The 144179-nt window shown below is 44.1% G+C and overlaps 1 protein-coding gene across 6 annotated transcripts; it reads right to left on the bottom strand.

Moving 5' to 3' along the window:
* Positions 1 to 59382: 59382 nt before the first annotated feature.
* CEP350 (centrosomal protein 350) lies at positions 59383 to 143934 on the bottom strand. 6 transcript variants are annotated; one of them, XM_088447145.1, is made up of 39 exons: positions 143838 to 143922; positions 136891 to 136973; positions 136101 to 136144; positions 135802 to 135907; positions 129157 to 129322; positions 125167 to 125633; positions 118518 to 118631; positions 118186 to 118296; positions 117795 to 118094; positions 117023 to 117624; positions 115817 to 115932; positions 108180 to 109108; positions 107951 to 108101; positions 99943 to 100085; positions 99623 to 99806; positions 99371 to 99516; positions 99126 to 99289; positions 98549 to 98659; positions 98077 to 98154; positions 96434 to 96528; positions 85557 to 85637; positions 85318 to 85469; positions 82353 to 82501; positions 82064 to 82248; positions 78147 to 78234; positions 77916 to 78062; positions 77095 to 77252; positions 75767 to 75889; positions 75333 to 75526; positions 75006 to 75190; positions 74342 to 74489; positions 73211 to 73371; positions 72565 to 72701; positions 72385 to 72452; positions 71022 to 72280; positions 68643 to 69050; positions 68308 to 68454; positions 68105 to 68227; positions 59383 to 61308 (listed from the first exon to the last, which is right to left on the bottom strand). In XM_088447145.1, exons 2-39 carry the CDS (start codon positions 136967 to 136969, stop codon positions 61144 to 61146), a joined length of 8184 nt encoding a protein of 2727 aa, XP_088303271.1. In that variant the 5' UTR covers positions 136970 to 136973; positions 143838 to 143922; the 3' UTR covers positions 59383 to 61143. The 6 variants fall into 6 exon arrangements, with proteins under 6 accessions (XP_088303271.1, XP_088303273.1, XP_088303272.1 ...); XM_088447147.1 differs by having other exon boundaries at positions 117795 to 118088; XM_088447146.1 differs by lacking the exon at positions 143838 to 143922 and adding an exon at positions 140676 to 140759.
* Between the last annotated feature and the right edge of the window lie 245 nt (positions 143935 to 144179).

Genomic DNA, 144179 nt, shown 5'->3' with positions numbered 1-144179 from the left:
TATATGGATTCCACAACAAGGGTTGGGCAGCTAACAAACAGACTCCGGCCCGATGGCTTTGCATGACTATTTCACAGGCTTACATACAAACTGGCGTTCCTGTGCTGGCTACAGTATCTGCTCATTCTACTTGTTATATGGGTCCCTCATGGGCAGCCCACTGTGGCGCATCTGCCGAAGAACTATGCAAGGCGGCCACATAGTGTTCTGTCCCCACATTTCTTAGGTTCTATGCCTTTGATACATTTGCCTCTCAGTATACTTCCTTTGGGTGCTGAGTTCATAGAACACCTTGCAGGAAGGTGTGATTGTCCAGTAGAGGAGCAATTCTGTGCTGGAACCAGATGGACAGAGCAGAGACGTGCACTTTCAGAGAGGCTAGGCGGAGTCCGAGATCCAATCCAGCTTGAAGAAAGGCAAGGATTCTAGAAACCTTAAACACCTGAGAGTCATAGTTTCTAGTAGAACACCACTGGAAATATGTATTCCACACACGGTGATAAATCCTGGCAGAGGCAGTTTACCAGTCTTCTCTCCTATCCTGCTCCTGCCTTGGGCTTGTTAACAAAACTGAGTTGCTTTCAAGCTGTGAGCGAGTTATAGGGGGAAAGACCAGAGCATCCTGGGTTTGAAAAAAGCTTTGCTGTTGGTGTCCGGTCAAACCCCAGGATTCAGTAGATGTCAAATGGCTCACTGTGAAGACTCTTGTTTCTTCTGGCTATAGCATCTGCCCATAGGGTATCGGATTTAGGGGTGCTTTACTGTCGCTCCACATTTCTAATCTTTCATCCGGACATGGTTGTTCGAATGTACCATGGCTTCCTTCTCAAGGTGGTCTCTCGTTTCCACCTCAATGAGGAATTGTGGTTCCGGCCTTTCAATCACCAGACCTCTTGACAGGTGAGGCCTCTTTGGATGTGGTCCATGCTCTGAGGATCTACATGGACCGTACTAGTGCCATCAGGAATTTGGACTCCCTCTTTGTCCTATATGGATTCCACAACAAGGGTTGGGCAGCTAACAAACAGACTCCGGCCCGATGGCTTTGCATGCTTACATACAGACTGGCGTTCCTGTGCTGGCTACAGTATCTGCTCATTCTACTTGCTATGTGGGTCCCTCATGGGCAGCCCACTGTGGCGCATCTGCCAAAGAACTATGCAAGGCGGCCACATAGTGTTCTGTCCCCACCTTTCTTAGGTTCTATGCCTTTGATACATTTGCCTCTCAGTATACTTCCTTTGGGTGCTGGGTTCTCCTCTCAGCTTGGGAGCATCCCAGCCCTCGAACAACTGCTTTCAAACATCCCCATTGTCTCCCTGTGGAGCCCGATGGACCCTAAAGAAGAAAAGGAGAGTTATGGTAAAACTTACCCTTGTTAACTCTCTTTCATAGGGTCCACAGGTCACCTGCCCTGATGCACCTGGCTTCTATGGGTTTCTCCTTTTGGTCATTTGTTTTCTTCTCTGTGTGAGAGCATGATCCTTCAGTTTACCAGTCTTCTCTCCTATCCTGCTCCTGCCTTGGGCTTGTTAACAAAACTGAGTTGCTTTCAAGCTGTGAGCGAGTTATAGGGGGAAAGACCAGAGCATCCTGGGTTTGAAAAAAGCTTTGCTGTTGGTGTCCGGTCCTCCAAGTACCACCTACACCCCATTGTCTTCCTGTGGACCCTATGGACTTTGAAGAAAGAGAATTAACAAGGGTAATGCTGGCCATACACCTGCACGATTTCAGGCCGATTGCCTCCGATTTTTGATGAGTCCTTAGGATGGATCCTGTGAAAATCGTGTATTTTTGGAGTAAGATACGATCCGATATGCACTCCTGCAGCACCTAAAATGGATCATATGATCAGATGTGCAGCACATATGTTCCTTCCTATCGTGTGTAGATCATACCATTTATTTTGTGCATGCGATGCATTGTGCATCCATTCAAGTCATTTCAATGACTTTTTCCCTGATGAGCGCGTGAGGCACACGATCGATCGTACGACAGATCGTGTGCTAAGAAAAACAACAAATATGCCGCCTGGGCTGCCAGAGCTCCGGGGAGTCGGATGGTGAATCTGATCTGATGCTGGTCGCGCAGGTGTATGGCCAGCTTTTGTTTTATCATAACTCTCCTTTTTTCCACATTTTGAGGAAGTAGCCTCCTAGACAAATCGCTCACAAAGTTCCCGGCTGTGCTAAACACACTTTCTGAGTACACACTGGAGGATGGGCGGCTTAAGTACTCCAAAGCTAGTTTGTACAAGGGGCTCCAAATTGCTTTTTTTCCTTTCAATGTGTGACATGCTAATTTATACATTGTCAGTAAAGTAATCCTATTTTGGGGCGCTGAGTTGACTCACCATCCTCATCCCCAGTGGGTCTCTTTTAAAATGTAATTTTTTTCCTGGCAGCAGAAGAAACTGAAGATGAAGACTTTGTTGTGTTATGTACCATTTGAGCTGACTTGCTGGTGTGGAGCTTTTTGCATATCTTAAGATCTGTGTAAGTTGGAAAGAAAAACATTATATATGACTTGAACCTAGTATCAAGCATGGTTGCCAAAATGTAGTGATCCAATTGCAAGATCTTGACAAGCCTTTGGTCCTGGCAAAGCGAATATAAAAGTTAATCTACAAGTTCAACAGACTTAGCAGAATCACTGTTTCACCTCCTCCTCCAGTTTCTCCAGCTGTTTTTCCATTAGTTACTACTTCAAATGGTTTCAGTAGCTTGCAAAAAACAGAGTGTATTCTGCAGTGTGCTAGACTAAGGGTACATTCCCCCTCCAATGTCATGGCTTGTTGGGTAAGTTTGGATAGCTTGTTGTTATTCCTCTATTCACTGAAGCATATAAAGGGTGGAATTCCACCTGGTTACTACCTCTTGCTTCAGCTGCTGCCATCTTCTACATGCAGTTGTGGAATGATGAAATTGTACAGAAATTTTCTGGACACAGAGAGCATCTCCTGCATGCCCCTGTAATTTAAAAAAAATTCTGAACCACCAAGTTTGTGTGGGCAAAACATGGGATGTGTTCAAATTCACCCAGTTGTAATGCTCTAACAATGTTACTTGCGTTATCGGAAATGACAAATCATGAGGAGATACATAGCGAGGTTAGCCATTTTGCTAAGACATCCCTGAAATTTTCTAACCGGTTGACCCAGAGAGTACTGTGAATGAGTTGGTATTGTGTGTTAGATACTGCTGCTGATGAAGGCGATACACCCACCCAATGGGCTGTCACAGTCATATAGTCTGTTTGACCAGTACTGCTTGTCCATATTTCTGTGGTTAATTGGACAGTGGGTACAATGGCATTTTCTAGGCCAATAACTATTTTTTCTTTGTAATGTCCCGGTACAGGCATGGCATTGCTGTTCTGATAAAATGTAATTGAGAAGGAATTTGGTAGCAGGAACACAGGACCTCAATTAACTGTCTTAAACCATATGTATTGATGGTGGATATTGGATGCAGATAAAATGCTAGCATAGCCATCATGGCATCAGTGATCCACTGTGCAACTGGATGGCAGTCTTCTTGGTCCCCTTCTTGGATGAAGATTCACCCCCAGCAGCAGCGTTAGCGTGAAAGGATTCCTCTGGGGAATCCTGGATAGGGTAGGAGTCAGTTAGACCTCGCAAATTGGATGCAGAAGGACTAACTCCGATCATTAATGAGGAGATTGATGATGAAGGTGTTGGCGGTGGATTGCATGTGCTGGACTGTTTGGTGTTATTTTACACCAATGGGAGTTTCCTATATCAAACATACACACCATTACTTCTTCACTGGACCAGTCTTGTGATATGCACATCAATTAACACTTCTAATAATCTATGTATGGTAGTTGAGAAACAGTGAGCGATGTGTCGCTTAAATACTATCAGATATAAAAATAATACATTCTAATAGTGTTACATAGTTTATCAATGGAATAAAAGCATCTTTAAAATTGTACACATTTATATCGAGACCTGTTATATCTAAATTCAGACAGCACAAATTGACAGAATTATACATATACAGATGACAATAATTCAGAAAATAATACTATATTAGATCAAGGTATTTGTAGTGTATTCATAACATACTTGCCTACCCTCCCGATTCAGCCGAAAGCCTCCCAAAAATCGTGTGCCTCTCCCTCCCCCCCCCCAGAAAAGCAGACAAGTCTCCCATCAACCGCCGACCCCCCGATTAAAGCTGAATCGCATCGTCATGACCCCGCCCCCTGCTTTATAATGCCGGTAATCTCTGCATTGTGTAGCCCGGAAATGCCGGGTAATATGTCTGGCAACTCCCCCCCTATGCCAGCCGCACCCCCCTGCTATGCCGACCTGGCTACTCCCTCCCGGAGGTGGCAGCCAGAATGTCTGCAAGCATGATTCATAAGGAATACAAAAGCATCACATACCCTGGACGGAGACTCAGACTTGTTTATAACATGCCCTGCAGTGGCAAACGCAGGATTTCTAGAGAGGGTTTTCCAAATGCTTGATGTTAACTTGGCCAGTCTATGAAGAGGGCATAATCAGCACTTAACCAGCTTTAATATACGTCATATGAAGTAAAGTGTGTGTAATCATTCTGAAATATAGCAACCAGCAATCACAGTATACCATTATATGCGGAAGTAGGGCCCTGTCTGAGGTGGATGTTTTTATTTCAGGGCTCCATTCCAGATCATTTGAACAAGTTTGGTAATCTGGGCGGGGGCAGAAAAAGAACCTTGCACTGCCCTGGACATACTGTATATGTACAAATTGGTCTCCTTACTGTATGTTCTGGTTAGTGTATTATTATACGGTGTTAATAATTGACCCTATAGATAGTCTATATCAGTGCACCCCTAACAGTGTATGTTTTCCAGATCTCCTACTGTAGTTCGTGCACAAGTATATTCTTACTGGCTGACACATTTTAAAATATCAGGTGGTGCTAATTATTTCATTTGTGACACTGAAGGGATCTTAAAAACATGCAGCTTTAGTATTATATGCTAATTCTATTGTGGTCATCATGGTATACGTTAGGGAGAGGGGTTTCCAGGCAAATGGAACCCCCCCTGCGTTTGCCTATCCCTGAAAGTTCCACTTGATGAGGAATCAAAACATCCTTTTTGTTATGAAGGTAAAAATGCCAATGGAATGTGAGCACTGTAGAGACACAGGAGTGCTTCAGTGTCTTTCTGCATTATATGTACAAATGCATGTTACTCCTCATAATAGCTTACAGATATGACTTGTGTTCGTTAGTAGTAAGTTATTACAAAATTGTATTACTATATTTGTGCACAACAGAATGTAAGGAGAGAGAATAGTGTAATGACAGTGTTTTAGTAAGTGCGATTAGCATTTTCGTTAGAAAAAGGAAAGGAATACACAAATCCAATCGAATCTTCCTTCCTGCAGTAATTTAAAAAACTCATATCACAAACAGCCCTGATCAATTAACACTCAGGGGGGTATTTATCAAAGCTGGGAGAGAGATAACATTGTGAGAGATAAAGTACTAACCAATCAGCTTCCAATTTACATTTTGAAGACGGTGTTTAAAAAATTAGAGGAGCTGATTGGTTGGTAATTTATTTTTTTCAATTTTATCTCTTTCCCAGCTTTGATAAATACCCCCCTCAGAGTGATCTCCAGTCTGGACAGCATGTCCAGTAAGAGTCTTTGCCAGTGAAAAAGTCTGCAGTAAAGTTACACCAGGGCACAGGGAAGCAATCGGAAGCCGACTGCCTAAATACCGGCAGCCGGCTTCCCGACTGTCTTATCCTGGCATGGGTGAAATGCCGGGCGTCTAGATGTAGATGCCCGCATTTCCCCGACGCCGGGAGACCGGCGCCCGGCATCCTGATCGTAGTGATGCCGGGCGCCGCGAGCGGACAGCCGCGGGGGGGAGGGTTAGGTTTAGGGCTCCCGGGGGGGACTTAGGGTTAGGCACCCCCAGGGGGGACTTAGGGTTAGGCACCCCCTCGGGGGACTTTGGTTTAGGCAGCGGGGAAGGGGGTGGTTTAGAGATAGGCACTTGGGGGGGAAGTTAGGGTTAGGCACCCCTAAGGAGGGTTAGGGTTAGGTTAGTACATACTTACCTATCCATGATCGGGATTTCCAGCGCTGTCGGGCTTCCGCTGCTTCGCACTCTGCTCCTGTCGGGCTGCCGCTGACGGGAATCATACCCATTATATATATATCATACCCATTCCAGGGCATGATCAGGCAAATCTCTTCCAATAGGGTTAGAACGGCTAACACCATTGTCAGATGTTACTGGGGCATGATCTTTTTTGCTGGGGTGCTGTGTTTGTAACCAGTCAGGGGTAAACCCAGGTTTAGGCGGCTTGGCAGCTCCCTACAACTGCCTAATTGTAGCGCTGGTCACCAGCTTTTCTCTCACACATTCTCCTGCCCCCAGCTTTTCCTCAACATAAACTCTCATCATATTATTTCCCACATGTTCCTCTTGTCCCTTCTTCTTACTAGCACCTCCAGCATTATTACAGCTACACAAGAATACTTATGCTGGGCATACACTGTACAATTATCTGTCAGATATCTGTCCAATCTGGCTGGTTGGAATGAAAATCTAGTAAAGTATGGGAGCCAATGACAATCGACCATATGGTCTTAAACACTGGAAAATGGGCAAAAATTATTGGTTAAATTCATTTGATTTAACCATTTTGTCTGGATGACAATTTTTGTCTGTTCTTTAGTGTTTGTGAGCAAATAGTCGATTGTCATTGGCTCCCATACATTACCCGATTTTCATTCCAACCAGCCAGATTGGAGAGATATCTGACAGATAATTGTATAGTGCATGCCCAGCATTAGCCTCAGCTGAGCACAAAGGGATAGAAGAGCATGTACTGAGCGCCCTAAAGGGCAGGTGGCAGACAGGCCCCCAGAGCCCAAGGGTGAGATTTACTAAGCAGTGTCAGGAGACAGAGTAAAAAGTGATAAAGTGATAAGGTGCCAGCCAATCAGCTCCCAACTGCCATCTCACAGGCTGTGTTTGAAATATGACAGTTGGGAGCTGATTGGCTGGCACCTTATCACTTTTCACTCTGCTAACACTGCTTAGTAAATAGACCCCATAGTCTCATAAGATTGCATCTCCCTGGATGTGCTACACGTAGGTGTACACACTCATCACTGTACTTAACATGATTACCTGCTCTTATTTTGCCTCTCCAAGCGTAAGGCACAGGTAAACACAGGGGGAGGGTTACCGGTTGCATGGAAACCCCACTCCCCAACAAACACCATGACCACAATAGAAATATTAATACAGGTTGAGTCTCCCATATACAAAATGCTTGGGACCAGGGGTATTTTGGATATTGGATTATTCCTAATTTTGGAATATTTGCATACCATAATGAAATATCTTCATGTTCTTCTCAGTATCATAAATGAAATAATCAGCAACACCTGTGGAGCTTTTAACATGTGTCGGCTGGTCATAAATGTAACTGTGCACCAACTATGAGATCTGGAAATCATGCACTGTAAGGGGTGCACTGCTATAGACCATTAATAGGGTTAATTAATACTGTATAATAATACACTATTCAATGCTTAACGAGAAGAAAAATATATACATATATGTCCAGGGCAGTTCTAGGTTCTTCTGCTGCTCCCCCAGACTCCCAGACTAGCTCCCATGCTCAGGAATGGTGGCCACATGTGACATAGAAACATGTAGCTCAGAGAGGATGGCTCTAATGCCACATCTAATGGCTTACTGTGATCGCTGGTCCTGTATATGCTGGAATAATGACACACAATACACTTTGTATGGTGCTTATTAAAGCTGGATAAGTGCTATTTGACCAAACATAATGCATAGACCAGGGGTAGCCAACCCTTGTCCTCGAGAGCTACCAACAGTGCATGTTTTCCATGTCTCCTCACAGAATCACAAATGTAATAATTAGCTCCACCTGTGGATTTTAAGTGAGTTAGTGAGTAATGAATACACCTGTGCACCAGCTAGGTGTCTGGAAAACATGAACTGTTAGTAGGTCTCGAGGACCGAGGTTGGCAACCCCTGGCATAGACTCATACAGGGGAGTGAAATTTCAGGACACTATAGGAAATTATAGGAAGCGATTTGGCTGGCCATTTTTGCCGCCCATGTGTGCACTGTGAGTCTAATAATTATAATTAGCTGCACTAGGCAGAGCTTTAAGCAAACTAAAACTGCTTTTTACAACTGGTAAATTGAAACTAATTTCTTTATGTGTTTATCTGCTACAATTAGTTTTGGGATGCAAACTAAATGATTTGCTCACCTGATGGAGTGTATTTTGCATTGAAACTGACAGTCTACTTTATCAGATAAATAATGACTGTAACTGAAAAGAGGCAGCATTGTTTTATATGGAAGATCTCCAAGTAACTTGTGTATTCTGCTCAATATACAATAAAAATTATAGTGTTCCATGGGAACCTGTTAGCCTACAGGTGATGTATATGACTCAGCTGGCCACACAAGGTTCAGCTGTGGCTGAGTGCACCAAGCCAGGATCCCCTTCTGATTTGACCTTACATGGAGCTAACCAAGAGATGTCTCTGATTTTCATGCAATACCAGCCATCATTGCAGCAGGCCTGTTATGGTGCACATCCACTTGCTGATTGCTATGAGCGATTGAACGATAACTATATTTTTATCATTCAATTGCTCATGAATCGTGCACATTAATGTTGGAAATGACCATAGATGCGCGCTCCCGCTGGTCGTTTACGACATCAATAATCGTCCGAACTAGCTGGTCAACCTGACGATAATGTCAGGTTGAGCATGTTAGGGGATGATTGATTGTGCCTACACTGAACGACTGATCGTTCAGTGTAGGCACAGCACAGACTGTGAAACGACTGCATGATTACAATGTTGTAATCGTGCAGTCATTTCAAAGTCTGCTAGTGGATGTGCCCTAAAGCTGGCCACACACTAGACCAACTTTCATCCAACCAGCCAACTAGTTGATTGGTTGGAATGAAAATCTGGTAAGGAATGGGAGTAAATGATGATCAGCAATTTGCTCCTAAATGCCAGAAAACAGATAAATGGTTGTCAGACAAGTTTGTTAAATGTTTGATCTAAACAATTTGTTCAAACAACAGTTTCTGTTCATTTTCCGGCGTTTGGGAGCAAATTGCTGATTGCCATTTGCTTTCATACCTTACCAGATTTTCATTACAACCAATCAACTAGTTGGCTGGTTGGATGATAGTTGGTCTAGTGTGTGACCAGCTTAATGGTGCGTACACACTAGACGATATGCTCCCTGACCGATATTGTCTAGTGTGTCCCTGGCATGGTGTGCTCAGTGTCGTTCATGACATTGAGCACACCTACTGAACGATATCATTAACGATATCGTTCAGCGCCAGGCTCTCTTCTCCCATTCCCCAACATGCAGCAACCTGACGACATCGTCAGGTTGGCCTGCATGTTAACCCGATGAACGATGATGACGAACGACCCGCGGGAACGCGCGTCGTCGTTATCGTTCATGTGATAAAAATGGACGATAAAGTGGACGACTGAACGATAACGATATCGTTATCGTTCAGTCGTCCACTTTAATCACCCAGTGTGTACCCACCATAAGTGTTATCTGCAGGTGAGCACACACAGGCAGATCTGTGTACTGAATATGGCTATAACTGAAAATTTACTAATAACGTTCATTTAGATTATGAGGAAGTCAAGCTTGTTTGAGGCACAATTTGTGCCAATATTGGACCAGTCTGCAGATATCAGTTTTATTGGCAGGACCTATGGTGTTGATAGGTGTCAGCGGTGCGTGATGGAGGTCAGTGTGCACGATGTATAGCTTAACCAGGTATGTGTTTATTAACCAGGTAGAACACTGGATACTAGTCAACACAGGGCTAATGCAGCAGGCATACAATGCAGGAACATACAGTATGACAGATCCAGACAGGAGTGGGTTAGGGCAGGTGGTGAGCAAACTGAAGCACACATAAATGCAGGTCCGACAGACGACATCTTTGGTGAGGGCCATGCTGCCGAATGCAGCACATGGCCCCAGCTGTTGCGCCGTCATCGGCAAGTGTGTATGCACTTGTTGATGCCGACACCCCGCCGGGTCCCGTCGCTTATGAGATCGGTACACACCAGAGGGCAACATCTAGACAAGGGCTGGATGCAGGGCCAGATTAAGGCTTGGGGCCCCATGGCAACTAAGTTGTGGGCCCCCCCAATATGTCCCACAGTAGTCCTTCCACCCAGTGCCCCTGATTACTCACCTCTTGTGTGGCCAGCTTCTCTTGAATGCTTCTGGCTGAGCTCTGTGTTCTTCTGCATGCACAGTCAGTGCTGCTGCTTACAGCACAGAGTGGCTCCGAGTCTCCTCATCAGCGATCAGCGTCACGGTTGTGATGCATCACATGACGCTGATGAGGGGATATTGGAGCCGCTTTGTACCTGTTCTCAGCAGGGTCACACCGACCCTGTGTGGGGGGCCCAAGGGCGGCCGCCCCTGTCGCCCTCACCTGTTCTCAGCAGGGTCACACCGACCCTGTGTGGGGGGCCCAAGGGCGGCCGCCCCTGTCGCCCTCACCCTAATCTGGCCCTGGCTAGATGTTACCCTTGTACCTAAGAGTACCTAATTTGGAGATAACCAACCCCTCTACATTACAGCAATAGCCCACCAACTCTACACATCACAGCAATTGGCAATATCAACCCCACATTACAGCAGTACCACACATTTCCTGCATATTACAGCAATACAACTATCCCCACCCAATATCAATGCCCCAATACTATATCACAATCACCCCAATCGCCTCACTACAACAATATTATCCTTATTTTGTGTTGGAGTGCTGCACACAGTATGGGGGAGTTGAAATATCCTGCATTGCCCACGTTCATCCATCAGTAGTTAGAATTGGTGCACACTACTGCACACTGCACAGTCATCATGGGGGTGGGGCTGAGTGGAATGGAGGAGCTCCAGGAAGTGGAGGTGTGCTGACGCTGCTGTGACTGGTCCCCTCCAAGCAGTAATTCAATATTGGAGCAGCCACTATTTGCCGAGGCCCATTTAATTAAGCCCCCAATGGGGAGAAGAGTGGAGGTTCGTGGCCCATGGATGGGGGTGGGGCCTCAGTGAGGGGGCGGGGTCATGGACGGCCACTTGCAGGCTGCTGTAGTAGAAAAAAAATCCTGTCTGCAGCAGCACAACAGATGCTGTCAGCCTGTTTTGATGGGAGGACCTGGAGCTTCAGCCCCTTCTGTTCTAGACTGTCAGAGTGGTGATGAACCTTCCACTTGTTACCAAGAAGTAGTTTGGAATACAATGAATTCATACTACAGGTAATAACATTTCATGCACAACAAAATAAGACATATTAGAAAGCCCAACCATCGCCCAAACAGAATGGAAATAAGAGTGTCACGGCTACAGACACTTGAGACTCCTGGGAAGAGTCAGGCTTACTAGGTAGTATGAACTGAGGTGGTTTTAGGAATGACCTTTTCATGAAATATCACTAGCACAAAATAAAAGTAAATAGAATTTATTCAAGAACAAAAACTATGGCAAAGTTCCACATTAAATCTCAATAACACAAAGTTCATGACACAAAGTTCAAAGTACACACTGAACTGGTGTGGCGTGAAACCCTGAGTCCGACACGAGGCTAGGGCCTCAGGATAGAATGGAGGTCAATAACAGGGTTGAGCCCTGTAGTGTGACGGAGGTCTGGAACAGGGTTGAGTCCTGAGATGTAACAAGATCCGGAACGAGGTTAAGCCCTGAGACGTAATGAAGATCCAGAGCGTAGTTGAGCCCTGAGACGTGATGAGGGTCCGGAACTGGGTTGAGCCCTGAGACGTAAGAAGATCCGGAACGAGGTTAAGCCCTGAGACGTAATGAAGATCCGGAACACAGTTGAGCAATGAGACGTGATGAGGGTCCAGAGCAAGGTTGAGCCCTGAGATGTGATGAGGGTCCGGAACAGGGTTGAGCCCTGAGACATGATGAGGGTCCGGAACAGGGTTGAGCCCTGCGGAAGGATGAAGGTCCGGAGCAGGGTTGAGCCCTGCGATGTGATGAAGGTCCAGAGCAGGTTGAGCCCTGTGGCGTAATGAAGATCAGGGGCAGGGTTGAGCCCTGCGATGTGAAGAAGGTCCGGAGCAGAGTTGAGCCCTGTGGCGTAATGAAGATTAGGGGCAGGGTTGAGCCCTGCGGCGTAATGAAGGTCCGGAGCAGTGTTGAGCCCTGCGGCGTAAGGGGGTTTCCGGTAAAGAGAGACTGTAACTGTGCAGTTGACAACTGTAGAAGAAGTAACCCCAGTGTCCGTATGAGTTAATAATAACAAGTAAACCAAATAGTATAGCATAGAATGGAATAGCAGTAATAAAGCAGGATAACAACGGAAAGACAATGTCAATGCTGAGCTCTGTAGTGCAGCTGATAACCTGTATCAGAACTTGAACCGGAACACAAGCAGGAATGTAGCAAGGTCCACAGCATACACCAGGCACAGTGGGGATCTGGCAGGAGTCCAAGGAAGACCTGAAAGTAACATTGCACAGACAATGAGGCATAGTTAGTAACAGGCTTTATACTAGAGGTCTGTGGGCCTGATTCAGAGCCGGACGCTATTTGCGCTCGCTCGTTCAGAAAAAGGGGCTGGCTATTTAAATTAAGCGCTCGCTCTTTGCGGTCTGTTCACGCCTCTATGTCTGAACGAGCGAACAAAACATGCGCTCTCTATTTAGGAAAAAACGCCCCCTGGCCGCTCGCATCCTACGTCATCTCCGACTATTTATTTGATTAATCGAGTACATCGAAAGGCGTATGAACTGCTCGCAGTGCTTGTGGTTGGATTTTCCTACCGCAATCATGCGAACAGTTCAGGCTAAGAAACAACCAAGTGACGTGGTCAATGACGCTGCTTTGTTAGTTATGCAAACCCTTAAAACGCCCGTTTTGACCGTTTGGCACGCCTGCGTTCGGATCTCCACTCCCCGTTTTCAAGCACCTTCCCCTGTTACCACCCACAAACGATTCATTCTGTCACTCAAATTAGTAGGCATTCGCTATTTTGCGAGCACACGATTTTCGACCGCACTGACTGGTTCGCGCATGCGTACTAAAACCCATATGCATGCGCAGATGTGCGAACATCGCTCGGAGCGAACAAGCGGCTGCTTACGAGCGGCTCTGAATCAGGCCCTGTGATCCATAGGACATTCAGAACATGTGACCCAAATAGAATCAGGTTTGGAATAATAAGTAATCGAGGAATCCTACAACCTGACGACACCTAAGAAACAGATGATCACTTTAACTCTCTGCACACTGCATGTGACGAATGCCAACAACCAGGATAGATCATCCAACGACCACAATGAGACTTCGGCAAGTGTAGTTTATCTTTATGTACTGAAATAGTCAAAGTCCTGACAAAGGAACTCCAGATATTTCTTCTTTCTATAACAAAATATAAGGAGGTGTAGTTACGATAAAGCTCAAACTCAGAGCACCCTGGTCCCTGGATACCTTATATCCAACCAATAAATGACAACTTACAAGTGTAGTAACTCATGTTTTTGTAATACTTTCTATTTAACTCCTAGTCATGTTAATGTGTTTGTCCCATGCCTTTTTACAGTCATTTACTATATAAATCTGCAGCACAACTGTTGAGAGACCACTCTGTGGATCTGTCCCAACAGTCAGAATCCTCACGCTCATAATACCGGCGGCGGCATCTTGACTTGTCAGAATGCAGACAACTTCTGATGGTGAATATGAGGGCTTTGAGTATGGCTGTGGGAGGGGAAGTTTAGGGTTAGGCTGCAGGAGGGGGGCGGTTAGGGCTAGGTTGTTGGAGGGGTGGGTTAGGGATACCTGATGGGGGAAGGGCAGTTAGGGTTAGGCTGCAGAAGGGGTTGGTTAGGACTTGGGTAGGGTGGCGAAATTTGCCGGCATTTTCACTGTTGAGATCCCAGTGTCGGCCTTCTGACTGTCGGGATTCTGCCTGTTGGGATGTTGTACCTATCCCTCTATCTCCATTTGGGTAAAAAGAAAAGAAAAGCTTAAACTGCCTATACTACTATTCACCCTGCCTGACCTATTTTATTTTATAAATACTACATTCCTGAACGCTATTCATTATTTTAATATGTTGGAATGTTTTTATCATATCACATATTTTTTTCTCTCCTCAAATCTGTACATCTGTCCAGTCAGTAATTATACATTTTGTTATGTAACCCAGAGCCATAACAGGAATTAAATGCGCCCTGTGCCTGCCAGCCCCCTTAGCGCCCAATGTCATAATGTCAGGTGCATGACAACATTACGTCACGTGGAAAAGTCGAGCCGTTCGCACCGGTAAGTGCAGCGCTGACTGGAGCATCCTGAAGATGCTCCGATCAGCTACACAGACTGCAGGGTGCCTGTCTGGAGCATCTAATGGAAGCTCCAGCAGTGCCGCAGCAGTGATTCTGGCCGCAGGGTGCCATTCCTAGCATTCTGATAGCCAGGAGCAAGGGCCATGGGACACCCACAGGGCCCTGTGCTCTGTGTGGCAGCACCCATCACACATCCCTGGTTACGGCCCTGATGAGGACCATGCACCTGTTTAGTTGCTTCTATCTGACTTTATCCTGATTTGTTAATGTGTTTTCTGGAGATGGGTCCTCTTTGAGGTCCTACCACTGACCTATGAAGTGGCTCTATAAGCTCAATCATCCAGCCACTAGAACTTCTTCCTATACAACTAAGTTTTATATTGACTTTTCTTTCTGCATCATTACATTGCTTACTTTCATTTATATCCTCAAGATGTGTTTACGTAGTAGTAAAATTGAGTAATTTCATTATTGATATATGGTAATATTCTGCCCTATTCTCTGTCAGTAGATGATATTGAATCTTTCCTGGTATTATTACTACCAGTTATATAGCGCACACATATTCTGCAGCGCTTTACAGACCATATTTGGTCATTCATATAGGTGCCTGCCCCAGTGGAGCTTACAATCTATATTCCCTACCACATGTACACACACATACATACACACTAGGGTTAATTTTTTGTTGGGAGCCAATTAACCTACCTGTATATTTTTGGAGTGGAGGAAACCGGAGCCCCTGGAGGAAACCCACGCAAGGAGAATATACTAATGTCACACCGTTAGGGGCATAGTGGGAATTGAACCCACAACCTCAGTGCTGTGAGGCAGTAGTAGCTGCCCCAATCACAATCACTTTTCATCCACACTGCTACCCACAGACAAGTCTTATGTTTCCTTTCAGACTGGATGCCTTGAGCTGTTTACACTTATAAATAAAATATGAATTCGGCCAAAGTGGTTTTTAAACAGAAACCCAGAAAATTAAACCAGAGACAATAAAAAGGACACTAAAGAATGTAGCCTACCAGCTTATCAGGCCTTCTAAAGCGGACAAGTAGAGGTGTAGGCTATAGCAACCAATAAACTTGCAGCTATCATTCTTGGACTTAACTTCAACTACCAAATACAAGTCAAGTCCACAGTAAGTTAGTCTGGCAAGTCCTAATAACCTTATCTTCTTTGTTTCCCTACCAAACTGGTAAAGTCAGTTTTAATGCTTCCTGAGATGGAAGAAAATTGAATGTAACCAGGTGGATCAGTCTTGTGCCTTTCTCAGTGCACAGGAGACTGTCATTAAGATTAGTATTTTCAACCCTCCCCAGACACCACCCCAGACAAGTATAAATTATACATAATGAAATAAAAACCGCATGTTGATACTTATCTTGTACATGTCAGTGTATTATTATATGGTGAGTGCTACAGAAAGAATAATGATCTGGCTGGGGTGACTGAATTCTAATAGCAGGAAAGATATGTGCTGCCATTACTGAAGCACTTGCACTAAACCGGTTCCCAGCTGAGTACTTAAAGAACTCCGACACAGGTTCTTTTATTATGGCCGGTACACAGTAGATTATGATATAGGTAAAAGAAAGGGATGCGCTGATCTATAAAGATCTAAAAGGAATGGTTGCTGCTAGGGGCACATGAGGGCACTGCCAATCCTCATTTGGTTAGACGTGGTAGATATAAGGTAGGGAACACCCAGCGCATACAACTCCTAAATTGAGCACAAATACCAACAATAATATGTGGGTATTAATCTGCAAATGCTGAATGATGTCATGAAGGGGTATCAGTATTATCTTCAATTAGTACATAATAACTGCGGTATTGCAATATGGAAATAACAACACTTCAATAAAAATATTAATATATATAAATAAACACTCGAGAGTGATATCCTAAAAAATGCAATATTTATTGATAAAAATATAGATCAATAAACCACTAGATGTGGTATATAGAAAGACTCTAATGTATGAAACTGTTACCGGTATAAAACACAATCAGACAAACAAACAAACATCACATATAGACATAGACACATATACACTTGGTACTAGATGTGCGCTCTGCAGAGTGATACACTGTGTGTGTAAGCGTTTTACTCTGTATACGTGCTAGTTCCTGGAATAGATAAGCACACTGATAATGCATTATCAGTGTGCTTATCTATTCCAGGAACTAGCACGTATGTGATGTTTGTTTGTTTCCCGACTGTCATATCCCGGCGAGGGATGAAATGCCGGGCGTCTAGATGTAGACACCTGACATTTCCCCGACGCCGGGAGACAGGCGCCCGGCATTCCGATCGAAGGGATGCCGGGCCCCGTGAGCGGACAGCCGCGGGGGGGGAGGGTTAGGTTTAGGGCACCCGGGGGGGACTTAGGGTTAGGCACCCCCCCCGGGAGGGTTAGGCTAGGGGGAGGGGGGGTTAGTGTTAGGCACCCCCGGGGGGGACTTAGGGTCAAGCACCCCCCCGGGGGACTTAGGTTTAGGCAGCTGGGAAGGGGGGGTTAGGGCTAGGCACTTACAGGGGGGATTAGGGTTAGGCACTTGGGGGGGAGGTCAGGGTTAGGCACCCCAAAGGTGGGTTAGGGTTAGGGGGTTAGGTTAGTGGATACTTACCTTAGGACGATCAGGATTTCCAGCGCTGTCGGGCTTCCGCTGCCGGGAACTCTGCATCTGTCGGCCAGGCGCTGCCGGGAATCATGCGGCCAGCGGTATTTCATACCGATTCCCTCCTATGATGGTTTCCAGAGGAGACACACAACATGGCACCCAGGCACACTGGCATTAAGTGTAAATATGATCTTTATGCAAATGTCGCTACAAGCCCTTCCCTGGTGTACAGCCACGTGTCTGAATGTGCAAGGACTGACACGCCCACTTTGTGTATTTTTGGGCTCAACCATTGGTCACGCCATGTTAGGTGCAGATTCTCTGTCAGAGTATGGCCTCCAATGAGAGCGATTATGAGTCTACATTCCCAATTACTACTGTAACACGCCAATGACACCCCCATAACGCACCCATTAGATGGACCATCTCCATGTGCTTAGTTTCTAAACAGCGTCCAACATCGCCAGTGCGTCTGATTCAGAATAATCCCCATAATGATTCAACACTATAGAAAGATAGAATTTGACAGCAGAAAAGAACCTAAAAGAAATGGTGGTGTGCTAATGGGGAACACCATCTAAAGACTAATTACCCCGGCTTGATGGAGGGGCCCAACAGGAGCCCGGATATGCCACCTGTCCCCACCTACCTTACCCGTCAAAGGCAGCAGCCTGTGTCTCCTCAGCCCAGAAAACGCTGCTGTGTCCTGGACGGAGTTGGGTCCAGAGGCTGCTCCCGCTGATCAGCAGCTGTCTCCTCTGTCCTCTAGCTTTGCATGCCAAAGGGGTCGGGTTCACACTCATTGCCCCCCCTCCTCCTGGATTCGCCACTGGCTGAAATTACCCGGGCCCGGCAGAGCTTTGTACGGCCCTGGTGATAGGGTGCCCAAGTCATAATTACCAACTCTCCCTGATTGTCAGGAAGACAGCCTAAAATAGTAATAATCTCCCTGATTACACCTTTATATAGCCATTATATAGCTGTTATATACAGTCAGGTGCATAAATATTGGGACATTGACAGAATTTTCATATTTTGGCCTCTATTCACCACCACAATGGCTTTGAAATGAAACAAACAAGATGTGCTTTAACTGCAGACTTTCAGATTTAATTTGAGGGTAATTACATCCAAATCAGGTGAACGGTGTAGGAATTGCAACGGTTTCTATATGTGCCTCCCACTTTTTAAGGGGCCAAAAGTAATGGGACTATCAACTCAAAAGCTATTTCATGAACAGGTGTGAGCTATTCCCTCGTTATTTCATTATCAATTAAGCAGGTAAAAGGTCTGGAGTTGATTCTAGTTGTGACATTTGCATTTGGAATCAGTTGATGTCGACTCTCAATATGAGATCCAAAGAACTGTCACTATTAGTGAAGCAAGCCATCATTAGGCTGAAAAATCAAAACAAACCCATCAGAGAGATAGCAAAAACATTAGGTGTGGCCAAATCAACTGTTTGGAACATTCTTAAAAAGAAAGAACGCATCGGAGAGCTAAGCAACACCAAAAGACCCGGAAGACGACGGAAAACAACTGTGGTGGATGACAGAAGAATTATTTCCCTGGTGAAGAAAAACCCCTTCACAACAGTTGGCCAAATCAAGAACACTCTCCAGGAGGTAGGTGTATATGTGTCAAAGTCAACAATCAAGAGAAGACTTCACAAGAGTGAATATAGAGGGTTCCCCACAAGATGTAAACCATTGGTGAGCCTCAAAAACAGGAAGACCAGATTAGAGTTTGCCAAACAACATCTAAAAAAGCCATTACAGTTCTGGAACAACATCCTATGGACAGATGAGACAAAGATCAACTTGTACTAGAGTGATGGGAAGAGAAGAGTATGGAGAAGGAAAGGAACTGCTCATGATCCAAAACATACCACCTCATCAGTGAAGCATGGTGGTGGTAGTGTCATGGCGTGGGCATGTATGGCTGCCAATGGAACTGGTTCCCTTGTATTTATTGATGATGTGACTGCTGACAAAAGCAGCAGAATGAATTCTGAAGTGTTTCGGGCAATATTATATGCTCATATTCAGTCAAATGCTTCAGAACTCATTGGACGGCGCTTCACAGTGCAGATGGACAATGACCCGAAGCATACTGCAAAAGCAACCAAAGAGTTTTTTAAGGCTAAAAAGTGTAATGTTATGCAATGGCCAAGTCAATCCCCTGACCTGAATCCGATTTGGCAATGCATTTCACTTGAACAAGCAGGAACTGAAGACATTTGCAATAGAGGCCTGGCAGAACATCACCAGGGATGAAACCCAGCGTCTGGTGATGTCTGTGCGTTCCAGACTTCAGGCTGTAATTGCCTGCAAAGGATTTGCAACAAAGTATTAAAAAGTGAAAGTTAGATTTAGGATTGTTTAGTTTGTCCCATTACTTTTGGCCCCTTAAAAAGTGGGAGGCACATATAGAAACCGTTGTAATTCCTACACCGTTCACCTGATTTGGATGTAATTACCCTTAAATTAAATCTGAAAGTCTGCAGTTAAAGCACATCTTGTTTGTTTCATTTCAAAGCCATTGTGATGGTGAATAGAGGCCAAAATATGAAAATTCTGTCAATGTCCCAATATTTATGCACCTGACTGTAGATGGGAAAAAATAAATCAGAGATATGTACATGTAAATGGAATAATCAGTACCATTTCACTGCATTGGTTATAAAGCATAATTATGCCTATGGCTACATGCATTTTCATATACCGTAAGGTTTCTCATGGCCACTTATATGGAACTCCTTGTAAAACACAATGAACAAGCCCTGAAAGGTATCAGTGTGTTTTCTTCAACAAACAGATCTTACTGACTGCTTTGGGGCTCATTTACATTTGGATGTAAGTCAGTGTTATAGCACGCCTCTCACATGTAGCAGTACACGTCCACTTTACTGCCGCGCTCTTAGGTGTTCCTGTCACAATCTCCATGAAATGCTTTTTCAATAATAGGCAATTATGGCCCAAGTACTTACCGGCCACTGTCTAAAACTCAGTGAGAACTGCATTAGGCCTAGTAAAACCGAAATACATGACATTGTAAAAACAATTTAACTATCTCTAAATTCTTATCACTGGGGTGACTGTAATTGTAGGTTAGAGAATGAATGCAGAGATACAATGTCATTCCAATCACTGGCAGGAACTGTGTTCATTATGCTATAGCCAGCATCCAATAAGAAGAGGAGACAGAGTTGTGTCCTGACCCTACATACACGACATTAAACATACAAAAGGGAGATACAGAATACTGAGAAGGAAGAGGAAATAGCAGGGGTTAGGGGATAGGCAGACCCCACACAAATATCAGACATAACAGTACAGTGTATAGCACGTGGCATGCAGTTATAAATAATGTTGTGTTGGGACGGGACTGCTTCTATGGCAGAGTTATTTTATCAGGATCTTTTTCTGAAGCTTTCATGATTCCTAACACTGCCCCAATCAGTCTTTTGTGTTTTTCTTATGAAAAGGCAAATGATGCTCTAGTAGCATTTTCGATGAATCTTCTGATTTTATTTCCCTGCAGAAAATGTGTCTTCATGCTCATCATCTTCAATTTAGGAAGGCATAGCTATACTTTGTCCTCTAATGATTGTCGGCAAGGCAGCTTCAAATAGGTTTATATTTCCTCTAAAGTCTGTAACAAAAGGGAAATAGCCTAGCTGGTCCTACCGAGCAACAGGATACTTTGTGGTCATGTCACAGAGAAGAGCCAGATACTGAGGTGTAATGATGTAATGCACACAAGTATGATGGTAGATGGACACCAAGGGCGGTGATGTCACCACAGCCCCCCCACCAACCCTCTCCCAGGGCAAAAAGGGCACAAAATAGAGGTAATGAGAAGGCAATGAAGAAAACTGTGAAAGCTATGAAAGTGTTCTCGATATTTGCAGAATATCTTAAAAACAGTTGTTGTTGGGTCACAGTAATTAAGAGAATATCTATATATATATATCTTGGTGACATATTATTTACAACAAACAAGCTACCTCCTTCTAGACCTCTAATGTAGTTTTCTCTACATAGGAAAATCAGTGACTTGGGAGCACACGTAAGGGCACACGCCTGTATTGTCACTCACTTGACTATCCCTATTCTGCATGAGCAAAATGTTCTGTTCTTTATGTGTTTATACACCCTGTGTGAGTCTGTGTACTGATCTGGCCTATTCTGATTACATGCCAGTAACCAGACTTTAGTTTTGTTTACTTTGATGAATCTGAGCTGCCTGCCCATGGCCTGTGGCATGTTACTGACTTTGACCCAGTGCTGCCAGCCAGGAACTGACCTTTCTTGTGTTTTATGTTTTACAGTGAATATTTGGCCATTCACACCGGTCCCTGCCTCAGTGGAGCTTACAATCTATAGTCTCTACCACATGTACACGCACATACTTAATGTATGTTTTTTTGGGGGGAGCCAAATAACCTACCAGTATATTTGGAGTGTGGGAGGAAACCCACACAAGTACAGGGAGAATATACAAACTCCACAAAGTTAAGCCGCGTACCCACTTGCTGATTACAATGAACTATTGAACGATAACGATATCGTTATCGTTCATTCGCTAATTAATCGTGCATGAATCAGGTATGAAGATGTCGAAAACGACAAGCGATGCGCGCTCCCTCTGATCGTTTTTGACATCAATCATCGCCTGAACATGCTGGTCAATCTGCTGATAACGACAGATTGACCATGTTCAGGGATGAGCGAGGTTGCCTACACTGAACGAAATGAGGGCCTGATTCAGACCCGCTCGCGAGCACTGAGTGCTCGCAAGCGGTTCGATGTTGGGCAAGTGCGCATGCGCATGACGGAGGCTGCTCCGTCGTGCGCATGCGTGAGACCCGGATAGCGACGGGCAATCCGTCGCTCCGGGTCTCGCACCAAAGAGGGCGTGCTGTCGATGGTGAGTGACAGCACGAGCTATGCCGCAAAATTAAAAAAAAAAATGCCCTGATTCAGAGCGGGCGCTCGTTCAGAGCGTCCAGCTCTGAATCAGGCCCTGAATCCACAACCTCTGAGTGCTGTGAGGCAGTAATGCTAATCATTACACTCTTCGTACTGGCCATGTTGGAAGCTGAAAAGAATGACTAGACCTGTAGGCTACAGATTGTGGGTTCTATAGGAGGTTCCCATTAGACTCAGCACAACAAATTATCCAGCACAAATCACTGGTGGAATAGCAAACCCACATCTGTACCTAACAGTACAATGATCTAATTTATTACTAATGTTATTTAAAGATGGGACATTAAGTTCTAATAATAAAAACCATTCAGATACACGCTGGAAGTCTTATTACATTTTTGTAAGGTACTGTGTCGAATTTTAAAACCTAACCATAACAGGCTTAAACATGTTCAGTATTACAAGTATGTAATATCTGAAAGAAAACAGTCAGGTTAGTTCCCTGAATAGTTTATTTCTTCTTGTTATTTTTCTTCGCAGAGCAGATCCGCCCCATACATTGTATTTGTAAAGGAAATCCCATCATTAGTGAAGCCATGAGGAAATGCGGAAAGTAGAGCATTGTGTAAGAAATGTAACTTTTATTTCCTGGCTCCTGTCAGTGACTCTACAGAATATCCTGCCACCTTTCCTACAGGACATGTTCAAATAAACATAAAAAGCAAAATCCATAATATAGTACATGACAATAGCAAAAACATGTCAGGATGCTCCAATCAGTGGCCTAGACTGCAGGGTGCATGTCTGCAGCGTCTAATGGATGCTTCGGTGGCACCGCAGCAGAGATCCTGGCTGCAAGCCAGAAGCAAGGGCTGTGGGACAGCAACGATGCCATCCACAGAACCCTCTGCACACCCTTAGTTACGCCCATGCATCTCATATACATTCCACATAGTTCTCTTATTGGGGATTTATTCAGCAACAGTGATGATGTTACCCACGATATTATCGGGCAACATCGTCACAAATAATTATCAATTGTCAAATTTTTATTAAGCTTTGCAGCAATATTTTGAGCAGGGATAGCGGTTACGGTAACACGCTGTCCCTGCGATGTTACATAAGGGATTGTTTTCAGTTTCTTTCTTTTCTGGGAAGGTAAAACTTTAACTTTTCAGCAGAAGTTGAAAGCCAGCTGCATATTCCATGTTTACATCCCTATTTTATACCTCACAATTCCAATGAGGGACTCCTCTTAGGTTTAATCAAATCTGATACCTCTAAGTGTGGGATGCGTTCTTGTTTTAACTAGAGATGAGCCATTTGGTTTTGCTGAAAACTGAACACACCTAAACTTTGGGGTTTCCAGTTAAACAGAGTCCCAGCTAGGATCACTTTAGGGGGGCCAAGTAGAACAGAGTCCTGGCTCGGGTCTACTTGTAAGTTCGGATCTAAAAACCAAATCTTGGTTTTGGATTGCATGCAAACAGGTCCAAATTCCATAATTTTAGCTGTTTTTAATAAATTTTACAGAAATCCAAAACAAAAACCAAAACCTAATCTGAACCAAAACACTTGAGGGTGGTTTTGACAAAACAATAACATTTGAGGGTGGTTTTACCAAACCAAAACATGGGGGTCTGCACACATCTCTAGTTTTAACTGGGCGTTATATCACTCTTTTATGGTATAACACAGTTGCATGAAAGTATTTTTCACCTGTTATACTGAATTAGCCATGTATTGTATTAAATGCCTAAGAGGGACTACTAACCTAATGTATGAGCTTATAGAAAGGTAAAGGGTTAGTCTTCTAGTACCAGCACATTTTGCACATATTTAGCCAATACCATTACACAGACATAATCCTGTCCCTGCATTACACAGATGTGAAGGCAGGATTGTTATTTTGAGGAAGGACATGGAAATTAAACATAGTGGAGTTGATTTAAGTTCAAAATGGCCGAGGAAGTGTTGTGCCCCTAAGTTTGCTCAGTTTTTGCAGATAGGTGTTCACACACCAGGTGGAAACCTGTAAGCTCACACGGGAAGGTGCCTACTTTTGCAGGATTGTCAGTATTCTGTGCCTACTTTGGCAGGATTGTTTGTATTCTGTGCCTACTTTGGCAGGATTGTCCGTATTCTGTGCCTACTTTGGCAGGATTGTCAGCATTCTGTGCCTACTTTTGCAGGATTGTCAGTGTTCTGTGCCTACTTTTGCTGGATTGTCTGTGTTTTGTGCCTACTTTGGCAGGATTGTCTGTGTTTTGTGCCTACTTTGGCAGGATTGTCAGTGTTCTGTGCCTACTTTGGCAGGATTGTCAGTATTCTGTGCCTACTTTTGCTGGATTGTCTGTGTTTTGTGCCTACTTTGGCAGGATTGTCAGTGTTCTGTGCCTACTTTGGCAGGATTGTCTGTGTTTTGTGCCTACTTTTGCTGGATTGTCAGTATTCTGTGCCTACTTTGGCAGGATTATCAGTATTCTGTGCCTACTTTTGCTGGATTGTCAGTATTCTGTGCCTACGTTTGCTGGATTGTCTGTGTTCTGTGCCTACTTTTGCTGGATTGTCTGTGTTCTGTGCCTACTTTTGATGGATTGTCTGTGTTTTGTGCCTACTTTTGCAGGATTGTCCGTGTTCTGTGCCTACTTTGGCAGGATTGTCTGTATTCTGCACCCACTTTGGGAGGATTGTCCGTATTCTGTGCCTAATTTTGCAGGATTGTCAGTGTTCTGTGCCTACTTTGGCAGGATTGTCAGTATTCTGTGCCTACTTTGGCATGATTGTCTGTGTTTTGTGCCTACTTTTGCTGGATTGTCAGTATTCTGTGCCTACTTTGGCAGGATTATCAGTATTCTGTGCCTACTTTTGCTGGATTGTCAGTATTCTGTGCCTACGTTTGCTGGATTGTCTGTGTTCTGTGCCTACTTTTGCTGGATTGTCTGTGTTCTGTGCCTACTTTTGATGGATTGTCTGTGTTTTGTGCCTACTTTTGCAGGATTGTCCGTGTTCTGTGCCTACTTTGGCAGCATTGTCTGTATTCTGCACCCACTTTGGCAGGATTGTCCGTATTCTGTGCCTAATTTTGCAGGATTGTCAGTGTTCTGTGCCTACTTTGGCAGGATTGTCAGTATTCTGTGCCAACTTTGGCTGGATTGTCAGTGTTCTGTGCCTACTTTTGCTGGATTGTCTGTGTTTTGTGCCTACTTTTGCAGGATTGTCAGTATTCTGTGCCAACTTTGGCTGGATTGTCAGTGTTCTGTGCCTACTTTTGCTGGATTGTCTGTGTTTTGTGCCTACTTTTGCAGGATTGTCCGTGTTCTGTGCCTACTTTGGTAGGATTGTCTGTGTTCTGTGCCTACTTTGGCAGGATTGTCTGTGTTCTGTGCCTACTTTGGCAGGATTGTCTGTGTTCTGTGCCTACTTTGGCAGGATTGTCTGTGTTCTGTGCCTACTTTGGCAGGATTGTCTGTGTTCTGTGCCTACTTTGGCAGGATTGTCAGTGTTCTGTGCCTACTTTGGCAGGATTGTCAGTATTCTGTGCCTACTTTGGCAGGATTGTCTGTGTTCTGTGCCTACTTTGGCAGGATTGTCAGTATTCTGTGCCTACTTTGGCAGGATTGTCAGTATTCTGTGCCTACTTTGGCAGGATTGTCTGTGTTCTGTGCCTACTTTTGCAGGATTGTCTGTGTTTTGTGCCTACTTTTGCAGGATTGTCCGTGTTCTGTGCCTACTTTGGCAGGATTGTCTGTGTTCTGTGCCTACTTTGGCAGGATTGTCTGTGTTCTGTGCCTACTTTGGCAGGATTGTCTGTGTTCTGTGCCTACTTTGGCAGGATTGTCTGTGTTCTGTGCCTACTTTGGCAGGATTGTCTGTGTTCTGTGCCTACTTTGGCAGGATTGTCAGTGTTCTGTGCCTACTTTGGCAGGATTGTCTGTGTTCTGTGCCTACTTTGGCAGGATTGTCAGTATTCTGCACCCACTTTGGCAGGATTGTCCGTATTCTGTGCCTAATTTTGCAGGATTGTCAGTGTTCTGTGCCTACTTTGGCAGGATTGTCAGTATTCTGTGCCAACTTTGGCAGGATTGTCTGTGTTCTGTGCCTACTTTTGCTGGATTGTCTGAGTTTTGTGCCTACTTTTGCAGGATTGTCCGTGTTCTGTGCCTACTTTGGTAGGATTGTCTGTGTTCTGTGCCTACTTTGGCAGGATTGTCTGTATTCTGTGCCTACTTTGGCAGGATTGTCTGTGTTCTGTGCCTACTTTGGGAGGATTGTCTGTGTTCTGTGCCTACTTTGGGAGGATTGTCTGTGTTCTGTGCCTACTTTGGGAGGATTGTCTGTGTTCGGTGCCTAATTTGGCAGGATTGTCTGTATTCTGTGCCTACTTTGGCAGGATTGTCTGTGTTCTGTGCCTACTTTGGCAGGATTGTCGGTGAATCAGGCCCCAAGATCCCAAATTAAAACATCTGAAACATTTTTAAACTTCTTAATAGAAGTATTTTCACTAGCAGCTACATAGCAGCACCAGGTGCCCTTTGTTCAAAGTAAGGGCTCCGACCCACTCGGAAGTCGCACCACACCTTTGGCTGCTATTTTGCATGGGTCAGCACTATGGGTGAGATGTATCAAGCCTTCTAAAGATTGGACAAGTGTAGAAGTTGCCCATAGCAACCAAACAGCTTCTACCTATCATATTATAGAATGTACATCTCTCCGTATATGGCAATATACAAGCAAGCACAACGTGATGGTGACTCCTCAGAAAGATAGGCTGAACCTGCAGTATTATGAATGAGCACTCAGAACTCCCAAATGCAATTAAAGTCCATTAGATGTAATGGCACAGCCGGTGCTGTGAGTAACGTAAAATGCAGTGTGATTAACAAAAATGGCTGGAGACCTGAGCCACGCCGCCAAGATGGCCACTACTGCATAAACCTTTGTTCCACAGAACCATCAAGAATCTAATATGGACTGAAAAAATTTTTTTTTATATATATATATATATATATATATATATATATATATTTTATATATACAGTTTATATTGTGGTGAGACTGATTGTTTCTCACCTAAAATACCCACATTCTAGTGGAATCAGCTCCCTCCAAGTGCTAGAATGCTTGGCAATACAGTGGGCAGCAGAAGCCCTAAAGTATTATCTCCTGGGAAGAGAATTTGTCTTGGTCATGGATCACGCACCTCTGAGGTGGATGCACCTCAACAAAGAAGTTAACCCCAGAGTGACCCACTGGTTCTTCACCATCCAGCAGTACAAGTTTGTCGTAGAGCATCGGCCGGGAGCTCAACATAGAAATGCAAACACATTGTCTCAGAAGTTTGAGAAAGCTGAGTGAAATCGGCTGCCGTGAAACAAGGTGTGCGCTTCCCCAAGCTTGGAAAAGAGAAAGGGGGGGATGTGTGGTGAGAGAGATTGTCTCTCGCCTGAATTACCCACATTTGGTGGAATCAGCTCCCTCCAAGGGAGGCTGGAGTGAAACCTGTGCATTCTGCATTACAGTGGAGGTGTGGAATTCCAGGTTTTCACATTTACACAGACCCAGCTGGAATAATCACTGGAGCACGGGAAGGGGTTTAAGACTCTCACACACCTGATGCTCATTGCCCTGATGCTGAGTAGCAGCCAAGAAGTAGGGACACAGTTTTGTAGTGCCAGGGTCTAAGGGCTATGCTGGGAGAGCATGTCCAAATTGTGGCTGCAAGCCACTGCTGACTGATTAGCACAAGGAGTGCTGAGACTTTTATGTTTGTTTGTTTATTTTATGTTATGTGCCTGTATGTGTGCAGGCCTAAACCTCCATATGCTAAGGTGCAGTGTCTGCTACCATTAAAAAGACACTGCTTTACCAAGTGCCTGCATGTCTAGAGTCCTCATTTCAATACCATGTGTTCATATATATATATATATTCCAGTAAAGAGAGGCGGCACTACCAGACTTGTAGGTGCAAAATAGTGGATGCTTTAATCAGATTTCGGGGTTGGACCCCCCCCATCATCAGGACACAGCGTATATATAGCTAATGTTATGCAAATTATGTTTAAAAATATGTAAATCTCTAACATCATGTTATAGTTATGTAATGGTTGACATTGGAGGAATATAGTATTTAGTCCCAGCGGTGTGAGCAGCTGTAGAATTGTATGTATATCTTATTTTGTAAATGCATTAATGTGCAGCTTTACAGTATAGTGTTTTTGAGTCTCTGTGGCCCCTGGAATGTGTATTTACTGGCAAAGTATCCTGTAAGGGTAGTCCATTGTGTCACACAGACACAGCTAATAACATGTTAATTAAGCCTTTGATTAACCATTTGCTCTGGGGCCAGTGGTACCTTTCCCTTTTGGTATTCCTGTTTATTGGAGTTTCCTAGAGAGGTCTTCCATAAGAAAGGAGACAGTTTTGAGTTAAATCAGATTGTGTTTAAATCAAAGTATATTTGAGGTATAATCCCCAAAAACACCAGTTTTCGTGGGTTTACCTCAAATGTTCAGTATCCCCCGGATGTATTAAGGATTTACCACAGCAGGTATCTCCGATACCTGCTGTGATCCCGCCATTACCACTGTAAGCCGCATTCCCCATGGGTTTCTAAGGGGGATGCGATGCTGCCAAATTTACCAAAATCCCGAACGCATTGCATTCCAGATATTGGCCCCCGCAGCTAACGCCAACTGAAGATGGCATTAGCCGCTGTAGCCTATGGGCTACACTGTGCATAATTAGCCGGCAGAGGGATCCACCGGAAACCCTCCTCGGCTATGGCGGCTGTGCATGTGCAGCACCCCCTGCACTGGTCGGCAGCTTTCCGGAGACATTGCAAGGATGGGCTCCTTACAGAGCCTGTGTCTCTGATGATACATTTGGTCGCTATGATCACATTTTCCAATGCGATCATGGGTGGTAATGGCATGCCCTGATCGCGTTGCAAAAGCACTTAATAAATGGGGGCCAAAGTGAGTTAGTTTGTTTCCCGATGACTAACATCTGTGATAAGTGATAAATATCTCAAAGGATGAACACAATTAACAGATTAATGTCAATTGGGTTGAACTTTAAGAGGGGAATGCTTTGTTTCCTGATCATAAGTGTGAATATTTATAAAAATATCTAGATTTGTGATCAAATCTTAATTTATTAAAGGGACAGAGGGCAGAATTACTGTACCAGAGCTAAGAATTGTGTATCCTCACAATTACCACATAGAGGTATGTAACATCTGTATTTCTAAACCATCTTGTATGCCAGGGTAGGCAACCTGTGGCACTCCAGCTGCTGTGGAACTAAGCATTCCAGCAAGCTGTGCCACAGTTTTTCTGTTTGGGCATGCTAAAACTGTGGAAAGGCAAGCCGGAATGTGTAGTTCCCCTGAAGCTGGAGTACCACAGGTTGCATAACCCTATTGTCTGCTGTAATATTTCTAAGCACCTCCAGAAAAAAACGTCTTTTAATGACATTTTACTGGAACCAATAAACATCTTGCTTCAAGAAACACCTACATCTACTTGTGTCATGTGATCACCAGTATGGCGTGTCGGTCTGCTTGAAGAAGGACAGCTCTTACATCTATTCCTACCTCCTAGACCTCCTGGAAAATGTCCGTGTTTAGTCTGTATACCAGGACCATCTGTTACCCAATAACTTGAAGGGTGAGACGTAAGGTAAGCTACAGGACTACTAAATATTCTAGTAATCTCAGCGCCTAATGACCAACTGCTAATAAATACTCTATCTATACACACCTGCAGCAGAATGGTATGAGGTGTTGCCAACCTCACAAATTTAAACAAAAAAGAAAAAGGAAATTCTACGCTGGAGAGCAAGTTCAATCAATTATATTTATTCATACCATACATTGTCTCAATAAATACAGCATAAATAGTACAACATGTACCTCTTTGGACTCTTATATGCACTGTCCAAATGAAAGAAAAATGTAACCACTACTTCTATATATCAAATGAGAATGTATTCGATATATAACATAAAACATGACAGCTTAAAAAAATATATAAATTAGCAGCATTATGTACATAACAAAATAATATAAACCTATATATAGGGTATTAGCAGCTTGAACGAGTATAATGTTCCTTATACCTAAGTGGTTATTCCCAAAAGGACCACTTTAGTATTCAATTATATTGTGGATATGCAGGTAATCCTCCTAGTGCATATGGAGAATAGAAAAGTCAATATATTACCTCCAGGAAATAGTATAGTAGGAAAGTATACAAGCATATCCAGATAAATGAAATGTCCCAAACACTGACAGCAAGCAGGGGCATCACCCTAGAGCAGGTCAGGGTAACATAACATCAGGTCCAGCCTGACTCACCATCTGCTGATAAGAGCTGGCAAGCGGGAGAAGCTGTAGGTACAGCGCCACATTCAATCCAGTCTTGGAGTCGGAACACTGGCTGCCGTTGCCTCATCAGGTTTAGTGCTGAGCCACTGACCACCGTGTGCCTTTTCAGGTGGGTATTAGGGATAGCAATGGCGACTGTAGGAGAGCACCAAGAGCCACAGGAACAACTATGCATTTCAGTCACTGCTGTGACCTCTATCAAGTTGGATGTTCCTTGTTTCACCCTGCTGGGCTAAATACCAAAGTCTCTCATTTAATTGGTGCTTACAAATTGAGGATTAGTATCTACCTGGATCACTTCTCTAGATTCTCATTCCAAGTTTGCCATATTAAGCATGCTTGTAATAGTGCATCTACCTCTGTATACCATATATCCATTAAAAAAAATTATAATTGACTATATATACACACACAGTATATGTAATATGAAAACATATATACTTAACTAAAAATATTTTATACCAAGGTTATACATATTAAAACTCCATTTGTATCTCATTTCATACTGGAATTCAAAGCAGCTTGCAAATATTAACCAATTGATTACTGGTATAGAATACCCCAATGTAACTAGCTGCCAAAATAATCATTATAACAATATTCGTCTTCAAAGTTTGTATACATGCAGATATGATATAACCATCTCTATATTCCAATAATAATATATTTAGAAAGAATGTATAAATAAAAAATAATAATATTATTAATTGAATTGTAAATATATACATATGTAAAAAAATAATAAAATAAAAATAATAATAAAATAAATAATAATAAATACTACTACTTTGAAAAAAATAATTTCAACACTAATACTACCAAATACCCAAAAAGTAATAAATATTTTAACAATACTAAAGCTTATTATATGATTATATATTGGGACAAATTTAGCCTCACTTCTTAAAGCAATAGGACAAACCAGGAAAAATGAAAGAATAGTGAAAAAAGTATTAAAATTAGGGATCATATAGGGAAAAAAGAAAGAGGGAGGGGGAGGGATAGTGATAAGGAGATTATTCTGATTGTGATTACAGTATTTCTGGAAGTATCTAGACATATCCCATTAACAGACCAACAAAGCTTTGTGAGTTTGTTCTATTTTTAATTCTAGATCCTTTACTTCACATTCTCTATATTTAATAAGATGTTTAATCAAAGAGACAGAACATTGTTTCAGTGTTGTTTCACAGTCGCTAGTTAATTCTGGGTCATCTAGAATGGACATGTTTTTGATCACCTGCAAACCCTTAGGTATCCTGTCCAGATATATATTTTTGTAGAAATACACTGTCCCACCAATGTCTGATTTCTGATAACAAAAGGGATTCCAGTTCTAAAAAACCTGTATTCATATCTGGTTCAAATGCATTACTATTTTCTTCACCATCAAACAAAGATAAAAATTCTTCCTTCCTTATATTCCTATTTGCAAGCCGGTTAGTTTCCGTCATCTCAGCAGTAGGTCAAATGGCAGCTAGAGATAAGCAACTTAAATAAAGTCAAATATTCTAGTAATCTCAGCGCCTAATGACCAACTGCTGATAAATACTCTATACACACCTGCAGTAGAATGGTATGAGGTGTTGCCAACCTCACAAATTTAGAAAAAAAAGAAAAAAGGAAATTCTGCACTGGAGAGCAAGTTCAATCAGTTATATTTATTCATACCATATATTGTCTCAATAAAAACAGCATAAATAGTACAACATGTACCTCTTTGGACTCTTATATGCACTGTCCAAATTAAAGACAAATGTAACCACTACTTCTATATATCAAATGAGAATGTATTCAATACATAACATAAAACATGACAGCTTAAAAAAAATGTATAAATAAATTAGCAGCATTCTGTACATACCCTATATATAGGTTTTTATTATATTGTTATTAGCATCTTGAACGAATATAATATAAAGCCGAATTCTCTGTTCTTGATTTCAGTTCGGTAGGGCATGTTGGTCAGCTAAAGGAAGCTCTTACATCCTTTCCTTCCTCCTAGACCTGGAAAATGTCTGTGTTTAGTCTGTATACCAGGACTGTCTGTTACCCAACGTCCTTAAGGTGAGAGTGTACAATGCAAGGTAAGCCACAGGACTACACCTGCATGTTAGCAGGCAACACCAAGCACCACATGCCCCTGTTTCACAAGTGCAGCGCTGGTCAATAATAAGTGGGCAGTGGAGAAGTAGTTGACACCAACCAGGAGATGTTAAAGTAGCAAGGCCACACACAAACACAAAAATAAGCAGTTTCAGGTGGCCATGTTGGAGCCTGTGGTGGCAGCAACATGCACACAATTCAGTGAGAGTAGACAGATTATCTATTGGGATCTCTGTGAAAAGAAAAGTGAATAGCAGAAACTATCCTGCAACAGCACAGGGGCGTATTTATAGTTCACGCACTCGGACAAATGTTTTTCGTTCTGCGTATGCATCACATTGCGCATGCGCGATCTGGCTGCTGCGATCGCAGTGAGCATGCAGTCTCATCATATAGTGATTGACAGGAAGTGGCTGTTTGGGGGGTGGTGACGGGGGGTGGTTAGAGAAACTCGGGCATGCCAGTGCGTTTGAAGTTTTGAACGGCGTTACAGAGGCGTGCATAATTAAGCCCCTGCGACGGCATACACAGCCTGAGCTCTAGATACCGACAGGAAGTTTAACAGTTTGTGAGACAGGTCAGCTCAACGACAATTGTGCATATGGGTCCGAGTTACTCAATGTTACCAATGTTTTCGTACACTTGCAAAGGTATTGCGGATGCAAGTAAAGGGAAGTGGGTGGCTTGATAAAGTGGTGGTCTTTATATATTGCTGCGATCGCTTCTTTTGCATAATTTCACAGCGCCCGGGTGCGATCCGTGGTGAATCAGGCCATCAGCCACACACAGATATATTTATTATGTATTACCAGTTATGTATATAGTGCACACACTCTAGAATCAAGGATGATATAATGTTCCTTGTTCTTGTTTTTTTTTTTTTTTGGAAGCAATAAATAAAACAATCAAATTACAAAATGATAAAATAAAATACATGTAAAGGTATATAAACAGATACAGATAATATACAAATAATAAAAGTTGTGACACTGTAAGATATGAAATAGCTACTTGTTTTTGTAGATTTGTAAAAAAAAATAAAAAAAAGTGGGACCCAGGTGTAGTTGAGTTTTGGAGAGGTCCTCCTTGCTTTCTAGCCAGCTTGGGGAGGAGTTCTTCTGTTTCCAAACCAGTGCTCTTTGGATGCTATCATCAGCAACCAAGGGCTTGATTCAGAGGTAGTAATTGCTGCGTCCACTCTTGCATCTGTTGCCATAGTCATATCAGCCTTCCCCTGGTGTAGCAGCCTGCCTCCGAATGTACAAGCCCTGAGACACCCACTTTCAGTGTCTCTGCATGCTGTAACGCTCCCGGTGATCCTTGATAGGCCACCATCAGTACACCATCGACAATTGCACCAGCTCTATGGCAGCTGCAGTTTCTCCGTCTGAACATGGCCAATGTGGATGCGGCTCTAGGTCTCGGAATACAGCCGCTTTCAATGACAAACCCCCAACACTCCCATAACACGCCCATGAGACTGACTTTTTTGCATTCAGTTCAGACCACCTCCCAGTCACCACCCAGAAATGCCTATCATTTGTCTGTCCCGATATCAAAAGCACCTTTGTGCATACGCTCTGTGTAACGCATGTCCCGTAGGGGTTTCAAAAACTTTTCACGCATGCGCAGTTGCAAATAACACCGGTCAACAACAAAAAAATTATTTTTTGTTGTCTTTATTTTAATGACTATTTTCTGATTCTCAATATCAAAAAATAACCAAAACCTTTGTTTATTTTTGAAACCCCTTTGTTTATTTTTGAAAAACTTTGCTTTTGTACCTTTTATAATGATCAATAAATATTAAAGTTTTTGAATGACCATATAAGGAGAAGCTTGTTTTAGTAAATAAGGGAGGGGACAAGCGGGAGGAAAGCAAGTGGTATTCTGACCCTCATTACACGTAAGCAATGTGTTACTATTCAGTTAGCTAAACCATGTCCATCTCTCAATGCACAGACGATGAGATTTCTGGAACTGCAAATCTTTTATTAATACAGACTGGAATGATTGTCTATATAATATAGCTGTAGTTCTGCAGAATAGATCACTGTACATGTAACAAATAAGAGAATAAACAGTGCACGGTAAGAACATATAAGTCTCTGGGTTAGAGGAGACTTAACACAGCCTGTCAGCAACTCCTGCACAGATAACTAAGCAGTATAAAAAAAAGGAGGCGCTAACCCTTTGACCTGTCACATGGCAAAAGGCAGCTAGGCATAGACAAACAAATGCAGATCTGCACAGAACAGAGTAGACTTAACTAGCAGAGTGCAGAACATTAACTTATCACATGAGATCACTAACAAGACAATATGATATTTGTGTGATGCTAGGTCCAAAAATTGCCTCAAGAAGTTGTTAACACAATGTAGACTCATTTTGCTATATTTGTGGCAAATCTATCAAAACAAGAGAAAAAAATTGCTTTGACTACGAATTTAAAGCTTTGTGAAGCCTATGAAGCTTATTTTAAACTACCCATTCGAAGTCAAGATAAAAACTGGGCATCTCGTTTCTCATGTAATAACTACAAAAACAATGTAGAAGGTAAGTAGACACAATACATCTTTTAAGTCAATTTAAACTATATTTTTAATATTTTTTCATTGCTTATGATAGTTTTTTTTATTTTTAGCCTGGTATCGGGGAGACTTTTTTTTATGAGGTTTGCAGTGCCAAGAATATGGAGGGAACCCACTGATCATGTTCAAGATTGCTATTTTTGTATAGTTACCCCAAGTAAGCGTCGGGCTGGCAAAAATGCCAAAAAGATTTTTTATCCAGATCTACCTTCAACGTCTGCTCCAGCATACCATAGTGAAAATTTTCCTGTACCTTCTCGTCCAGAGCTGAAGGATTCCCAAGTGCCTGTATCACAAACTTATAGTAGTAGCTATGACAGCGAAGTCTTCGTGATCAAATCAGTAAGTTGTGAACCACACCTCATTAACTCAAAAGAGCTAAACGACTTGAACAGTGAAATTTGCTTGAAACAAATGTTAAAATAAGAGCTTAAAGCATCATGAAGCATTTTCTTGCTTTTTCATTAAAGAAGACGGATTTTGCTATTGTAATGATGTGAAGGGCTTGTTTGAAGAAATTGGAATCCCATGCATTCCTTCTGACTGGCGTCTTTTCATAGACAGTTCTACAAAAAGCTTAAAAGCTGTCCTTCACAATGGAAATAAATTTCCATCTCTTCCTTTGGCTCATTCCGTAATGCTCAAAGAAAATTACGAAAGTGTGAAAATGGTGCTTGAGAGTTTAAAGTATAAAGAGCACACCAGGCCAGTGATTGGGGATTTTAAGATGGTTGGCTTTCTGATGGGAATGCAAGGCGGGTATACTAAATATCCTTGCTACCTTTGCTTATGGGACAGTAGAGCAGACACAGCACATTACCAACAGCACTCATGGCCTAAGCGGACTGAGTTCCAGATAGGAAAACATAATGTCGAATGAGTACCAATTGTGGAGTCTAAACACATATTGATGCCTCCATTGCATATAAAGTTAGGCCTAATGAAGCAATTCGTAATGGCTCTTCGTCAAGATTCTGAAGCGTTTCAATATTTAAGAATTTTTTTCCTAAGTTATCCGAAGCCATAGTTAAAGCCGGTATTTCATCGGACCACAAATAAAGAAAATAATGGCCAGTGACGAATTTCCACAGCTACTCAACCCTCACGAAAGACAAGGCTGGGACAGCCTTAAAGCAGTGGTTCATGGCTTTCTCGGAAACAACAGAGCTGAGAATTACAAAGAGCTTATTTCAACTATGCTTGATAACTTTAAATTCATGGGTTGCAGAATCTCCCTTAAAGTGCATATGTTACATGCTCACTTGGACCAATTTAAAGATAACATGGTTGCCTATTCGGAAGAGCAAGGTGAACATTTTTATCAAGATGTGATGGACTTATCAGGGGCAATACAATGAGAGTATGATGGGGGATTATATTTGGGGACTAATACAAGAAAGTCCATACAATCACAGAAGAAATACGAAAAATATTAATTTCTATACTTTTTTTATATATTCTGTTACAATAGTTGTTTGTTTTTTTTTAAAAAAATTGTAAATAAAAGTAATTCAAATTCATAACAAAAGTTTGATTTTTACATACAATAAAGGTATGAAAATAGGGAAATTTTCTTAAAATCCGTAATTTCATTCTGATAGCTACAAAAGCAAACTTTTTCGGGTAAAACTATTTTTTCTTAATTAGTAATGTGGAACATATATAAATATCAGATATGCAGAACCCAGAGTCGAAATTTGTGTTGACCGATGTAATCGCCCAACTACACGTACATCAGCATTGTGTGCTCCTCTGAATCTATAAACCCAACAGTGAAATGTACTGACAACATTCAGGGAATTGAGTACCCCTCCAATAAAGGGGCACCCCTCTCCAGGGCACCCCTGGCCTAGGCTGATAGCCCGGGGCTATCCCCAGCACATAAGGGTGGTGGGTGCCGGGTTGATAGTGTATGTGTAATGTTGAAGAAATGTTTAAATATTGTCTTTAGTTGTGGAACAACACGTCCCAGCAAGCCTCCCCTGCATGCTGGTATTTGGAGAACCACAAATACCAGCATGCGGGGGATTACGGGCCCGCTGGCACTTGTAGTTCCACAACCAAAGCAATATGTAAAAAACACAACATACACCGTGACAGTATAATTTTATTATAACATACATTCACACTCACTATCACACATACTCACCTAGTATCCGAAGTAACCCATAGGGGTACCTATAAAAAAAATCCATACTCACCTCTTCTATGCGTAGTTCACGTCCTCTTCTCCAAGTAGGCATCCAAAGGGTTAAAACAAAAAACGGGTGTTCCCGAATCCAAATGGACTGAGCAAAGCTAGGAAGGGTCCAGAGCTGGTTTTAAATATAGGGGTAACCCTATATTTAAAACCAGCTCTGTCCCTGCTGCCTGGTGCTGGTTCTTAAATTTACAGTGGAACTCTACACATTTTTTTCCCTGTAATTTTAAGAATCAGGACTGGCTGGCAAGCCCGGGGCTGGTTAGTCTTTTGGGGGGGAACCTCTTGTAATTTTTTCCCTAAAATTAACCCTATTTTAACCATTTACAGAAATAAACATACACAAATCGCAATGATTTGTGTATGTTTCTGACCATCTCGCAGCTCAGGGGGTTGAGAGTTTGAAAAGTAATTTTGACAGAAAGTTTGCTCCTATCTCTCCCGAGCTTGTCATCCCGATTCTTGGTAAATTTGAGAGACGTATGTTTTAGGAGAACAGTACTTCCGATTTGGCACGATGGTGATTTGATTCGAGATTGCTATCTCACCCGAATTTTACGAGTGAGATGAGAGAAATCTTTCTCTAATTCACCTGACTTTACCTTTAGTAAATTTGCAAGCAGGAAAAATATTAATAAATCACCCGAGATGGTCATCTCGACCATCTTAGTAAATTTACCCCTAAATGTCAACATAATGATTATTGGGGATATGTATCAAACCTTAAAAAGATATAAAGTGGAGAGAGATAACGTACCAACCAATCAGCTTCTAACTGTCATTTTACAGTCAATGGGGCCTGTTCATCATTACTAAAAACAAATAGATGGAGGTAATTAGGTTTAGACTTGCATGGAGTTCTACCTAATTGCCAGAGGAATTCATCATTCCTCCTCTCCATAAGTAATGATTGCCTACCCTCCCGATTTTAGCGTGAGGCTCACGATTTTTAGTGAAGCCTCCCGCTGCCCTGCAAAGTGTGCATTAACTCCCGGTTTCTTCAAAACACCGGACTGCGCATGAGCGAGTCCGGAAATTCTGGGGGTGGGATCTGCGGGGGGACATCACGTCACGTGTCGCCATGTTATTGAAGCTGGCCACCATGGGGTAGTGGGTAGCAGTGGCCGGCTTGTCAGCAGTGCACACATAGTGTGCTTGTCCGCAGCTTCATCGGCGGCCCCCGGCAGAGGTAACAGCAGCGCTGCAGTGATCAGATATCGGGCAGCAGCCAGTGGTGTGTGGTGACCTATACTCCCCCCACGGTGGCCGGCTCCAAAGTAAGGCAACTGCATCATTTATATAATATATAGTCCATGGTGGCTGGGTGCTGAGTGTCACAGGCATACTGAGCTGCCTCTGGAAGTGTACTCACTGACAGCCAATAAATGGATGGCTGTCAGTGAGTGCCCTTTCAGAGTGCAGTTCTGTATGCCTGTGACCGGATGTGTGTGTGTCAACATCAACAACTAAATATAGAAACCTATATCTTACAATATAAATCACAATTGCATTGAGCAGGTTAAGTCCAGTAATGTTTCAATATAACATTCCCACTAAGCTATCACTAAGAATTTACATGCATGTAGTTTGTGGAGAGTGCACTGTCAGTAAGTGCATTTTCAGGGGCCTATTCATCACCAATTGTAAGGAAACTGTGTCATACATATATATATATATATATATAGTCCATGGTAGCTGGGTGCTGAGCGTCACAGGCATGTATCCTAGATACATTCACACACATATATAATATATATATTTATTTTTTTCTCTATATCCTGAGTGACAGTAGACACACCCATAGGTGGCACTAGACACACCCTTTGGGGCGGAACATGACACGCCCACACTCCGAGCGGCACATTCTGCTACCACCTACAATCTCCCTGAAACTAGTTTTCAAAAGTAGGCAAGTATGCCATGAGTATCTATTCCGCAAAGCTGTAATTTTTGCAATGACAGCTTTTCAGAAAATAGATAATTTTCCCTCTCTACACTACCTTACTGCAGCTGTAATCAGTGCTGCGCATGCACCGTTACATTCACAAAAGCGGCACATGTGCAGCACTGATTATAGCTGCATTAATTCTGTGTTCTTCCGCCTGAAAATCCTGGGTGGATGCACGTGAACGACCAGCATACAGCAGTGCACCCCACCCGCCCTCCCTTTCTCTGGACCACTGTGGAGTGAGGTAAGCGGGTCGGGGAGGGGGAGGGGGAGGGGAAGAAGCGCTGCTCACCTGCGCCGGAAGAGCCGGGTCAGTGCTGACACGGCTCCGGTGTGAATGGTGGCCAGGTCGGCGCCTTGGTGTAAAAGGGGTCTGATCCAGGTTGGAAACGTGTTCCAAATCCCGGGTCAGACCCAGGACTTCTATTATACTAGTATACATTGGTTCTACTATTTGCAAAATGTTCTACATTTTGTACCCCTCGTCTGATTTTCTGGCACCAAATCGCTGATATTTGTAGAACCTGAAAAACAGCAAATGACCAGATCTCCAGAAATGCTACTAACTTATTATACACCTTATTAAAGTACTTATTATATTTGTCTTTCCTTTTGTATTGTACTGATTACTTGTAGACAAGCTATAATTATATGTTTAAGCTTTGTCTTTATAAACTTTATTGCATTTGTAATTGTATTAGAACAGTGTAAAAAAAACCACTGTTGTTCCTGACAAGTCCTGACAGCAAATAGACTAGTATATCTGAGGCACATGAATTGTAGCTTTCAGTCTTGTCTGGTATGCTAGAAGCTTCAAACATAATAAAACCACTAGGAAGAAATATATGTACATCATTAAGGCAGTCTGTGTGGTGAAATCAGACACAGCTCTGCTACAGGTGCCATTGGCAGTATTAGATTGGGGTACAGTTTAGGATTAAACACTATAATGGTTGAATTTCCTTTTAATGGTAAACAATACATAAAAACCCAACAAGAATATGTACATCACATGAATGTGCTCGACCTGTGGTGTAGGTGGAAATTGAGGTGGGGGGGTTGTGGAGCAAGGATGTGTGGGGTGTGTAAGTGGGATCATGTATGTGTATTGCTCTGTGTGTGTGGGTTTGCTTGGGTGTGTGTGTGTATGCCTATGGGAGTGCTATGCAGGTGTGCGGCAGGTGTGGTGTGAAATAATGGAGGAGATAGATATGAGTTGTTTATTGTTGAGTAGTCACAATACTGTTCTATAGACGATGTGGTTGTGCATTAATCAGGTCTGCTCTTGAAGAGAGCACGTTTCCTACCAGGAATCACAAGTCTGCAAGAAGGAGGTGGAGCTCATAATTTTAGCCCAACCCCCTCTTCACAACCCACGAATCACAACATTTTTTCCGCAACGGGGGACGGGCCTAAAGATGTAAAGAGCCCGGTCCTGCCCCGTAAGTTGTCAACTGCATCTCCTCTTCATTCTCCTAGAGAGGAGAATGAAGATGTCGCAAAGTAAACACCTTTAACCATGCGGTCCAGGGACCGGTACGTGTCATCAGGGGCGTAGGAAGCAGGGGGGCAGAGGGTGGAGTTGCCCCCCATGATTTCTGTTGGGTGGGCAAAGACTGTCCCCCCCCCCCTATAACCTACACAAAAGTGAATGGGGACGAATTAAATGAAAACGGGGATGAAGCGATAATAGCTTTGTTTGAGCTCGCTACCTGTTGCCGTATCTGTTTACCAAAAATGAAGTTATCTTCATGTTTGTTCATCGTAAATGTTCTTCTTGCAAACACTTTTTTTTTTTCTTTCTTAGAAGCCCCACTCATTTTACTTTCACAATTTACAGTAAGAATAAGCAGACACGAGACCGGGAAACTGCACTTCCCATTGGCTGTTCTTGTAAGTTGTACAACAATGGAACAGGGAGAGCAAATGATTGTGGCCTGTGGACGTATAAAACATTAGCAGCAGTCTCATTGTTGCCAGATCGTAAGCACATACTAGATATTATAGCACATACCATAACCAGTGAGGCAGTGACTATAGATTTAAAAATACTCCCAATCAAATGAGATTAGGCGGTCAACGAAATCTGAATTAAAACTAGGTTAATGACAATGAAAAAATTAAATTTTGTAAGATGTACAATTGAATGTATCTAACTTTCTAACAGCTGTTATACTAATTGGTAGTTAATATTAATAATATTTATTTAATAATGTATAAATAAATCTTTATTGTAAAACAAACAATGAAAATGGGGTTGACCAACCCCAGAAACACTGACGAAAATTAACATAGGATTGCATATCTACAGTCACTTTTACAACTGTTGTAAAACAAGATACCAAATGCGAGAAAAAGAGGCTCCAGGCCCTATAGTAGTTCAAGGCCTTGAAAATTTTAGTTCCTATGCTCCTGCGTGTCACCTTGTGGATCTATGGTCTGTCAAACTTAGTATTGTCCCTAGAGAGCTTCCGGGTGTATGCAGCTGTGTGCGATACAAAAAACAGTGGCGGAGTCCCGCACCGGTAGGGATACACCGAGAAAATATAACCTACCTGTAGGTGGCCAGTTGTTAACCTGCACCTGCTGTATTGGTCTATCATACAACTGCCCATCTACCATGGCGCTGGTCTCCAGTAACATGGCGCCCGCGCCATGGCCACGGAGATACCTCTAGGTAAGTATTAATAATGGGTGCAGGGTGTGCAGTGTGGCCCCCCTGGACCCGGGGGACCTGTGTGCACCGCACCCCCTTTAGATACGCCAATGCATTTATTATCTGACCTAAAACACTCCCAATTCCCCCCCATTGCATCCACCCCACAGGGCGAGCGCTGTGCACCATCCATATTTGTAGTTATTCAGGGGTACCACCACAGTACTGCGCTGCACCCCACCCCCTCCCCACACAACACCAATACCTGAGTAGCGCTGTTACAACCTCTTCTTACGATATACATCAGATGACAGGTTTTGATAGCAGAATTACGTCTTTTGTTAATTATTATACAATTATCACAATTTAAGAAGCATTTTATTTTTCTACATTACACCTGGGTCACATATACTCCAAACAGTTAGGCAGGATTAATAATTAATCCTGAAAATGAATCAATAACATGCCCTGGCATAGAGTAGATGATCCTGCAGAGAGAGAATAGATTTGGGAAATCTGACAAGTGAATGGCTCTTGGCTTGTTGCCTCATTTTATACATGAAGCATATTCAGGAGGTGAAGACTCTCAGAACAGGGGAGGGTAAAGTTCCCACAACAACTCACATTGTCAACATTAGTTTAACATGCTGACGTCACACATAGCTCTGTGTCCAAGACCATGTTGACAACTCGCTGCTGTTTCTAACACAATGATGCTGAAGTGATAGAATGCATCTGAGCACTGCCTGGTAGAGAGTTTCCCGGAGGTGTACAGTGTGTGGTGGTACAGTACTCCTGTATACTGGTCACTCACACATTGCATTCAATCAGGCCTTTCAAAAAGAGTTAAGGTGCGTACACACTGGGCGATATTACTGAGCGACTGCACGATTACGACATCGTAATCATGCAATCGCTCAGTAATTGTGCACAAACCGTGCACTTGTATGTCAGAAACGATCAGCGATGCGCACTCCCGCTGGTCGTTTCCGACATTGTCCATCGCCTGAACATGCAGCATAATCTGCCGATAACGAAAGATTGGCATGTTCAGGAATGATGGACAGTGCCTGCACTGAACGACTGATCGGTCAGTGCAGACACTACAGGGGATCAGGAACGACGGTACGATTACGATGTCATAATCGTACTGTCTTTCCTGATCGCCTAGTGTGTACGCACCTTTAGTTCCATATGATGCTATCAGACTGAAACTGTCTGATTCTTGTTTCATTCCCTACTAAATAGGGAATGCTCGAGGCTTTGAATTAAAGAACTTTTAAACCCTAAAGTTGTTCAAATATAGTTACTGGTGAAAACACACAAATATGTGTGTCTCAGGGGCTTGAGGAACACTAAACTTTATGTCTATGCATGTCTGATATCCTGGGTGTAAGAAGGACGCGGCAAGGAGTGTTTTGAAGCCTAATTCTGATGTGGGAGTAAAGCAACAAAGAGCAAGTAACTGTTACCTTGGTAAAACCACATTGCACTGCCGGTGGGACAGATGTACAGTATGCAGAGATATTTAGATTTGGGAGGGGTGTGCCCAAGCTCAAATCTACATTGCTGTGTGGGCTACATGCAACAGAAGCCAGTATTTACCCTGCAAGCAAAGAAAACAATGTATTTGCACCCCTTGTATTGCAACATGGCTTGTCCAGGTACATAACGTAATAAACTAATGTGGGGTGAAGTATAAAGTTATGTATTGACTAAAAACATGAAGTCACAGTGCTCCCTTGAATTTAGGATAGGATATATATACTTGTGGATACAAAAGTCAAGATAAATAATGCCTCTTTGCTGGCTTAAGGAGTGTAAGAAGTCTTATTGGTGTTGCGCTCTGAAGGGGCGGCGTCCTGTTAGATGATGCGCTTCTTCCTATATGTGTTCTTCCGTTCCTCGCAATCCACTGCCGCCACTAGAGTGTGTGCCACGTTACACACTCCATATATGTCCTTAGTGCAGCTGTATTGTGAGGGAGACCTTGCTTGTAAGCGTGATCCCGTGCTGGTAATGATAATGGTGTGCCCATGGGATAAGGGCAGATTTAGTATGTTGCTCACACAGGTTGTGGAGTGTAAGTGTGTCCGACGCGTAGCTCATACATGCCTACTCTCCCGATTTGGCCAGGAGCCTCCCGAAAATCGAGTGCCGCTCCCGGCCCCCCGGAAAAGTAGGCAGGCCTCCTGACTTTTCCAGTCCCCCCCGCAATGTAATGCTAAACCCCCGCTGCGGAGGGGCTGATGACGCGATTCGCGCTGAATCGCGTCATCATAACCCCACCCCCCGCATAGCAATGCCGGAAATATCGGCATTTTGTTGTGGGGGCGGAGCCTAAATGACGCTATCGCGTGGCTCCGCCCCCAGTCCCGCCCTAAACATTTGTAAAGTGACCGGCCCCGCCCCTCTATACAGGCCCCGCCCCCCTGCTACACCGACCTGGCTGCTTCCTCCCGGAGGAAGCAGCCAGGATGTAGGCAAGTATGGCGTAGCTGCTATTAGCCTTTCTCAGGGAGGCATTATTTATCTTGAGTTTTTTATCCACAAGTATACGTATCCTATCCTAAATTCAAGGGAGCACTGTGACTCCATGTTATTAGTCAATAAATACCTTTATACTTCACCCCACATTAGTTTATTACGTTTTGTACTGAATCACACCACCAAGCTGAGCGCAGGCACATACTTTTTATATATATTGAATACAGAGGAGACTGGGTTCATCTCCTAGTGCCCGCAGCTAGTCCATCACACACAGGACTAAGCGCAGACTCTATACTATAATTGTCCAGGTACATAGTAACTTGCTCTTTTTTGCTTTACGCCCACCTCAGAATCAGGCCCTAAATTGATTAGCAACAGGGGACAGTAGCAGGGGTGGTTTAAGAGGGGAGGTGGCCCGTGTGCAGTCTACTCTGTGCCAGCCCCCTCCTCTCTATGGTGCAGTAGAGTCTACTGCGCATGCATGTCTCCGGTAACATGGCACCCATGCCACGGTCCCGGAGACGCCTCTACTGTGCATGCGCAAATCTCTAGGAAAATGGCTGCTGCGCCATTTTCTCAGTGACGGGGACTCTGGAAGGTTAAGATTTAGACATGAGTGCAGGGTGTGCGGTGTGGGCCCCTTGGATCTAGGGACCCATGTGAACTGCACACCCTGCACCCATTATAGATACGCCAATGGACAGTAGCCAGCACCTAGGCAAATTAGAAATTTACAGCGATTGACCACAGGTGCTTTCTGCACACAGCATATAACAGCCACAGAACTTCAGGGCAGGGATGGCCACAGGCCATCAGTGTTTTGCCAGTGATGGTCTGCTGCCCTCTAAGCCCCACTCCCTTTTCCCTGATTGGCCCACAATATGTTTTTCCCACAGCAAGGATGGCCATCGATGGGTACAAACCATTAGTAGTACATTGTCAACCATGGATGGCACCATCGATCGTTCTCCCATCAATAGCCATCACCACGTGAGGGCCTGATTCAGTGTTAGAAGCAAATAAAAATAGGGAGGGAACAGAAAGAAATTTCTCCTGGAATAAACCATGGGATGTACGTTCATTTATATTCTTTTGCATGCAATGAGCAAATACTAGGAAGCTTTGTTTTTACGCTGAAATTTATAACTAAGCTAGAACACACATCAGGGTCGGACCGGCCCACAGGGGAAACCCACGGTGGGCCCCAATGCCTGAGGGCCCAGCCCTTCCTTTAGGGATCAGGTTCCAGACTGTGCACTAGAATTATACTGGACGGGACTATTGTGTATTTTCTACAATGCACTGATGTTATTAATCTGGTACATCATCATGCATTCACTAGCAGTATTTACTATATATATATATATATATATATATATATATATATATATATTTATATTTTTAAAGGGGCCCAGACTCCCTCTGGAGGCTGGCCACACCCCTAAGTATGGGCCCTTATCACTGCATTCCCCCGGTGGGCCCTTCATGCCCCTGTCCGACACTAGACACACCTCTTCCTAACAACAAGGTTTTGCCAAGGTGGAAATTTAATCCTATTTTTCACTCCTTTTTTGGATTACTCCTAAGTCTGAATCAGGCCTTCGGTGCTTGTGTTCTCACTGCAGGCTGTGTAACTATCGCATTCTGATTATACTACAGAGCATACAATCATTTCCAGGAATATTTGCACTGAGACATGTCACTGTGTACACTCTCCACTTTTCTCATTCCAATAATATTGCACCGTAAATGTCAGTGAGTCTAATCTATTCCATAAACTAAGTGTACCAGCACAATGAACACCCTACCCAACGCTTCCTATTAACAGGTGCAAACTACTGCTCTTATGGCAATTGCCAGGGGCTGTAGTGGAGAGAATGACAGACTTTAGCACTGCATAAGAGGTGATGCATGGCTCCCAAGCAGATTTTCTGCTGTTCTTTGTCTATTTCACCTCATTTTCCAAGAGCATAAAATAGACAAAGGGCCTGATTAATTACTGATTGCAACTGTGATTAAGGATCGCAGTGCGCAAAGACTCTACTGCGATCTGGACTGTGATCGCAGTGACTACGCAGACTCATCGCAGAGTGATTGACAGGAAGTGACTGGGGGTAGTCGGCGAAAGACAGGTGTGTCAGTGCCTTTGAACGCCGTTACAGGGGCGTGCATAAATTAGCCACTGCGATGCCATACAGAGCTTGTGTACTCACTGCATGCGCTGAGGTTAGCAATATCTGAGTAAGGTCAGACCTTGTGCAAGTGAGCGTGAGGCTACGATGTTACCGATGGTTTTGCAGACTTGCTAAGTATAACGGATGTGTGTGTAAGGTAAAGTGGACGTCCTTCTATTAGGCTGCGATAGCAATCATTAGCATATTTTTGCAGCACACCTGCGTGCGATTACAGAGCTGCAATCGCAATAGCGATCCTTACTGAATCAGGCCCAAAGAGACTTTATGGCCCATATTCAATTTGAGGCGAAAAGTCCGGATCTGCGATACTTTTTCGCAGATGACGTCATTTTCCCCTGTTTTGCTTTTACCCCGTATTCAATTTGAAAGACTTTTCGCCTAGGTGGAAAGTCAATGCAATGTACTAGGCAAAAAAGTTTCGCCTATGAATAGCAGGCAGAAAAAAGTGCAGAATTGGGGTTTTGGGGTGCAACGTTGCAGGAACCCCCCTGCAGCCTCCAGACAGTTCCCCAAAGGTAAACTGTGTCAAAATTAAAAAAAAACACACTAAAGGACACCCCAAAACATTACTTAGAAAAAAGGGGGAAAAAAATAAAATAACGTTGGGGTACAAAGTTAAAAACTAATGAACTTGACTCTGGGGGGGTCCCCAAGTATTTTTTTTATTGCAGGTGCTTGCGGCAGGTGGATTTTTCACGATTTTTCCAACTTCGCTTAAGCAACTTTTAAATATGCTGACCCCCATTTTCAAGTACCCCAAATTTGATGGGAATAGTTATTTACTGGAAAAAATACTCCAGAATACTATTCTGCACCACCTATAGAAAAATGCTATTTAGCAGCTATTGAGCCCGTTTAAAAACACCAAATACCTTCAGCAAGCCAAAATCGGGGGTACCATAGCTAACCCCCATGTCAGAGCATCTTTTGGGGGGTGTCAGGCTGATTTCCCCATTTCTGACAGCACTTTCCGCCTGTTTCTGTTTCGCCGGGTTGCGTTTTCGCATACTTTCAAATGAATACAGGGATAAGCGGGCATACGCGCGATACTTTTTCGCCTGCAAACAGGCGAAAAGTCTGGCCCACGAAAAAGTATCGCGGCTCAGCTCAAATTTAATTTAGATGTATAAGTTGGTACCAAGATGATCCGGAACATTTCCTAGAATTACACCACATTACAATGCGTCAATTGCGTACAATGGATTAATTGCTAGGTATGTTCTCACATGCCACATGGGGAGGACAATATGGATCTTATGCCTATGTCCTTAAATGTAGCTGAAATATTCTAACTACCAGATGGATGTCTAACCAAAGGGGAATACAATACAACTAGGACACCACACCTGTAACTTCTTTAATATTCTTTCAATAACCTAGTGGGATCTATAAATTTTACTAATACAAAGGCACCAGGGTATTGGGAGATATCCTGGCTTAAATGGACTGTTGTTTATTATGCCAGGGCAGATGAGAAGCCAGTAGATATGAATAAAATCAGAAATCGTTCTGATTTTGGGTATATAGGACACGACAGTTACAAGAAAATTAGCAGTGGGACAGGTGTAGTCTAAGTATTGATGCAGAACGGAACATGCTGTCAGAAGATGGGAGTGCTAGCAACCGATAGGTATAGTGTGTATAATTTTGGGATAATCAAGGTTTTATATTCTATATGATGAGTGGTTATCTCTTTCCCCAAACTCTGAAGGAGTGTGTTTTAAGAAAAGGCAATACTGACTGCGATGACACATGTCCCATGAACAAATGGCAAAGGTACATTAAAACTGATATTCAAAACCAAAATCAATCCAATATCAAGATGGTACCAAATTGACAGAATTTGGTAGCCAGGCTATATGGTATCATTTTAGAAATACAATCTGATATAACTTGTTGCACCCACATGAAATACTTTAAATGAAAAAATTAGATTTTAGGTAAACACATAATTCTCTATTTAGCAAAATAATATTAAGCAGAGTATTTCTTATGGTTAGTGCACAGGTTCTCAAACTCGGACCTCTGGACTCCAAACAGTGCATGTTTTCCAGGTCTCCTCACAGAATCACAAGTGATATAATTAGCTCCTCCTGTGGGTTTTTTAAAATGTGTCAGGGAGTAATGAGTACACCTGTGCACCTGCTGGGTGACCTGCAAAACATGACCTGTGTGGGGTCCTGAGACCCACTTTGAAAATCACTGGCTTAGATAATTTAGACCCCTGAGCTATCGTACCCTATGTGGCCCACTCTGGGGTAAGATGGACATAAGTGGTTCCTGAGTAACAAACCTCCACACAAAAAACAGGATTTTGGTACTTACTGATAAATCCCTTTCTCCGATTCCACAGGGGACACTGGAGTTCAAGACAGTGGGGTATAGACGGTGGTAGAGTAGAGCCTGGCACTTTAAAAAAAAATCTAGAAGTGTGACTGGCTCCTCCCCCTCTATGCCCCATCAGCCCCAGTTTAAGAACTGAGCCCGAGAGGAGACGGAGGACAACAGGAAAACAAGGAGAAGGAGAAGACCACAGAACGGAACAAGACCGACTGAAGGAGAACAGAGGAAACCACTGCAGGGAATTATGCAGTCACACAACCATAGAAGGAACCAAACAACTGGCAGGTACGCAGCGCTGGGCGGGCATCCAGTGTCCCCTGTGGAATCGGAGAAAGGGATTTATCGGTAAGTACCAAAATCCTGTTTTCTCCTTCATCCACTAGGGGACACTGGAGTTCAAGACAGTGGGGACATCCCAAAGCCAACCTCCTGGGTGGGAAGCGCGGAGAACATGCCGACCCTTTGGCCAACAGAAACAGGGACCGCCAAGAACCAGAGGTTCAACGGAAGGCAAGAGCGGAGGATCAAGTGTAGTGAGCCAGGAGACAATCAGAACTCCAAGCGGAACAGACACAGAAATTCCACAACTTACAGTGTAAATAGAATGGAATAAGTGGCTAGCGAGAAAACACCCTCAGGTGAGAAGCATCAGAACACTGTAAACTCAGCTGAAAACAGACCAAGCCAGACTATTGGGAGCAGAGAGCTCCAACCAGAATCCATGTGAGAAGGGCAGTAACCCGAGAACAAAATTCGAGAAAACCGTACCAGATTCGGAAACAGGAAACTGCAACAGTCGCAGATAGTAGAAAACCAGCACTGTTGGACATAATCATATAGATACAAGTATAACGATACCAATCTACAGAAACAGAGCTGATCCTGTCCACAGACTCCTAACAAAGTTTGCAGGGAGGTAAAAGTCAAGGCCGAACAGTCACCATCAACCATTCTGGAGGTCCAACTACTACAAAGTTGTAAACCAGCAGAAGGAAAAGACCATAGAAGTCTCCCATGAGTGGAGATCACACTGGGGACGAAGCAGAGGCAGCATCTAGAGGATTGAGATTACAATACCTTCAGAGGGTCAGACAGCAGAACCCCACTCCGAAAACAGAGTAGAAAACAGCGACTGAACACCTGCAGCTGAAAAGAAAATCACAGCCACAAACTCCAAAACAGACAATTCCCAACATGATAGAAGTGCATAGTCAGTACCAACTGCTGGCCTGAACATATTCTGAAACACACAGGATACCCTAGCAGTTAAAGAGCACGTATGCAACAGCCACCCAGGGAGAGCTACCAATATAGGGAAGCATTCCATACAGCAAGGCTAGAGCACTAGGACAACCCTGAAAGTACCAGTCAGGTACCAGTCAACAGATTCTAGTAGAATAGTGTCACTAATCTCAATGTTAAAACTAAGCACCAGGGAAGCTCTAAAATGTAGAGCCAACTGATTAACAGAGCGGATGGCTGCTAGGACCACCACTAGGGTGCATAAGAGAGAATAACGGCTATGCCATGTCAGGTTGGGCATTAGTGGGGTAAGCCCGCTTACCTATGAGCGTCCAAAAGCCCTGTGGACGCTATGTAGAATGTCACAGACCTTTTCCATCTCACAGCAACCTGCCCCATCATGTATAGGGAGTAGCTTCAGTGGGCTAAGACCCTATGCTCTACAGCCCGGACTTCAGCCTGGAGATGTTGAGGTAGAAAACACTGTATAAACTAGCAAAATGTTAGTGGAGACAAGAAGGTTGTACAACAGTACTCTGCACCTGAGCTGGTTATATTAGGGATGTGTATCCATATAGAAACTTTTCATAAAACAGAAAACGGTCTGCTCGTGTAAGTATCAGTACATTAACACTTATAATGGTGAAGTGTGTATTATGCCCACAAATCTAATACAATCCAGGCCTGACCCTGCCTATATCAGCGGGTGGCCCTAGGTCTTCATTTAATTTAACAAATGAAGCCCTGAGGATGGAATAGAACCTGGATGCTCTATGTACAGATAGAGTGTACCTAGGGGCCCTTTAGACACTCATGTATTGAGATATGTGACAAGACAATAATATGGAGTCTATACGGAGAAGGGTACCTGTACATAGACAGTGCGTTCGTTATCCCCAGAAAAGAAGGGATATATCTGTAGTGATAACCCCAATAGGGTTAAAAACCAGGTTTTTCCAATTATTAGAAAATATTCATACCAGGAATGGGAATATATCAGTATATATACACACACATACACACAGACAACATAGTTGCATGAGAAAGCAATCTCTTTGAAAGGAAGAGTAGTGCCCACACAGCAAGTTTACTTGTCAGACTCCTGCACGGGGAGATCAGCATGCCATATCTATACATGTCCTGCCTCAGGAGATCAGCATGCTATATATATATATATATATATATATATATATATTATATATACACACACACACACACACACCAATATCCCGCCTTCTTAGTGTCTTATAGGTTTGCTACCAAGTGCAAAGTTGAAAATAATCATAGATCACCCTAAAGGGGGGCGTCATAGATAGGGACTGACAAGAACAGAACTATAACCCCAGGAGGATTAAAGTACATATGATGTATATATATATATATATATATATATATATATATACACATGTACATACAAGAAGGCCCCAGTCATGTATAGGGTTCATAATAGATGCAATGCCTTAGGGAATTGCGACTATCATTATGTACGCTGCAGAACTTGACTCTAGTCTATAGAGCCACCATTAATATATATATATGGATAAAGCTGACAGCTATTGGTAATCCCAGGCGGCTTCCCATCTGTGGAATATAGGTATATACCCACATACAAAACCTTAGGGACAGATGGTGTAAAGCGGAGTTATTGTATTAACTACCGCATCAGGAGAGTCCAGCCTCCAATCGCAGATCTTTTAAACTATGCTATGTAACATAAAACTGATAACAGATCCTACCTCTACCTTTATGGTAAGGATAAGAAGCGATAGATATTTATCTCCAAACATGCATACCTACATACAAGATTAGTAAGTGACGATAATATTTTGAAAATAGAACATGAGCAATAGTAGAGCTATGGAAGGAATTGAGCCACAAGACAAAATTCACTCCAGACATGTATATATTTTAAAGCAGGGCTTAGTATAAAATACAAATACATACATACATGTGGCTTACCTCCACGCAGGGGAACTGCTCATGTGCCGCCTGTGGTCGTCATTCTGCTACGGCATAGGAAGCAGGATATTTTAGCAGCGTGCTATCCCAGACTATCCTGGGACCCTTCTGTTACTGGTTACTTACTTTAAAAGCGGGAATCAAAAAGACAACCTCCATGCTGTGAGGCAGTAATGCCAACCCCCACACCGGCAGTAACTAACTTCCTCTTGTATGTGCTGCTGAATGGAGCACCTAAAATATAATCTACATAGATGCACATATGCATACCTTCTAAGGTAAACACAGAAGGCTGGTGAGAACTAGCAGTTTTTAAAGACCAGCCTATAAGTTAGTATATGTGCTGCCACATATATGCATGGGAAGAGTACTGCCCCTCTATAAGGTGAGCCATAACCTGGGTATGGGACGCAATAATCTGCTAACCCTGGGTTAAGGGTATGCTATAACCATAAATTCTGGCAGCAGCACCAGAACAGTGACTAAGGTGAGCCAATGTAAAACAATGTTCATTTAGGCAGGGTAGCTAGTGCACCCTGAGGAAGCCTTCACAAGCAATTAGATTAAGCTATGCACCCTTTGTATAGAACTAAGGGGAAGCCTGACAGGGGGTAATACCAGTCATTTACTTTCATAACCGCATAATGCGGTGTTAAGCAAAAAGGGTATTGGGCTAGTACCCATACTGCTAGCAACCAGCTATCTACTATAGCTAGCACTACTCCTGTCAAACAGTGACAGGCATCCCCTACCTTTTGCGCTTCAGCATTCCCAGCGTAGGAGGGGGAGGGTGGCGCGTAGGAGACCCACGCTAATAATCCCTGCTGTTAGGGCAGCCCGAAAGAGGGAAAACGGGAGGCGGCTGCTGGAGTGTGGGAGAAAACCGGAGTACCCGTAGGAAACCCACGCAAGTACAGGGAGAATATACAAACTCCACACAGTTAGGGCCGTAGCGGGAACTGAACCCATAACCTCAGTGCTGTGAGGCAGTAACGCTAACCATTACACTTAATGTGCTTTCCCTCATGCAGGCGGCTGTCTGCACAGCACTCCGTCCGGGTGCCTCTTCGCGGGGGGACTAATGCAGAGAATGTGTGTGCTGCTGCGCTAACAGGAAAACACCCCCAAAAGCAGGCTGCTACACGTTAGTGGAGGAAGCCATGCCGCCGCTGAAGTACTAAGTGCCCGTCCGGGGGCTGTGGGATGACACCGCTCCGTTTGTCAGCCCAGCCACTAAAAAGCATAGGGCGGCGTCTCCTCCTTTGTACATTAGAGGAGAGCTGCTGGTTAGTTATAACATTAAAGCCCTTTTGCTATAGAGCTAATCTATCTGCTGAAGCGAGCACTGGTAGAACCGCGCTGCTCTCAGATGAGGGAGAGCACGGGCCAGACTATAGACGGCGCCGCTAACATGCATGACGCGCCCTTTCCATAATACCGGCTTTTATATATGCGCGTGCGCACTGTAAGGCTCATCTCCACTTATTTATAAGTTGGAGCCCTTGTTCTCAACAAGATCAGCCTACTCTGCGCAGGGGCCAAGGACCGCGCTGCTTGTCAGCGCTGCACTGCCTCCTGTAGAGGGACTCGTCTGGCTTCCGAAGCCGGCACCTTACACTGCTTGTGGCAGATGGCGGGACCTCGCCTGTCAGCGCTGTTTTCTCAACAAGAGCAGCCTAATGAGCAGCAGTGCGGCGTCTGTCATTACTGTGTGATCTACTCACCCAGCATTACAACTCCTATATAGAGGAGGGAGGAGCAGTAGTCCTCAGTGACCGCCGCAGCATCACCGCGCTTTTGATGTAGCAGGGGCCGCACTCCATCCCCTCCTTCAATTAAGAGGGTGATGGCTAGGAATAAGCCAGAGACCCTGACGCTGACTGTTGAGTGCAGCGGCGGGTCTCGTCAGCAGCTCCGACACCACCACGTGGCAAGTTGGAAGCTGTGTATGACAAGCGCGCAGCACGCGCTGTCCCTAAGCCCAGCGTTTTGGCCCACCGCTCCAGCTAGTCAGGAGTGGTGGGATATACTTACAAACTGCTGCGGCCGGGTTGCTGGGCTGGGGGGCAAATGAGGAAACCCGGACACAAACCGGTTTCAGTTGTGTCGGGTCCTCATGGAGTCCGATGACTCTGTTTAAAGTCCCCCATCAGGGTCACCGGACACAGGCTGCAGTAGCTGTGTGGTGCCCTCCCGGCGGCTCCCACGTAGCAGGCAGACTGCCACAGTAAACAGTCTGCCTGTCCTCAATGCTTTAAATAAAAAGCTCTAAAAAAAATAAAATAAATTACACTCAAAAAAGACTGGTGTGCTTCCGGCTCTCTCGGGCACATTCTAAAAACTGGGGCTGATGGGGCATAGAGGGGGAGGAGCCAGTCACACTTCTAGATTTTTTTTTAAAGTGCCAGGCTCTAATCTACCACCGTCTAAACCCCACTGTCTTGAACTCCAGTGTCCCCTAGTGGATGAAGGAGAAAGCTTGAATAAGAAGCAATGAAATAGATCAACCTCTAGTTTCCCACAATTAGAGCAAGCTGAGTAAGGGAGGCCGATAACATGATGTCTATGGACAGAGTTTGAGAAGCACTGGGTTAGGGTATCCGGTCTAAAGATCTATAGTAAAAAGATAGACAATGTCTTGATAGACACCAGATGTTGACAGGCAATAGGTCGACAGGGACAAATGGTCAACATTAAAATGGTCGACACACATTTTTTATTTTTTTTTAGGGTTTAGGGTTTTTAGGAATAGGCACTTACCCCAACGGTTAGGATTAGGCACTAGAAGGGACGGTTAGGTCAGGCACCTGCTCGACAGTAGACCCTTCCTTACCTTTATTCGGTTGCTCTGTAATGGGGAACCTCTGTAGAAATTGTTGCTCCTTGTGCAGATGGTGACTTCACTATTCACATGGTCCAGAAGATGCCGGTTTGTGTAGGAATATTTCAATGTCATCATCATATAACAGAAGTTTCGGTGCAGGTAAAATGTGAACTTTCCTGATCAAACAATTTTATATTATTAAACTATTTGTTAATGTGGTACCAATTGTATCAGTAATCTCCAGCCACTTTCCCCCAGTTCTCTCCAGCCACTTTCCTCCAGATCACCAGAGTCTCTCCAGCAAAGCTTCCCAGGATCTCTCCCTGCCTCTCCAGCCCTGCAGTGTTTCTCCAGCCCCAACCCCCAACCCCCACATTCCTCTAGCTGGAGGTCACAGATACTTAGCTTCTTCTGTGCCTTCTGACTGCTCCCTGTCCTCTTCCCACCATGGCTCCTTTGCCTTCCAGCAGTGTGGCACAATGTCATGATGTAATAAACAAAAGAGAACTGTATTAAATCGGACAGGGCCATTGGAGCGGGAAATTTCAATGACCGCATCTGCTGGCCCCCGTACATGCCTTTGCCCTGCAGATCATTGCAGTAGCACAGGAAGCGGTGCCTGGAAGTAGCGGTATGTAATAGCTTCATATACCACCCTGGTATAGAAATTAATGCTAGGGTCCCAATAAAGTATTACAACACAGAAATGGACAATCTGCAATATGATCCTATATTAGAAATATCAAGGGTGAAAGTTTAATAGACTATCAAAGGTTGGCCTGTTAACGTTAAATAAAATTTAATGAAGTACAATAATAAACAATTTCTGTACGTTTAATAATTTATTAATATTAAAATTTTCTCCAAATACTTTATACTAAATCCTTTTCCATATCACGCATTATAGCCTTTATGACCATTGCACAATTTCCCACTTAATGCTGTAAATATATGAAAAAACAGGAATTTTCGGGAATTAATTGTAGGACCCACCTAAAGATGTCCAGACATGGGGGATAACTATGGGTACCCCTGTTTTTGCCTGCAAAAGAAAGTCGGGTTTTTAAATAGCCGCGGCAGGTGTTTTTTCGTGACATTGAAGAAGTTATGCAGAAGAGCACTTAGGTAATTTTTTTCCTTTTTTTAGTGGTCCCATCAAATTTGGGGTACATGAAAATGGGTATTAGCATATTTTTAAGTCCCTAAAGTCATTTTTTTTAATTCTGCAAAAATGCACCTGCCGCTAATAGCCTATTCTAGAAAACACCTGCCGCATACTTGCAGAATACCCCTGAAGCCATTTCCCTATTTTTAAACACTTTCCATATTTTTTTTTTCACCCCAAATTTTTAAATCATTTTTTTGAGGTGTCCCTATGTTTTTTTAAACTTTTTTTGACAGTTTATTTTTAAAATGACATCCCCAGGGATGCAGACTATTTTTTTTTAAGCCTGCACCCCTAAACCCCAATTTTGCCCTTTTTTTCGCCATGTAAAACATGGTGAAAACTTATCCCCGTTTTTTTTCAAAGACTTTTCGAACCTGTGAAAAGTCTTTGAAATTAAATACGGGGATAATTGAAACATGCGAAAATTAAGATAATTTATCGCCGATTTTGACTTTTCGCAGCCTAATTGAAAACCCCCCATTGACGCATATATCCTGCAGTGGATGTGCAAAAATATGCAAATGTTGCAGACGCCGAGGAATGTATTGAGATGCCCACCTGCTGTTTTGCAAATCCAAGCATCTGCGTACAAAGACGAAGCATCGGTCGCACATGCTTCTATTATTGGTCTTCTGAGTAACCCTATGGTCGCGTGAACTGAGAAGCTGGAGTCATTTTCATGCGTACAAGATTGCAGACTCAGGACACTCCCTGTTACCTACCCCAAAAACTCCCTATCATTCACACTGCGAATAGTCACTGCGAGCGATTACAGTAGGGTGACGTAGACGCATGTGCAGTTACAGGTAATCTCTCAACTGCGTAAATGTTGGAATAGCGTACTCTGAATTAGACCCTTAGGGGTAAATTTACTAAAGTGAGAGTTTTTAGAAGTGAGTTTTAGAAGAGATGTTGCCCATAGCAACCAATAAGATTCTACTTAACATTTAACTAGCACCTTCTAGAAGATAATAGCTAGAATCTGATTGGTTGCTATGGGCAACATCTCTTCTAAAACTCACTTCTAAAAACTCTCACTAGTAAATTTACCACTTAGAGTGGATTTTGCCACACTCTCTAAGCTCAAAGATGTTGCAAGTTCTCAGGCATTACAGCCCCTGCATGGTATTACTCCTGAATTCTACCCTCCTGCAACTTCTGCTCCTGTCTTCCTTCCCAGTCTTGCTTACCCAATATCTTTGCCCAGTTAAACCTACTGTACCTTGTTGTTGCTGTAATTCCTCACTGCATGTTAAGGTGTCTATCCACTAGACGATTAAAATGAGCGATTGAACGATATCGATATCAATAATTGTTCGATAATCGTTTGCAGATTGTTTAAAAAATTGTTATTTTAGACATCTATCATTGTGCAAACATGATGGTCAACCTGACGATAACATCAGGTTGAGCATGTTTACAGATGATTGATGGGCCTGAACTGAATGACTGCTCATTCAGTGCAGGCTCATCACAGACTGACAAACAACTGCACGATTACAATGTAGTAATCGTGCAGTCTTTTGCCTGTCTTCTAGTGGATAGGCACCTTTTACACTTTATAAATTGTTCCTCCTGCCCACTATAACCAATGTAGTGGCTGCCTTGTCTGGTACTTCAAGGGCAGGATGAGCAACATGTAGAACTACTAATCCAATGGGTATATTGTTAGTCACCTTACATTTTCCCCTTCTAGGTCATATTTCCATGTATTGCTTATGTCACACATTGTAAGCTATGTTGTGCGCCCTAGACAGCTGCCTCATCTGGTACTCTCTTGTGTAGGTCTAACAATGCATGGTTCCGATGATTTAGCAAGGATTGATTAAATCAACCTAGTATTTCTCGTTGTGTGTCATTTCCTATACTGCACAGTGTAACCTTTTGTAGTATACCTGAAATGACTGCCTTACCTGGGATATTTTGTGGGTAGGATGAATAATCCCTTGGAACTGAAGACCCAAATGGCTGCCTCACTTGTATTAAATTTATGTTTTCTATATGTGATGTAAATCTAAACCCCTGTATCATGTTTATGATATCTTTAAAGCTCCATGGGGGAGATTTAATTCAGCGCAATTTGAATAGTGCCGGGAATGAAATCTCAGAGCTAATCAATTGTCCCCATCGCATCCTGCACTGAAGTCGAGAGATATAGGTTACTACGCCTTAAGCCGGGTGTTTAGTCGCAGTAACCTGCATTCTCTGACTAAGGTGCAGTTAGCGTATGTGCCAAGTCTGAAAAGAGCACCGCGGCACTAGTAGTCAGATTTCTGCCGCACTTCAGGAGGGTACAAGCAGAAATCCTCTAGTCAGGGTTAACAGCGCAGTCAATTGAATAGCTCCTGGACCTCATTCCCAGCGCTATTCAACGTGCTGGATTGAATCGCCCCCCCCCCCCCCCCCCCTTCCTGAGCCTAATTGGAGAAGAGGACTATATAAAATTATAACTCGGCACTACACCAAGATAATAAATTTGCACATAGGTGTTGCCGAGTAAAAAAAAAAAAAGCCAAACAGGAATGTTTTTTCCTGCCCTCTTTGCCAAACCATTTTGGTGCGTTAATAATATTTGTATTGATATACACTGTAGTGTATTGTGTGGGCAGTCACAATAATCAGACCACATTTCCTACCAATTTTTTCGGTTTATCTCATCTTCCTTGTGAGGTGGGCATATGCTAATTTAGTGTGGTCCACGCTTGCTGCCTGTCTCTTGAACCTTGTACAGTTCTGGCACTGTATAGGATGCCTGTTTAAATCCTCAATGCATGTTGTATTGTCCTTGAAATACAAATCAACCAGACACTTGTATGTTAACTTCCATTCAGATATAGATAGCAAAATCACGTAATGTATGGGCAAGCACTTTTTTTTTCTTATCGATCCATGCGCCTGAAAATCTGCTTTTTTAAAAAATACAAAAATAAAATTGTATAGTGTATACCGCTGATATCGGGAGCTTTCACTGGTAGAAAAATTGAGCACAATAGAAAAATCGTTCAAGTGTAGGAGCTTTTGAAAGAGTAGTAATTCCAGTGCTTGCTGTTGCAATGCAGCAGTAAGCATAAAATGATATTACAATATGTGTTTTTACACGCACCTAGTTGAGGGTTTCTGATCCAGCCAATAACCCTGCCTAGCACAGAACTGATGAAACTTTGCTTCCAAAGTAATTAAATTTGCAATGGGTTGAGTCTTGAAGGCTTACATTTATGTGGTGAATCCACTATTATTATCAGTGACTCTTAGAAAATAACATGGAACCACACCCTGAATGACAGCCAAACTCAGATGTATAAATCAATATTTATTTACAGCTTTACATTGTTAATGTACATTTCTCCTGTAGGTTATTCACAAGGCTATACAGAGCAAGGGAATTTACAATGCAGCATTTTGGGTGACAGGTACAAGTGGCCTCTGAGCTGAAACCAGCACTGGAGGGGATAGGGGAGCAGAGACAAGTGCATGCTACTCCACTGCAACAAAGGATAACAGAGATTAGACTTAGGCAATCTGCGGCTCTCCAACTATTGCAGAACTAACACGTATGCGAATGTCCTACCAGCCTCCAGAGAAGCTGCAGAATAACGCAGTGCCCAACTCTGAAAGAGACACAGCTCAATCTGTGCTATGCTGTTCATGAGCTGAAAAGAAAGGTTTCTGTCTCGGAAGATCATGTAATACACTGTGCTAAACGCATAAAAGATGAACTACAATGCTCTGCCCTAGTGATACTTGTAACTTTTCCACTTGTTACAAGAGCGGACTCAATACTGGCAAACAGGTTTTCCAAGTCCTACAGCTGCTGATCCAACGCATTTCACACAGAGCCTCTGATTAATCAGTCAAGTCCCCTGTAGAGCAGTTCACCTGTCTCCAAGATGCTCAGCTACAGTCCAATGTGTGTCATGCAAAATCCATCAGGAGATTCCTGCAGACGCTTGTGGACAATAGCCATGTTATATCTTTATATAGCAGCAGTGCCATTTGCAGATCACTGTGGATAATTAACACAGTTAATTAACACAGCACTTGGGGGGATAAGGCTTAAATAACTCCCTCTACAGGCAGTCAGTAACACAGTGAAAGAATAAAGGCAGATTCTGTGGACCTTCGAGTGGCCAGGTTTGAAGCCTTCCTCTTCAGATACATTACATTGCGCTACATACCAAACGTGAAACGCACGTCAGCACAGTTGTTACTTAAAGTGGTCAGACACCAACTCCTTATGGAGCTTCTGAGTTGCAGAGTTGAATACGGTCATCACTAGTGTGAGAGGCGATTCGTTTTTGCTGTCTTATGTATGTGTACAATTAATGCTAAATTAATTGAAGATTTCATGTTAATTGTCTGAGTACACGCCCTTTCTTTGTAATGATAATTTGCTTAAACAATTACTTCATGATTAATATGTGCCTGTGTGTATGTATGAAGAAACACTAAGTTCTCATGCCAAAAGCGCTGACCTGGGAAGATTGCCGATCTCCCACTCTCTGCACTGTACACCCAACATTTCAAGTATTGCAAGAAGGTAAGGACACTTAATGAGGCAGCTGTACACACCTTTGCCTCACAAACCCATGCTGAATTTAACCCTTTATCAGTATCACACCCCCTTTAACTGTCAGACACAAAACATCACCTTCCAGGCTGTTCAGCCAGAGAAAGCAGATCTGCGGATGGATGCTTATCGTGACATTTATCTACCTGCGCTGTATACGGCAAGTAGACAAGTAAGACCGACAAGTAAAGTGTCATTGCAAGGGACTGAGAGGATCTCTTCAATTTCAGAAATAATTTAAAATCAAGTCAAAACTAATAGTAAAGGGAAATCATTGAATCAAGTCCAAACGTTGTAGTCTTAAAGAGAGAATCGGTAGCACTACCTCCCTGTAGCCTCATACTCTCTGATCAGAGATAAAGGGTTACTTCCAGGGACTGGCACATCCTTGTTGCAGGAACAGCACAACCCTGTGACTCCTCCCTATGTGTGGAGGGCATCTTCAGCTAATCCTTGTGACCAGCAGCATTCACCATGTGTATAATCACACCAGCAGAGGGAGGTTCTTCTTGTTCTGGATATGTTGCAGAACCTGTATAGTGTCCCGGATTAAAGCCTCAAATATCCCATCAGCCAACTGCATCTTTACAAACAGCTCATCCTCGTCATAGTTCACCCACTGTGCCTCCTCCTCATGCAGCTCTTGTACCTGCCAGGACAACAATGTCAGCAGTCAGCAAAAATCAGGATGCCAATGATGACACATGCAAAATATAAAAGAGCTAATAAACAAACAACCTATTTACTAGGAAAGAAGCAGAGAAATATTCTAATTCTAAATCTGCTGCTACATTACGTAGTGTAGTTTAGATCAAGTACCACAAGGAGGCATTAGTAAATTAGATAATAATGGATAATAATGAATACTATTGTACACATTATTAAGTCCTGTTCTTTGGCAGGTGGTAAAGCTGCTGAAATGCATTTAACAAGCGATAGTGTTTAATAATAATAAAGTTATGTTTTGTAGGTAGACAAGGAATGGGGTTAGGTGTGTGGCAGACACAAAGCATACAACTCTTTCTTACCTTCTGTTTGCAATTAAACAGCTTGTAATGTGCAGTAATTACATGCTATTATTACATTGTTTATATGTAACTAGGACAGAAGCACAAAGCAGAGGTTACAGATATAGAAGAGAAGACAGCATATTATAGGACTTCTGTATAACAGTGATGTGATGAGGAGCTGAAAGAAAGGGGGAAAATGCTCATTATACAATCTGCACTGGATGAGGGGGTTGTGCTTTCATTAGCTTATTACTACTTATTATCACGTTTACCTCGGGCCCCCTGACCTGACCCTCCATCCTGTTCCGTCTTCCCTGGAGGTGTTGGTACGGCCCTACTCCTTACTTAGGCATCGTCTGGCATATCGTTTACACTAAGTTTTAGATACTTTTGGGGTGTAACACGAAGTGTGACTAAAAAGAATCATTATTCCCAACATCTACCTCTTCATAAAGGGCCTGATTCAGAGGTGCACGCTAATGCAGCCGCCACTGCAATCTATGAGATTCACATAGAGACGCCCACCGGCTGCAGCGTTAATCCACCATTTTGCGTATTAAGGTGATCAATGGTCGTACAATTGAACATTGAACCAGCCCAATGGAGGCGCAGAATGTCCATCTGAACATGACCGTCGAAATCAGTGCAACTGCGGAAAAAGACGCCATGACTGACCGTGACACTGGTGTGTTGCTAACCACCCCCATTACCACCCAAGAAATGCCCACTGAAATTGCCTTTCTCTGCATCTAAATTCATTCTGCGTTCCCTGTCGGAACGCATGCGCACACTGATGAAATTGCCCGATTGCGTCCACCTCTGAATCAGGCCCAAAATGTGCTACATTTTTCTTTTTTGTTCTGGGAAAAAAATTCTCAAAAAGTGACATGCACAATGTGCACAGAGTATAAGACATAGGAAAAATATGTATGTACACAGCAGATCAGGAATGTACCTAAGACACTCAGCACTTCGTATCAAGTGCATAAAATAATAACACTCCACTGTTGTATGGCGGGTGCAAATGGTTACAGATGGAAGCTTATAGGGGATGTAGTTATGAGACCGGCGGCCGCGATGCCACCGGTCTCAATATCGACAGGGGAATCCCGATAGGGGATTTAAGACAGGCACCGAAATACCGACACTCATCTTAATCCCGACGCCGGAACGCCAAAGGACACCAGCCGGAACGAGGTAAGTCAGGGGTGCCTTTAGCGTTCTCTTTGCGGGGGCTAGGTTTAGGAAGTGTAGAGAGGGGGGGACGGGAGTTAAGCACCCCTAGGGGGGGGTTAGGTTTAGGCACCAAAGGGGGGGGGGGGGTTGTTTAGGGTGTGGAGGGTATACTTTCCCGACGGGATACCAACCATCGGGATGCCGCTGTCGGTATTCTGACAGGAGGCATTTTGACAGCCGGCATTACATACCAATTCCGCTTATAGTGATCTGGTGCTTCTGTAGCCTGAAGACTACACAACGTTTGTTCACAATGTAGTGGCAATGCAAGGAATTCATACTCAAATATAATAATGCAATCCCTTTATAATGCCTCATAGGTTTTGAAATAGCTATATACTTGCATGACTAATGTGTGAACGAGCAAATCAATGTAGTCTCTCCTAATAATTCCCCACCACACCTTTTTATGGAGGATAAAAATTAATTACATATTATAAAATTAAATTTCATAAGAGGGAAAAGAAAAAATAAAATCTCTTAAAAGTGCAATAATGGGATTTTTGTATTTATGTTGAACCCTTTTCATTGGGCGGTTTAAGTGTTGCGCCCCTGTACGCACCCGACAGGAGCTACTCAATTGTTCTCCTGTCTGGCGCGATCAGCTGCCGGACGCACCATTTCAGCTCCCAGCATCAGGGGGGTGCAAACTGAAATGGCGAAAAATAACTTTTTTGGGCGTCCATACATCACTTTTCACGATTAAGCCCAGCACTGTTTTACGTGGCTAAACCTGACCACTTTGGGCGCTATAAACGCGAAAGACAGCAACAATTTAATAGCACCCCGCGATCTCCTGTCACTTTAGACGGGAGATCGGGCGCGCTATAACAATTGACAATTGCCACCTGCGGCGGCTCCTCCTCACCTTGGTGGTAGGACTTTTATCTTTCTCCTTGAACATATGTCGGATATATACTGCTTCATTGCGGTATTTTCTATTTATGTTTCCACTGGACCATATGACTGGGAAACCGGTCTATTAGCTACACACTAACGTGTGTTATATTATCTCTTGACGTTTTTTTATTATCATTTTATCCCTTGCTTTTTCCTATTTATCCCCTGCTAATTTTATTTAATTCATATCAAAAGAAACTCATACTTGTGAGATCACACATGAAGTTATTTCATGTGATGATAAATTTCTGTTGCTGCACTCACTCTGCAGTACCACAAATAGGCATATCTTGCCTTTGCACTAACTTTTTCATAAATTATTATTCTCCACTCATGAAGTTTCCACTTATGTGACTGACCATCCAACAACATTCATATTCCCATGCTGCTGTAATCATTCGCCAGTATAGACAAGCATTTTTATTGCATTATCCTCGTTTATTATCCTGATTTTTAAACAATTTTTCATTGTTTTAGATCTACTTGTGAATAATTTGTAATTAAACTGTATATATTCATGATCCAGTGTACAGTATTTGGTTTACTGGGCAGCACCAATTTTTGTAACATATCTGTCTCTAACAATTGAATAGCACCAACAGAGTCCTAATGGGAGACACTGGGGTATATAGCGTGTGCATCAGCACTTTTGAAATGAACCTGCAAGTAAAGCCAAAACAAGAACAAAATGAACATAAGACGGAGGGCACGCAGTGTCCCCCAGATGGATTATGTGGAAGGGATTTTACGGTGAGAACAAAACTAATATTCTCATCTATCCAATCTGGGGACACTGCACAGCTGACTGTGCGACTTCACAAAGCAAGCCTAACAGGGAGTGCTCTCCTCTGGCAGAGCCACATGCAAAACCTTATGCCCAAAACTGGCGTCACAGGATCCAAAGTATGGAACCGGTAAAATTTTGTAAAGGTATGGACAGAGGGTTAGGCTGCTGCCCTGCATCGCTGTTCCACCGAGGCACCATGGCAAACCGCTCTGGAACGCCCCTACCACACGAGTAGAATGCCTGCCGCGAAGCATGAACGACATCAAAAAGGCATGAAGTAGTCGAGCCAGAGGAGGACAAGGACAGCTCGGATTTCCCCCATCAATCTGAAATCATCTGAAAGACATCCTGATGCCCTCATACATCTAGCCTCAAGCGCAACTTGACTGGAGTAAGTGAGCTGCCAGGTCCAGTGCTACCACCTGCAGATACTGAAGCAGCAAGGGTTCTAAGGTGCCTTTATTAGCAGGTCGTCCAAATAAGGAATGATGGTAATGCCCATGCGCCTTAGCAAGGAAATCATGTGGGCTATTATTTTTGCGAAAATCCTGGAGGCTGTGGACAAACTGGATGATAGGGCTTGAAACTGATGTGTAATATGCCCACCATAAAACGGAGCAGTTGATGACGGCCCTCCCAAATGAGTATATGAAGATAGGCTTCTTTTAGGTCTAGGGATACCAGGTATTCTCCTCCATCCATTGCAATGCTAACTGAGCGCAGGGAGATTCAGCCTAAGTTCTAAGTTTAAGATCAATTAAAAGGAACTATCCGGCTTGCTTACCAGGAAAAGTAAAACCTAACCCCTGCTGGTGTACGCTACCTGGAGCAATAATTCCGGAATCTAAAAGAGAAGGAAATGTTCCCAGAAAAGCCACCCCATCTGATTGGTGAAAAATCTCCTGAGTCCTGCCAAATTCAGGATTTAACCTTTGAACAAAATGCCTTTGACTCAAAAGGTCTGGTACAGATTGAAACCAGACATCCCAAAAACCTGAGAAAGCGGGCCCCCATCACATGAAGTGGAATTGGGCACACTTAGAGTCAGGCGGGCTGTTTGTCCACCAGCTTAGAGCCTTCTTAGCGGGAACCTGGTCTAGTCACAGGCCCAAAATGATCCCTAAGCAGGGATAAGCGGTGTGACCTTTGAAGGATGGGAACCTACACCGACCGGCCATCCAAAAGGATCAAAATTTAGGGGTTTTAGGCTTGGGAGCCAAAACTGGAAAATAAGGGCTCTTGCCTCTGGAAGTGTAGGATATAATCTTGATGAGCTCCAGACTAAAGAGAGATTCCTCTACAATGGAACGGCTTTCAACATACGCTTCGACTCTGAGTCATGAGCACCATGATCTGAGCCAGAGAGACCTTCTGACTGAAACTGCCAAAACGGAGATTCGTAACTGTAGAGAAGCCACATTCAGCGAAGCATTCCCAATATAGACCGAAGCATCACAGATCTGGGCAACCAAGATAAAGAGATCCATGACACCTCCTTCAGCTTGCAGACTGGAGGGACAATTGCACTGTCCAATATTCTAGGGACTTGTTGACCCAGGCAAAAGATAAAATTGGTCGAAGAGAGGCACCAGCAAAGCAAAATAATGATTTAAGCAAGAACTCCTATCCGTCTGGTCCCATAAGGTTGCTGCCTGCACCGTAGGGATGACAATGGCCTTAGCTAGCCTGGCAATGGGAGCAACCACATGGGGTGGAGCCTCCCAAATCGCGGTGTAGTCAACAACAAAGATATAAAAGAATTTAAAACACCTGGAAACCTGATATTGTTTTTATCAGGTTTAAGCCAAGTTTCTCTCAGAACATCTGAAAAATTTGAAAAATCCAGAAAAAAGTCAACACCTGCTTCTTTTTACATTTAAAAAGGGAAGCAAAACCAGCCTCACAAGGCTTCGTCACATGAATATTCAGGATCTGGTGGACTGTGCAAATTAAATCCTGAACACCAAAGCTGGCAGGCAAGTCCTTTTCCAAATCTGTCTGATCTTTCCAGTCAGGGTCCACTATTTCTCCTTCTTGAGAAGCATCAGTGGAATTGGACTCTTTGGGTAAACAAGCCTGAGATGGCCTCGACCGCTTCTTGGCAGCCGAAGATCCAGCCAAGGCAAGTATCTTATCCATGGAAGCAGATAAATTGGAAGAGAACCTTTCAATGTTACGGGCCTGTGAAGATTTTCCTGAAGGATCAGAGGGAATGTGAGGATCAGACTGGACACCTGGGAGAGAAGAGTCACTCACCTCTAACTGGCGATCTACTTGCCGCGCAAGGCCCGCAATGCCTTGTGCTATGGACTCTGCCCATTCCAGAACTACTGACTCGTTCGTCGTGCCCCTGGATGGCTGATCCAGGGCCTCAGTATCACAAGTTGCACATTGGGCCTCTGGCTCTGTGCGACCTCTAGATAATTTTGTTCTGCATTTGGAACATGCATAAAATGCAGAGGAAGAACCCTGGTTTGCTTTGGCAGGCTTCTATCACTTTCCCACCATGTTGTGGGTGAATGACACAAAACACAAAAGATGATATCAATTGCACAGTGGAAACAAAACAACCGACCTAAGGTCCCTAGGAAATAGTGCAGAAAGGAAAAATGCACAGGTTATAGCTAACAGACAAATACTATATGACAGTACAACGGCAACTTAATAATCCTGTTTAAAAAAATCCCAAAGCATGGTGTTAACCTTTTAGTGCCAACTCCTGTGCCAGCCCCTCTTACCCACAGTCAGCAATGCAGTCTCCGCCAGATTGGATTAACGAGGAAAGTTCTCAGCATGTAGAACGAAACGGGTTGACCAGAGTGCACCCCCTGCCTTGTCTTCACACACCGCTGAATGTTTCGCAAAGGATCTTACTACTCAGGAACGAATCACTCAGTGCATCCTGTCTTCCAGCTGCGGCAGCCACATACGGCCAAGTCCCTGGACCAGTTACCTATTCCAGCCAATGGACTTTTATTTGATTAACTTACCTCCTAAACACATCAGGCCACAAGTTATCATTACAGGCCACATTGTTGGGACTTTTACATATGGCTGTCTACTACCCTCACATGGTACCTAGACAATATCTATTGAGCATTTTATTCCTGAGTAATTCCTACATTGCGGTTCAGCAGCAGCCCTATTGTACAGATATGTATTATACCATCTCATATACATTTAAGAAATATGGTGTTGCTATAGGAAGACAATTTTTTTATGTTTACAATAAATAAATATAATTTATTGTATATCAGTCTGTAATTTGTGTAATACATGTTTTATTATAATGAGAAGTCTCCTTCACTGTTTATGGCGCAAGGTAACAATATATTTAATATTGATTACACCAGTGAAGGGATTCCTTTTTGCACAACATCATGGCAAGTCAGAACATCGTGCCCAATTTTCTGCACTAAATGGAATTTTAAAATAAAAGTTTTTGGAATAGAGTTATACTTTAAATTGCCATAATGACATTAAAAATGACAGCTTGAATATTTTTATCTTACCAATATATGATCCACTCTGTCTCTCTTCTTCCTACCAAACTTCATCATCCTCTGCCAATCTGTTTTGTGATTATGTTCCTTCCTTAGGCTCAGGAGATTTAGAACTTCACTGGTCAGAAAAGTCTAGGACAGAGCAGTGTGGGTGTCACAAACAAAGATAAGTAAATGGAATTCCCCATCTACCACTATATCCAGTACAGTACCTTCACTTCCTGCACGTCATTGTGGTCTCTTACTCGGCGAGAATAAGATGGAGACACTCGAAGAGGTTTCTTCCATGGTGGCTGAGACCCTCGGGGGTCCACAGAACAGATCTCGTCAAATATGTGTAACGTCAGGTCAAACAACATCTACATAGGACAGAAGGAATAACATAAAAAAATCAAATAGTCACATATGTAGATAATATAGTACACAAACTCAGATGGTTATTTTTGATAGTTGGACATCACTATAGAAAACAAGACAAGTGCTCAAATTTTTGGAAGAATCTTGCAATTAGAGTTTATTTTTTTTAAGCTTGCCGAGAAGGACTTACTTCTTTATAGGCACTGGAAGCCGGGCTCTGCTCATCACTCTCCGTACATGTGAAAGCGGTTCGGATTTCCTGAATGTCACCGTCCAGCTGCTTCCATCCCCACAGCTTATCCACTGCCACTTGCACCAACTGTTCCACCTCTGGCACAGTGTGAGGCACAGCCATTATGAGCTCTGGTGGGGTTACGGGTTGCATGGGTTTTGGTGGTGGCTCGGGAAGGGGTGCTACTGTGCTTGAGTCTGTTAGAGGACCAGTAGAAAGAGCACGTTCCAGTTGCTTGTTTTTACGACTACTCAATCCAAAATCCTCATCAAACCAATCTTGTTCATCCCCAAGGACAGAGAGGAGGCTCCGGCTTGGCTCAAACTCTGTAACATCCTTTTCACCAAATGCTCCAAGCACAGGTTCCTGGTTAAAGGCATATTATGTGCGTTACAGTTTTGTGTTTGTGGAGCATTTCTCTAACAGGTGGATTTTCTAATGAAACACTAACTTACAAGTACATCAGAAGGACTCTTCCCTTGCCACAATGTCTACTACAAATGTTGCCTATACACAGAATGGGGTCAACTATTGCTAAGGCTAAAGCATTCACGTGCGGGCAAACCATCAGTCACTAGGTACTGCAGCTCACTAGTTATTAGTGAGTTGATCATCTGAATTACTGGATTCTGATACTGGGCCTGATTCAGAGTTGTACACTATTGGTGCCGCAGGTGCGATTTCCGCAGCAGTGGATGTGTGAAAATATGCTAATACAACAGCCACAGAAACTTGTATCGAGACGCCCACCGAAACCTTCATAGCTGTACACAACTGCGTACACATATACAGTATTGGGCGCAAAATCAGGTAAACCGATAGATGCTGGAGCCACGCTTAATGCATACGGGATTGAAGACACAGGATGTGACACACACTGAAACAGTCGAGATACGCCTGCGTTTTTAGCAGACGCCCCCTGTTGCCACCCCCAAAAGCTCCCTGCTTATCAATCACACTGCGAGTAAAGCCTCGCAACGTGCAACTATGGTAACATACCTTGATACATGGGCAGTGTGACTGCAAATAAATAAATCCATAAAAATCACTCCATTTTAGAAAACACCGGAATAACGTACAACTCAGAATTAGGCCCACTGACAGTGACAGCTGATTGTATGTGGCTGCAGTATAACACTGTAAGTGGCTGGAACCAGCTTGACCACCATTCTGAAGGAGACACGATTGCATTGTAAAGGTGGCTGGAGAACTTACAAGACAACTCCCACACTTTCACCTGGTCTGTTATTGTCTGGATGTTCTGTGCGAGTCAAGTCTGCTATGGAACAGTTTTAAGCAACTTGACTACATTTGACCTGCAAGCTAGCATCCATCTAAGGATCCAGTTCCATACAGTAAAAAAAAAACAACTGTTTATATTGAGTGCGACATTGCTTGATCCATCACTAAATAGTAAATATGATCCTAGAAACAATTAATAATAAACTATGTATAATTAAAATTGAAGGTGCTACGTTAATAAATCTAAAGTCTTTTTTTTTTTTTTTTTTTAATTACCGTATATACTAGAGTATAAATTGACCCGAATATAAGCCGAGGTACCTACTTTTACCACAAAAAACTGGGAAAACTTATTGACTCGAGTATAAGCCTAGGGTAGGAAATGGCAGCAGCTGGTAGTGCCCCCAGTAGTAATTCCCCCTGGTAGTGCCCCCAGTAGTAATCCCTCCTGGTAGTGCCCCCAGTGGTAATCCCCCCCTTTCAGTGCCTCCAGTAGTAATCCCCCCCGGTAGTGCCCCCTGTAGTAATCCCCCCCGGTAGTGCCCCCTGTAGTAATCCCCCCCTGGTAGTGCCCCCTGTAGTAATCCCCCCCTGGTAGTGCCCCCAGTGGTAATCCCCCCTTTTAGTGCCCCATGTAGTAAACGCCCCCTGTAGTCCCCCCCCCCAGTACAGAGAGACGTAATAAGAATATATATAAAAAAAAAAAAAATCACTTACTTGAAACTCCCGCTCCTGGTCCCGCCACTAACAGCTCCTCCGGCCGCTTTGACTCATGACGTCTCTCCCATTACCCACTGCGGGAGCCAGAAGATGGCTCCCACCGTTGGAGCAGCAGCAGCAGATGAGAGTCTGACAGACTCTCAGCGGCTGCTGATTACAGCAAACACACAGCTGCCGGCTCCGGCGGCTGTGTGTTTGTGCTGTGTAGCGCTACACACTTCACTCGAGTATAAGCTGAGGGGGTACTTTTTCAGCACAAAAAAAGTGCTGAAAAACTCGGCTTATACTCGAGTATATACAGTAACAGCTAAGAACTTTTATATACACATTGCCTGGAAATACATAAGGTCACACAAGCCAGTTTATCCTACTCACCAGCCATTGATGTCGGTCTTCTTTTGGGACGTCATCTCTTACTTTGGGCAGATCACCGACAGGGTAAATGCTGTTTAGATCTTGGTTGCTCTGCTCAATTTTCTGTGTCCGCTGTTTGCGTATGCTTTGGAGGTAGAGAATTGTATCCTTCAGGCAGGATTGTAGAAGACTCTCTGAAAGTGTGCTCACATCTGGTGCTCTCTTCTGTAAGCTTTCCTCCTGATGTTTTTCCGTAAGCTCCAGCAGAGGGGTTTGTGGCTTTTCAGTTTCCTTGTCCGGAATGGCGGCATCTGTGGGGAGATCTACCTGCAACTCTTCCTCTAGGGATGTACTGTGTGACTCTGAAACACTAGAGTCTGTGCTTTGCAAAGGGGTCTTTGGTTCAAAGTCTTCAACTAAAGGCGTGTGGTCCTTCTGTTCAAGAGATGTACCTATATTGAAGATGTATTCACCTGCAGATGGAGACCTTTGCTCCTCCTCTGATAGGCGTGTGATCTTGTGTGGGGGTGCAAATATTCCATGTAGAGGTGAGCATACAAAATACCGACTGCCTCCAAGTGAGCCGTCATTATTGCCTTCCGACTTGTCAAGCTCCACCCCGGCCCATTCACCCTCTGCAAAGAGAGTCTCCCCTTTAAATCGCAGTGTGCCAGGCTGCACTCCACTCACCAGGACTCTGTCTCCAAGCTTCAAACCTGCAAAAGGATCACTTATTTCACTGGAAGGCTGTGGTTCTTGAGAGGGCGGCTTGATCTCTGTGATCCCCTGAAAGTCAGGACTCACAGATCTAAATCCGCCAATTTTTTCATCTTGCTCATCAAAACTTTCACAGGGAATTTCCCTCACTGGTGTAGCGGTGTATGAAACGTCCAATTCTTCACGAGGAGTCTCAGAAACTGAATGCTTAAAGGCAGCAGATGTCTCGAAATCATCAGAGTAGGAGTGATCTCTGTGTGGGGAGACATTTTCCTCTGGGGTTACACTCCTTAAATGAAGTTGCAGGGCAGGCACAGGTGAGATGGATCTATGGCTTTGTTTATCCAACACGTCCTCCGGTATCTCCGAATGGATACTGGAAACTGGGCTGTCATATGTGGAACATGGCAAAGGCTCCTTGAATGGGGGTGACAGTGGAACAGCACTGGGGGCATCATCCGTGGCAGAGAAAGGAGCAGGTGTATGTGCAGACTCGTCATGGATACTCTCAGTTACTACCTCCCTTTTGCTGGTCAATGAATCTTCCTGACTAATGTTTTCTGCTGGAAAGTGAAAATACAAACATTGTATAAAGAAAGAAATGTATAGCAATAAAATGCCCTGCAATAAAGCCTGACTTCTATACACTACCATATATGCAACTTACCATCAGACTTAATGCTGATCTCCTTTAGATTCTCACTGTCAACTCTATAGGAAGGTGAGCTTTCAGTTCTGAGGGTACACAATAAAAGACATTTCAATAATTACAACCTAAAGCAATAAGAAGCCAAATGAATCTCTGATATTCTAAACCAAATATAAAAGAAATTGTATTAGTGGATACCTTTCTTGGGCATCAAGCCGAGCCAGGACTACCTCTCTGGTAGGCATTGCAGATTTATGCACACTTTTAATACTGGGTGTCGTGCCCTGTTCTCCGCTGAGTTCAGCTTGCGTCTTCTGAATGTACTCATCATATGACTGCAATAAAATCATTGAAAAGAATTCTAAACCATACTCCATTTCTCAGCTCACCACAAATACATAGTATCTTACGTTGTCGGGATGCTTTATTGTCCCCACTTTCATTAGTTCCTGCTAAGTTATCTTTTGAACATTGATTCAACTCACATATTGGCTGCCTCCACTGTGTGTGAGACACAATAGGCAATATAGCAGTGGTTCCCAAACTTGGTCCTCAAGGCATCCTAACAGTCAAGGCTTTAAGGATATCCATACTTAAGCACAGGTGACTAAATGAGTGCCTCAGACAGTTTGATTATACCATCTGTGCACAAGCATGGATAACCTTAAAACCAGGATTGTTAAGGAGCCTTAAGGACAGAGTTTAGTAAACCCTTGTAAAACAGTGATGAAAGATTTCATTTTGGCATGCGAAATGTATGTAAATGCCTATTTCCACTGCAATAAGCATGCCCGATATACAATTAAATGCAAATTAATGTATGAAGATCAGCATTTGTGGTTACCTGAAGTTGCTGCAGTAAGATGGCTTCCTGTGCTCGTAATCTCTCCTTTTGCCTTCTCTTTTGCTCTCTCTTTAAGTTGTCCACAACTGATTTGCGTTTCCTCAGCTCTTCCTTCAGTGCCCAGATACGGCCTTCAATATCACTTTGATCGGACGTAGCCTCTGGAAGAGAGAAGAGCAATTAGACATTGCATAACACGCACACAATAATATATACATAAATGCATAATTCAAATATAAATATATAATGATGCACTGGAGTGGCTTCTGTTTCTTGAAACCACTGGCCACCTACTACACTAAATTATTGATGACCTCTGTCCCTGAAAACTGAACTCATTGCTTGAAGTTGATGATCAACACCCAAACTCCTTCCAATTGAATCATTAGAAGAAAGTGAATGGGAGGAGGCTAGAGAAACAGGAAGACTAACTAGATCAGCCACAAAAATGTGAAAGCATCAATGAGATATACTCTTGGCATCTGGCACCATATAGAGAGGTAGTTTGTGATTGAGCCTCGATGCACCAGACATGTTTCTGAAGACCCACAAAAGCATCCATGAGATCCAGAGACCTCAGGATGAAGGCACAAATCCAAAAGAGAAATGTGATGCTGGGAGTGGGCAGGACAGAGAAGGGACCAGGAACCCCTCTCCAGAGGACAGATGAGGCTGTCCTTCAATTTACAGTAATGAGCAAAAAAATAACCTAAATAATAAATGCATAGAGCTCTTTGTCCACCTTTCGTGCAGAACACTGGATATAAAAACTGGAGAGAAAGCAGCAAAGGACTACAGGTGAGAGCCATTGGTCCCGGGGTAGACTATAACCCATCATTTGTGTCCCCTATGGCAAACACGGAAATAAATGGGACTTACAAATGCTGTATGTTTCAACATAAGCCACTGTAACTAAATATGACAAAATATGAACTGTAATCAAAGCGTTGCAACAATATGTTGTTTGGATGCTTCACAAAAACTCTGTATAGGGTACAAGGGTCACAATCAGCTGTTCGAGAACTGTAGCTCTCATACCTAGTAATCATGTTTGTAGTTAGGCTTAGATGTTCTATGAACTCTAAGTGTAAAAATGACATGGTATATAAATACTGATTCAAAGATATTTACCTGAATGTGCCATAGACAAGGATTCTTCAGACCACGTGTGAGAAAGTTGGTGGGGTCTTAGTGTAATGTGGACTCTCTGGCGCCCAGCCTTTACACTTTGCTTACTGGATTCTAATTCTGCTGAGGACTTGCTGCTTCTTGGAGGAGACTGTAAAATCAAGTCCATTGTCATTTTTTTACTACGCACAACTAAAATCCTACAATAACTATCTGCAGAGATTAAGGATTATGCAGTGGTCGGCGTAACACATGCCCATCATGTCAGCACAGCTTGGGAAGCAAGAGTGTCAAAAGCATAAAAGGTTCTATAAGAAAATATTTTAGACAGTACACATTAATAAGATGTACACTTGTCAGTAAAAGAAAGTAGGAAAGTACTAATGTAACATGATGCTTTAACGCTAAGACAGACTAATCATTGTGCCCTCTGACGAATGCATCCCAATGCTGTCCTAAACCACAGTTCGATAATATGTGCCTCTTTCTTTCTCTTTCGCGTATTTAATGAGGGCTTTAATATATTGCATTATATAGTAGGTGATTGTCTCCATATGCTAAGAGAAGTTTTACACTCTGCCCATACAAAAACACATTGACCTCTTTTACTAAGCTACCCTTATCTGGGTAGTACACATTAATGACTGATTGCGTTACACGTATTTACCATCTTGCTGGGGGCAGATATAACCAGCTCTTCAGAGATGCTACTATGTTCTCTGCTCTGCTCATGAATCTGTTCAGCGATACTTGATGGTTCAATGCTCTCGGAGTACTCAGACGGGCTTAAGGAGGTCCTCGTCCTTATTGTTGGACTTACTGGTGTTGGTGAACCATTCCTGCTCCTCTTTTCTGTGGATCAAAGAAAGCAAAAGTTCTAAATGGGCGAAGCAGTATAACCTCCCCAAATGACATTACAAATGTTGCAGGCACATTTCTATTCACATATACATACACTAGATATTTATTCTATATACTTCCCGTAAGGTCTCACCTTCCACTATAGTGTCTTCTCCCTCAGTACTATGGCTTGCTGGTTTTACCCCTTGGTTATCCCAAGCAGCTAGGGCCTGCTTCTCAATACATCTAATTTCCAGCTCTTCAGCATCCAGTCTCCTTTTCCACTCCAGCAGCTCCTGTGCATGTAACCTTCTCTGCACCAGCTGCTGCTCCCGTTTTGTCAAGAATCTGGAGAAAGGTTTGAATATTAAAACCAACATAGACTGTGGCTCAACGCACCCAGGATAGGGAGGGATAAGGGAAGTGCAAGCAGAGGAAGGAGGAGACACAACATCCACATGCTCTGCCTTCACTAGCCCCCCCCAACAGCACACTGTCATGCCCCCAGGATTAATCTTCATCACTGCACCTTCCTACCTCCCTCCCGCCCTCACACAGTGCAGGGAGCAGAGGGAGTCGTGCCGTTACCTGAGCAGCTGGCGGCAGATATAGAGCTGGAATTTGGGGTGAAGTTTGGGAAAGCACACACTGAGAGAGGCCCAGTGCTGGGGCGTAAAGACAGAGAAGAAGCAGTGAACAGGGCAGATGTCTCTACAAGAGAAGGAGCGAGAGTTTACCAAGGGGACGAAAGAGTGAGACAGAGTAACAGAGTGGAACAGCCGAGAGACTGCGAGGATCCTGGAGGATGCCAAGCAGAGTGCAATTGAGAGAGCCATGGAAGTAGCACGTATCAGTTTGTTTTGTGTGTGTGTGGGGGATTGCTACTTTCCTAGAAGAGAATGTGATCAAGCAAAGGTTTCAAATAAAAGTAGAAAAGAAATAAACACATGCAGGCACAGAAGAACACACAGAGACTTGGCAGGCGTGTGTCCATTTAATGCATTGGAACCAGAGCAAGGGGCAGCAATAGCAGACAACTGATATAAATTATACAAGACAAAGGAGATGGAGACTGATATCTGCAGCAAATATATAACTATTACTGTATATACGAGTTGTGAACCATATATAGTGCCAAAGAGAAGTGGCCATAACAGTATAGATGGGAAAAATTGCAGTGCAATATCGCACAAACCAAGTAATGTAGTAGAAAAAGTAATTTCCAGCAATACAATCAAGTTCTGATTTTGCTTTGCCATCATGTACTCTGGGCAGGGATTCAGATTTGCACGCAAGTCCGTTTATTGAGCGGTGTAGCAATCGTTAGCACGGCACATGCTCAGTGAACGAGTGCACACATCTCACAGATGTATGCATTTCTGTCACCTCTCCACTTGCGGCTGAATGGGCGAAACTGGGCGGCGTTCGCATGTAGGCTAAGTGAGGATGTGTAGCCATGCTATTGTGGACTATGGTGGGTATGCAGAGATCCGTCAGATGGGTCTCGTGCACCAGGAATATGGCTACTGCAAGTGAGTGCTGATAAGGAGGAGAGTAGTCACATGCACGCAATGCGGGTGTAATCGTGGCACGATTTGCGTGCAACTCTGAGTATGCCGATGGATTTATACATTTGCATATTATGAATGAACAGGGCTGGGATGATAAAGGTTGGTTCAATCTGCTGTGGGTGGGATTTGAGGCACAGCTCCGCCATAACGTGTGAAAGGTCTCGGCTAGATGCAAAACCATTTTAAAAATGTAACTTGTCTCCACTAGGCAGTTTAAAAGGAAATAAAATGCTTAAGGTGCATAGCATGGGACAGGGGCATGCTACATATACTGCTGTATAAGAGCAGCGTGGGTATCAGTAATGAAGCTACTGTGAAGTATGTAAAATAGGAACGCATAGTTACTTGGCATCCATGTGGCTGTGCATTTTGCGGAGCTTCTGCATGATGCTACTTGTCTCACTCCCAGAGACTGACACGGGAGATGGGCTGCGGCTCTCCGCTTCAGAGGGAGCATGGCTTGATGATGGGCTGGGCTGAATGGTCCCCTCACTGGGCTGGTCCTGTTCAGCAATAAGAGGTTTACGTTACATCACTAATCCTTTCACTGCGATTTTTTTATTTCTAAGTACATTTAAAATAATCATAAGAAAATAGCAACAAGATAAACTAAGCAATTTTATGTAAAAGTGAAGTGCTTATTATATTCAGATTTATAACTACATACACAAACAGGTAAAATAAACCACAACCACTTTACTCAGAAACCACTGCTATTGGAATGGTTTTTTAAAACACCTCCCAATCTAATCTGCAAATAGAGCGCTAAAAGGAGTACTAGGCAGCCTCCTGGTGAGGGGCCATTTGTCCCGAGAGCAGACACAATGGGATTCCGCAGTTTAAGCGGCAGCATTGCCAATGACTTTATGGGGGAACTGGAAAACAATCAGGATTATTTTATCGTGGACTCAAGTGCTACTCTTGTGAACACAGCATACAGGGTGACATATAGTCATAAACTTGGGTGTACTGAATACAGACCAAGAGACTGTAAAAAGGACTCTGTCACTCAACCTTCCTCTGTAAAAGATACCTGTGTATATGTGACAAAGACACCATACCTTGCAGCTAGCACAAAGCTGTGGACAGTCTGACCACTTCATTGCTTCACTTCAAAAGGAAAAACTATACCAAACTATGGTTTCAAAAACAAATGGAAAACTCACCAGCTGCCCACTCTCCGCAGACTTGAGCTTCTCCTGCAGGCGCAGGGTGCTGTTCTGGATTCGCTGAATCTCCTCCTGCTGCTTCAGGATAAGCTGCCTCTCTCTACGAGCTGCTTTATTTGCTTCTTGGAGGCGTTTGATTTCCGCCTGGAGACAAAAAGTATCTGCATCACCGAGGGCACAACTTTATGTAGCAATATGATCTATATGATGCTCTTTCTATGGACATACCTGTTCCTGCTGCAGTCTCAGCAAAAGGCCACGTTGCCGTTTTCGCAGTGGGGGCATTTTATCATCCTCTCCTTTATCACGCAGACGTCTGCAGAGCATACATACCATGTCACATACTCAGGGCAATAAAAGAGGTATACTCAGGTGTTACAAATATTGTTATATGCTATACGTTATTATTAAAACAATATTTCCCAAGTACATATGGGGAATGTCAACTGTGGCCACAGGCTCTGTCCGATCAGGTGGCAGGTATAATTTAGAAGAGCACATCAGAAATTCAGGCTATATAAAATCCTGCAGAGTATGGACTTGCTGTAGCATTATAGTAGTAATGGTAAATTAGCCATTGGAGAAATGCCCATGGGTCATTAGTAGTACAGTTTGTGCAGATAACAATATATTTATACTTATGTCAAATCCTTTTCACTGAATCCATAGGGGGACACAGGATGATGGGGTATAGAACCTCCTCCAGGGCTTTGGCACTTTAAATGATTCAATATGTTTTGTGCTCATCCCCATCCTGCATTTTGCTAAGCAAGCACCGCAAGGCAGGACCAGAGTGAAAACAGCCAAGGGAGAGTAATGACACCACTCTTGTAAACCATTTAATTTTGGAAATCTCTCAGCAAGAGAACTATTAAGGGGTGGATGCTGAGTGTCCCCCTGATAAAATGGAAGTATAAAAAATCCACTTTCTCTTTATCTGTTTGGGGGCTGGGTGGCACATTCATCATCGCGACGTAACGAAGATACCTCTTTGGAATGGTTATATCTTCTCAATGGATGATCCTGCTTGTTTCTTTCATTGCAACAGAGCTGAATGTAGTGGAATTGTGTGCCTGAAATCTTATAGGTTTTTAAGAACTAAAGCTTTTAGTATTAGTCCTAATTCCAGAACTTTGATCAAGAGCTTGGTTTCTGCCTGCGACCACAGGCCCTGGAAACCTGCAATGAAGGGCTACAGCCAGCCACCTTTGAATGCTGGCATCCGTTGCCACAATTTCCCAATTCCATAACACTTCCCTTGGTCACCAAAGTAGTGACTGCTGTTATCTTGGACCCAAACTCATGTGCTCTCTGGGCCTAATTCAGACCCGCTCGCGAGCGGGGCGATGTTGGCCCAGTGCGAATGCGCACGATGGAGGCGGCTTCGTCGTGGGCATGCGCGAGCCCCGGATAGCGACGGGCAGGGCGTCGCTCCGGGTCTCGCTACAAAGGGGGCGTGCTGTCAATGTTGAGTGACAGCACGCCCCCTTTGGTGGGCGTGGCTGCCCAGACAGAGGCGTTCCCATGGGAACGCCTACTGTCTCGGGAGGGCCCCACTGCCATCAAAAGTGATGTCAGTGGGAGTGCTCTCGGCTCTGTTAGAGACGAAAGCACTCCAGGGCTTGCGGCAATGAGACCCTACCACAAGGGTCTCATCGCAAACCCGATGGTCGCGATGGTCTTGACCATCGCAACCATCTTCCTGGCAGCTCGCTATAGCTGTGGGTGGTCAACCACAGCTATACGAGCGGCCAGGAGGCCGCTCTAAAAATGAAGAAGGACGGCCCTGGTTCAGAGCGAGCGCCCTGTCAGAGCGTCCGGCTCTGAATCAGGGCCTCTGTTCAAATGATAGACTATTCTGATTTGTACTATTCTCCAATGGAACCATGTAAACTACACTCTTGAAAGTGAAAACCATCTTCCATAGGATTGCCATAGAAAAATGAAATTACGCCCTTCTGAGAGCCCATAGCTTATTAGTTTCTGGCACAAGTCTATTGTGTACTATGAAAGAAGCATTCTCTGCTGTCAAGTGTCAAACAGACCCAGAAAGACAAGTGTCTGTGAATGAAGTAGACTGGATTTCCAGTATTTCATAATCCAATATAGGAAAACAGAATCTGTGCTGCTTCTAGTTAATGTAATGAATAAGATTCGGAGGTTAAAAAAATAATCAGTAGAGTAGCCATTGTGGCCATAATTTTGTGAACACCTGTTGAGCCATATACTGGAAATGGTGGGAGAAATCTGAGGAGCTGGTCGCCTGTTACTCTTCTGACCAAGCTTATTGCCCCCTCCGTTGCCCTCCACGATAGGCACTAAACTGCCCTCTCAATACCGGGCATTTGCCTTTATCAGCAGTGCAGAATTGAGCTTCGAGCAGGGGCGTCTTCACTGGGTGAGTGGCTTATCATATATTTCAAACGTGTCTAACAAAGTTTCCTGTATTTTATGTGCAATCACAATAGCAGCCTATTTTATTAATGGGTCACAGCAGTGTGCTGGAGATTTTTTTCTGTTTTACCGGCAGCGAGAAAAAAAACAAACATCAAACAATGGAAACTTTTTTTCCCCAGAAGCGATTACAGTCACATCTGCAAAGCTGTGAATCTGGAGAAAATCAGCCCTGGAGAAGTAATCTATACCAGTAAAGGTATCTATAAAATATATAAATTTTTGGGTAGACTTATACTTTACAGTTTAAATCCAGACTTCTAATCTAATGCTATAGGAGATATGATGAACACACAGCCGTGAAGTTGTGACCAGTAAAGTCTTCTACATGAAAAAGAAACCTGCTTTTAGGGTCTTCTCCTAAACACGCTAGCTGTTTAATTTTAGATACAGACACCCATTTTCTCTCCAGTCTATTACAAATCATACCTGATCTAGGGAAGATCCCCTTGGTATTAACTTTGAATTTGGATAAAAAAAAATTACAGAGGCATGCAAATTATTAGACTCAATGCCAGTCTCTTACATTTCATAGTTTTCCTGACTTACTGGCCACACACGTAGACTGTAAAACTTTTTTGCAATGCAATGAGGTACTTTCATGCATTACCTAAAGCTGGGTACCCACTAGACAATTTTATGAACGATTTGACCGATTCCGATGCATCGAAACTTCCAGTTCACATCATCCAGTGGGTATGTACTATGTCACCGACGATGCGCAATATCGTTAACAGGGGCCATGCTGCTGAATGACCCCCGCCGTCGTTCCAGTCTTTGCCAAGTGTGTATGCACTGCTGATACTAGCACCCCCGCCGGGTCCCATTGCTAGCGATATCACGCTGGGTACACATCGTTTAGTGTGTACACAGCATAAGATTCTAGGTCCTCTATCTAAAAAGTAAATGGTAGGGAAATTTTATGTTTTGAAGGTGGCAGCCTTGGCAGACAATGATGTAGATGTCCTTCCCTGTCCAGGTAACAGACCAGTTGCAAATCCAATGAGAAGCAATGGGCAATTGTAAAGGTACAGGAAAAGAAGATGATCACCACCTCATAGACTGACCTCACAGTCCAAATATGGCAGAAGGATGAAGACATCAAGAGACACTGTGAGACTCATGACCAGCAGCCAAACCGTATCAAAATGATTTTAAACAAAGGATATCGTACAAAGTATTAATAGCTGAAAACAGTGTAACTTTGTTTTAAAATCCTTGGTTCAGTTCAGTCTAATAATTGGCCCACCTCTATAGAGCTCTAGTCACAAGGCTACCATAACAATACATACATATTAGGTTATAGATTATTACGATCACATTTTGGTGCAATTTTTTTTTTTTTTTAAAGAAGAAAAAACAAACATGTTTAACAACTTATCAGAAACTTACTTGCCTTCACTTTCCAATTAGACAGATAAATGATAACTAAATTTTGGTTACTGAGGTACAGAGCAAATTATTCACCTAAATGCACTACTAGTTAATGAACCCTACTTCCTACTGGGGAGGAAAAAAAAATAAAGACTTCTAGAAAATGATTTGACAGATATTGCTTTATATTTTTAAGTCTTTAGAATAAAAAAAATAATAATAAAAAAAAATTAAAATAATGAAGATGCCTGTTACTTAAAACCAGGGAAAATGCATATTTTCTAGTACTCCAATAAGCCAGTAATATATAGTGGTACCTCTTCTGATGTTCCAGCCAAGCAAGTTCTGCTTTAGTCTTGTCTTTAAGAGCTTTCTGGCGAAGACGAAGAAGAGCAGCCTGATGAGCCGAGCGCATCTCTCCTTCTTGCATGTACTGGCGAACCATCTCCATAGTGAACTTCCAGAAACTGTCCTGACCACTTGAAAAGGGGCCGCTTAGCTCCTGTGTGAGAGCCATATGGACATACTCATGCACAAGCTATAAACCACAAAAAAAAAAAAACACATTGAAGTCAGCTTTGTTCTCTGCTGATCCCCAAGTTTCACCTTGTCAGGCGTGCTCTCCTCATCAGATTCATGTCGCTGGCTTCGCTGTCTCTCCAAACTACCACGTCTATGGGCTTCAGAAGGGAGCAGGGAACGAAATGACAATTCCTCTATGCCTTCTTCATTTATAGGACCAGCTGAACTTGCACCTGGGAGATGAAGTTTTGTACTTATGTTAAGTCCATTTATTGGATTCCATTAGGGGAACACTGCGACCATGGGCTGTATAAGCTGGTTCAGGATTTATGACCTTCATTTTAATTATGCACAAATTCAGAAAGATCCTCCCCAATTATATTCCCTACCATCAGGGTACAACATTTATTAACAAATGCATTGGAAAACATTTAATCAGTTGAAGTTTCCAAGGACTGACATTGTCTCCGCCAGAAACACCATACGATACATGGATCTCAAGCAAAAGTGCTCAGAATTGTGGTTCAACAGAGAGGACATCCTACTTTTGCATCTGGAGGAAAACCACCTCCAGATAAAGGTATCATTCCCCGGAGGGTGAAATACATGTTTGCTTAGAAAGTGTTTTTCCCCAATTTTCCACCACCGGAATGAACACTGCTGATATTGTCAGGATTTTGGTGATCGCTTTTTATTGTCAGCGAGCTTTTTGTGCCATTCCTGACTGTTTATGAATGTCATTGTTGGGGCATTGTACAATAGGAGCTTTTATAGCATTCCCTGTACATTTCTTAGATATTTAGATGCTACTCTCTGTTCTACAATCTAGATAGGAAGTTTAGACTTACAGATCCATGCAAGTAACATTGTAAAAGTTATAACCGTGTGTGCACTTATATCATACAGAAAGAGTTTTATATATTTATAAAACTCCAGGCATCAAAGATCCAGTGATTCATTTCTATTAGAGGCAGAATATTTTATATATTTAAATTCTCAGGAGTGCATTTGAGTCTTTCTATATTGGATAAATATGATTATTTATACTGTAAGTGTAAATGTGATTATATGTACTGACATATTCCATTTTTGTAAAGATTATTAATATTATGTAGGTGGTGTCTTGAGAATTTTTTCTGCCATTTCGGGAACTACATAGTATATTATTTATTTGTTTATTAGCGCATCACCATTCTCTTGTTGTGGCATCTCTGTATTAGTAGTGGGCAGACACAAGCCCATTGGTTGAATTTGCTGCTATTATTTATAAATATTCTATTCATTGATTAGCGCTCAGTCTTTTTGTTTCTCTGTTTACACACTACTAATATGAAAGTAAGGGTAAAAAATTACTAGTGGAGGGATATGACTGAATGAGTAGACGAGATCTATGGAAGCTAGAAACTCTCCCGCTCCATGCAATTTATAAATTATCTTAAATATTCCATCTTTAACCTCGCCACCTGAAGATGGGAGTTTAAGAATTTAAGGTTCAAGGTGGGTTTAAATGTTATGTCTGGATTCTGGACCAAAAACAGAGTGGAATTAAATTCAAACCCCTTCTGGATGATCACCTGAACAGGATTCCTGAAGAAATTAAAGGAAGAATGTCCTCACTGAGTGACTGTCTTTTTGTCAGGCCTCTTGGAGAAATGGTGGTAAAAAAGTTTTGGAATGGGAATTTCATGAGCTCTATGGTTTCCCAATGTGCTGTTCTCCAAGTGAAAAAGAAACCTGTCCTCCAGGGATCCAAGAACAAACCCATTGATACCTCAGGCCCCTAACTCTATAAGAGTCAACAGGAAGAAAGTAGCTCTTTGCTCCCCTGGCCTGAATGATGTTTTGATACAATTCATGCAGGACATTACCATTAAAGGGCAGGGGGACTCAATGGTCCTTTTTGGGCTCTGTGTCAGCTTTCCAATCTCTAGGCCTAGTGCTGATGCTCTGTGTCTCAGTCCCGGCCAGCATGCATGTAGGGATAGGGCATCGCCAAGCTGCAGCTGTCGATATCGATAGCTACAGCGGGTGGAACAGTCAGGCGAATTGACCGTTCATACATAGCCCAGGCAATCGGCGCTGCTATCTTGTAGATAGCGCCGATAATGAAAGGGCCGCTGTGTGCCCGTTTATTACCGCCCAAACCTACAATCATACATGAGTGAGAAGCGGTATAAGAACACATAACGTGCGCTGATGCCGCTTTGGCGGTTAATACATCTCCCCCAATGTCCCCTGGGCACTCCATCCGGGTGCCTTACTCAAAGATATCGGTGGGAGGGGTGGTGGCTGAGGTGCCAGTTAATGTTCCACATCAGCCCGCTGTTACCAAGTAGTGTATTCTCCCAGCTTGGAGAAAAGTATATGATGCTGGAACAGTAAAATAAATACAGAAAGAAAAAATAAATACTAATAAATTAAGTTGAGTTAAGCAGCTTTGTGAGCTGCGGAGCACTTTTCTGAAACATAGATACCCTGATAGACGGGAATGTAGAGGGAGAGGAGCTTTCAGAATATATACGGAATTTAATTTAAGAGTCTAATCCTGGACAAGCCATTATACTCCATGGTTGCTATGTCACTAATTGGAAGAAAGAGAAATAAGGTAATAAAAGTCACAAAATGATGTCGGCAGAAGTGCTTTGGGTGAGGTTTTTTCTCATTGTTGTAATTAAATACACAAGAACGATATATTGTGAGTGCACCAGCGGGTGTGTACACCCAATGAGAATGACGTAGTTCACAGACATACCAGGTCAGCCCTGCAGCACAGCCGATGCCGATATATATTGGTGCATCTGCCTGTGTGTGCAGGTGCCCAGTGACCTCCCGTAAACTGGCTGCAGGGAACGCGGACACTGACATCTCAATTGGGGAGGGGAAATTTAAATGCCCGCCCAGTTGTGATGTCAGCCAGACATATCAAGCGGCCTATTGGTAAGTGTGTATTGGCTTACAAGATCAGCCACTCAGACACCGGATCGGTCTGCTAACAGATCCATTGTTAAAGTGTATATCCAGCATAAGACTTCTATAGAACTAAACAAACCTTTATCATCAACAGATAAGCTGCTATCTCCCTTTATTGCACTTCTTTCTGGAGTAGGCAACTCCTCAGAGATACTCTCTTCAAGCTCTCTATGGCTCATGGTTTCCTCCTTGATAGATGAAGCTGGCAGACTATCCTGCTCACTGCTGCTGCTGCAAAAGATCACAGCAACGTCAAGAATATGCAGCTTTCAAAACATGCCTTGCACAAGACACACATCATCCACTTGATCCACATACCTGTGTAATCTCTCTTTGAAGCTGGAAGCACTACTGCTTAGAGGTTGGGAAGATGGAGAGGCAGATCTTGACCCCTTTTTCCTATACAGCAAATAAAAATAATAATATGAGATATGCTAAGAACTTACCCTTGTTATCTCTATTTCTACGAAGTCCATAGGGTTCCACAGGATACCTTGGGGTATAGGTGTGACGTAAGTCGCAGGGCACCAAAGAGTTAAGCTTTCAGCCTCCCAGGATGCACTAGGTCCCCCTCCTATACCCCGCCCCAAGGCACCTCAGTTAGTTGCCAAGCCATAGGCCGGAGGAGGAGAAGGAAGAGAGAGAACAAAGATCTGGACACATACAAGAATCACATTCTCACCAGAGGGAGACGGAAAACCGGTGACCAGAGCAAAGCCCATCTGCAGCACAGGTGCGACAGGGCGGGAGTCCTGTGGAACCCTATGGACTTCGTAGAAATAGAGATAACAAGGGTAAGTTCTTACCATATCTCATATTTTCTACCTCAGGGTCCATAGGGTATCCACAGGATACCTTGGGGATGTCCCAAAGCAGTATCCTTTAAGGGTGGGGACGCTCCTGTGTAGAAAGGAGAATCCGCCGCCCGAAGGAAGCATCCTGAGAGGCGAAGGTGTCAAACCTGTAACACCTCACGAAGGTATGGACAGAGGACAACGTAGCGGCCTTGCAGATCTGGACTGCAGAGGCACCACGTCGAGCTGCCCACGAAGGACCCACAGACCTAGTGGAAAGAGCCTTCAGAGAAGGAGGAACCGGTAGGCCTTCATGAAGATAAGCTTCAGAAATAGCCATACGGATCCAGGCTGCCAAAGTTTGCTTTGAAGCAGGCCAACCCTTCTTACGGAAGCCATAGAGGACAAACAATGCGTCCGACTTCCTAAACGAAGAAGTGCGGTCAACATAAGTCCTTAAGGCCCGCACAACATCCAAAGAGGCCTCACCCACGGAAAGACCCAGTGAGTTAAAGGCCGGAACAACTATTTCCTCGTTAACATGAAACTGGGAAACAACTTTGGGAAGAAACTCGGGCCGAGTGCGGAGCACTGCCCTGTTCCCATGAAAAACCAAGAAAGGGGGTCTACAAGAAAGAGCCCCTAACTCAGAAACACGTCTGGCCGAAGCAATGGCCAGAAGGAAAACAGTCTTAGCTGTTAGCCATTTAATATCCACTGAGCCCAGTGGTTCAAACGGCGGTCCTTGGAGAGCCCTCAGGACCACAGCCAAATCCCAAGGCGCCACAGGTGGAACAAAGGGCGGCTGAATGCGGACAACACCTTGCATAAAGGTGCGCACATCCGGGATTGTAGCAATCCTACGGTGAAACCAGACAGATAGGGCCGAAACCTGTACCTTCAAAGAAGCCAGGCGAAGCCCATGATCTAGTCCCGCTTGCAGGAAGGCGAGAATCCGAGACAGACGAAACTTCCGCGGTGCATAACCTCTCGGTCGACAGCACTGGAAAAACGTATGCCACACGCGATGGTATATCCTCGCGGAAGACGGTTTCCGAGCTCGTAACATGGTACGCACCACAGAGCTGGAAAACCCCCGGGACCTCAGCATGGCCGTCTCAACAGCCACGCCGTCAAAGACAGCCGAGTCAGGTCCGGGTGAAGGCAAGGACCCTGAGACAGAAGGTCTGGTCGTAGCGGCAACCGCAGAGGACTGTCCACGGACAGACCCTGAAGGTCTGAGAACCAGTGCCGTCTGGGCCACGCGGGAGCTATCAACAGGAGCGTCCCACCTTCCTGTTTGAATTTCCGGATTACCCGTGGAAGAAGGGAGACCGGAGGGAACAGATATGCGAACCGGAACGTCCACCGGACGGACAGAGCATCCACCAGAGACGCCCCTTCGTCTCTTGTGCGAGACCCGTACACCGGCAACTTGTTGTTGTGCCGGGACGCCATGAGGTAGATTTCTGGAAGACCCCACCTGTCCACCAGTAGTTGAAAAACGTCCGGGTGCAGGGACCATTCCCCCGGATGAACGTCCTGGCGACTTAGAAAGTCCGCCTCCCAATTTAGCACTCCCGGGATGAAGACCGCTGATATGGCCGGAAGATTGCGCTCCGCCCAAACCAGGATTCGAGAGACCTCTACGAGAGCCGCCCGACTGCGGGTTCCTCCTTGCCTGTTTATGTAGGCCACGGTGGTAGCGTTGTCCGACTGGACCTGCACCGGGTGACCCTGGAGAAACCGATGTGCCTGCTGGAGAGCATTGAAGACTGCACGGAGTTCCAAGATATTTATCGGAAGCTCCGCTTCTGTCGGCGTCCACCTGCCCTGGAACAAGTGTGGACCCGAAACTGCTCCCCAGCTCCGAAGACTGGCGTCCGTTGTCAACAGGATCCAATACGGGACCCAGAACGGACGTCCCTTGTTGAGGTGGGTCGTCTGTAACCACCCAGCAAGGGACAGGCGAACCTCCGGGGTGAGCACAATCATCTGGGACTTCAGAGACTGAGGCAGCCCGTTCCACTTGGACGAATCAGGTGCTGCAGAGGTCTGGAGTGAAACTGGGCGTATTCCACCATGTCGAACACTGACACCATGGAGCCCAGTAACCTCATCGCCGAGTGTAGGAACACCCGGCGGCTGTGCAGACAACTGCGCACCCTTGACTGTAAAGCAGAGATCTTGTCCTCCGTCACAAAGATCCTTTGCTGTCCCGAGTCCAATAAGGCTCCAAGATGCAGAATCCTCCGAGACGGGATTAGAGTGGACCTCTGCCAGTTGATTAGCCAGCCGTGCCGTTGCAGCAGTGCAATGGTCAGGTCCAAGTGGCGTAACAGGAGCTCTGGAGATCCTGCCACCAATAACAGGTCGTCCAAATACGGCAACATGCGAACTCCCTGCAGCCGCAGAGAAGCCGCCATGACCGCCATCACCTTGGTGAAAACACGTGGTGCTGTCGCCAGGCCAAAAGGGAACGCCCGAAACTGGAAGTGGTCGCTGCGGATTGCAAACCTGAGGAACTGTTGATGGCGCAAAAGAATAGGGACATGCAGGTAAGCATCCTGTATGTCCAATGACACCATGTAGTCCCCAGGTTCCAGCGCCAGAATGATGGACCGTAGGGTCTCCATCCGAAACTTCGGAACCCGCAAAGACTTGTTGAGTGCTTTGAGGTTGAGAATCGGACGATACGACCCATTGGGTTTCTGTACCAAAAAAAAAAGATTTGAATAGAAACCCTGGCCCCTCTGGGAGAATGGAACAGGCACTATAACTCCAGCCTGGAGCATAGTGTGCAATACCTTCCGCAGTTCCATAGCCTTGTTCCGGTCTGATGGTAGACCAGTGGTGAAGAATCGAGCCGGGGGTCTGTGCCGGAAGGAGAGGGCGTACCCGTGGGAGACCACCTCCAGAACCCAAGTGTCTGTCGTAGTGACCGACCAACACCGGGCGAACTGCGGCAGGCGGCCTCCCACCCTGGCATCCCCCAAAGGGAGGCCCGGACCGTCAGGCCGCAGGCTTGTCATCTGGCTTGGGGGCCGGACGTCTGGTACTCCATGCCTGTTTCCGGGGCTTGACCGATTTCTTAGGGCCAGCCTGTCGAGGAAACGACTGTGGTTTGGGCCTGCCCTGGGCCCTAGATGACCGAAAGGACGATGGTCCAGAACCAGAAGGAGCAGCGGCCGACAAGCCGATTTGGCTGCCGCCAGCGTGGCCACAATCTTATCCAGATCCGGACCGAAGAGAACTTCTCCGGTAAACGGCAACGCTTCCAGACCTTTCTTGGAATCTGCGTCCGCCTTCCAGGATCGCAGCCACAAGGTGCGACGAGCAGCTACCGCTGCTGAAGAAATTCTAGACACCAGAGTACTAATGTCTAGAGCCGCCTCGTTGATGTAGGTGGCCGAATCACGGAGATTGCCAATCAACTCCGCCTGTTTGGCCGGACAGTCGGATTCAAAAGAAGCCTCTAATGAATCCGCCCAGCGCTCCATCGCTCTGGCAACCCAGCAAATGGCCATAGCCGGCCGTGCTGCCCCCCTGCAAGGAAATAAGCGGACTTCAGGCAGATTTCTACCTTGCGGTCTGTAGCATCCTTAAGGGAGGACATGGATGGCATCGGCAATGTGGCACTACGGACAAGACGGGTCACGTGAGAATCCACCTGTGGAGGGGATTCCCACTTAGCAAAATAATTATCCGCGAACGGATAAGCCACCGCCAAGCGTCTCTGCGGCTGGTATCTTTTGCCAGGTTGTTTCCACGCCTCCTCTAAATGGTCCACCAACTGACCCGAAAGAGGAAAGACTGTGGCATCGCCCTTCACATCTTTGAAAAAGGCATACTTAGATTTAGCCGCTGGGGGAACTTCGTCCTCAATCACCAAGGCTGTGCGGACCGCCCAAATAAGTCCAGGAATATATACTTTGGACTTAGCATCAGCGTCCTTAGTATGGAGAGGTTCCTGATCGTAAGGATCCAGAATCTCCCCATCATCCGACGTCCCTTCGTCATCCTCATAAGGAGCGGACAGAGACGCCACCGGCCTTTTATGAGGCCGCATCACAGACTCCCCTTGCAACACATCCGACAAGTGCTGTACAGAACTCGTCAGGGAGTTAACCCACGCTGGCTCCTGAGTACCCGGGAGCGGGGAAATAGGGAGACTGTGGGGTACCACCAATTGTCGTGGGAACCCCTGCATGGGTGACGACACCACAGACTGCTGGGACAAACCCATCGGAGTAAACGCGGGCTGCGGAGCTAACTGGCCCACTAAAGCTGTTAACGCCTGAGCGAAACAAGCCCAGGGCGGCTCCTGTACCGGTGCTGTAACCGTAATAGGCCGCGCCATGGACAAACACTGCCGGCAAAGGCCCTCCGCGCTACCCTCCCCCTCCGCTAACGGTACTTTGCACGTGGTACACTGTAGCCGGAGGGGAAAATCACTTTCAGACATGATGGCACCACGTATGTGACCTCTCTCACCAATTAAGTATTAAATAGGCGAGAGACCACCCTGCAGCACCACACTGCAAGGGCTTTAGCAGAAAGAACAGGGACAGTAATAAAGCTGACAATTTTGAGAAGATAAAGTTACAGGCAGCAGCGCTAGCACAGTCACATACAATGCAGAGAAATAACAATTCCTGCACTAACAGCGCTGATCACTCAACTACACAGACATAGGGCCTGGTAGGACACAGCGCTGCATACACAGACCTGAGCCACAGCGGAGGAGAGGTATGCGGGGGGACCCAGACCACGATGCTTCCTTCCAGGCTTCCAGCAGCGTTCACCATGCGTTGCAGAGAAGATGGCCGCCGAGGAGCAGAGAGAAGCTGGCCTGGGGGAGGAGCGCTGACACAGGACCAGTCAGCACAGTGCAGAGAGGGCTGTGTGTAGCGGGGGAGGCGCCGGCTGTGAGACAGGGAAGGCGCGCTCCCCTGGCATGCATTTAACCCCTGGGACGCCGCAGCGCTACCGCTCTGCTGCGGTCCGCTGTCCCAGGGGGTAGTGGAAGCGCAGGTTGGTCGCCTGGCTCCACGCTGCAGCCAGTCCCCAGGGAGTCCCCTGCCTGGGGACTTAGGACCATGTGATCAGCGGGGACCCACCGCGGGACCCCGCTGCTTACCTCTGTCCCCCTTGAATCCGGCCATGGTCCGGAGCATCTGGGGTCACCGCTAGCTGTGACCCCAGACGGCCACCAGCATCCCCGGATCAGTACCGGCATTCTGGTACCGGCGGGGTGTAGGGAAGACAGCATGGACGTCAGGACTGACTGTCCATGCTGTTCATCCAGATGTGCAGCCACAGCTGCATGAAGAAAAAGCTTCAGGGGCTCTTCTAGCCCCCACTCCAACAGGTGCACCCGACTCCGGCCGGGCACCAAACTAAACTGAGGTGCCTTGGCCCGGGGGCGGGGTATAGGAGGGGGACCTAGTGCATCCTGGGAGGCTGAAAGCTTAACTCTTTGGTGCCCTGCGACTGACGTCACACCTATACCCCAAGGTATCCTGTGGATACCCTATGGACCCTGAAGTAGAAAATATAATTTTTGTATTCACCGTAAAATTATTTCCTTACAATCCATTGGAAGACAATGCAGACTGTGGATTAGAGGCGAAGCAGGAAGCACTAATAATGAGATGTATTATAATGTAATCGGCCGGAGAGGGGAATTGCTAACTGCCCCCCTCCAGCAATCCCTGCTAGAGCCCACAGTGCATCAGCCTAGTGCTGATGCGCTGTATCTCAGTCCCAGCTGGCTCCACTGAGCATGCACGGGATCTCGCAAGTATCACGAGATCCTGCGTGCAACCCTTGAGCCGGCAGCAGCACTGTCCTTGCTGTAGGGATAGGGCATCGCCAAGCTGTAGCTGTCGATAGCTGCAGCAGGCGGAATGGTCAGGCGAACTGACCGTTCATACACTGCCCAGGCTATCTGCACTGCTAGCTACGTCACAGGAGGCAAAAATATGTAACTGGTAACATTTTGTAAAAGTATGCACAGAGGCCCAGGCTACCGCCTTGCACAACTGTTCCACCAAGGTACCATGTCGAATCGCCCAAGGACTGATTTATTGGAAGACAAATATGCCTGCTGGATGACAGCACTGATCCACCTAGCAACAGAGGTCTTGGAGGCTGGCCAGTCAAGTTTGGGTGAATCCACGAGGAACAAAAGGCCGAACCAAGGACTGTCAAGATAAATCCACAAGGCATGCACTACATCGAAAAGGCATAATGCAGCCAAGCCAGAAGACTAGGACGAACCCGGAAAATTCGGGAGAACAATGTCTTGGTTCAAATGGAACAGCAAAACCACCTTAGACATGAAAGATGGCTAGGCATTTAAGACAATCCTGTATTTAGAGGGAGATCACGTAGATCCGTTTCTCGGCGCTCACTGTAGGTACTAGAAGCAATTGATGTGAGTGCTGCAGATCCCTATGTTTAGATGTCCCAATCTAAACTAGTGTGATAAATGACCAATTGAACATAAATGTAAAACACAATTTATGTTATAGTAGGGATCGCGCTCTCTTTAGTGAATGTTGTAGATTGGACCCTACTTGCAGAAACACTGTGAGTGAAATAATGCAGACTGGATATATACCAAGGGGGATGTACAAAGTAATTTATTGATGTCACTCGCAGTATAGTGAGGACTAACTGTTTAAAATACATGCATGTGGCAGCTAATAATCTGCGTGGTTTATGCAGGTGAACATGTGCAGGTGATGGGAAGAGATGGGGGGGGGGGGGGGGGGAAGGGGAAATGGACAGGCACAACACAGATGGATCGTGCAGAGGACAGTCCAGTGACGTGACTAAGTGTGCAGGGGGAGGGCGTCTGTCCAGAGTGAGAATGACAGGTGATTTGGATTGTCTGAATAAGGTCACCAGGGCAACTGAATAATGTGAATGAACCTGCATGGTGCTTAAGCATAATATAAAGCAGCGAACATTTTGTGAAGTTAGGGAAATAAAGGCAGTGGGAGGCACATATAGGAACAGTTGTAATTCCTACACCGTTCACCTAATTTTTAATGTAATTACCCTCAAATTAAATTTGAAAGTCTGCAGTTAAAGCACATCTTGTTTGTTTCATTTCAAAGCCATTGTGGTGGTGAATAGAGGCCAAAATATGAAAATTCTGTCAATGTCCCAATATTTATGCACCTGACTGTATTGTGTCTTTTGATATATATATATCCTATAGATTGTAAGCTTGCGAGCAGGTCCCTCTTACCCTTATGTATGTCATGTATGTATGTCTTTTACAACCCAGTATAATGTTAATCTTGATTCAAATTGTAAAGCGCAACGGAATTTGCTGCGCTATAGAAGAAACTGTTAATAAATAAATAAATAATAATAAATATATAATTAATTTCATTCTTATTCTAATCAAGTTAATAAATATATATATATATATATATATATATATATATACACACACACATATATATATACATATACATACACACACACGATTAGGAATGGCACTCCAATACAGCGGGCAACAGCCGAGGTGCACTGCATAAAAGAGCATGTATCCAGAGAGAAGCGGCACTCAAACGGACTTTACATACAAAGATACCACAGGTAGGAGTTACGTTTACCTGTGGTATCTTTGTATGTAAAGTCCGTTTGAGTGCCGCTTCTCTCTGGATATATATATATATATATATATATATATACACACATATATACGTCTTTCCTATACATTGCCAATCCTATAGCCATCAACGAGTATGGACTGCACCCATTTCCATTCCTTTTTAAACTTCAGTTTACCCATGTTTTTATTTTTTATTATTTTTTATTTTCATTCAATTAACTAAAGGGCAACCGCCTTTATTTCCCTTACTTCACAAAATGTTCGCTGCTTTATATTATGCTTAAGCACCATGCAGGTTCATTCACATTATTCAGTTGCCCTGGTGACCTTATTCAAACAATCCAAATCACCTGTCATTCTCACTCTGGACAGCAGTGCGGCCCGATCGTTACCATAACAACCCCTAATAGCCCAGTGATGTATTACAGACTTCCCGCCCACAGGACTCTATATATTCCCATCTCTAAGATGGTGCTATTCACAACTCCTAGAGGTTAGCCGACACGCGTAGGAGCTTCTCATCACAAACCTCTATCACACGTACCTCCGCTTGCCCAAGTCTCCTCCCAGCAGAGTTGAGCGCACAGTAGTCTGGAGCCTGCTCTTCCCCTCTAGCCCGCGAGATCTCGGGTCCGGGCGGGATTCAGCACCTGACATACTGTGGAGACCAAACCAGCAGCCGCACTGAAGGCGCACGCTGGAACACGGTCTGACCCACGGCTATAGCAGGAGTGGATGAAGACTGCCAAAAGAAGATACCAGGACCCGGACCAAGAAAGAAGATAAGGTGAGGCCTCACCAAGACTGTCATCTAGACTTGTTGTACTTCAACCCTGACTTTGTGATACTAACAGCTCATAACTACTATCAGCTGCTCAGTGCAGTGGGGTGCGGGACGCCCTCCCCCTGCACACTTAGTCACGTCACTGGACTGTCCCCTGCACGATCCATCTGTGTTGTGCCTGTCCATTCCCCCTTCCCCCCCCCCCCATCTCTCCCCATCACCTGCACATGTTCACCTGCATAAACCACGCAGATTATTAGCTGCCACATGCATGTATTTTAAACAGTTAGTCCTCACTATACTGCGAGTGACATAAATAAATTACTTTGTACATCCCCCTTGGTATATATCCAGTCTGCATTATTTCACTCACAGTGTTTCTGCAAGTGGGGTCCAATCTACAACATTCACTAAAGAGAGCGCGATCCCTACTATAACAAATTGTGTTTACATTTATGTTCAATTGGTCATGTAAGACAATCCTGTCTGAATGAAATATCACAAACGGAGATTACAGGATAAGGCAGCAAATCCTGACACTTGTCAAGCTGAAGCAATGGCAAGGAGATCAACCACATTCAAAGTAAGATAACGTAGTTCCACGGACTCGAAAGCCTCAAAATTGAGTTTTTTAAAGAGCCTGCAAAACCAAAGGTAACGCTCACAGTAGGATAGGAGGAACGTAAAGAGGTTCAAACCTTAAAGAAAGGTCTGCACCTCTGGGATGACTGCCAACTGTCTTTGAGAAAATACAGACAGCTGAACCTTGAGAGAAGAAAGGGAAAGGCCCTTATTCAAACCGTCCTAAAGAAAGGACAAAAGATGCAAAAGGCGAAATGGACCCATCGCTCACACAAGAAAGTGTAGAGCTGCCAGACACAATAGTATGTTCTGGAAGTGACCGGCTTTTGAGCCTGAAGCATGGTCTGAACCACTGGCTTGGCAAACCCTCTCGCTGAAGTGCCCTGGCCAGCATGGACAGAGGTGGATAAAAGTAACCCGACCAGCAGGACCAAGACGCAGTCAGCATATCCACGAAGACCGTCTGAAGATACTCAACCAGGGGCAGCATTTTATACAGTCGGGAGGTCTATATCAGGTACACCCAGGGCAATTAACATATGCAATGGCAGTGGCATTGTCCGACTAGATGCGAACAGGCTTGTCGCAGAGAGTATTATGAGCCTGGAAGCAGGGCATTCCTGACCGCCCTTAATTCTATTATGCTGATGGGTAGAGTTGACTTGATTCTGGACCAAAGACCATTTAGATGACGACCCAGAGTCACAGCTAGGATCTGGTTCTGCAGAGCCAAAGCATGAAATCAGGAATATGGAACCACTTTGAAGGATAACACCATCTTTTGCAGGAGCTGCATACATCGGAGAATGGAGACCCGTGGAGAGAAAAGGTGGGATCTTGGATAATTCAGTATCTAGCCATAAGCTTCTAGAGTGTCCACCAAGATGTTGAGGTAACAAAGATTCTACAGGTGCCTTCGCCAGCGGGACATCCAAATAAGGAATGATTGTGATTTCTTTGTGCCTCAGAAGGGAATCATGTGAGCCATGACTTTTGTGAAAACCCTGAGGGCTGTGGACAGACCAAACGGCAGGGCCTGAAACTCCAAGTGCAAACAGGGACTGAGGCGTTTAGAATATTAAGAAAGAAAAAAACAAAAGAAAAACCATCTACCTACAAAACATGCCTCATTCAAAGGCACTAAAAGAAAAACTGAGGCCCAGTGGAGGTGGAAGAGGGTTAGAGGAGGGCAGAGTTATTTTAGTTAACCTTTTAGTGCGTACTCCTGTGCCAACCTCTCTAACTCACAATCTGCAGCGTCCCCCAGATTGGATGGCTGGGGATTAACGAAAAGGAAAAAAAACTAACAAAATAGATGAAAGTGTGTGGCATACAGTATTTCAAATAGTCTGCTGTGCTTTACCTGTAACGTTACACAAAAATACATAAACCCTTTGAATACCTGATCCCATGAGAACGCTGAAGTTTCTGTTGATCAGTGGGAGAAGTCATAGCAGCATCTGAGCTGGTTGGAGATACATGCCCATGGTCTAGCTCCTAACAAGAAACAAATAGACACTGTAAATTAGGGAATGAGTTTCAACTTTGTGCACCTACCTTAGTGCAACAGAAACAGATGTTATTACCAGCACTACTTATGGAGTGGAGAAAAAAAACGCACACAGAGACTGTATACGTGCAGATAATCCCCCATCAGTGGCAGCTCATCACACTAAAAGCTGGAGTCTGACAGATCTTACTGTAATGCTTTAAAATGTATTATTTGCCAACCAAGTTTAATGTTCATTTAACTATAAGGAAGAGAACCTATTTTTGTTACAATTTATAGGTGGGCATGTATAGAACCACCTGTAGACAATCGCATCATTGAAATGTTCACAGCAGTACACATTATTTCAGGAGATGAAAGTACTGAAGTTGCTGGAGGCAGGGACTTGTCCACTTGTGTGATCAAGTGAGGACAGGACTACATGGGACAGGGTAGTGTTATGGGCCTCATTCAGAGATGCACGCAATGCCCATCGCTGCTGCCATGCTCAATGGACTTGCAAAAATATGCTAATGATTTAGCTGATGTCTTGTGCGCAGAGACGCCCACCTCGGCGTCTCACATCTGCTGCTTCTGTGCAAAAGAAGAATCATCAGGCATATTGGTCGCACATCGAGCCTCTGAGCAAGCCTATGCTGTCACATACGACTATTAGCGTTCCCGCTAGGCTGTTTTAGCGGGGCGCGGCGCCCTGCCCTCCTTCTGGAGGGCAAAAAGCACCCTGCCCTCCAGGAGGAGGGCAAAAAGCGCCCTGCCCTAACATCCTGCGGGAGCCGTTCTCACCCGCGGGACGCAGTGTCCCGCGGGTGGAGAAACATGCGGTGACCCGGTCACCGCCGGAGAATAGACGCCGGGCGCATGCGCCCGGCATCTATTCTCACTGTCTGCAGGGCTTGGGGGCTGCCCGGCGTGTCCGTAAGTGCCGGGCACGCCCCCAAGAGTGACGAAAAGGGGACGCGTCTTATAGACACGCCCCCTTTTCCAATGACCACGCCCCCTTCTCGGTCGCGCGCGCACGGGCATGCCCTCTCTAGCTCCGGCGCCCTGCCTCCCGCCGGAGCTAGAGGGAACACTAGACTATGGTGCCTCTCCAGCTGCGAACAAATTTGGAGAGGCTTTCTAAAGCTGGGTACACACTGACATATATTGGCCAATCAATTAATCGGCCAATATATCTGGTGCCCTTCAGCCGGTGTGTACCAGCGATATGTCTGTTAACGACTTCGTTCACAGACATATCGCGTCAGCTGTGCTGCACAGCCGATGGCAGATATATCTGCAGCTATATCTGTCCATCAGGCAGTGTGCCGCGGCCAGAAGCAGATGATGGTCGTTCAGTGTGTATGAACGACCATCAACTGTGCAGTGTGTACCCACCTTAAGACATGCCCACAAAATGGTCCCGACACGTATGGTTTTTTCTAACCCCCCCCCTTTCCCTGTTACCTCCCCCAACCTCTGACTACCTGTCCTATCAGGTGCGATGTCATTGCAAGACGGTTGTGTGAATGACACACACATGCGAGTCAGCTCACCTCCTGAACCCGAGTCACATTTTGGGATGCAGATTCCTGTAGGGTTTTCTGGAAGCGCTGAAGCATTTCCGACTGTGCCTGTAAGAAGATACCACCTCTGGTTATTAGACAGCACCTAGCAATGAAAATGTTTTAAAGTAAACACTTCAAACATTTAAACTGATTAATTTGAAAAGTTCCTTAAAAACATTCTTTGCCTTTCATATATTTCCTGTGCTTTAATTGCAATGTGCACATGTGCGGGAATACAGTAGTGGACAACAAGGTTAGTTACTGGGTATAATAAAACAACTAGATAACTTCATTATACCAGCCAGCATTTGAAAACTCAAACAGCCCCATTAAAGAAAGCTCAAACTACTCAGATGTTGCAGCACTACTATTTTTATCTTGTTCTGTCCCTGTCTGGTAAAGCTTCCTAAAATGTTTAGCTGAACCAGTTTTGGTAATTTCCTACGATCCTTCATGTTACCTGTGCTGCTTGCTGACGAGACTCCTCCATCTGTCTCATACTTGCTTGGGTCTCTTGTTCTGTCTGCTGTCTCAGTGCAGCCATGTTTTGCTCATGACGCTGCTGTTGAGCCTGCAAGGAATACCACAAGTCCATTATGCAAATCATGAGCCTTTAGAGATTAAATATTTGAAAAAAGGTGAGGCAACCCTCTAAATGGGCCTTAAATAGGATCCATGCACAGGGTATCATTTGGGATGTTTTAAGAGCAATGCACAAGAAACTTTGGTACTGCTTTTTAAAAAATAAAAAAGTAGTAATTAATGTCTATGAATGGAATAATAACAGGATCTGTTCTTTTTGGAGGCTGAATATAATAACCTTTGAGGAACGGACTAAAAAGCAGTAAAGTGAACAATAATTTACAGCAGTCATTTCATGGATTGCTATTGAATTGAATCACATCATTCTCATGTGCAACCCACACAAATGGATAACTCAGCTTTGCTCCTTTCCCCCTAGTTTCTAACGCTGGCAGATGAACACAAGCAAAGCTACTTCGAAGGCCACAATTAAGTGTGGCATCATCAATAAGCACCTTCAGGATCTGTGCTAGCGAAACGGTTTCCTGTTGTGCCAGAGAAATCCCACGGACACGCTCGACATCACATATCTGCCGGACCGATTCCTCCATGGCGCCCAGATAATTCAGTTCCGCAGAAAGGCGTTGCTGCAGGCCAGCAGGAGAGTACCGCATAGTGCCTGCAATACACATATCCGCATAAATGGTGAGGACCATAAACCCGCACTCACACACATTCGGAAATAATTCTCACCACATACCTTGACCAGGCCCAGCTATTAAACCTGGTGCTTGGGATCCCAGTACTGTAGATACTGGATGTCCTGACTGGGTTGGTACTCGTCCTCCTGGATCTTTAAAACTGTAGGGATGACTGTTTTTATCCCTTCCAGAGTCTGACAAGAGACTGACCCACACAAGTAAAATAATGACATGTAAAAACCACCTCTTTGCAAGCTTGATAATTGTACTCTGGCAGCTATGTTAACCAAACAATAAAACTAGTGTTGTACCTTGCAGAGGAGCGAGAAGATATATTGCCCAGTGTGCTTTCCGAGTCAGAGCCTGACAACCGTTCCCTGCCAGCAGTCAGAACTGGAGATGTTTGTTTGCTCCCTTTCCCTTTATGGTCAGAACCCAATGAGCTTTGATCAACTATTACAGGGAATGAGGAGTTATCATTCCGCCAGTCCTTTCCTACAGGGTAAACAAGGGAAAAATTATTACCACCTTTTTCTGTTGTGACACTATACTGAACTCCGCTCCCAAACATTCAAATGTCTTTAAATGTTCAACACAACTACAGTAAAGGGAGTCTACGCTTGTAACTTACGCTTTGAACTTCCTCGCTGAGATGAAACCGATAAAGGTGATGAGACAGCCGAGGGGGTTTGTGAAGAATGAGACGATGCTCCCTCACTTCTAGATTTGAAAACAGGAAGTTCCTCCTTGGCACTGGAAGCATTGCTATCCTCGCTGCATATTAAAGAAAGCGATAGTTCATACCAACCCATTGTACAGTATACGCACATCTTGGCAGTGCCACTTAAAAGGTGAGGATATCAACCTCACATATTTAGCTTCCCATTTTGATACAGCATTGACAATATATCTCTAGCACCACACTTTCTAATAATTTTGTAAACTCCATATTGTTCCATAACAGGGCACAAGTAGGAAAAAAGCCAAACTGGATTTTTGTACTTACCAGATAAATGCTTTTCTCAGACTCTATGGGGGAACTGGAAGACAGTGGGGGTATGGATAGCGTTGAAGCAGCCTGTGCACTATAAAAGGATAAAATCTGGGAGCATAGGCTCCTTCCTCTCTGCACCCCACTCCCTGCCATGACTAATAAGTTTTGACTAATTAAGCCTTAAGGTTAGAGGATGAAGGAAAGGAGAACAGAACACTAGCATCCACAAACCCCCCACCAGACAACTAGTCAGGGAAAAATCTCCAGAACAGTTGGGAGTGTCAGGGAGGGAGTCCAGTGTCCCATATGGAATCAGAGAAAAGGATATTCTAAAATACAATGTGTGTGTGCTGCGCTTTGTAAAATTGTTTGTATATATGATAAGCTGCTCAGTATAATTTGTACATGATCAAAAAATCTTAAAAACAAAGCGCTTATGCAAAAATAAACATAAAAGACAGACTTAAAAAATATCCAAAATATGAGCTATACTTACAGCTGTTTCTATGGATATCAAAAAAAATAGATATTTTCTGCTAAAAATAGCACTAGCTCCACCTCAATAAGGGATCTATGCCCTGTAAAGACTATTAGAGCAATTTTATTACAGCTGTGATGTTTATAGTCTTTTCAGACCAATTGGTGGAGTGGTAGATTTAAAACAGCAGTGTCCCGATGTTAATAATTCGTGTAGCCAACTTCTAACTGTCCCTACCTTACTATTCCCCTCTCCGGGGTTCCTCCGTGTGCCGCGGCGCTTGATGGAAGTAATAGCCGTCACGTGGTGAGACCCGCACTGGTGAAGGATCGCTTAGTACTTTCTCCCTCCGGGGATTCTTCCTCGCGGCGCTGTTCTCACACTGCGTGGTGCCCGCGGCACAGGATGATGACGTCAGACGCCGGGTGGCTTACTCGAATATGGTGACCAGTCTGCTGTTGAAAGTCTTTTAGTCCTCCTCAACTCTCCAACGCGTTTCGAACCTGATGTGGTTCTTTTTCCAGGATGAGTATGGTAGTTATGTAACTGCCTTTAAATACTAAATTTTATTCTCCAAACAGGAAGGGGTAAAACCGGAAGTCCTCAAAAAAAAGCGGCAATCGCATGTTCTTTGGGACTCCATTAAAATTATTTTAAAATCTGAAAATTCTGTCTTTTGTTTTTCTTTTGTTAAAAATCATGGATGTATGATGAAAAAAAGGGTGTACAAAGTGTATAGGAGGGATAGTAGGGATATAATATTTTAAAATTAATAATTCTAAAAACGCTTTTAATTCTATATCAATATTCAAACCATTGGGTTCCAATGTGTTGAGGGTGAAAATCCATTTTGTTTCAGCTTTCTTTAACTTATTTACAAGTCAGACTATCTGTGTACTAGTGATATTAAATCACTTTACACAGTTATAGATCATGAAATAGGATGTCAAGCCAGTAGACACTATCTCTCCACACAATCAGAACTATCGAACACTCAGATTAATTTTATTATGGACAATATCGACTTCATTCTCCGCCACAACTATTTTTGGTATGGTGGAGACTACTTCATCCAAGAGCAAGGCACAGCCATGGGTACATCTTTTGCCCCCAGCTACGCCAATTTATTTGTGGCGTGGTGGGAGGACCAGCATATATGGAGCAACAATATTTTCCTAAAATACATCAAGTGTTGGAGAAGATATATAGACAACCTTTTTTTTGTGTGGAGTGGCTCGAAGGAAGACCTTGAGAATTTTCTCATCTACCTGAATGAAAATCAAATGAATCTGGAATTTACAACTATTTTCAGTAAAGAAGTAGTAATATTTTTAGATCTTGAAATATTTATTAAGGATGATCACATTCACACAAGAACACATACTAAAGAGTGTAATGGTAACAATATGTTACCATACAACAGTAATCATCATCGAAGCTGGATTGAAAATATTCCTGGAGGACAATTTCGAAGGATTAGAAGAAATTGTACTGATGATACGAATTATATAAAACAGAGTGAAGAACTAAAAAGAAAATTCATAGAAAAAGGATATCAAGGACAAAAATTTGAAGATGAAATTCGTAAAATATCCAACCTAGATCGCACAGAACTTCTTAAATACAAACCTAGAAAGACAGAACAAAATGACACACAGCCAATTTTCATTACACAATTCAATGGAAACCATAAAGAGATAGAAAACATTTTGTCCAAACATTGGCACATATTACAACTGGATCAAGATATTAAAGAATTTTTACCACCAAAACCAAAAGTGATATATCGGAGAGCCAAATCCCTAAAACAACAATTAACACAAAGTTTTCTACCAGTGGTTAAAAATAATCAAAAAACTAATAGGAATGGCTTCTACTATTGTACTAAATGTATGGGCTGTAAACAACAACCAAAGAGCACCAAACCAGCATTGGAATTCCAGTCCAAAGAAACAGGAGCATCCTTCAAAATTAAAGATGACATCTCGTGCGAGACAGAAGGAGCAATATATATGCTCGAATGCCCGTGTGGTCTTCAATATATTGGACAAACCAAACGAAAAATAAAGACAAGAATTTCAGAACACATTTATAATATTAAAAGAGGATTAAGTACACATAGTGTCTCAGCTCACTTCCTGAAATACCACCAAAAAAAACCAAAAGGACTAAAATTCCTCGGTATTCAGAAAGTAAAAACTAACTGGAGAGGTGAAGACCTGGTAAATAAGTTAAAGAAAGCTGAAACAAAATGGATTTTCACCCTCAACACATTGGAACCCAATGGTTTGAATATTGATATAGAATTAAAAGCGTTTTTAGAATGATTAATTTTAAAATATTATATCCTTACTATCCCTCCTATACACTTTGTACACCCTTTTTTTCATCATACATCCATGATTTTTAACAAAAGAAAAACAAAAGACAGAATTTTCAGATTTTAAAATAATTTTAATGGAGTCCCAAAGAACATGCGATTGCCGCTTTTTTTGAGGACTTCCGGTTTTACCCCTTCCTGTTTGGAGAATAAAATTTAGTATTTAAAGGCAGTTACATAACTACCACACTCATCCTGGAAAAAGAACCACATCAGGTTCGAAACGCGTTGGAGAGTTGAGGAGGACTAAAAGACTTTCAACAGCAGACTGGTCACCATATTCGAGTAAGCCACCCGGCGTCTGACGTCATCATCCTGTGCCGCTGGCACCACGCAGTGTGAGAACAGCGCCGCGAGGAAGAATCCCCGGAGGGAGAAAGTACTAAGCGATCCTTCACCAGTGCGGGTCTCACCACGTGACGGCTATTACTTCCATCAAGCGCCGCGGCACACGGAGGAACCCCGGAGAGGGGAATAGTAAGGTAGGGACAGTTAGAAGTTGGCTACACGAATTAACAACATCGGGACACTGCTGTTTTAAATCTACCACTCCACCAATTGGTCTGAAAAGACTATAAACATCACAGCTGTAATAAAATTGCTCTAATAGTCTTTACAGGGCATAGATCCCTTATTGAGGTGGAGCTAGTGCTATTTTTAGCAGAAAATATCTATTTTTTGATATCCATAGAAACAGCTGTAAGTATAGCTCATATTTTGGATATTTTTTAAGAGAAAAGGATATATCTGTAAAGTACAAAATCCTGTTTCCTTTTTCATCCATGGAGGACACTGGAGACAATAGGAACCCAAAGCTGTCCCTAAGGGAGAGAAAGCTCCCGTGCTGTACACGACACCCTTCGCCCAAAACTAGAATCTCGAGGTGTAGGTAACAAAGCAATAGCATTTTTCAAAGGTGTGCACTGAGGATCAGGTGGCTGTCCTGCAACGTTGCTCTGCCGAAACTCCCTGCCGAGCTGTCCCCACCGACCTGGTTGAGTGAGCCCTGACAAAATCAGAAACAGGTCGATTTGCTAAAACATAAGCATGGTCTCTAACTACCATGCTCCATCTGGCAAAGGTCTGCTTTTAGACAGGACAGCCCTGCTTGTTCACATCAGAGGATGAACAAAGGATCTATGTGATGCATCTACTTAGTCTATCCACAAAGATTCAACAGGGCTTAGACTACATCCAAAGACCGTAGAGAGACTACTGGAGAAGGAACTGCAATCTCCTGGTTCAAGTGAAAAACGCAACACGATTCTTGGTAGAGAAGTCACTGTGGCCTGCAAATCCGTCATGTCGTGGTGGAATATTAGAAAAGGACACTTGTGGAACAAAGTGCCCAACTCCAAGACACTCCTGACCAAGGAGATAGCCAAAAGGAACACTGTTTTCCATAAATGGAGACAAAGGTCCACCATTTCTAAGGTCTTGAATGGAGGTTACTGGATGGCCTGGAGTACCAGAACCAGGTCCCAAGGGACCACTGGAGGGACAAAAAGAAGATTGTGTATGCAAGACCCCATGTAGGAAAGTCTGAACTGCTGGAAGAGTCATGATTTTCTTCTGAAAGAGACCCAGATCCAACCCTGAAAATATAGGAGTCTGGAAAGGCGAGAAACGGAAGGGTTAAAGCCTCGTGATTTACACCATTAAAAATAAGTTCTCCACACCCTGTGCAAGATCTTAGCTGACACTGGTTACCTAGTGCGAAGCATGGTTGGGACCACCACATCGGAGAACCACCCTCCCAGATTTTATGAGGGCTGTCTCAAAAGCCACCCTGTTAAAGCTGGAGGAGGTAAAGCCCTGTGAAGGAAAGGACCCTGGCCGAGAAGGTCCGGGCTGACTGTTAGATGCTTCAACATTACTGTGAGCAAAATCTTTAGTCCAAAACTAGCAGCTTTGGATGCAAAAAACACTGAACCTGTAAAACTCATTAAAGTCATGGAAAGATGTCCATTTGGCTACCGAACACAGCTGCTCAGCCAAGACCCCTTGCAGCGTCACTCAGGAGGCCCTGATCAATCTGGCGGAATGTGTCCTCACATATATGTCGAATTATGGAAATAATCCACTTAGCAATAGCCTGCTTTTTTTTCACAAAACAACCGTATAGGATCATAAAGGAACAATAGGTAATCAAGTCTTTTGAATTTCTAAAGTTCAAACCAGGCAGATCTTCAGAGACATGACAACATCCAGAAAGAAAAGGTGCCTATCCTCTTCAGAAAACCGGCCATGACCTACAGTCGGAATTACTATATCTTAATTTAATTAGAATTCTGACACTACTTTAGGCTGAAAGGAGGGCTAAGGGCTATGCAGCGATAACGGCAAAATAGGGCTCTCAGCGCTACTTACACTGCAAATATTTTGAATAAACAGATTTTTACCTAGTCATAACAATAATTAATTTAATTATATATCAAAAACATTTATTAAGGGTAAATGTGTACAATATATAAGAGTAATTGGACTGTATAATATGGCTGCTTTCTGTATCTAAGCGGTATGGTTTCTACGACTACTGGTACCAGTATAGAGTACAGCACATACAAACAGTACAAACAACATATTATATGTAAGAAGTAGACCAAATCAACAGGTGAGGGAGAGGGGTTGAAAAAAATGTCCAGGATATTATTATATTTGTATTTCTTCAGTGGATAATCAGTTCAATAGGATCTCTGGTGGCACGGAAAACAGTGGTGACTTTTCCTGGTGGATGGTACTACTGTATCCTCTTTCGCAGATATCATACTAACTATAATGGTGTTGTTGTACTGACTCTATATAGACTGGGATGGTGAATTCCTCGGCTTGATAGCTGCTCCAAAAGAAAAAAATTCCTACTATAAGTCCACTGTTTTGTGTCTGATAGAGATCCAGAATTGGTTTTCCGGCAAACTGCTTATATTGCACTTGTACCGCTGTAGCACTCAGTAGTACCGTGCTCTGTCAGTCTCTTAGCTCCAACCCGTTTCGACCTTGTGTGGGTTTTGCCAGGGCGTGTGGTCCGACACTACCTAGGCGAAGGACAGCTCACAGTACCATTAAGCGGTACGAGTATGATGCAAGCAGTTTGCCGGCAAACACCTTAGAAGTTTTGAAAGCATAGAGAACAATTAAACTAGTTTAATTTCCAAAGAACCAACATGGCATCTACTACTGAATGCTTTTGAAACGCTTCTCTGAGTAATAAAATCAGTCCACTTTGTGGTTCAACCAAAAACCCATCATGGCAATATCTGGTTGACCACATTGCCTGACAATTTGTAGAAGTACGTCCAAATGCTGCCTTCAGGGTGAGTGCACTGCAGCTATAGGAGAAAGGAAATAGCTTCCTAATTGAGTATTCAAGAAATTGCAAGACAGAGCTATCACCTCCTTTACTCTAACGACCTATAAACCCTTTGATATCTTGAGTCAGTATGAGCTATATAATATAAAAATGTAAAGCCCAATCTCAGTCCAAACTAACTTTTATGTATAAAAACAGCAGGGGAAATACATTTTATCATGGAAATGATAAATCACATGTCCCAGATTTTTGGATGTGCTGGATGGTATATAATAAAGGTTCTTCTGCTTTTCCTGGCCTAAGTCTATTTACATATCCACCTTGGATCGTGCACTGCAGGTAGTCCTCTTCTTTCTTTCCTGATCTACTATTATATCTTAGAAGGACCAGGGCCAAGCATTGATTACTGAAATAAGCATCTGGAGCAGGCAAAACCTTTTGCCAATCTAAATTGCACTGTGTCCAGCCTGGTTTGGATGCCCTATTAACACCACATGAGACACAGGAAATGCCAGAACCAGTATGGGTGCAACTGGTGGGTGATCTCAGGCAACTCGAGACACATTCTAGGCCACAGGAAGCAACACTTAATCCCCTAGGGATCTTGGCAAGGACCCTTCATGCTCCTTTCCCTGGCAAGGACCCTGCAGGGTAGATATTACTTGTAAAAGTACTTTGGGATCAGTCACTACCTCCTGAACAACCTCCAAGCAACAAGGATGCTGCACCTACTCCTCTATGTCTGGGTACCAGTGCTTGGGGGGGCAATGCTGATCATGTCAGGAAACCCAGCTTTGCTCTCCAGGAACGGAACCTCTGGTGTGCGATCTGGTGCCTGATGGCACAGGCAACTAACTACCTACAGTCCCGTAACCAAGTGTCCCCAGAGACAGTCTCCTATGCTGGGAGTGGCAAGGTGGCAGGAAGAAGTACTGTTCATGGTACCTACTCTGTCGCTAGATGCCAGAACTGGAGGAGGAGAAAAAAAAAAGTAAATATGAAACTACAGAGTTTACCCAACATATTATGAGGGTATAAATGGGAGAAGAGTGCAAAGTTTTGGAGGGTGATTTTAAGCACGTTATACTGCACCTCTTTACTCCAGTGTTCCAGTGACCCCATGGATGAAATAGAAATCTTTTTTTTTTTTAATATAAATAAAATTTGACCACATTTACTACCATTACACAGAACATATTATTTACTTATCTTTATTTAGTGGCAAAAATATTATGCAGTGCTCTACGCTGAGTATCACAGTACAAAAGAGGCAATGTGTATTACTGGCATTAAGCAGTTATGTGTCTTGGACCTAGTGGACAGAAGGGAAGACGACCTAATTGGATTCTTAACATTGATTTTTTGTTCGCATACATGTCTTTTTAGGAGAGAAAAAGAAAAAAACAAAAATCTCATTGAGAACAGACTAACAATTCAAAAGAGCTAAAATAATAAAAATACATAAATAAACACTAACCTCTGATGAGCAGCTTTCTGGGAATCCGTTGCTGACTCACTATCTTGGGATGAAATGAAGTCATCAGCATAGGAGATGCTGTTCTGAGAACTGGTTGCTGAATATACAGGCCGAAAATCTGTTACATTTTCTTCAGCACGTTCATTCAGTTCTATGGGACATAAACCATTCAATTGATGTTTCGGTACAAAATGGGAAATGCTTTCAAAAGGCAAATCATCACCCTCACCTTTCCTAAAGAGCTGGTAAGTCCTGGTAAAGATGTTGATAACACTGTTGGGACTCCCTTTCGACAGCTCTTCCCAAGGGCCTTGAACATCAGACCTAATATTAGAAGCCAGTAATGGTGGATACTTATTTGCCTCCCGCTGGAATTCAGAAAGTGGAGAAAAGGATTTGCTGTCCCTGATGCAGAACTCTTTATTGTTCAGTGTTTCTGCTGGGTGTAGATCTGGCCCATTCCTGGGGTGACCATCCCCTTCAGAAAAGCTGCCTTCACTCAGTATGGGTCCTTCACTAATGGAGCTGGTGCTGGAGTTGGGAGAAGGGCTGGCTTTATTTGGAGATTCAGAAGGCCTTGCACACTTCTCAAGTCCTTGTATGGATGATCTTTCCTGTTCTCCGCCTTCGCATCTCCCTGCAGAGGTACTTGTGTGAGGAACTAATTCCTCTGGAAGTTTCCTGTAGAGATGGTTGGCCCCAGGAAGGTCATCCTGGGAGAAGTGAGTTTTGCAAGTGCTGAGCATTTTATGAATCCTATTGGAGAAAATGTCCTCTATGCTTTCTCGTTCTGGAGGGCTGTCTGGTTTTTTCCATACCGTTTTTATTGGTGGTTTGGGGTCAGGATCAGAGGACCAGGCTATTGGGAAGGTTAGTGAACCCCCAGCTAACTTTTTTGCCTCATTTTCAATCCTAGAGGAGAGGGAAACAGCTGTAGCCTTTAAGGACTCGATGCGGTCCATATTGCTCTTAAAGTCAGCAGATGGCTTCCCTTGAAAGGTCACCTTCTGTGCCAATGGAAACGCATTTACTGTACTTTTCCTTGGGATGAGCAGAGACTCCAAATCTTTAGGAAGAGCAAGAAATGGAGATTGAGGTAATGGGCCCCTGGAAGCAAGCCTGTCTGGCTGGGGATAGTATGCATCCACAAGGTCACTCCTGGAAACACAACCATTATTGTAAAATTACCAAACAACTTGGGATATGAAAAAAATATATATATGAAAGTGAGAGAAAAAAACATACAAAGAAAATAAAAATAAAGAGTTTTGGTAGACTTACATTTGTTAACTCTATTTCTTCAAAGTCCATAGGATCCACAGGGATACCATTGAGGTGTGTGTGGTCGGAAAGGTCTGGGCACCAAACAGTTAAAGCTTTAGCCCCCAGGATGCTCTGGTAGTCCTCCACATATACCACCCAGCCACAGGCAGACAGTTTTGTAAACAAGTCCAAGGCAGGAGCAGGAAAGAGGAGAAGGAAGAACGGTACACTCACTCTCCCAAAAGATTAAGGAATCATTGATCAAGGAAAAAAATACCCAAAAGAGACCAGGTGTGTCAGGGTGGGCGCCCTGTGGACCCTATGGACTTCGAAGGAATAGAGTTAACAAAGGCAAGTCTACCATAACTCAATTTCTTCTTCAGGGTCCATAGGGATCCACAGGGTTACCATGGGGATGTACCATAGCAGATTCCCCTAAGGATGAACGCTCCTGAGCAGAAAGGAGAATCCGACATGCCCAAAGGAAGCAGCCTGAGAGGCACAGGTATCAAAGGCGTAGAAAAGTGTGGACGGAAGACCACGTGGCCGCCTTGCACAATTGTTCAGCAGAACCACAGACTGAGTAGAGTATGCTGTAACCCGGTTTGGAACAGGAAGAAGCTTGCGTGTAGGCGTGAGAGATTGTCATCCGGAGTCATCGAGCTAGAGTCTGTTTGTTAGCTGGCCAGCCTCGCTTGTGAAAGCTGTACAACACAAAGAGAATCTGATTTCCTAAAGGAGTTCGTACGATCCATGTAGAACCGAAGCGCACAAACACATCCAAGGAGGCTTCACCTGCAGAAAGAGGTACGAGGACTGGGGGGCCGGAACCACAATCTCTTAATTCAAATGAAACCGGGATACCACTTTAGGGAGGCACCTAGCCCTGGTATGGAGTACAGCTCTGTCCGGATGAAATATCAAAAAAGTGGAGCGACAGGAGAGCGCTGCCAAATCAGATACCCCATGGGCAGAGGAGATAGCGAGGGAAAGAGCGTCTTCGTTGTCAGCCACTTGAAGTCTACGGAGTTCAAAGGTTCAAACAGAGGAGCCTGTAGAGCCCGGAAAACTAAGGACAAATCCCACAGAGCCACCGGAGGTACAAAAGGAGGTTGAATGTGGAGAACACCCTGAAAGATTGACAGAGCAGAAACCTGAACGCTAAGGGACGCCAGGCGGTGACAGAGGTCTAACCCAGCCTGGAGAAAGGAAAGCATCCGGGAGACTTAAAAAACTCAAGGGTCATAGCTTCTGGGGGAGCACCATTGAAAGTAAGAGTGCCAAACTATGTAATAGATGCGGGCTGGTGAAGGCTTATGCGACCTGAGCATCATCTGGACCACAAAGCGAGAGAAACCTTAGGCTCTTAAGAGGGATGACTCAAGAGCCACGCCGTCAAAGACAGACTAGGTAGGTCCGGGTGCAGGCAAGGGCCCTTCACTAATAGAGTCTGCCGGAGATTGAAGTCCCACCTCCCTGCCAGAGCGTCCACTAAGGTGGCAGAGGGGTCTCTGGTCCTGGCGTACGGGGGACCTTGTGGTTGTGATGTGAGGCCATGAGGTCTACCTCTGGCAGGCCCCATTTGTCCACCAGGAGTTGAAAGACCCCACTCTCCGGCGTGTATGTCCTGATAGCTTAGGAAGTCCGTTTCCCAATTGAGGTCTCCGGGAATGAACTGCCGAGATTGCCGGGAGATAACATTCGGCCCAGACCTGAATGTTTGCTACTTCCTGCATGGCTGTCTGACTTCGCAGGCCCCCGTGATGGTTGAGGTAGGCTACTGCAGTCTTGTTGTCGGACTGGATTTGGACCGGCCTGCCCAGGAGGAGATCTTGCGCCTGAGTGCCCTGTACACTGCTCGAAGCTCCAGAATGTTTATGGGCAGACTACTTCCCTGGGTTTGTCCACTGTCACTGAAAAGTATGATGACCGGTTACTGTGCCCCATCCACTAAGACTGGTATCTGTGGTGAGAAGCTTCCAAATTTGGAATCCAGAAGGGGCAACCCTTGTCCAGATGGGATGTCTGTAGCCACCATGAGAGGGAAAGTCGAACCTCCAGAGAGAGGAGGATCGCCTGGGACCGGATCAGATGAAACTGTCCGTTCCATCAGGAGAGAATCAGTTGTTGAAGGGGCCTGGAGTGGAACTGGGTGTATTCCACCATATCAAAGGTGGATACCATGGACCCCAGGACCTGCATTGCTGAGTGAATGGATACCCTCCGATTGTGGAGAAAGCTGCGCACATGCAAGTGTAATGTGTCAAAATCTTGTCTGCTGGCAGAAAGATTCTATGTATCTGAGAATCTAGATGCCCCCAGATTTATCATCCGCTGTGTCGGAGGAAGGACTTCTTCCAATTGATGATCCAGCCGTGTGTTTGCAGACAATCCACGGCTAGCTGGAGATGGCATTGCAACACAACTGGTGTGTGTGCCAAGATTAAGAGGTCGTCTAGGTATGGCAGGATTATGAGGTGGACTCCATAACTGCCATTATTTTGGTAAAGACCCGAAGGGCTGTTGACAGACCAAAGGGCAGCGACCGAAACTGGTAATGTTGGGGCAGAACAGCAAACCGTAGGAACCTTTGGTGGGTGGAGTAATAGGTACACGTAGGTATGCATCCTGAATGTCCAGGGAAAGCATGAAATCCCCAGGCTCCACTGCCAGGATAATTGATCGTAGAGTTTCCATGCGGAACTTGTGCACTCGGATAAATATGTTGAGGGGTTTGAGATTCAGAAGAGGCCGATGACACCCATTCCGCTTCTTAATCAAAAAGATTGGAATAAAATCCAGTTCCTCTCTGAGACGAAAGAACTGGTATTATCACACCTAAACTCAGCAGGGCGTGAATAGCCTACTGGAGGGCCAAGGCCTTGATAGGGTCTGATGGGGAAGACGCCTCTGGAAGGTGAGAGCGTACCCGAGAGACCATTTCCCTGACCCAGGTGTCTGTTTGTTGCCAAGAGTCGGCAAATCTAAGAAGTTGGCCTCCCACCCTGGGATCACCCAGGAGGAGGCCCGCCCCATCAGGCGGAGGGTTTGTCGTCCGACCTGGAAGCTGGACGTCTGGCCAACCAAGACGGCTTGACTCGCAGCTTGGTGGTCTTGTGCGAACTAGACTGCCTGGGAAAGGACCAAGAAGAGGACATTCTAGGCTTAGGGGCAGCTGTTGATGGCAGAAAGGCAGATTTTGAGGCTTCCACGGTAGCCACAATCTTGTCCAACTCTGCGCCGAACAGCCTGTCTCCAGAGAAGGGTAAGGATTCGAGTGCCTTCTTGGATCCTGTTTCCGCCTTTCAGGATCGTAGCCAAAGGACCCAGCGGGTGACTACCGAGGTCGCAGATGTCTTAGAGGCAAGTAGTGCAGTATCCAACGCAGCTTCTCCCAAATAAGAGACTGCTTCCTGAATACGGGAGATGGAGGCCAGTTGTTACCTGGTAGCGTCTGATGGCAGGCTCTCTTCCAGTGCCTCTGCCCATCCTTCGATAGCCTTAGCCACCCAGGCCACAGCCATAGCTGGCCTAGTGATAGCGTCAGCGAGTAGACTGACTTGAGACAAGTTTCTAGTCTTCTATCCGTGGCATCCTTAAGGGAGTAAAGGTAAAGGCAGTGCAGAGGTTCTGACTAAGCGTGCCACGTGTGAATCAACAGTACACTGCCTAGTAGGGAGAAGGTAAAAGTACGCTAGTCTTTTTGGGACCTGGAACCATTTGCCAGGAGTATCCCAAGCTTCTCTGAGCTCAGTGAGCTGTTCTGACTGAGGGAATTCAGCATTAACCACATTTTGATGTTAAACATGAGGGTTTTAGGCTTAGGGGCCGGTCCATCGGTATACAATCGGAAAACCGACTGCCTTAATACCGACAGCCGGCTTCCCGACGGTCATATCCCGGCGAGGGTGAAATGCCGGGCGTCTAGATGTAGACGCCTGACATTTCCCTGACGCCGGGCTCCGCGAACGGACAGCCGCGGGGGGGGGGGGGGGGGGGGGCTAGGTTTAGGGCACCCGGGGGTGACTTAGGGTTAGGCACCCCCCCGGGAGGGTTAGGCTAGGGAGAGGGAGGGTTAGGCACCCCCCCCCCGGGGGACTTAGGTTTAGGCAGAGGGGAAGGGGGGTTAGGGTTAGGCACTTGGGGGGGAGGTTAGGGTTAGGCACCCCTAAGGAGGGTTAGGTTAGTTTATACTTACCTTAGTGACAATCGGGATTTCCAGCGCTGTCGGGCTTCCGCTGCCGGGAACTCTGCTTTTGTTGGCCAGGCGCTGCCGGGGATCGTGCAGCCGGCGGTGTTTCATACCGATTCCGGTCCATCATCCTCTATATTCAGGATTGATTTAACTGCCCTCACTAAAGCAGGAACATTTATTGTTGAATGACGGTGCTCCTCGCCCGAGTGTGACTCAGAGGGAGAACCTCAGATGATGCATCAGAATCCGAAAGCTGGGTAGACTGAAAGGATAATACAGCCCGCCTATGTGTTTTGCTGGCTAACGGTCTGTCGCATGTAACCTTTGCTGAGAGGCGGCAGACGTTTGAGCCATATTCTGAACTGAGTGGGCATAAACATCCATCCAAGAAAGATGTATAGGAGTACCGACATAGTAGGCTGTAATAGCTGTGGGTACCCCATGGTGGGACGCAGCATGGGGGCTGATAAGCGATCCACTAGCTGCGTCATAACCTGGGATAAGGAGGGCCCTCAAGGTAGTTCCTATACCCGGGGCTGGTAAGATGGACTGGTGAGTAGATTTATAACAATTAGCACACAGACCATCCTGTATGAAATCCTGAGAAGACAAGCCTGCAAAACAGGATTTGCATGTAACCAGCACAGGGGCCTCAGCCTCCTCTGTAATCTTGCCTTTAGAAGACATACAAATAGCCAGTAAGTAGCACACAATAAGTGTATAGCTAAAAATGCAATGTACCCTTCACAAATACAAGTAAATGTGAAGTAATAATGAACCCCTACACACCTGGTAGATGAGGGTTTAAGAAAGAGCAGCAGGGATAGATATAACTGACAGTTAGAAAGTTTAAAAGCAGTGTATCACAACAGCAGAGCTAGCACAAGTCACATATAATGCAAATAAATATACTTATAATGGGCACTAAATCAACTACTCAAGCCTCAAAGGGCTGGTAGGATTTGTGCGCTGTGTAACTTGGCCCCAGGGAGAGGTATACAGAGTGACTGGACCCGAAACTCGAAAAACCTGTAGCTTCAGAAAAGCCCCGATTAATGGCTGCTGAGCGTCTTACATAGGGAAGAGGGTGAGGAGGAGCAGCAGCTCAGATGCGAGAAAAATCTTGTGAGGGATCGTGCTCTGGGCTGGGTTAGGGGCTGCCGGGGAAGGGCTTACCTCTCCGCTGCTGCATGAACCGCCAGCCTCTACATGGTCCCCTAAGCCAGCATTTAACTGCCGCAGGGGTCTAGTGGGGGAGAGGACAAACCAGTCGCCCCACTGCAGCGTCCTCCGGCAGGTCTCTACCGCCAGAGGTAAGGACTGTACTTCTTCGTATATCCAGCCGCAGTCTTGGGTCCCCAGTGAAGCAGCTAGCCGAGCCCCGCTGGCGCCCGCCGTAATCACCGGATCACTCACCGGTGTTGCGGCATCGATGGAGGTAGCTGGAGCAGCTGCACAGGCACCCATTAGGATGCCTTGCTGCTTACTCAAGTAAATAAAATAAACTCATAAAAAAAAAATAAAAAAAAAAACAACACTCAAAAATAAAGCTTGGGGCTTCCTAACACCAAAAGAAAACTGTCTGCCTGTGGCTGGGGGTGGGATATATGTGGAGGACGACCAGTGCATTCTGGGAGCTAAAGCTTTAACTGTTTGGTGCCCGAACCTCTCCGACCACACACACCTCCCATGGTATCCCTGTGGATCCACTATGGACCCTGAAGAAAAAAAATAGATAACTAATGGAGGCAGATAAACTCAGCTAGTCTGTGTCATATTACTTGTACGGTATAAGATAGGCCTGAATTACTTGTATTAAAGCAGCAGTCCCTGATCATTTTCACTTACCTGCTTCTTCCTCTAGCGGAAGGAGAAACTGTGCTCTGTTGTATAGTCCCTGCAAATATTTATTGTTGACCACTTTATAATGGCTGGAGAGTGTATTATAGGGTAAAGGGAGGACATGGGTACAAGGAGGACCAGCACTGCTGCAGTCTCCGTTGTTGATATTTGTTAAGGCGCTCTGCACTGCCAAACCCCATTCCCAACTTGCACACAGGGCTTGGAAACAAACAAGAGAGCACAGGGAATAGTGGCTGCATAGAAGAGCAGTGGGGCTCCAATGACAGCAATGGTGGCAAGAACGATTGTCCGGGAGTGCTGCCTACAGTGGTGGTACTAAGCTGATATTTATTCTTCTGTCACCATCAGTGAGATAGAGGAACTACTGTTTATGTTACTACGGTAACCAATTATAAAAGAGATTTGCCCATTACTACCCACCTTAACTCCTTCCCGTCTTAAACACATAATCATGAAATAGAGCAATGAGTGCTAGTGATTTCCGCAAATACATGTTTGAATAAAATATCAGATAAATAATGGATTAAGGAACAGAGAAGTCCCACCTGAGAAGAGGCTGTAGAGGCTCAGAGAGGGAGAGGTCGCTGCTGGAAGAGGCGCTGGGAGGTCTCTCGTGGCCCTTGTTCTCTTTGTCAGATTCTCCAGAAGGTTGATACAAAGGCTTGGATATATGTACAGGAAAAAAAAGGGGGGGGCAACCAAGAAAAATTATATCAAAGTTTTACATGTTTAATTTATTTTCTACTTCAAAACAGACTTAGGGGGTAAATTAACAAACACTTCTAAAAACTTAAAAATGGAAATGAGGTCTATAGCAGCCAATAACGTTATAGCTACCGTTTATTTAACTGTACAGAAAATGATAGGTACAGTCTGATTGGTTACTATGGGTAACACCTCCATGTCTCCTTTTGAGCTTTAGTATATCTACTCCTTAATCTCAAGACTCAATACATTCTGTTTCAAGGAAAATAGTCTAATACAGCAGCAAGAGGAGTAACGGGGAAGGAGGAGCAGCAGTACCACCACCACATTTACATTACAAAATCACTTCCCCAATTACTTTGCTTTCCTCATTATAAGCAACTTCCTAAGAAAGGAATGGGGACCAAATCACAAGAGTCCTGCAGGATGCAAGGTATCATACACCCTCGGGGTAAGTAACACATACAGGGGCGACTAAGAGGTCTTTCTGGAGAGCTGGTAAACTGAGGCATCGGTAGGATTCACCGCCAAGGCGGAGCTAATTGCCCTGGCTAAGGGTACCATTAGTCTCAGAACAGCAGTCCAAATCCAGCTGGAAATCAGAAAAGGTGTCAATATCCCATATAGTGGTCTTTTACATATAGCACAAGAATAAATGGGGAACTGTATATTAACACTGCCATTTTATGTTGAGCTAGGACATGCTCCCTCCCAAAACTGAAGCGGTCTGCACATTTGAATACAGCAAGGTAATTTGAAGTTGAAAAAGACTTTGGGAGCTACAGTTTTAGATGATCTGAATGTAAGCATTACAGTTAAACACTGGGGAAAAGCCAGTGGAATACTTGGTTGTATAGGAAAAATAATAGGAGGTTATATTGCTACTTTATTCTCTAGGTAGGAAAGAAATGTTTCTGCAATCCATAACCCAATAGCACTGAATAAGGTTAATGCACAAGATAAACTCACTAATCAGACAAGAAAGCGCTCACAATAAGGTAACTCACTATATCAGACATGACAGCGCTCACACTAAGGTAACTCACCTGTTTTTCTTGTGTAGTCGCGTCAGGCCAGGTCTGACCTAGTAGCACTTTGGTGTACGTATCCTGTAGTTGATGCAAGTTTGGTTCCAATGACTTTGACTCTGGAGTTTCCTTCTCTCTGGGTATCGCTGCTGCACTTTTGGCTTTGCTAAAAGCCTCTTTTTGTTTTTGATAAAGCTCTTTTAGTCGCCTGTTCTTCTGTTCCTCCGCTTGCCGCTGAGCCTCTCTCTGTTCATTCTGCCGCTTTTTCCTTTCCTCCTGTTGGCGCATTATGTACAGTCTTACCTGCTCTGTGTCATAGTGTCTCCTTTTAGAAGAGATAGGTGGCTCCTCTGGAGCCTGTCCTTTTTCAGATTTCCTTTTGGCAGAACTGTGGCTTCCGTTTGGACCCTGTTCTGTGCCATCAATACCGCTCTCTAACTGCAGGTCATCTAAGATGCCTCTGATCTCTAGTGGAAGGAAATCTTTCTTTACATCTGTCGAATCATTCTGATTTTTTTGTTCCTCTTCAGATTGTGACTTTGTGCTCTTGCAGTTTAAACTGTCTGCCTGGCCTCGGCTAGACTTAACATGACGAGAATCAGACCGGCTTGAAGAGTTCGCTGCAGGATGTGGAAAGATAACAGAATTACGCATTAAACAAAATTATTTAAAGTTAAATCAAAAGTATATAACCCTCGTTGATAGAGCTATCCCCTAATAGCCACATATCTCCATAAGAGCGCTAAATTCCCTATTCCGTTTCTGTCAAAATGAGCAATAATTCTCAAACCTGATTTAATGGACCTGTCCTGGTTCTCTCTTAGTGCTTGCTTGCCAGCATGGCGATCACTTGTTTTAGGGCGCTGTTCCCTTTGTTGATCATTGGGCACAGTCCTTTTGTCAGTGTTTCTCTCTTTGGACACTGGCCTCTTGTAAATCTGTCCATCAGAAGAAGTCTTTCCTTTGCTTTCCTGACGGACATTTGGCTGAGATTTTGATTCTGTCTCAATCTTGGGTGCCGGACCTAATATCTGTTTGACTAGTTTCTGTCCATCTCTCCAGGAAGACGTACTGATTATGTGTCCTGCAGCTTGCAAAGAGCAGATTTATACATTGATCTGATACAGCCACAGAAGACATGTACGAAGATTGCCAAACTAACACTAATGTTATTTCCTCACCTATTTTGCCATCAGGACTTGCAGAGCCACCAGCTCCTCCCAATCTCTGAACTTTCCTCACTGGTCTGGGTGTTCTTTTGCCTCGTGACTTCTCCGTGGAACATGTTTCCTCTGTGTAAAAAGATTATGTTTTAAGAAACCACCTTTGCTGGCGCCCTTCAATTGTCCATGCTCCATAACTCCTATTTCTAACACATTATACATTTGGTTCATTACATTTGCTCAGTATCTTTGGTTTCCATTCCTCACCCTTGTGATGTCTTTATTAGGCAAATCCCATGGACAAAACCCAATACTGCTCTGACTACACCTTTCGCAAACTCAGTCCTTACCCTGGAAAGAGGGCATCAAAGACCCATGCAGCTGTGCACTGAGGTTCTGAAAGTCAGACTCCTGAAAGACCTTGCCATCTGGGGTACGAATTTTGGTTTCAGGAGGGTTGAAACCTACAACAAAAATATAGAAATTTGCATCATACTGTACTGCACAAATATAATCTACAGGAAAGTCATACACTATAGTGAGAGCATTCCCCTGCACATAATTCCACAGCAATTTAAAGGATCAGTAAACACTTAGGGTTCTGCGGAGCTAAAAGGAGAAGTCTTTGATTTAGTTGCAATGCAAGCAGGTCTAATTCTGGAGACTCCGGATATCAGAATGAACCGGTCCAAACACCTTAGAATACAAGACCTTTCCCTGGTAGATGTGGAGCTGCTGATGCCATTTAGTGGCTCATGCAAGTCATGCAGTAACACTGTCTGTTTAGACACTGACTGCAGGAGCTTTTTTGGAAAGAGCCAAATAAATGTACCTGAGCCCCATGACACTGATTGATAAAACAGACTCCTATTTAGGCTACATCCCCCAGACTCGATGGGGATATACAACGTATATATGGATGTACGTTTCCAAGCCGTTGGAGGATGATTTCACCTGCCTTGAAGGAATAGAGCAGGGATGGGGAACCTCATCCCCAGGGGCCTTTTAAGCCCCTCGGAATCATTTGGTCTGGCCCTCTAAGCTATTTTCTGCTAGCCTCATCTGGCTAATAGAGTTCCTAGAATGGCACCCTGCAGCCAGAATCTATGCAGCAGTACCGCATGGAGAGTCCTTAGGACGCTTCAGACGGTTACACTGCTGCCCTTACATCTCCCCGGAGCATCCTGAGTATGCTCCGGGGATTGCTGTAATCACCGGTGATTGTGACCTCACCCCTGTGTGACGTCACATGGAGGGGGAGTGGCCTGCACCAGGCCCGAGAATAAAGTTATATATATCAAAATGGCCCTCGGCAGAAAAAAGGTTCCTCACCCCTGGAATAGAGTATGACCTCACTGGTGATAAAAGGGACACATTCATGTATTATCAGAGGAAGGAGGTGAATGGGACCCTTCTGATGGAAACAGTAAACTAACCCAACACAGTAGTTGTATAGCTCTCACAATACCTCTGTGCAGAAACGAGTGAAAGAGAGAGGGTGTGTGGTATTCAGGTTGCTGTAATCCAGTTCTCCGTGTGGTAATGGGTGCAGCAGCACCAGAGCACTTTCCTGTAGAGTTGGCGGGATTCTAATGTATCCAAGGGTGCCATACCCCCCTACTGGAGGCATCAGGGAGCAAAGCTCCACAGCTCAAAATAGACTTTCAAGATGAGCAGCGATCCAGCCTGCCAAGCACGTCCAGTCCACCAGTTAACAATTTGTGCAGCTTTGAAGGTCTGATTCAGGAGGACAAACGCATTCGAGTTAGTGATATTGCTGACGAACTGAACATCTCAGTGTGTACTGTGCACATCACTCATGAGCAACTGGGGTACAGGAAAAAAGTGTTCATGCTGGGTACCGATGTAAACCACAAAAAGATCACAAAACCAATAGGATGAGTGACTAACCGGAAGCGCAAGCGCTTATGGCATTACCATTGGGAGGTACTGGACCATCCTCCCTACAGTCCTGCCATGGCACAGAGTGATTTCTATCTCTTTGGACCATTGAAGAAGCACCTGGGTGGAAGGTGATTTTCAACAGACGGTGAAGTTCAGTAAGCCGTCATGTGCTGGCTTCAGGCGCTTGACAGCGATTTCTTCGATACCGGAATAGATGCCTTAGTGTACCGTTGGAACAAATGCTTAGACAAGTGTAAAGAAAGAATCTGTATCAAGGCCATACATATATGTACGAGTTGAAAAAAAATTTATGCAAGAAGCCATTCCTCCAAAGAAGTACCAGAAAAAGACCACAAGGGACAGTTTAGGCTATCACCCTGCAGAAGGGCTACGTGAAAATGTAAATTAGTTAAAAACAGATTAAATTGCACACTGAACTGGGGAAATTAAAGTGGAGAAAAACAACGGAATTCAGAAGAATCATAGGAGAGAAGTAAATTGTCTCCTAGGGAATGGTATGATAAATCCACTGTCTATGACTTCCGATCCCAAATATAGAGCTTATAGCAACATTGGAACAAAGTGTTTAGACGCAGGCCAACCCCGCCGGTTAGCAGCGTAAAGGATGAATAGAGCATCAGATTTACAAAATCCAGCAAAGCAGGAAGAACAATCGGCTGATTAATGTTAAAAGCGGAGACCACCTTCGGCAAAAAGGAAGGTTGAGTACGAAGTTCTGCCCAATCTACATGAAAAACCAGGTAAGGAAAACGACAGGATAAAGCTCCCAGTTCTGACACTCGCCTAGCCGATGCTAGGGCCAACAAAAGAACCACTTTCCAAGTGAGAAATTTGAAATCCACCTCCTCTAAAGGTTCAAGTACTGATGACTGAAGGAAAGACAGGACAAGGTTGAGGTCCCACAGAGCGTTGGGCTGTACTCGAAGCACCCCTTGCAAAGGGGTCTAAACCTTCCAAAATCAGGGCTAGGCTACACTGAAAAAATATTGAGAGAGCAGAAACCTGCACCTTCAGCGATCCCAAGCGAAGACCAGCATCAAGCCCCTTTTGAAGAAGACGGGACAAGATAAAGGAAGAAGTGAAGGAATCACACCCCTCACACCAGGAGATATAGGATTTCCAAATCCGATGATAAGGAGCAGATGTTACCGGCTTCCAAGCCCTGAGCATTATATTAATGACCGCCCTCGTAATGCCACAGCTTCTTAGGATGCCGGTCTCAACAGGTACGCCTTCAATCGTAGCCGGTCTCAACAGGTACGCCTTCAATCGTAGCCGATCAATTGTAGCCGACGTAAGTTGGGGTGCACGAACAGACCCTGCTGAAGAAAATCCGACCAGAGTGGAAGAGGCCATGGCTCGTCTACGAGGAGGAGTAGATCAGAGTACCAAGCTCAACGAGACCAGTCTTTAGCTACTAGGATGACAGTTGTGAACTCATGCTTGATTTGCTTGAGAAGGAGTGGAAATGGCAGAAACAGATACACTAAGCTTAACGGCCAAGGGATCGACAAAGCATCCGCTCCAACTGCCTCTGGATCTCTGGTCCTGGAGCAGTCAAAAGGTCCTGGAGGTCGTTAGATCTTTAATCTTATGCGGTCTTCCCCAACTGTGGATTAGTTTAAGAAAGATCTCGGGATGCAGAGCCCATTCACCGGGATGGAGATCCTGATGACGGAGGTAATTCGCTTACCAGTTGTCCACTCCTGGAATGAAGACAGCGGAGTTGGCCTTGACGTGTCGTTCTGCCCACTGTAGAATGCGGCTGGCCTCTCTCATTGCCAAGCAACTGCGTGTTCCCCCCTGCCAATTGATGTTATCCACCGCTGTGGCATTTTCGGAGTGCACCCGAATGGGCAACCCCAGCAGAAGGAGCTCCTTCTAGCAGCACGTTGTAGACTCGGAGTTCAAGAATGTTGATCGGCAAGAGGGACTCCTGACGCAACCACTGCTCCCCGAATTGGTGGTCCAGGACCACTGCTCCCCCATCCTCGAAGGCTGGCATCTGTAGTTATAATGATCCAATTCCACACTCCGAAGCGTCGATCCACCACAAGGTGGTCTGACCAGAGCCATCAGATCAGAGAAATACACGCTTGAGGGGACAATCTCACGGTGCATTTGTAGACGAGAGCCCGACCATTGAGACAGAAGATCCAACCGGAATGGTCTGGAGTGAAACCTGCCAAACTAAATGGCCTCGAAAGAGGCCATCATTTTCCCTAGAAGCCGAATGCAAAGGTATACGGATACCCTCTTCGACTTGAGTACTAAGCAAACTAACTCCTGGATGGCTACCGCTTTGTCTAGAGGCAGGAAAATCCGTAGCAAAGCTGTTTCCAGAATCATCCCTAGGCACCGAAGCCGTTGAAACCGTACCAGCTGTGACTTCTGGAAATTGACAATCCAGCCATGTTGTATGAGGATCTGAAGAGTAAGTGCCCCTTGGCCCAGCAGTCCTTCCGCCGACGGAGCCTTGATGAGCAGGTCGTCCAAGTAAGGGACAATAGTCACTACTTGAGAGCGCAGATGAGCAACCATTACCTTACCGTTACCTTGGTGAAGACCCTGGGAGCATACGAAAGACCAAAGGGCAGGGCTTGGAACTGGTAATGAAAGTCCTTAATGGTAATTCGGAGGAATGCTTGGTGTGGTTTCCAAATGGGGATGTGCAGATACGCATCCTTGATGTTCAAGGACACCATGTATTCCTTCAAGTCCAAGCCCGCAAAGACTAAATTAAGGGATTCCATCTTGAATCTGTGAAAAGTTAAGTAACGGTTCAAAGACCAGAGATTTAAAATGCGCCTGACTGACCCCTCCGCTTCGGAACCACAAACAGATTGAAGTAGAATCCCTGGGTTCTTTGGGTTGCCAGAACAGGGACCAGGACCTCTGCAACCAGTAGCCTGTCGATTGCCTGTCGCAAAACTAGTTGGATGGACTGGAAACCCTGTCATGAAAAAACAAACTGGAGGAGGATTGGCAAACTTTATCCTGTAGCCCTGTGATACAAGATGCCGAACCCAACTGTCGGAACAATTCCGAAACCAAATATCCGAGAAGTGCAGGAGAGACGCTTGGAATCCCTGAGGTGGGATGGGAGCCCGTCATGCAGCCAACTTGTCTGCTGGCTTGGGGTCCACATGACAGGCACTTGCAGCCTGATGTCCTCTGGAACGACTTCCTCGAACAGCTGATGATAAAACTCTTGGTCTGGCCTGAAACCTTGCAAGAGCCCGAAAGGTAGGCCCCTTAAAGGAGCGACATGGAGTCGGAGCCGAAGACTGCAAAAAGATACTCTTGCCCCCTGTGGCCAGAGAGATCCATTTGGCCAACTCCTGTCCAAACAGAATATCATCTGTGAAAGGAAGAGCATCAACGTTTAGACTCAGCGTCCGCCTGCAAGCCGATATTCTGGAGCCTACCTGTCAATATCCCTTGAGGCGTCGCCGAGATATACCGCCGATTCCTGAATATGCTTCGCTAAAGTGACAGTATTCGACTTTAGACCACCCCCGCCAACTGTTCCACTCACTTCTACACTGCCTTGTTGACCCAAGAACAGACGAAGGACGGGCTTAGAAGTGAGCCAGCAGCAATATATATGGATTTTAGAGTATTCTCAAATTTCCATTTGGAGCTTTCCTTTAAAGTCGTAGCTCCCGGGACTGGCAATGAAGCCTTCTTCGAAAGGCGAGTGACAGATGAATCCACAGGCGGAGGAGTTTCCCATCAATTTCTGTTGTTATCTATGGGAAGGTATAAAGGGCAAGAAAACACCTAGGGATCTGGAATTTCTGATCTGTGTGCTTCCATGCTGGTAACCCTAGTCTTTTGTTTCTTACCAAACAAGGATGCATTCAGAAATTCTGGTACCTCCGGATCTGAGACATGAAGGACTTCCCTCACCACAAGGATAAGAGCTTCAATAGCCTGCATTGTCTCGGGTTCCTGTGAGAAAACCTTCACGTCCGAATCTTCCGGCATCTCCCCTTCCTCCTCCTTAGACGAGTGATCTGCGTCCGATTCCTCATCCGACTGAAGAACCGCTGGAAGGGCTCTCTTCCTAGAAGTTTGACCTACCACGACCTCAAGTGACTTAGAGGAGGAACGTATTAACTGGACTAGCCTGTCCACCGAATGGGCTAATCCCTGAGCCCAAGCTAGTTTTGTAGCTAGGAAAGAAGGGCGAGACGTGATTGACCTGTTCCCTGGCAGCTTCCCGCTCTTTCCAAGTAGCGGCTAACTCTGATGTATAGTCAGCCATAACCTCTGCTAGGCTATTTATCAAAGAGGACGTGACAGTCTGCGCTATAGTAGAACTCTCAGCCTCGCACAGGGATGAGCCCTCAGAACGAGCTTGCGTAAACTTTAATTATTTTTTTTTTACACCTAGTGCATGCAAACAGCTTCTGAGAAGCAGTCTGTTGCCTTAGAAGACATGTCACTCACACTCCCAAACAAGCGCCACAGTAAAAAGGCGGCAGTCACACACAGTAACTGAGGAAGAGCAAAATCGAACAATTATAATGCTTCCCCATCAATTTATTAACTCACAGACCCCTTGTATTAGGATTCTGGATCTGCCAGCAGCAGCTCTGAACCGTTGAGCCACCACCTCTGAGGAGAGCTGGATACAGAGAAAAACACCACCAGCGGCCGCTGATCTGAAGGAAGAGGAGCGATGCAGGAGTGTGACACTAGTGAAAATGGTGCTGCTCAGTGTGAGCAGGACGCACCGCAACAAGCTAGATGCAGTACAGAGGGCGGCGCATAGCTCTTAGAGAGTAGCTATGGCCGCAGATACTAAAGTTTGGGAAACACTGCCCTAGTGGATGAAGGAGAAACTAAATTGGAAAAGCAGAGGATAACACTGTAAAACTGTAATCGCTAGATAACAACATACCTAATTTCAGACTTTTTAAAGTTATATCATGACAAAAAACACTTAGCCATTTTTAGATTGGATTAACTTGTCTTTTAGTTTTACATAGGTTAGTTATTGTAAAATCATTCTAATGTAGCTCTATAACAAAAACAAAAAAATAAAAGGTTTCGGCACGATCATACCACGGTAGGATGGTGGTGGGGGAGCCGCTGCCACTTTCCGTGTCTTTGTGTTTGTTGTGGTGTCTGTGAAGGTTGAAGACTTAGGGAGATGTTCTCTGCTGTCCCGGTCCCCGGAAAGTTCCCACTGTCTGCGAATACGCTCTTTCAGCTTCTCTAGCTTGGCATCTGGCTGTCGCCTTTTCAATGTCTCTAGCCTGTTACTAGACGGGCTGAACGAAGAGGGTTGCTGAGAAATTTCTGGATGCCTTGTGTCTCTATAATCGGTGTGTATGTCCCGATTAGACTGAGGTAAATTCCACTCCAAAGCATCTATGGCAAGTCGGTCATTTAGGTAGCGCACAGTGGTCTCATCTACGGCTGAAGAACGTGTGCTGTCAAAGTCCTTTTCCACTTTGCCACAGTCCTTTAGGCCAGATAGCGAATGACCAGTGCCCCTCTCATTTGAAGATAGAGCATTAACAGCGTCGCTAAAATGATATAAGTATTACAGAATTAGACTTCAGAAAAGAGGCACAGCAATGTAATAAGTTATAAAATAAGTGTTGATACATATGCAATGTTAGGGATGTAAGGGATCAGGCTTACGGATACTGAAAGCTCCTGATTGTATAATTACTACATTCCCTTCCCATTCTGGTTCCTCTTCCTCCAGCCATTAAGCATCTCTTAACAATGCTGTTTATTTATTGTGGATAATACAACACATTATTGAAAACGGAAAACTGAGAAACAAGTGGTGCATTTCAATTAAAACGAATGTACTAGTATTGCAAAATTATATTTTACATTCCCATTTATTCTTTAGTCCAGAGCACATGAACTAACAACCTCACAGGCTGCGCATAAGATGTCCAGGCTGGTCTGGCCTCTTGCCAACGCACAATGTAATTTTCAATATGTATATCTCCCCTCCGGCTTAGGCCCCCTGAGGCTGACTGAGAGCCGGATGGCATGGTGACAGCGTAAGGCTCGGTTCTCTATAGAAAACAGCAGTGAAGGAGTGTCTGCTCCAGTTTTGACGCAACTCAGTAAGGTTGTCTCTTTCTAAATAGCAGCAGCGTCACATTTGGAACAATGAGCGCTACTTATTACAAAATATATAACCACACTGTTAATGAAGTTTCAGAATAAGCACCCTGTTCTGTGGGCACCCTAAAATAAAACGTTTTACCTGTACGAAGGGTGTATAGAACAGGTAGGAGCACAACACACAATGAATATTTTAAAGTGCCAAAGGCCTACAGGGGACTGTGCAACCCATGGCCCATTAGCCCGCTAGTGGTGGGTGATCCAGAAAACATGGAGTGCTAAGGGAAAAAAGGGAAGATTTTGATTGACCATATTCCATGTCTCTGTTCTTGATATAAAGATTTAAAGTTTTACGTAAACCCAATGGTTTACACACAGTGCCGATGTTTAACGATTGGTGGATGTGCAGAATCTGTACTGCGCATGTGCAGATTACAGACTGGGATGGAAATAGCAGCCCCTCCCTCCCCCAGCCGTAGCACCATTGACATGCTGTGGCCATTTGGGGGTGGGGAAGGTGTGGTGATGGCCAGCGTTCTTGAAAACGGAGGCATGTCTGCGCTGTTTTCAAGGCGTAGCGAGGCCTTGGTCTGCTTCTCCTGACGCACATTTCCTGGCCTCGGCAGAGTGAAAACACCGGCCATCCTGCGTAACATGAGGGTCACTCAGATGATCTGATCCTGCATCCTCAGAAACTTGCAGGAGGCATCTATTGACACAAGAGTCTCCTGCAGTATTAGCATATTTACACACAGCAATAAAATGACTGGCGCTATAAACAATTTATAATATAATAATAAAGGTAATATGAAGCGGAAGTCTATTAAAACATATTTATGCACATTTATTAACAATTAGACATATGAATAACATATTCAATAAAAGAAAATATAAATAAATGAATGAAAAAAATATAAATAATCAATATAAAATCACTAATTATGGAGCATCGATGGTGAGTCAAACGATTAATCTTAATCTATGGACATCCTCGGTATAAGTCTTGAAATAGTATCCAGATGATAAAGTCAGGAGACAATGTTATGAGGGTTCAATTAACCACAAATATTTACCAGCTTAAGGTCCTTCAGGATAGCAGTCCAATTAGCAGATAACTGCAAGATTGATATCGATGGTGTTGTTGGTAAGACTGGTATTTAATCGTCAGTCCACAAGGATGGTCCCTCAGGATTCAGTCTGCTTTAGCAGAGCACCGTGCTGCTGGTCATAGGTGAAGATGTAGAAACAATGGTCTCCTTTAGGTGAAAATAGAACCTGGTGTGTTCACAAGGCTCCTCAGATCCACAGAGGGATAGTACCAATGTCCATAGAAAGATTAAATGATTGCTTAACGCGTTTCGCTGGATGACAGGACTCCAGCTTCACCAGATGAAGCTGGAGTCCTGTCATCCAGCGAAACGCGTTAAGCAATCATTTAATCTTTCTATGGACATTGGTACTATCCCTCTGTGGATCTGAGGAGCCTTGTGAACACACCAGGTTCTATTTTCACCTAAAGGAGACCATTGTTTCTACATCTTCACCTATGACCAGCAGCACGGTGCTCTGCTAAAGCAGACTGAATCCTGAGGGACCATCCTTGTGGGCTGACGATTAAATACCAGTCTTACCAACAACACCATCGATATCAATCTTGCAGTTATCTGCTAATTGGACTGCTATCCCGAAGGACCTTAAGCTGGTAAATATTTGTGGTTAATTGAACCCTCATAACATTGTCTCCTGACTTTATCATCTGGATACTATTTCAAGACTTATACCGAGGATGTCCATAGATTAAGATTAATCGTTTGACTCACCATCGATGCTCCATAATTAGTGATTTTATATCGATTATTTATATTTTTTTCATTCATTTATTTAGATTTTCTTTTATTGAATATGTTATTCATATGTCTAATTGTTAATAAATGTGCATAAATATGTTTTAATAGACTTCCGCTTCATATTACCTTTATTATTATATTATAAATTGTTTATAGCGCCAGTCATTTTATTTCTTTGTTTCCATATTGGTGTAGAGGCTGACTACCTCTGTCTGGCTGCCATAGTGACAGCGCACCGGAATACTTTGATATTTACACACAGCAGCTGTGCTGGGTGTACTGCATACAACTCTGAATCAGGCCCAGAATACTATACATTAAGGGGAGTAAGCAGATGTAGTGCAGGTCCATAATAAAGATAAGTGAAACGTAAGGTTTGCATAAGAGAGGATGGTGGTCACAGCTTTATGTTCTAAAGGGATGATTTACTGGTCATGTGTCACAACACTACAGCAGAAATGATTATTAAGCAGATGGAAAACAAATTCAAAGACAGGAATACAGTTGTTTTTTTGGGTGCCCATAACGCCCATCTAAAGTGACAGGAGCTATTCAATTGTTTGTGCCGCTGGGCACCCATTACTTATCGCATATTTCTGTTCATAGCCTCCAGAGCAGTGAACAGAAATCCGCCCAAGGTAGGGCTTTTGGGCACCTTAACCCCATTATGCTCTGTCTCTTTAGAAGCGACTAGCCACTTTACACTGCTAAACACCTGCGTTTTGGGCGCGATATCTGTGATAGTGATAGGCGCCCAAAAACAATTGAATAGCTCCCGCCACTTTAGATGGTGGCTGTTTCTGCAATAAAACTATTGAATTTCCCCCATGGCTCTAAAATCCTTAAGATCCATGCATATGTATGTTTGAATAAAATATGTACAAACAGGTTAAAAGTTACTGTGTTTACTTGTCGTGCATGCAGCTTTTCTGTAAGCTGTTTGTCAATGTGTATACGTCATTTCCTCACCAATTTAATGTAATGAAACCAGGTTAAATTATTTAAGCAATATATGTTTTTGTGTTGTGTCTATGCATTCAGTACAACACTCAAAAAGAAAAGTGTGACTAAATCACAAACAACATAGTCCAGGCCACAGTATGCGGTCACCTACCAGTATGAGGCCAGCGGTTCCCGGAAGCCAACGTGACAAGAACCTCTTACGTTACTCTCCAGAGTAGTGACACGTAGAGGGCTGCGAGAAGACTTGTCTCTGCCAGACTTGCTGGGACGGGAAGATTTGCTGTGGTGAGCATTGGAATCATCAATATATCGTCCATCTACAGACATAACAGGCATTGTGTAATACAGCAAATTAAAATTCAACTGGTTCTAAACATTATACACGGAGCTAGAATGGTGAACTAAACATAAAACCTAAATTATGTCAGAGATACGTATGAAGGTGTACAACAATCCGGTCTGTGACGTGTTAATTCATGTGCCACTGACACTAGTCTTGCATCGATTAGCCTAAATAGCGTGTGCTCATCAGGACAAATGATGTATGAATAACAAAACTATAATGACAAACTGTACAGATATAGATGTTCCTTTCACTGGTCATAGTTATATAAATCATGGAAGCTATGAAGGTAATGTGGTCGGATCTTTAATCTGATAAGCTTGTCTAAAGAGGTGAGTTTTCAGGGAACGCTTGAAGGATTGAAGACTAGAGGTAAGTCTTATTGTGCGTGGTAAAGCATTCCATAGAGTTGGTGCAGCCCGAAGAAATACTGTTACTTACACATAAGGCCATTAACCAAACCACACCAACATACATCTCAAAATATCTCCCAACCAGACCTCTCCGCTCAGCACAAGATCTGCGTCTCTCATCTCCACGCATTACTTGCTCCCAATCACGGTTACAGGACTTCTGTATTGAATACGGTAGAAAACCAGCAACCAATGGAGGGACTGACAGAGCGGGGCAGCAGACGAACATTTGTCAAGGAAGATAAGCCGTGCAGCTGCATTCATAATTGATTGTAATGGCGATAGCCTGTTTTTGGGAAGACCAGTAAGGAGACTATTGCAATAGTCAATGCGGGAAATAATGAGTGCATGGATTAGAGTTTTTGCAGTGTCTTGTGTGAGATATGGTCGAATTTTGAATATGTTTTTTAGATGTATGTAACATGATTTTGAGACAGATTGAATGTGGGGAACAAAGGACAGTTCAGAGTCAAGGATGACACCAAGGCAGCGAGCTTGTGGGGCGGGGTGGATTGTTGAGTAACTGTTATTGGCCGGTGGAAATATAATTAATTCTGTTTTAGAACTATTAAGTTTCAGGTGATGAGATGACATCCAAGATGAAATGCCAGAAATACATTCAGTGACACGGACCAATACAGATGGTGATAAATCTGGAGAGGATAGGTAGATTTGCGTATCATCCGCATACAGATGGTACTGAAATCCAAAAGAGCGGATTAGTTTGCCAAGAGAGGTGGTATAGATTGAGAATAGCAAAGAACCTAAGACAGAGCCTTGCAGTACTCCAACTGATAAAGGTAGCGAAGAGGAGTCAGCATCCAAAAAACAAACAGAAAAAGAGCGATCAGATAGGTAGGAAAAGAACCAATAAAGAGCTGTGTCTTTAAGACCTAGGGATTGTAATGTTTGTATGAGAAGAGAGTGGTCAACAGTGTCAAAAGCAGCAGAGAGATCTAGAAGAATTAGGAGTGAGTAATGGCCTTTAGCCTTGGCAGTGACAAGATCATTTACTACCTTAGTCAGTGCTGTCTCTGTGGAGTGCTGGGAACGAAAGTCAGACTGAAGTGGGTCCAATAAGTTGTGGATGTTAAGAAAGTGTGTGAGGAGAGTGTAGAGAAGTCTCTCCAGTAGCTTAGAGGGGCATGGGAGCTGGGAGATAGGATGGTAATTTGAGAGTGTTAAGGTCAGAATTTACTTTTTTCAGAAAGTTAGTAATCACTGCATGCTTGAACAGTGGTGGAAAGATGCCAGTAGAGAGAGAGAGATTAGATTTTAATTAGGGTTGGGATGAGCACAGGAGACAGAGCTTTACTGATTTGTGAGGGTATAGGATCTAGAGGAGAGGTAATAGAGTAGGAGGATGATAAGAGTGTAGATACTTCATCTTCGTTTGTGAGGTCAAATGAAGAGAAAGTGCCAGAGGGTTCAGGTAGGGAATTGAGCGGGTCACTAGCTGAGGAAGAGCATACAATTTCATTTCGGATATTATCAATCTTGTCCTTAAAATAGGAAGCAAGATCATGTGCACAGATAGTAGCAGGTGGTTTGGGTGAGGGAGGGGTAAGAAGCAGTTCAAATGTATTAAAAAGTTGCTTGGGGTTAGAGGCTTGAGCAGAGATAAGAGATTGGAAATATGTTTGTTTGGCAGTGTCCAGAGCAATACGCTAAGAGTTGTAGATAGTCTTATATGTGGGGAAGTCACATGGAGTACGACACTTTCACCACTGACGTTCAACTTTACGTGAGAGTTTTTGTAGATGCCTTGTTAAGTTAGAATGCCACGGTTGACGTCTAATTCTACGTGGTGTGTGATGGGTAGCTTGAGCTACTTCATCGAGGGCTTTTTCTAGAATCTGATTTAGGGGTAATGCAGTAGTCTCAGGAGAAGTGAATGTAGAAATTAGTGAGAGTCGTTGTTGTAGAGCGGTAGATAGTTGTTGAAAGTTAATAGCATTAATATTTCTGCGGGTTTTAGGAGGTTTGGTTGATTTCACTGACATTGAGGTTGATGTAATGGAGGAGAGTGTGCAGGTGATAAGGTTGTGATCTGAGAGAGGGAAAGGAGCATTAGTGAAATCAGAAAGTGAACATAGGGCCTGATTCAGAGCTGTTCGCTATTTGCGGTCGTTCGTTCAAAAACAAGGGGTGGCTATTCAAATGTTCAGTTCGCAAATTGCAGTCTGTTCACACCTCTAAGTCTGAATGAGCGAGCAAAACATACGCTCGTTTATTTGTTAAAAACGCCCCCTGGCCGCACGCACCATACGTCATGTCCGCTATTTATTAGATTAATCGAGTACATCGACCAGCGTATGAACTGCTTGCTATTCTTGTGGTTGGTTTTTGCTACCGCAATCTTGCGAGCAGTTCTGGCTATAAAATAACCCAGTGACGTGGTCAATGACGCTGCTGTATTAATTATGCACACCCATAAAACGCCCGTTTTGACCTTTAAGCACGCCTGCGTTCGGATCTCCACTCCCCATTTTCAAGCACCTTCCCCTGTTACCACCCACATACGCCTCATTCTGTCACTCAAAATAGCAGGCATTCGCTATATTGCGAGCACATGAATTTCGGCCGCACTGACTGGTTCGCGCATGCGTATAACGATCCGTACGCATGCGCAGATGTGCGAACATCGCTCGGAACGAGCGTACTGCCGCTAGCGAGTGGCTCTGAATGAGGGCCATAGTCTGGTAAATACAAGATCAAGGCAGTGGCCCTCCTTATGAGTCAGTCCATTGGGAGAGGCCAAGAGAGGAGGTTAGAGAGAGTAGTTTGGAGACATGAGGAGATTGTGGACTGTCAATGGGGATATTGAAATCACCCATAATGATGGTGGAGATGGCAGAGGATAGGAAGTGAGGGATCCAGGCAGAAAAATGTTCCAGAAATTGTTGAGGTGGCCCAGGTGGGTGATAGATAACAGCAACTCGCAGAGAGATAGGGGTGAAAGTCCTGATACAATGTACTTCAAATGATGTAAATGTGAGTGAAGGTACCTGTGGGAGAACTGGGAATGTGAAAGATTGGGACAGTAATATTCCTACCCCACCTCCTTTACAATTACCAGGTCTGGGGGTGTGTGAGAAGTGTAGGTTAACATATGAAAGTGCAGCAGGGGAGACAGTGTCTGATTTTGTGAGCCATGTTTCTGTTATCGCCAGAAGGTTGAGGTTAGTGGAAATAAAGAGGTCATGGATGGATGTTAGTTTGTTGCAGACAGAGCATGCATTCGTAAAGCACATTTTAGTGACTTGGAAAGTGAAGGGAGACACGCAATGTTTATGAGGTTAGCTGGATTTAGAGTTCGGTGTAGCATGTGGGTTGGCCCTGGATTTGGTGATATGTCACCAGCTAATAGAAGCAACAGCAGAAAGATATAAATATATTTGTGGGATTTGTCTGAATGATTTTTTATGGCGAGAAGTTGTGGATGTTATTGTCAATGTATATAGATAATTTAAAAGCTCATGTGTGTTTGTAAGAGGAGAGAAAAGTAATGAGGCAGCAATATGTACAGAAGGATGAGCTGCAGGGAGAGTAAAGGATGTAGAAGTTTTAGAGATGATTCCATGGAGTGAGATCACTAATAGAAGTTTTTGATAAATTTTTTCAAAACATTCAAAAATATAAAACACACAAACTACTGTTAAGGAATGATATTGGAATTACCTTGTCGTAGATGTTGTTCAATGTTTGTTCAACTGTTTTATAACTGCTATATAAATTACACTTTCTGTTATAACACACTTAAGGTGCATACACACACAACGATTTTTTGAACGATTATCTATAACGAAATCGTTTATCGTTCTATCGTTGAAAAAATCGTTCACTTTCTGAGTTATCGTTCATACGCGTTCACGTTTGTAGTTCAGTCAGACTGACCAACTCAACGATTTTCAGTAAGGGAATATGGAAAAATCATTTGTAGTTCAAAAAAATCGTTCATTACGTTTAGTAAATGAACGATTTTAGTAAACAATTTTCGTAAATTTTTCCCTTGAAAAAATGAACGAAAATCGTTTACTAAAATCTTCATTTACTAAATCGTTGTGTGTGTATGCAGCTTTAGTGCTTATAATCCACGGCTGCCTCTAGACTAGATCTGATTTAAAGTAATACCCCTTTTACACCTAAATTCCGGGTCTGACCCGGAGTTGGAACAAAGTTCCTATCCGGATCAGACCCGTAATTTTGCCGGCGCTGACTCGGGATATTCCCGAGTCAGCGCCGCTCACACCGCAGTCGGGTCTGCATAGACCCGGCTTTTGCGGAGTGAAAGTGGACGCTTGGAGATGACGTCATCTCCAAGCGCCACTGAAGCCGGACCAATCGGCCGGCTAGCAGCGCACTCCAGGTCTTCGTGACCCGGAGTGCGCTGTTCCCATAGCAGGGTTTCACGGGCTACGCCCGTGTTAAACCCTGCTAGTTACCTGGGTTGGATTGCCGGGTCACTCGACCCGGCGATCCAACCCTCTCCCCTTTTACACCAGGGAGCTGCCCGGGTTAACCCTTCAAAAACCCGGGTTTTAGCTCCGGTGTAAAAGGGGTATTAGTCTGATTGAGACATGCTACAGCTGAGCACAAATGCTCACTAATCAAAGAAGAAATTTAGCACTGGGTTTGAATAAACACAAGCAGTATCCTGCCATAAACTAGGCTCCACTGAACAACATCCCCCACCCAGGTAATACCAATTACAATCTAGTCATTACATCTAAATATTTGCTAACAGAGATAAATTCAATGAGGCAGAAATGTAAGTAACAATATATAGCTTGCTAGATGGAAATGGATTACATACATTAGAAAAATACATTAGAAGATGTATTTTGTATGACAGAAAATCACAATATTGGTTGTTACAAATATGTTACTATGATGCATAATAGCAGATTATAAATATTGTGTGAAAGAGCAATTCTCAAAATTGCTGTCAAACTTAAGGGAATTCGATTAGCAGCAGGATCTACTGTGCGGTTTCATCTCCCACGTAAGGTGCCTAGAGCCATTTAATTAGCAGCACACAGTAAGCCCGCAAGTAGCCTTGAGGCAACCCCACCGAGGCTAGTCCCAGGGCGCTATTTGAATAGCTCTGGGTACTTTATCCGGGAGCTGAAGCTGCGTAGTAAGACCCAAGGCTAATTGAATACCTCCCAATATTTATTTTTGCCTCTAATATTTCTCATCTTCTCTCCTTACTATGCCTTGTCCAATAAACTTGTTTCTTAAGTCAATTTGACTTTTCAAAGTCAGTACTTTTATAATCTGTAGCTCTGGGCCAATAAAAGGATTGGCCCTCATTCAGAGGAGGTCACAAGAAGCGATCGCTCTCTCTGAATGAGGGCGGACGCTTATTTTTTTTAGTGCAGCCTCCTGGTCGCTAGCTAAGCTGTGGGTTACCACCCACAGCTTAGCGGCCGACCAGGGTGATGGCCGCGATGGTCAAGACCATTGCGACCATCGGGGCTTGCGACGAGACCCTCCGTTTGTGTAGCCACCCCGCCTACAAAACGGGTCGTACTGTCGATCAACATCGACAGCCGCCCCTTTTGTAGTGAGCTCCGAAGCGAGAGAAATTCTCTCGAGCTCCTGGGCTTGCGCACACGCAGTGCGGCCGCTGCGCGTGCACAGGGCCTTAACATCTACCCAGTTGCGAGTGCTCAGCGCTTGCGACCGGGTCTGAATGAGGTCCTTTGTCTGATGGATTTTTGAAAACATCTTTTGTAACAAACAGGTTCAGAAAATTGTGGTTTTAGTAGGTTAAGCCACTTGTGCAAAACAATTACTGTAATTTTCAAATTATTATAGATTATCAATAGTTTGTGCATGACGGTGTAAGTGGCTAAGCTATAAAAAAAATAGCTAGCAACACAACAAATTTGACAGAAAAGTCACAGAGACAATTGGACAATGTATATTTTTGAAAATCGCTGTTTGTGTCTCACTAGCAATGTTAGTTTATAAAATAATAGAAGATCTAGACATTACTCCTCATTTGAAAAACAGCCTTAAATACACCACCTACCCTTCCTACTTATTTTCCTGGTAGCTGGTTTCCTAGTATCCATGATGGAGTCAAACACTGCACCACTTGTGGGGACCACATCCAGCTTATTTTCAATGTGCCTAAGCTGTATGACAAAAGGAAAAACAACAAGAATGACTTGTAGGCTTTAAATGCAGGAACACATGGAGTAGAACAAGTATCATTCGAAATATGCTACAGCATCACAGTGTAAAAGTGAAAAGACCAATGAGTATGGTAACACAAGATGAAACAATCTTACAAAGTAGGACCATGCAGTGGATGCAATGTTAACTCACAGCAGCTTTGGTGTTCGAGATAGTTTTCCAGGCTTTACTGAGCTCTGAAATAATATAAAAATAATAAATAAATAAATGTTACTACTCATCTATTTAGCACGAAATACATGCTATAACTGCAAATTAATTATTTACACCAAGATCTCATTCACACTGGTGTTAAGTACACGCGGTATGCAATTGCTTGTAAATGCATACAAACAGCAGAAACACTATAAACCATTGTTTCATGCCCAATGCTGCTCTTACTAGCGTTGTCCTATGCCATGGTAATGCTCCGGTTTTCAGACCACCTCTTATTCTAGCCAGATACATTATCCACAAGTGAAAAATAAAGACAATGTGAAAGCCTGTAAGGTTTGCCAAATGAGAGTAATAATGCTAGTCACAAATGCATGTCAATCCTATAGTAAGCGGGTTTGTGGACTTAATAGTTTACCAAATATGTGTGTCCATAAGGGTTTGGCAAGAATTATACTGCAATTACTACTCATGGAAAGAACATAGAAGGGGGTTTACTGCACTATACAGATCTTTGGGAATTTGAACAAGAATGTGCTGCCAGACGATCTGGGCCATTAGCCTGAAATGAGCCAATTTCTACCATAACATCTGCCAGCCCACAGGGCAGATGTATGGAAATACCAGTACTCAGAACACTAGTATGATTCAACTAAAAACTTAGCTGAAGTCCATAAGCCTGCTCAGTGTACTGTGTCTCCTAGTAAAAACTATAACTACTCTTCATAGAAACAAATAAGGTGCCCATAGAAGATAACTCCTGGCCTACCTGGAACAGTCTCCCAGGACTGGGGATGTGATGGGCCCAGAGAAAACCTTGCTGTCCTCCATAAATTCTTCTCAGCCATTCATCTATAATTGACAGAATAAATTGTGCAGGGAAATGAACAAAGTCCTGAGTGCAGAAAGTGAGTTACAAAATGTCCCTCCTAGCAACTGCCCATTCTCCCCCTTTAAAGCATAGTGCAGAGCAAGCTGTTATAAGATCCACAGGGTTGGAAGCGCTCTTCAACAGCTGCCAAGGATAAGGATCAAATGGACGCTCTCGAATGCTAGGGGTTTAATGAGGGACACTTGCCAGCAAGTGTGTAACATGACATGCTGGCGGACACCTATGCCAACTTTCTAAAATATAATCTGTGCTTAATGATATGCTGTGACCTTTGACCTTTTGGTAGTCCTTACTACAATAAAATGTCTAAGTTATGAAGTCCTAATAAAACAAAAACAAAGAACAGTCATCTCAGAAAAATCTAAATTTCTACGCAGTATGCGCACTTGTGCCTAGGTGGTGTAAAGCCACACCTGCATTCTCTCTCCCATTTGTCACTTGGTAGTTCAGATACATCACTATTTTAGCTTTCACTTTCCTCTGTGCAGTATCTAGAAGGGAGCTCTCAGAGCTGAAACTGGAGTGTGTGCAGGCTTTTACTTATGCTAATTTCCATAATTAAGGACGCCTAACTTGGAGATCATGCCTCAAGTCTTATTTAAAGCTGCCGCCCTCTGTAAAAATCAGACGTTTGATTCAGGATGGTATTAATTTAGTTTGCCAAGCTTTCTGAAATTACTATGGCAACCATTCACGTGATATAGGAGGTTGTACATAAAGAGGCTTTGAAACATCAAAGAATATAATTCTGCACCATTAAATGCCATCACGTGATCATCAAGGACAGGAGCTAGGGAGCTAGGTGATTGGTTATACTAGGAGCGAGTAGGAACCAGAGGCAGCTATATACATGGTATATAGATAGATTTTTGAACAGGGAACACAAAGTTATCAGACAACCTTCTGCAATAATGAGCTTGATGTTACAGGTATAAAACGTTCTGTTAAGAAATTAAAAAAAAAAAAAAGTTAATGTGGAACTGTACATGGAAAATAATTAATACCCCCATTTGATTATATTATATACAGTTATTATTAAATTGGCTGCCTATATTCATATAAATGTAGTATTTGAAACTACTGTAGTCAAGTATTACCCCTCCATCTGTAATCAGTACAATGCAACTTGGCAGATAGCAGATTCCTGTGTTACTTTGTTGAAATAATGCTGTTGCGCTTTGTCATATAGTTTCCCTTTAGTGTTTCTTTCTGGTATACGGAGGCGGTTAAAGCAAAACTTAAAATCACAAGGTATATATGTGTATCTTTTCCTCCAGCTCCTGGTATTCATACTTCTAAGCTATATGTGCACTGTATTCTATAAAGTTCTGTTACTACCTCCCCATAGTGTGATGCCTGGTAAAATACTACATCCCCAGCAATGCTTCACTCTAATCTACACAAACCAAGCATCTACAGAATAATTAGGACATGGGGGAGAAAGGTTCCTGTGCGCTGGGACAGGCAGTGCTCTTCTACAGGAGCAGAATAACTGCTGGAGAGTGGAGCTCATCCCTAGACTGGAGGACGGAATACTGTAATGCAGCGGTTCTACAAGTCACCACAGCAGGAGAAAGTAAGAAGGTGGGTAATAAGGACTATATGTCATTATGCTGTTTTGGCATTGCTTGAAAGTGTAAGGGCTTATGTATAGCTGGAGATGTGCAGATTGCACATGAGAACAACATATAGGGCTAGTTTCAATTCAGCTTGATGCTGAATAGTGCCGGGAGGGAGCTCCTGGAGCTATTCCATTCAGCACGCTGTTTGGTCTAAAGGTGCCTACATACTAGACGATATTTTACATGATTCGCCCGATTTCGACGCACCTGAATGACAAATCGTGTAAAATATGTCATGATGCGCGTACCGGTGGGTCGTATATCGCATCTTCAGATCTTGCCTGTTGCAGGTAAGGTTTGCCAGTCTCATACACGATTTGGTGCAATAGATAGATTTTGTGCAAGATAGATCTTTAGTCAGATTGGACAATTTTTAGCACCATATCGTGTCCTGGAGAGCCTGAGAGCTGCCGGTGAGAGTACAAGGGAAATTGCTCACGATATCGTATTGTGAGCACATCGTCAGTGTGTAGGCACTTCAACAGTTGTCGGTTAAGTCGGAGATTCCGGTTCCCGCAACTTAAACTGGGTGTTTAGACACGAGAACCAGCATTCCCCAACTAAAGTGCCGGCCGCAAGATTTCTCCTCACACCCTCGGGGTGCACTTTAGTCGGACCAAAGATCGCGCTAAATTGAGCTCCAGGCGCTCCCTCCCAGGACTATTCATCATCACTCTGAATTGAATCGAGCCCATAGACTGGAGTACATCATGGTGCCAATTTCTCATTTACAGACTTGATGACGACGCAACCAACAATCAGTTCTGCTTTAAGCCTTGTACCCAAGAATCATCTTATTTTGTTAATAACAGTTATTGACATATCACACACATAATACACAGTGCTTACAGAGAATATATAGCCATTAACATCATTCATTTTAGATGTTAATCTCATGCATTTCATTAATGGCTTAACCACTACCACAATGTATTTAAATGGGTATGAAAGTAGAACAGTGACATGCGGTTTCTGATGTGGGTATAAGGGGGTGGTAGATGCAGCTTTAAGACGCTGAGCAACTGAGAGTACTCTTAATTACCTCTCTAAAGTCAGATTAACACACTCACAGTAATATATATTATACATGAAAGATTTAAATAACTATCACCTCCAATAATCTTGCATTATAAGAGAGTGACAACAAAGTCTGGCTCCTACTTAACTTCAATGCTGACAGAAGACAAAATTATGCTTTTTATTATTTAGATCTTTGCAAAGAATCAGCACTTACTGCATCTGCAGATTGTAAACGTAACAGTCTCCTGGTAACGTACACAAGGAACAACTGGAAGAGAACTTATTGGAAAGGTTTATTTTGTATGCGTGACAAAGTTACTAAATAGATCAATATAAAACTATCCTATATCCCTGACTTGCCTTCATTGAATTCCCGCTAATAAAAGGTGTACAAAACTGCTAAAATAAGGGCTATATATACAGAATAGACTATTTGGGGATAATATAATAGGATGGTTAGAGATCTGCGCATGCGCCAGATCAGTACTGCGCATGTGCAAGACACCTTCTGCGAGATTGCTCGCAGTGCCCCCAAGTAGCATTAGCCTATTTACACACAGCAGCTGCTGTGTACACTGCATACAACGCTAAATCAGGCACATAGTCACTCAGCCCAGCTAATCCATCAGTGTAAACTTATTTTACTCTCCAAAAGTGGTCATCTAGCTCCGTAAATCAATTTACTCTCATGAAAAATACAACAACACAACTCAAGGTATAGAAAATCCCTAAAGACAATTTGTCTACTTAAAATCACTGCAAATGAGCCACACAGAAAAAAAATGTGAGAGATTATATGTTATTATAAAATTGGACCCTGATTTTAATTGTCATTATGCAATGTTACTGCCTTTATTAATATCTAAAGGCCTGACACCCCCGCTACCAAACTGGATGACCCAATAGCGGGTCCCTGGTGACCAACCCGACGAATGCAAATAAAGGTGTGTACATACGGTACGACTTTTATGAGATTTGAACAATATCGTTCATATCATTCACTTTTTTGCAGTCACCAACCTGACAACAACCAACGATGCGCGTTCCCGTATGAACGATATCTATGGTCTTTCATGCATGCAGGTCAACTTGGACGATTTTGTAAAGATTTGCCTGTAAAAAGATAGATATCTATGATAGATATTTCATTGAAGCTATCAGTTGGGGCGATTCAATTCAACGCGAATTGAATAGCGCCGGGGAGGAGCTCCCGGAGCTATTCAATTCAGTGCGCTGTTTGGTCGGGCTAAGGATTGTTTCTCGCACCCCCTGGGGATGCGAGGAGAAATCCGACCAAAGTGCCGGGCGTGCAGCTGTTTTTCTGCTTAGCGCGGCGCTAACAGCCGCGTGCCCGGCACTTTGATCAGAGAATGACGGTTAACGTGCCTTAACATCCTTCTTTTGGTGGCATTTATGGGAATGGAACCGCACTTCCGCCCTCACTTCACGTCACTTCCAGGTACAAATACTGAAGGGGATCTATACACTACCATTCCATCAGTAACTGACAGTAAGCGTAGGAGCTCGTGGAGTATAATGCCGACCATGCACGGTGCGATATAGTAGCCGATCTGACAGATTGGCATGCTATAGCTGCTATATCGTGCATCGCGCCTTAAGGCACGATAACCGGCATTCTCCGACCACATAGCGCACTGAATTGAATAGCTTCGGGAGCTCGCTCCCGGCACTATTCAATTCACGTTGAATTGAATCGCCCCCAGTGTGTACAACCAAAATTGTTTGACCTGCACTACAGAAAGGTGGGAGGGAAATCTATCAACGATATCTATGGCTGTTCAAGTTGTTCCGTGTGTATGCACCATTAGTCTTCGACCACTTGGAGCTTCTCAACACTGCTCTCATTAGCTGCAAGTGTGGCATGGGCTTCTGCTCTTCTGTTCTGCAGCCTGTCACTCAGTGGGAGGACAACTCCCTACGCCTAGATCAGCAACAGGTCTCCACTGTCAGCTGCTTCCACATTAATGCACGGTCTCTCATCAAATATAAGAGAGAAGGGGGAAGAAAATCGACAGAAAAGGCAAGAGAGGAGTGGGAGAAAAGAAAAGTGGGGAATACAAAAAAGGGGATAGAAAGAGGGGGAAGAGTTTCAGAGGGAGAAAGAAAGACACTGGATGAAGAACAGTGTGATAGAGAGAGGGGGGTGAAAAAGAGTGGCGGGAAGCACTGATGAAGGAAGAGAGAAAGAAAACCCGCGCAGTGGACAAATAAAATTATATATATATATAACAAGTGTACAGATTAAAGTAAGTGACTTGGTATGGAGGACTGACTCAGCAAAATGTTATTCAAAAATATTAATTTAGAAATTTAAAAAAAAAAAAAAAAAAAAAAAGGTATTGAGAAAACATCAATAAGTGAATACGATGCAGTTCTCCTTCATTACCTCTGCAACAGCACAAGAGGTTATACCTTTATATTTATCTTCAGCAATACATAGCAATTCAACATTAGTAAATATCAGCAAAGCAAAATCAAATGCAAGATAATTCTTTATAGTAAAAACATTTTTTTAAGATGGACAAAAATACATTTCTTCAAAATAAAACGTAAATGTGTCCCGTCTTGCATTCGTATAACTGCTTAAGCTGATGTCTAGCGTAAACACCATATGATGAGGTGTCTTTACATTCTGTACCAATTGCCGGGATATGGTCATGATACTAACAGCCGGGATGCTGGCGCCGGAATCCTGACACTTTTCCAAGGCCGTCGTCGGCATCCCAATGGCAAATACTGGGGCTAGGGGGAGGTTAGGCACTACTGGGATTGGGGGCGGGGGGGTGTTAGGGTTATCAGTAAGGAGAAGGGGGGAGTGTTAGGAGACTGACGGACAGGTGTCGGTATCCTAACCCTGTTAGGATGTCAGCGCTGGGACTGCTAGGATTTTGTACCCATCCCCAAATAGCCTGATACCTGATGTATGTGTGTTGTTCAATTGTGATAATCTTACGCAAATGCATTTTGTTTTTAAGAAGGTCATATTACATAATTGAATTATTACTATCTGTTTCAGGACAAACCAAGCAGATACCAGCACAGTTCAATTTGCATACTTGCTTCTTTTTTCCTGTGTCTTAACTTTTGTTTTTTTTGCATTACTTCCTAGATCTGCTGACGGTCAAACAAATCTATGCAGTAAGAGATACACATTATCTTTTTCTATTCCACCAAAAAATCAAAGTAGCGGACAGATCCCCTTCCATAGATGTACCCCGACGTCATCAGTTACTGTCCGTCACTCCCTACTATCTGCGTGGACATATAAACCTGTGGCAAGCAAAACAAGCCACCGTGCCCGAAGTGTGGCAGGCGAAGCAAGCCCGCGAGGGGACAAGTTTCTTCTTTTGGTGGCATTTATGGGCATGGAACCGCACTTCCGCCCTCACTTCACGTCACTTCCAGGTACAAATACTGAATGGGATCTATACACTACCATTCCATCAGTAACTGACAGTAAGGGTAGGAGCTCGTGGCATATAATGCCGGCCATACACGGTGCGATATAGTAGCCGATCTGACGGATTGGCATGATATAGCTGCTATATCGTACAGTGTATGGACATGATATTGTCCCGTGCGTGCTCCCGTGGAGTCATACATCGCATCCCCAGATCTTACAGAAAATTCACTCGATCAGGGGATGCGATGTACGATCCCATGTTTCACTATGCGAGGGAGGTAGGGAGGTGCCGGCATAACGGGCGGTCGCCCACCACTTCGCTTCGTGTGGGGACCGCCCGGTATGTCGGGCATCGAATCGGCCGTCGTCATACATGGTGCATATCGCATCGTGTATGGCCCGCTTAACAGTGACAGTCTAGAGGAAAGTATTACAATGTTACTACTATTGAATGCATGTGTGTATGTATGTAAATCTCCGCTGGTGTACTCATACTCTGGGACATATACTACATTCTTTCCCCCTCCCCATATAATACTGTATGTGTATATATCACAATCAGGCAGTTGCTGTAGAGGCTGGGCATGCTGAGACACGTAGTTCCACATCAGACGCAGAAGCATCTAGGCAGTGGCAGGACAGGGGAGAGCCCCTTATCAATGTCCCGGCGTCCCCTGCATCAGTCTGGGGGTGCCATGTACCACAGACAGGCTATGGGCGGCCTCAGCTGCCCACTGTCTCCATAGATAAACACTGACCTCGTCCCCCACTCCACAGGCGATTCGGTGCTACTTCTAAGTCCTCTTCTCCTCCAGGTCCACAACTACTTCCGCTTCCGGGGCCGCGTCTGGCATCTCATTGGCTGCTACAGAACGGAAGCTGTTCCCGGGTAGTAACAGACATTCTAGCCGCGCCAGAGCAGGCGGGAGGCTACGTTCGTGGAGGAGATCTCGCGAGATCCCACTGCCCTCGCGTCACCATTAATGTTGTGGGAGCCATCTTGGATGAGGCATAAAGTTGTTTTGCTGTTGGTACGGTAGAAAGTTGTATTTCCGTCTGTTGTTGGGGAGCACTGAGCAGTCACATCATTCGGCTAAATT

Source organism: Taudactylus pleione, unplaced genomic scaffold (assembly GCF_031769625.1).
Source record: "Taudactylus pleione unplaced genomic scaffold, aTauple2 ptg000421l, whole genome shotgun sequence".
Classification (NCBI taxonomy): domain Eukaryota; kingdom Metazoa; phylum Chordata; class Amphibia; order Anura; family Myobatrachidae; genus Taudactylus; species Taudactylus pleione.
This window is presented reverse-complemented; position numbering and strand designations above follow the sequence as displayed.

What these genes read in the sequence shown, in the direction of transcription:
- CEP350 (XM_088447145.1), bottom strand. Translation starts at nt 136,969, where the DNA reads ATGGCTGAGAAGAATTTATGGAGGACAGCAAGGTTTTCTCTGGGCCCA. An exon ending in TCTTCTCGCTCCTCTGCAAG is followed by an intron (nt 99,517 to 99,622) that starts GTACAACACTAG and finishes TGTGTGGGTCAG; the next exon opens with TCTCTTGTCAGACTCTGGAA. An exon ending in ATGTGACTCGGGTTCAGGAG is followed by an intron (nt 96,529 to 98,076) that starts GTGAGCTGACTC and finishes GTTTCTTGTTAG; the next exon opens with GAGCTAGACCATGGGCATGT.